Raw genomic sequence first — 144,179 nt, 5'->3', positions numbered from 1 at the left:
GGCCCAAAGTGATCACATTACAAGATGGCTGGCCTTATATACCTGGGCTGCGCACACGTGCGCACAGCCCAATGACCTACAACAGTGGCGCCACGTGGTGGCTAGTAAATCCAAGCATACATACATGACAATATCCCCGTTTTAGATATTAGTAAAGGTCTTTTTACCAATTGAGACAGTCCGGGGCTTTCCTCTCCCGAGTTGAACGTCTCAGTTCAACTCCCGCCTTGGGCGATCTGATGGGAGTGGCAACGTCAGGAATTGAAAGTCCAGATTCATTGATAACAGCGGAGTCCTCTGATGACTGAGGGTAGGTTGGTTGGTCACTGATTCCTCAAACTGTTCGGTTCATCCGTGTGCCGCAACTTTATCTGATCAACATGTTTCCTGCATGTTTGCCCATTCTGGAGCTTGACGATAAACACTCTGTTACCCTCCTTGGCTGTAACAGTACCGGCGATCCATTTGGGACTTTGACCATAATTCAGTACATACACAGGATCATTGACAGAAATGTTGCGTGACATCATGATACCCTTGCTGACTTTGACGTTTGTATTCGACACGATTATTCAAGTCAAGGTGGACAAGAGAGAGCCTGGTCTTAAGACCTCTCTTCATCAATAGTTCAGCAGGGGAGACCCCGGTAAACATATGGGGTCTTGTCCTGTAGCTAAGCAATATGCGTGACAAGCGAGTTTGCAGTGAACCTTGAGTTACACGTTTCATACTCTGCTTAATGGTTTGGACCGCACGCTCTGCTTGTCCATTGGATGCAGGTTTGAATAGTGCTGACCTCACATGTTTGATATCATTGAGTTTCATGAACTCTTGAGACTCCATACTGTTGAAGCAAGAACCATTGTCGCTTACAATGATGTCAGGCAGACCATGCATAGCAAACATGACACGAAGGCTCTCAATGGTAGCTGTGGATGTGCTGGATGATATGATTGTACACACTATCTGTTATGTATTTAACCAATAGCAACCTGTTTCACACCACCACCAGAGGGCCTACCTGTTGGAGTCCCAAGGGATCCCAGCATCCCTTGGGAGCACTGTATATAAGCAGGCCCCCCACGTGGTACCTGCACTCTGGAGTCTAATTAAAGGAGCTAAAGTCACACTTACTCATTGCTTACAGTACTCAGTTTCATCCTTTATTATGAGCGTAATAATTGGCGATGAAGTAACGAACAACCGCGCAAAAATGCAAAGAACATTTGGTATCCTGGAGAAGTTCTCAGAAGGGGACGATTGGGAAGCATTCGTGGAGAGACTCGACCAATACTTTGTGGCCAACGAGCTGGAAGGGGACGAGAACGCTGCCAAATGAAGGCAATCCTCCTAACTGTCTGTGGGGCAACAACCTATGGCCTCATGAAGAATCTACTAGGGGCTCCGGTAAAACCAACAACCAAGTCCTATGAAGAATTGTGTAGGATTTAGGTCCAGGAGCACATAAATCCCAAGGAAAGCGTTTTGATGGTGAGGTATCGGTTCTACACGTGTCAACGGTCGGAGGGCCAGGAAGTGGCGAGCTACGTCGCCGAACTAAGGCGCCTTACAGGACATTGTGAATTCGATAGATTCCTTGAGCAAATGCTGAGAGACTTTTTTGTGCTTGGCTTTGCCATGAGGCAATCCTTCGCAAGCTATTGACTGTTCAAATACCGAATCTGAGCAAAGCCATAACGATAGCCCAGGCATTTATGTCCACTAGCGATAACACCAAACAAATTTCGCAGTGTTGAAGGCGTTTCCATAGAGCAAAGGCACCTGTGTATAATGTTAGAATTAAATATATATGTGTGTAAAATGGTGACAGGAGACATATAAAGATGGCTGCCAGTGATTCAGCAAAGCACTAAGGGAGTGTAGCTAGCAGAATTGACCACATTCCTAGTTACTGATAACTGTCGTTCCTCACACAGGAATACACAGAAAAGACAAACTCAGCAGATGTCTTTAATCAACAGACCTCCAGGTTCCAGGCAAGATGTCCCAGTAGAATGATAGAACAATAGTACTCCTGTAACAGGATTAAGATAAGGAAACTACACAGAGACAGCACCCAAGGACAGTAAGATAAGGGAGGGCCTGGACAATGTCACAAGACCATAAGTAACCCTTAGTAACACATGAGGTGATCACGCGGCCACCTGATGTTTAGAGATCAATTCTATTGGCCTAATTGAATCTATATGTAATCTATAATCAATGTGATTTGATATGTCCAGCCGAAATGGGCTGAAGTAGCTGTAGTAAACTGTTGTAAAACATAAAAATATCCATGAAATCTTCTGTTCAGTGGAGAGAAGTGCCTGGATGAACCAGTGGCTTCATCTCCCCGCTGGAGTAATAAACCGTTTTGATGGAACCGACCGAGAATGTCAAGTAATTCTTCTTTGGAAACATTCGCGCTAACAGTGGCGTCACGAACAGGATATTGCAGAGGCCGCTGGGGACACCCCTGGAGAGTCCTGGTGAGTATAAGTCTGAGTAAAATAGCGGAGTGCTGGAGGTGAACGCACATGTTGATCGACACGGATGGATGGTGTTGTATCTCACACACCGAGCCTGAGCCTGAATTAAGAGGACTTAGTCCCACGTGATGGCCAGAATCAAGTAGGCGTAGAGAACCCCTTGAGACCATAGGATCGTGAGACTGAGTGACACCTCCTGGACCCAGTAAGGGAATTGGCAGTCGATCCCTGGGGGAAGGGACCAGGTGGTGTCCGGAGGCCGACGCAATATCCAACCTGTGAGAAGGGTCGGACCAATAGGCAAAACGGTGGTAGGTAGTCGTTAAGGAGGAATAGGGCACTGCGGGAATTGCTTAAAGGTGCTTTAAGAATTGTATAAGTTTGTGTAATAACAGACTTGTGACCTGACAGTAGCTCGAGACGGTCTACTACAAGTTGCGCTGGGTAAAAGCGGACCTCTGAGAGTAAGATTCCTAACGAGCTAATCATACCCAATATGGCCAATGTAACAAAAAAACTCGAGTGGGGGTCCGAAGGGTCCCTTACCCGCCACCTGATGGAGAAACATACAAAGATGATAGCCCGAATGATTACATCAGGCTGGAGACCCCACGACTCACCGGAAGAACAGCGAGAGTGGTGGAAACAGGAAAAGAAAGATAACGACGAAAAAGCCTTGGTCCTGATCCTCCGGGCCCATGTAATACTGACAGGAAAAGTAAACCAATATATAAAAAATAAAAGGGAGCAGGTAAATGTCTTGTCCGAACGGACTGTCTTGCCAACCCTAACAAAGGGCACGGCGCACCACCAAGTGAGGAAGACATTGACTGGGGACTCCCAGACGAAGGGACGGATGGGTATGATTGGGACGAAGGAGATGCCCTGCCCCTCCATATGCCCCGACGTACCCAGCCAAAGCAGCCCCGATAAAACTAGAATACATACCAGGGACCCCAGCGCGGCGCCCCGGATAAGGAAGACCGGGATGAGCCGCTCGACCCCCACAAGTAAAAATGACATACATATCCCTATCTCTCGGGGATACAATGCAGCTGCTAGACAAATTACCCGTCCTGGTACCCCGGAGTAGCAATGCAGTTTTCTGGCAAAAAATCAAAGAAATGCACATTTGCCACCAACTCCACGGCCGGGACATAGCGGGATTAGTTAGGACCAAGATGCCCGAAAACTATTGAGCACAGTTACCCGCGGCTTATAGGAACGGAGTCTGGTGGGAGGACCTGTCCACTGACCAGCAACAGCAGGAAATAGACAAAGCAGCATTTAAAGTAGAAGTTACAACAGCTTTAGGACAGGTCCCCGTGAATTGGAATTCAATAGTCGGAGTAACACAAAAGGAAGGCAAGGGAGCACAGGAATATGGAACTAGGAAATTTGAAACCTACTTAGCACGTAGTGGAGTGCCAAACGTAGACAGGCAGAACCCAGCCTTCGTACAGCTGTATAAAGATGGGTTAAGCCCCGCACATCAAATTATACTGAAAACAGGGCGAGTGGCATTTAACAATTATGACGATCTGGAAAACTGGGCCACCGCGGTAGATAATCAGCAAAAATCTAAAGTGGCAGCCAACACCAGAGAAACCTGTGTAGCAGCTGCCACAAAGGCACCGGAAGTGTGTTTTAATTGCCAAAAACCGGGACACCGCCGTGCGGAGTGCCGTGTAGAGTACAAAGCTCCACAGCGAGAAATTCGCAAAAAGTGCCGAAACTGTAGTAAACTGGGACATGAGATGAAGGATTGTTGGGCAGACGGAGGTGGACAGGAGGGACAGGGACCCTATCCGGTACGGAGAAAAGAACAGGGATCTGACGAGAAAACGGTGGACGCTAGTAAACTTGGACATTATACAGCAGCTAACCCGGCAACAGACGCGGCCCCAATGAATCGCATCTGCCCCCAACCAGGGATACAACCCTCGTATGTGGGTCAACGCATCGTTAGGGGGCCAGCGATGCGACATGTTAATAGATACGGGTGCATCGGTGTCCCTAACCAACCTTGACCTACCCACAACCCGACGATCAATTACTGTACAGGGAGTGGGAGGAAGCCAATCCGTTGCATATCAGAGTGAATATCAATTACTAAAAGTAGGCTGGATTATGTTACTGGTACAGTTCTGGGTATGCCCAAACCCGGAGGGGACCATATTAGGAATAGATTTGTTGAATGAGTTAGGCACGATAGTAGACACCCGAAATAGGCAAGTAATTTGGACGGTGAGAAAGGGACATAAAGACAAAATCACCGGAAAATGGGTCCCGGTGAGGAATGTAGCCACCGTAGGTAGTGCGGCTAAAATAACTAGGGACTGGACTAAAGATGGGATGTTAGGATCAATATGTCAAGCTCTGCTGGATATCTGGGCGACAGACAAACAGGACTGCGGACTTATTAATATATTACCAGAGAAGATTATAGGGCCTGTCATGTATCTTACATTATTATATATAACTGTATCCCAACATGCTATACATGACTGTAATAAGATATGACTTGTAACCACCAGCATACCTTACCACCAGGGGTACACTTGCAAGAAACAGGTATATAAGCACAGGTCTCAGGCAAGTGCAGCATTCGAGAGCTGTGAAATAAAGGTGCAGGTCCAGAGAGACCTTGACTTCACTATATGCCTCGTGTGAATCTGTACTGAGGGGACAGGACTTTACAGTGGCGACGGGTTACGGGATTACAGAATCCACAGAATGGCGAACAATGGATCAGATGAAAAGTACAATGCGGGAGACAATTGGGAGGACTTGATAGAAAGGCTCCAGCAAAGCTTTGCAACCAAAGACTGGTTAGGCGACGATAAGGCAGACAAGAGAAGAGCCCATCTCTTGACCAGCTGCGGCTCGAAAACATACGCTTTAATGAAGGATCTGTTGGCACCAGCAAGCAAGTCGTTTGAAGAATTGAGCACACTGGTAAGAGACCACCTGAAGCCAGCGAGCAGCCTACACATGGCCAGACACAGGTTCTACAACTACAGACGCTGTGTGGGCCAGAGCATACCTGCCTTCGTGGCGGAACTTCGGAGGTTGGCTAGTTTATGTGAGTTCTCCGATGAACTGAGGAGAGAAATGCTGAGAGACTTTTTCGTTGAAGGAATAGGCCATGCAGGTATATTCCGAAAGATCATAGAGACCAAGAACCTAACCTTAGAGGCAGCAGCACTGGTTGCACAGATATTCTTGGTAGGGGAAGAAGAAACGAGGTTGATTTACAATGCAGGTACGACAACTAACGAAATATTGGAACAAGAAGTTCACAGCACTAAACAAGCTGCTACCCCCACACACAAACAAAACCAGCAGAACAAGCAGAATAGGCTCTCGACAGCAAGCAGTGGCAACAGAATCCATCAAGGGCCACAGGAACGGCCGTTCACACCTCATCAACCCACAATGCGAGCAATCAACTACAAACTAAGAGAAGCTCAAGAGAGATCAACCAGAAGCAGCTCATTCTTTGCAAGCAGTCTGTGCTGGAGGTGTGGGGGTGGGCACTCGTCAAGGGAATGTCAATTTCAGCAGGCTGTTTGCAGGAACTGTGAATATACAGGGCATTTGGCCTGCATGTGCAAAAAAACGGCAGCTCGGCTGGTATAAGAATCAGATGGGTTGGAAAGCGGACCAGAAGACGGTGGGGATAGTACCCGGGACACCGATGTACAGCGGGTCAACACGATTAATGGCCGCTGCTCCTACGACAGGACGCCTCCTATAATGATGAGGGTCCTACTCAATGGGATATCTGTCAACATGGAGCTGGATACGGGAGCGAGTCAATCTCTCATGGGCGCTCAACAATTTGAACAACTGTGGCCGCATAAAAGAGACAGACCAAAACTCACAAGGGTCGACACCAAACTAAGGACCTATACCAAAGAAATCGTACCAGTCCTCGGCAGCGCCATGCTCTCTGTCACACACAAAGGGACAGTGAACCGACTTCCCCTGTGGATTGTCCCCGGAGACCCCGCAGCACTGCTGGGGAGAAGATGGCTGCAAAACTAACCTGGAAATGGGATGATATCCATGCCATGTCATTAGAGGAACGGACCTCCTGTTCAACAGTTATAAAGTGATTTGAACATCTCTTTCAGCCAGGTTGGGCACTTTCAAAGGGGCCAAAGTCAAAATCTACATCAAACAGGATGCTAGACAAGTCCATCACAAGACCAGAGCTGTACCCGATGTGATGAGGGAAAAGATTGAACACGAACTAGACAGGCTTCTGCGGGAAGGCATTATATCACCTGTGGAATTTAGCGACTGGGCAAGTCCCATCGTCCCAGTCATGAAGCCTGATGGATCCGTACGAATCTGTGGGGACGACAAATCTACCATAAACAGAGTCTCCCTACAGGACCAGCACCCGCTGCCCAGAGCGGAGGACTTATTTGCCACATTGGCTGGAGGTAAACTTTTCTCAAAATTAGACCTCACATCTGCGTATATGACACAAGAATTGACCGAGGAATCCAAGCTACTCACCACCATCAACACACATCGAGGCCTTTTCATGTACAATCGATGCCCATTCGGCATCAGGTCGGCAGCTGCCATATTCCAGCGCAACATGGAGAGTCTGCTCAAGTCCATCCCGGGGACGGTTGTATTTCAAGATGACATACTTATCATGGGCAGGGACACCGACTCCCATCTCCGTAATTTGGAGGAAGTACTAAAGCGGTTGGATCGGGTAGGCCTATGAGTCAAGAAATCCAAGTGCCTGTTTCTCGCACCCGAGGTTGAATTTTTGGGCAGAAGGATTGCCGCTGATGGAATCCACCCAACAGTGTCCAAATCAGAAGCAATTCGCCTGGCACCCAGGCCCCGTAATGTCTCAGAACTGCACGCCTTTCTCGGGCTGCTCAGTTACTTTGGGAACTTTATGCAGAACTTAAGCACGCTGCTGGAGCCTCTCCACGTGCTACTCAGAAAGGGGTGCGATTGGTTTTGGGGGGACGCCCAGGAACGCGCGCCTTCAATAAGGCACATGACCTTCTGTGTTCCAACAGTGTTTTGACTTTCTTTGACCCAGGTAAAAAGCTAGTTCTCACATGCGATGCGTCAACGTATGGGGTCGGGTGCGTTTTGCAACATGTCAATAGTGCGGGCAAATTACAACCCATAGCTTATGCCTCCAGGGCACTTTGGCGGGCGGAGTGCGGGTACGGAATGGTAGAGAAGGAGGCGCTCGCGTGCGTGTACGGTGTCAAAAAGATGCACCAATACCTTTTCGGGGCCAAGTTCACGTTAGAAACCGACCACAAGCCCCTCACGCCCCTCCTATCCGAGAGCAAGGCAATAAACGCCAACGCCTCGGCGCGAATTCAACAGTGGGCACTCATGCTGGCGTCCTACGGCTATACCATAAGGCACAGACCAGGCACAGACAACTGTGTCGACGCGCTCAGCAGGCTACCCCTGGCGACCACGGAAGGGTCTGACGAACAGGACTGTGAGATAGTCATGGCAATCAATGCCTTTGAGTCCACAGGTTTGCACATGACGGCTCGCCAAATCAGAGCCTGGATGGCCAGCGATCCCACGTTCTCCTTAGTAAAAAGATGTGTCCTAACCGGTGACTGGGCAGAGGCTCGCAATGCCTGCCCCAAGGAATTAAAAGCTTTTCACAGACGCATGCATGAGCTATCACTTCAAGCAGACTGCCTGATGTGGGGCAGCCGGGTAGTCATGCCTCTGCGAGGCAGAGAGGCATTTGTCCGGGAGCTCCACCGCAAGCACCCGGGGATCGTTCTCATGAAGGCCATAGTCAGATCCCACGTCTGCTGGCCTGGTATTGACGCGGACTTGGAGCTCTGCGTCCGAAGGTGCACCATTTGTGCCCAACTCAGCAGTGCCCCCATGGAGGCTCCACTGAACCCATGGCCCTGGCCTACCAAACCGTGGTCGTTAGTGCATGTAGACTATGCGGGCCCATTCATGGGCAAAATGTTCCTCGTAGTTGTAGATGCATTTTCAAAGTGTATCGAATGCACCATTTTAAACTCGAGCACACCTCCACCACTGTGGAGAGCCTCGCAACCATGTTTGCAACGCACGGAATTCCTGACATATTAGTCAGTGACAATGGCCTGTGCTTCACCAGCGCAGAATTGCAAGACTTTATAATTGACCATGGCATAAATCATGTCAAGACGGCACTGTTCAAGCCGGCCTCCAACGGCCAGGCAGAGAGAGCAGTGCAAATCATTAAACAAGGCATGCTTAAAATCCAAGGTCCCACGCTGCAGGGTCGCCTGTCGTGACTGCTGTTGGCATACAGATCTCGTCCGCACTCACTGACTGGGATCCCCCCGCGCAATTGTTGATGAAAAGGACTTTAAAAACAAGGCTCTCATTAATTCTCCCAGACAAGCATGAAATCGTTGAGGCAAAGCGCCGTAAGCTGACTGAGTACCATGACAGAAATTCGAGGGGGAGATGGAATGAGATAGGGGACAAAGTGTTTGTACTAAACTAGGCAGGGGTCCCAAATGGCTTGCAGGGACAGTAATGGGCAAGGAAGGAAACAGGCTATTGGTAGTACAAATGGACAATGGCAAAACCTGCCGGAGGCATGTCAACCAAGTCAAAAGCAGATTTACCAACAACACTGCGGAACCAAAGGCAGACTACAATGTGGAACTCGCACCACACCTGGTGGACAGACAGAGGGAATAACCTGAGGAAAGGGCAACCCCGACAGACAGCCCAGGCGAGTCAACAACAATCACACCAATCGAAACAGACAGCCCAGGCGAGATACCAGCAACCACACCCAAAGAAAAACAGACACCAAGGCAAACAACTGAACCACAACTCAGACGCTCCACGCGAGAGCGTAGACCACCTGAGAGACTGAACTTATAAAGACAATAAGATCTTGGGGGAGGGTGATGTCATGTATCTTACATTATTATATATAACTGTATCCCAACATGCTCTACATGACTGTAATAAGATATGACCTGTAACCACCAGCATACCTTACCACCGGGGGTGCACTTGCTAGAGACAGGTACAGAAGGACAGATCTCAGGCAAGTGCAGCATTCGAGAACTGTGAAATAAAGGTGCAGGTCCAGAGAGACCTTGACTTCACTACATGCCTCGTGTGAATCTGTACTGAGGGGACAGGACTTTACAGGGCCAACTCACCTTCCCCACAAGCAGTACCCGATTAAACCTGAAGCCATACGGGCCACTGAGATCATCATAAAAGATCTGGTAGAACAAGATATATTAAGACAAACAGTATCGGTCACGAACTCCCCAATGTGGCCGGTGAAAAAGCCCGACGATAGCTACCGATTAACCGTAGACTATGTAGCCCTGAATAAAGTGACCCCGAAAGAACACCCAATCAAAGCCAGTACGGCCACGATCTTTAACGGCCTGAGTCCGGAACACAAGGTCTTTACTGTTCTAGACATTGCTAATGGATTCTTGTCGATTCCATTGGATTCCGAGTCCCAGGAAAAGTTTGCGTTCACTTCCCAGGGCAAGCAGTACTCGTCTCGACTCTCTCAAGGATTCCACAATAGTCCAAACATTTTCCATCGAGTCATGAGTAGGGCCCTGGAAGAATGCGATTTAACACTGTACAACGGTACGAACCTATAATACGTGGATGACATTCTCATAGCCTCGACAAATGACCAAGAGCATCTGGGCGCCCTAACAGCACTATTGAGAACATTAGGGAAGGCAGGATTTAAGATAAATTCGAGGAAAGCACAAATGGGACAGACTAAAGTACGATACTTGGGGCACTTCATTCGTCAAGGAACTAAGATTTTCCCGGCAGATCGAAAAATGGCGATTGCCGACATGCCTCGACCTACCACAGTGCGGGGCGTACGGCGGGTGATTGGGCTGTTTAACTATTGTAGGAGTTTAATTCCCCAGTTTGCAACAATTGCAGAACCCATTCAGTGTTTTTCAAGGGCGGAAAACCCAGAACAGATCAGGTAGAATGGGGTGTGGAACAGAAGAAGCCTATGAACAATTAAAGGCTGGGCTGCTGTTAGCCCCTGCTCTAAAGTTACCAGACATGTCCAAACTATTCCACGTGTATTACAACCATGAAGGGGGCTTTTACAGCGCAGTAGTGACCCAAGAAAAGGGGGGTGCAATGAGACCTGTAGCATATTACTCCACACAGGAGTCCCCGGTAGTAAAGGAACTCCATCGATGCGTAGCGGCCCTCGATTGTGCAGCCTGGGCTGCGAGAGTATGTGAGCCCGTGACCATTTCCGGACAGTTGGTTATACACACTAAGCACACTATAGTGGAATTGCTGAACACCAGAAGGTTAAAAACGGTGTCAGATGCCCGACGGGCTACGTGGGAAGCGGTATTGATACCCAAAGATCAATCGGTATGGATAATAAGGGACGTAGGATTTAACCCAGCCAAAGGAATAGTGACTGAAGGCGAGCCCCACCAGTGTCAGATAGAGATAGATCAGGGAGAGGAGGAAGAAATAGCCGATGATCCCCTGACCGACCTCAACCTGACCCTTTACGTCGACGGATCCCGTCGGTACATCGATGGACAGTTTCAAACTGGGTGGGCATGGTAGGCCAAGACAGGACCACACTCTTGTGAGGAGGCTTGGAAAGGACAGTATCAGCTCAGGTAGCCGAACTTGTGGCGTTAACAGAAGCCCTGAAACTAGCGAAGGGAAAGTGCGTGAATGTCTTCACGGACAGTCGATACGCGTTTGGGGTAGTTCACGACTATATGACAGCCTGGAATAGACGGGGATATATAACGTCGGGAGGGGAACATATTAGACACGAGAATGTAGTCCGAGAACTAATAAAAGCCATCAAACAGCCTCTCACTGCGGCTGTAATAAAAATCAAGACTCACCAGATCGAAAGCTAGCAGACCAAGCAGCCCGAAGCGCTGCGGAAGAGGCTGAGCCTCAAACTATCTCAGTCGCCACGATAGGGCCAGAGGAACTGAATATTCAGAAAGTACAGGAGGGAAGTAGCCTGGTAGAACAGTCCAAGTGGGAACAACAAGGGGCAGTAAAGGGGGAAGACGGGGTTTGGAGAAAGGGAAGACAGGTAGTGGCCCCACCATCTATTCAGACCGAGCTACTCAAACTATACCATGAACCAGATCATACCGGGCGGGATGAGACATTAAGTCGTTTAACAAAGGACTGGTGGTGGGCCGGAATAGAACAAGGCGTAGCGAAGCATTGCCAGCGCTGCTTGATATGCGCGCAGCATAATCCCGGAAAACCTATAAAGGTTAAATTGGGACATCAGCCGCGTCCTAAAGGCCTGTGGGAGAACTTACAGATTGATTTCACCGGACCGTTACCCAACAGCAGTGGGAAGAAATATTGTTTGGTAATCATCGAACAGTTCACCAGATCGGTGGAGGCATTCCCCACTCGGGATTGTGGGGCCATCGGCGTGGCCCGTATGCTTGCCTTCGACATAATCCCATGCTGGAGGGTACCCCTCCAAATTGATTCTGACCAAGGCACACACTTTACAGGACAGGTCATGAAACGGGTGTGCGGACTTTTAGGGATTCGGCAATGGTTCCATATCCCCTATCACCCCCAAAGTTTGGGAATGGTGGAACGCATGAATCGTACCTTAAAACGGCAATTGCTGAGGCAATAGCTGAGACAGGAAAGGGATGGGTGGACATTCTACCCTGTATATTAATGAGGCTTAGGGCCACCCCAAATTGAACAACGGGTCTGACCCCTTTCGAGCTAATGACCGGTAGAGCAATGAAATTCCCTGAGAATGTAATAGTGGGAGGGGAAGATATGGGACCCTTACGAGATCGCATTAAACAATATGTTAAACAATTTGATTCACAGTTAAAAGAATTGCGACAGGAGGTGAGGGACCAGCAGACCATATGAGATCTAGAGACCCAAGACCAGGGCATGACTGAACCTCACCTGCCACAGGTAGGGGACAAAGTCTTGGTACAAGTCACCCTGAACACTCCTGAACACCCCAAGGTGGACTGGGCCCTATGACATAATCTTAACTAGTGACACCTGTGCATGTATTGATATGAAAGGAAAGGGCCGGTGGAAGCACTGGTCCCAATTGAAGAGATATAACTAAAACCATGTCGGACCCTGAGATAGTACCCCTCAGGGAGACCGCCTGGTATGCTGCTAAATATCAGGAGTGGCAAAACACATTAAAGGATGGAATGTTTGCAGGTAGGAGTATGGATGGTATTTAGGTGGGTTACTGAGCAAGCTCAAGCTCGACCTGCCTTACTATAGGACCGACGACCACACAGACCAGGACAGGTAGCGATAGAGATGGTACAGCTATAAAAAGTATGGATAACCTAGATGGAGCAGTGCACAAGCTACCACTCTGGTTGGTACCGGGCAATGGTCTCACGCTGCTCGGCAGGAGCTGGCTGGGAAAGATACGCTGGACAACGTCCGAGCGCGATCGCCCGCTGAGGACACTTCATGTGCCCAGGTCTTAAACAAATTATTTCACTGTTCGAACCAGGCATCGGGAAATTCCAAGTAGCAAAAGGCAGATCCATCTAATTCCGGGGGCGTGACCCATCCATCACAAGGCGAGAACAGTTCCATACATGATGAGAGAAAGGGTAGAGATCGAGCTAGACCGGCTGCAAAGAGAGGGCATAATTTCACCGATCGAGTTCAACGAGAGGGCCAGCCCGATCGTTCCTGTCCTCAAGAGAGATGGCACCATCAGAATCTGTGGCAATTACAAAGTAACTATCAATTGTTTCTCCCTGCAGGACCAATACCCACTACCAAAGACCGACCACCTCTTTGCAATGCTGGCGGGAGGAAAGATGTTCACGAAGCTAGATCTGACTTCAGCCTACATGACGCAGGAACTGGAGGAATCATCGAAGGGCCTCACCTGCATCAACACGCACAAAGGTCATTTTATTTATAACAGATGTCCATTTGGAGTTCGATCAGTGGCGGCGATATTCCAGAGAAACATGGAAAGCTTACATAATTCGGTCCCACACACCGTGGTCTTCCAGGACGACATCTAGGTCACAGGTCGGAACATAGTCGAGCATCTGCAGAACTTAGCCGACTCAACCGCATAGTGCTCAGGTTAAAACACTCGAAGTGCGTTTTCCTGGCGCCTGAAGTGGAGTTCTTGGGAAAGAGGATTGCGGCAGACAACATCAGGCCCACCATCACAAAGACGGAGGAAATCGAGAACGCACCGAGGCCACTGAACATGACGGAGCTGCGGTCGTTTCTGGGACTCCTGAACTACTTTGGGAACTTCTTACTGGGTCTCAGCACACTGCTAGAACCATTACATGTCTTACTACAAAAAGGGGATGAATGGGTTGAGGGCAAAAGCCAAGAAAATGCCTTTGTAAAAGCGAGAAAATTGTTATGCTCAAACAAATTGCTTGTGTTGTATGATCCATGTAAGTGTTTGGTGCTAGCATGTGATGTGACGTCATATGACCTCGGGTATGTATTGCAACAAGCTCATGATTTTGGAAATCTGCAACTAGTTGCTTATGCATCCAGGAGTCTGTCTAAGGCTGAGAGACCCTACAGCATGATTGAGAAAGAAGCGTTAGCATGTGTCTGTGGGGTAAAGAAAATGTATCAATACCCATATGGGTGAAAATTCGAATTGGAAACTGACCATAAGCCACTCATATCCCTGTTTTTTGAGAGTAAAGGGATAAATACCAATGCATCGGCCAGCATCCAGAGATGGGCGCTCACGTTGTCCACATACAACTACGCCATCCGCCACAGGCCAGGCACAGAAAACTGCGCCGATGCTCTCTGTAGGCTGCCATTGCCCACCACGGGAGTGGAAATGGCGCAGCCCGCATGATTTAGCCATGGTAATGGAATCATTTGAAAGTGACCAATCACCCATCACTGCCCGGCAGATCAAAACCTGGACGAGCCAGGACCCCATATTATACCTAGTCAAACGCTTTGTACTTCACGGGAGCTGGTCCAGTGTCCCAGTGGAAATGCAGGAAGAGATAAAGCCATTCCAACGGTGCAAAAATGAAATGTCTATACAGGCAGACTGCCTTCTGTGGGGCAGAGACACCTTCATCAATGACCTCCACAGTACCCACCCAGACATTGTAATGATGAAAGCGATAGCCAATTCCCACGCGTTGGCCCGGTATCGATACGGACTTAGAGTCCTGCGTTCACAGATGTAATACATGCTCGCAGTTAAGCAATGTTCCCAGGGAGGCGCCGCTAAGTTTATGGTCTTGGCTCTCCAAACCGTGGTCTAGGGTACACATCGACTATGCAGGCCCGTTCTTGGGTAAAATGTTCCTTGTGGTTGTAGATGCGTACTCCAAGTGGATTGAATGTGAGATAATGTCGGCTAGCACGTCCGCTGCCACTACTGAAAGCCTGCGGGCCATGTTTGCCACACATGGACTACCCGATGTCCTGGTAAGCGACAACGGGCCATGTTTTACCAGTGCTGAGTTCAAAGAAATCATGACCTGTAACGGGATCAAACATGTCACATCTGCCCCGTTTAAACCAGCGTCCAATGGTCAGGCAGAGAGAGCAATGCAAACCATCAAGCAAGGCTTGAAGAGGGTAACTGAAGGCTTACTGCAGACTCGCCTATCCCGAGTCCTGCTTAGCTACTGCACGAGACCCCACTCGCTCACTGGGAGGAGTGCTTGATACCTCAGTATCCCTCTCTCCCACCAACTCCCCCACCCCCTTCTCTCTCTGTCTCTCCTCTCTCTTTCTCTCCTCTCTCTGTCTCTCCTCTCTCTCTCTGAGAGCCTCTTTTAAAATATATTTTATAAAACAAACAACTACACCCCAATTGTCAAAAGTTGGGGAGAGGTGTGCCTCGTTAAGAACTCCTCTGCTCATCAACAAGGCCAAGCAAGACCTTTAAAGCCTGGGACTTTGGGGTGAGTGTAGCCATTAAAAGGGCCCCGATATGGTGAGTCCATCTTCGCCGGTAACGGGGCCAACACAAACTTATGCGCGCGTGGCAGCAAAGTCCATGGCGGCTCCTGCTGCCCCGCCACCTTTCAGACTCATTACTAAAAAGAACGGGGCCAAGAGCTACACTCACCCCAACACGACCATCAAGGAGTGCGCGAGGGCAATGGCTGGGGTAATCGGGCCCTTCGGCTATTGTCGCCACCTCCAAAATATCCGGGAAGGCTGTATTCTTCCTGGGGTCGGAGCGGACGGTGTCCCTGGCCCTCAGCAAGGGGCTCACGGTCGGTGGGACCTTCCTGCCAGTGGATCCATTCGAGGCCACCATGCAGAAGGTCGTCATCTCCAACATCCCACCCTTTGTTCCCGGTGAACTCCTCCTCCCCCCCCCCGCACCTACGTCACCTCGGGGAGGTGAGGTCGGGGATAACGCTGATACCGCTCGGCTTCAGGGAGGCCAGCCTCCATCATGTGTTCTCCTTCCAGCGCCAGCTTTTCATTCAGCTGACCCGGGAGGAGGTAACAGAGGGTACATTCAGTGTGGTCCACGAGGGGACTGCCTACCACATCTTCTGGACGTCGGACGCTGTGCGGTGCCATGCCTGTAAGGAGGTGGGGCACATCTGCAAGAATTGTCCCGCCTCCAAGGCCGCTAAAACAGCTAAAGCGGCCAAGTCTATTGCCGCCGCTACTCCTCCCCCTACTACCGTCCGCATGCCGGGAGCGGTAGGTGTGCGGGCATCGTCGGAGGCCTTTGTCTTCGTGGCCTGCAGCGGTGGGGAGGGAGAGCATCCTCACGGAAGGAAGGCGTGGAAGAAAACAAATAAACACCCTCTGGACAGTCCCCTCAATGGACCACACAGACCAATCAACGCGCTCGCCCCTCCACTATCGCCGGTGAGCGCGGTGCATTCCGAGCCCAGGCCCGAACCCCTGACCGCACCCGCCTCTGCGGGGAGTTTGCCAACCCGTGGTCGGGCTCGGGCAAGATAATCGGAAGGAGGAAGCGGAGGCGGGAGCCCCAGCAGGTATGGAGAGCTCCCTGCCTCCGCGTCCCTTCAGTAATAAAAAAGGAGGCACCACTCCAAGGAAGCGGAGGATGACCAAGGTCCCTCCGTGGAGGAATTGGTGCCCCAGCCTGAGACTCCCGGGGATGGGGAACAAGAACTGCCACTTGCAGGGGGCGCGGGGCCGCAAAAAGAAAATGTCGCCGCCGGGTCGAGCGTCCCGGGGACTGAGGCGTGCAGGGTCGATGAGGCCGAGTCCAAGCCCGCCCAGCCAATTAATGACATCCCCTGGGATCTGCTCGACCTGGTGGAAAAAGAACAAGGTTTTAATGCGCTTCATGAACATCCACCCGCTGGAACCCCAATCTTCGTCCCTTTTCGATGGAGCCGGGGGATTTGGAAGAACTGGAGCTGTTTTTCTGCCCGCTCTTTCCATATTCCCTGGTGCCTGGGGCGGAGGGGGACCCCAATCCGCTGCCGCTTCCCGACCCGGCATCCCAGAGGGAGCCCAGGGAGGACTCCTCTGCCGATGATCCTGGGGATGGGATCGTGACAAAGGTAGGGCCGGATGGTGTGGCCGGGCAGTTTGCCATACCTCATGCGGTCGATGGACTGGCCGTTGGTGGCGACCTCCCGGAGGGGGATGGGGACTCGGTGGAGGGCACGGGAGAAGATCTGGAGTCCATCACCAGTGAGGTGGTGGATCTCCTCGTGCCCGCTGCTGATCCCCCCTCATTCCTGCCAAGGAACTCCGGGACTTTTTGGCGCAATGCCAGGGTTGCCGCAATCGAGCCCATCTGGCCCTGGACAAATGGTCCGAGCCGGCGCTGCTCATCAGGTCCGTCTGCGCCGCCGTCAAAACAATGGGCGTGGACAGGACCCTATCTAAACCAGAAATCCTTGAGCTACACAGGATCAGAACGTTCCTCGCTGGGCTGCTGAGGGAGTGGAGGTCATCAAACGACTCCGCACCCCTCCCCCACCCACACAGTAGTTTAAGTTAGAGGTTGCACGATGCTTTTGCCATGAAGATAACCATAGCCAGCCTCAACATCAATGGCAGCAGAGAGGCACGCCCTAGATTTAACAATTTTTCGCTCCTACGGGAGGGGAAATATGTGGTGTGCTTCCAGCAAGAAACCCACACCGTTCCGGGAGACGAGGCCAAGTGGCTCCTGGAATGGCAAGGAGAGGTCCGCATGAGCCACCTCACTGCCACTTCTTGTGGGGTGGCTATCTTGCTGGCCCCACATTTTCAGCCGGAGATCTTGGGGGTCGAGGAGCCTGTGCCAGGCCGCTTGCTCCATGTCATGGTTCACCTGCGGGATGTGCCGCTCCAGCTCATGAACGTGTACGCCCCTCAGCCCGGCCCGCAGAAAGTGCGCTTCTTCGAAGAAGTGTCCACTCTTCTAGGCTCCGTTGACGTCGGCAACTGCATTGTGCTCGGGGGGAATTTTAACTGCACCCTCGAGGTGAGGGACTATTCCAGTGCCCCGCAGAGCATGACGGCAATGGGGAAGCTGAGGGACCTGGTCGGTTCCTTTGACTTGATGGACGTCTGGCGAAATCTCCATCCCGACTCCAGCGCCTTTACTTGGTTGAGGCCTGGAAGAGGATGGTCCACAATCGACCGCCTTCACGTGTTTCCTGCATTCTGGCAGCTTCCATGCGGCCGGTGCTATGCTCGGACCACCACCTGGTGTGGGCGGAACTCGCTTTGTTCCGCGTGCGGCCGGGGTTGGCGTACTGGCACTTTAACAACCTGCTGCTGGAGGACGAGCGGTTTCAGGATTCGTTCCGTCGCATCTGGGCCAACTGGAGAAGGAAGCAGGGGGGCTTCCCCTCCTTGAGGTTATGGTGAGACGTTGGCAAGGCTCACGTCCGTCTCTTCTGTCAAGAGTATGCGGGGGTTTGACTAAGAGGCGGGCGGCCAGGGTGGGGCGCCTGGAAAAGGAGGCGCTCGACCTGGAATCCCGTCTCGGTCAAGTCGTCGAGGATCCGGCTCTGCGGATGGTGTACGAAGTGAAGAAGGCCACGCTGAAGGACCTGCAGCTCGACGGGTCCCGAGGCGCATTTGTGAGGTCGCGGATCGGTTCCTGCGGGACCTGGACCATGCTCCCGCTTCTTTTACTCGCTGGAAAGAAGACATGGGGTCCGTAAGCAGCTCTTGACGCTGCTGGCCGATGACGGATCTCTGGTCTCGGATCCGGAGGGCATCAAAAACAGGACCCAGGACTATTACAGGGCTCTGTTCTCTTCGGTTCCATCCAGTGAGGAAGCGCGTAGAGTTTTGTGGGAGGACCTGCCGAAGATCGGCCCAGAGGACGGCGAAAATCTGGATGCATCGCTAAGCCTGGTGGAGATGACCAATGCCCTCGACCAGCTCTTGAGGGGAGAGGCCCTGGGGCTGGACGGGCTGACCATGGAGTTCCACAGGGCGCTCTAGGACAACTTTGTGGGGGGAGGGCGACTACACGCGGGTCCTGGGGGAAAGTCTGGCAACCGGGGAGATGCTCCTCTCTTGGCATTGGGCAGTCCTGCTGCCTAAGAAGGGCGATCTCCACTTACTAAAGAACTGGCGGTCGGTCTCCCTCCTCAGCATGGATTACAAAATCTTTGCCAGGGTGAAGTCTGCTCGCCTTGGCGCCGTACTGGACCACATGATCCACCCCGACCAGTTCTACACGGTCCCAGGCTGGACAATCCATGACAACATCCATCTGGTCCGGGACTTGGTCCACCATTTCCAGGAGGCTAGTCTGTTGGTCGCCTTCCTGTCCCGAGTGTGGATCACGCATATCTGTTCGGAACTCTGCGCGCTTTCGGGTTCAGGACGCATTTCGTCGCCCGGATCCGACTGTTGTACGCCGCCGCGGAGTGTCTGATTAAGGTTAATGGGTCTTTGACAGCGCCTCTTCGCTTTGGGAGGGGGTTGCGCCAGGGATGCCCCATGTCCGGCCAATTATATGCCATCTGCTTGGAGCCTTTCCTGTACCTCTTGTGGAAGAGGTTGATGGGACTGGCTCTGCATTGGCCGGGCGTAGAGGTTGTCCTCTCGGCTTACGCCAATGACATGCTCCTCATGGTCAAGGGTCCCGTTGATCTGCGGAGGATGCGCGAGTGCCAGGAGATTTACTCGGCTGCATCCTCCGCCAGAATCAACTGGGAGAAATGTTCTGGACTTCTAGTGGGTCAGTGGTGGGTGGACTCCCTGCCGGAGGAGCTCAGGCCTTTTGCCTGGAGCACGACCCATCTCCTCTATCTGGGTGTCTACCTTCGGCCAGACGAGGAAGCCTGGCCGGCGAACTGGCAGGAGCTGGAGGCCAAAGTTGCCGCTCGCCTAGGGCGCTGGACATGATTGCTCCGTGTGCTGTCCTACAGGGGTCGAGCGCTAGTCATAAACCAGCTGGCGGCCGCTATGCTGTGGTATCGGCTGGTTACTTTGACCCCTCCCCCTGCATTTGTTGCCAAGATACAGAAGAAGCTGGTCGATTTCTTCTGCAACAACAGGAAGCACAGGGTCTCTGCTGCAGTTTTGAGTCTCCCGCTTAGGGAGGGTGGGCAGGCGTTGGTGTGCGTCAGCACCCAGCTCGCGACTTTCCATCTTCAGACCCGGCAGAGATACCTCTACGTCGAGCCCCCTCCTCAATGGTGTGCGCTGGTGACGTATTTCTTCCGCCAGCAGTACAGCCTCAATTACGATATGCAGCTCCTGTTTGTGAGCCTTGGGGGCGTCATGACCGCCATGCGGGGGCTGCCTGTCTTTTACCAGGAAATCATCAGGGTCTGGAACGGAGTGGCGACTAATCGCAGCTCAAACCCGTCTGGAATGGCGGCTGTCTTGCAGGAGCCGCTGCTCAGGAATCCGTACCTCCACGACCGAGGTTTTAGGTGGCAGGCGGACGAGAGCGCTGTGGCTGGCAAGGTGACCAGGGTCAGGGACCTGCTCGATAGCGGAGGAGCGGGCTGCATGGTGCCAGACGTGTTGGCACGGTGCCTAAACTGGGCCGACGTCCGGTGCGCGGCCAATGCCATCGAGTTGCTAAAAACAGCGCTGGGCCCTGAGTCCATTAAGTGAGTCGAGGAAGCTCAAGCACGTGGGGAGATCCCGTCCGAACTGACCCCGGTCCGGACCGAATTCCTCATTGGCACCAAGCCCCGAAACCTCCCTTGGGAGCCGGCACCTCACAACTTGCGCCTCCTCGGGGAAAGCCCCTCCGTGCCTTTCAGTTCTGCGTGGAGGGGTTTCCTGTACGGGCTGCTCTTGCACACTCTCCACCTTGCCATCCTCGTCTGCTGTCTGGATACGCCATGGTGCACCACCTTGCCGTCCGGAGGGTGTGGGGGTCCCCAATGGAGTGCACTCTACACGGGAGTCCTCCCACTATTTATTGTGGACTTGGCCTGGAGGGTGGTGCACGGAGCAGTCCCATGCAATAAATTTTTAAGTCAGTTCATGGGGCTTCCAGGCCGCCTACAATTTCTGCGATCTGGAAAAGTCTGTGTTCCATGTTTTTATGGAATGTGCGAGGTTGCAGCTCCATTCCATTATTTGAAGGGGCTGCTCCTCAAATTCTGGTTGCACTTCAGACCCACACTCCTGATCTTTGGGCACGCTGTGCGGTGGGGAGCGTGCAGGTCAGAAGGCCTCCTCGTAGGACTGCTCCTGGGCAAGGCCATGGGTGCCATCAGCCGGTCTCAGCCGCGGGCGGTCGAGGGGGTCGTTCAGCCTGACTGCCTGCCTCTCTTCCGCGGTTACATCCGAGCCAGGGTGTTTCTGGAGATAGAGCACGTGGTGTCCACCAGTACGCTCGCAGCCTTCCGCGAGAGGTGGCCGTCGGAGGGACTAGAGTGCATCATCACCCCTGGCAACCAAATTTAAATTTGATTACTATAGTTTATAGTTTAATTTGTTTAATTTGCCGGTATTAGTGCCCCCCCCCCACTCCTCTTTTACCCAGTGGGCACTTGGATAATTTGTGTTTCAGTGCCCTCAAAAAACCGCTCCAAAACCCCCCCAAAAAACAAGGGGGCACTGGTTTGGAAATGTTTGGTGTGTCCTTTAATCAGGGAGAACTTGATTATTAGTTTAAGCTAAAAGAGTTGTTGCTTGTAAGTTCGTGGTCTTTGGTTCCGTGGCCAGTTGGTTATTCTTCTGGCCGTTCTCTGCAGTGCTGTTCCATTCGTGTACGTTTCGTACTACATGTCCTTTTGTCAGTTCGTCTGCTCATTCTTTCGAACTGTGTGCATCTGTATACGTGTCCTTAAACTTCTTCCATCCGTTCCTGTCCTTCTGCTGAGCTACTTCGAGCTCTCATATTTCTATCCATGTTTTGACTGATCTCCCGCCACTGCAGTTTCTGATAAAGTGTATATGTCGATACGTTGCTTTGTGATGATCCTGGTTGATTAACTGCAATAATGGACCCTTCTGTTCCCAGTTTGCACATGGAGTCTGTGAGACTCAAAATGAATCCTCATCTTAACACCTCATTCCCCAAAAATGTACACCTGTGGTGATTCCTTTGATGTCTGGTCTTTTTGCAGACTTGGAGTCTCCAGTGAGCTTGTTTTTCCCCACCCTTGGCCAATTAAATCCAGGGCCTCATGTAACAACTCCATTGTTGTTATGCATCAAGTCAGTTTTGGTTCCTGACCACAGAGTGTCCTTAATTGGGGTGAGTCACCACCTGCCCTAAGGCTGGCGCCATTTTGCTCCCATTGTCCAGATTAATTCCAAAAGCTTGTATTAATCAATTTTTAGTTTAAGATCTCGTTCTGTGCATTTCTGAAGATTAGTAACCTTACACTTCCTCCTTTCATGTCTGGTAAATATAAAACCAGAGACATTACTTGTGGGTTTCTTCTTTTTCCATGAGCTCTTTTTGGGTGTATTGTACTCTCAGTCAAAAATTCCAGATTACATTATTTTTTTTACAATGAAAACAGTACTTTTTCCTGATAAACCAACATTTTTTTACAACAAAAATGTTCGGCCTTGATCTGGCTTCAGTTTTAAAGACAAACACTTTGGCCTTGGTTCATCTTAACAACCCTTCAAGATTCCCTTCCTTCGTTTTCTGTTTTAACTTACAAGATAAGATAAATAGGTACAACACTATCACCAACTGTACAATGACTAGTGCGTGTGACACGATTCGAACCCAGGGAGGAATCTCAAGATTGAATCCCAAATCCCATTGTAGAGGGGCCATCATTTCCTTGATTTCCTCCATTACTTTCTCATTTGTTTGGTTTAATGTGTAATAATGTTTGTGGAATAGTTCGATGTCCTTTAATAACTTGGTCAAATGTTCGGGTAATGGCAGGCTATCATATCCAAAACACGATGTGCATTCCTGGAGGTTCAGTAAAGTACCATTGACTGTGATACTCATGTGTCTGTGGTCTGAGATAGGAATTATCCTTTCTTGTGCTATGAGTGTCTCTATCTGGGGTGTGAAACAAAAGCTGGAATCTGTCACTGGACAGCAAGTGTCCTGGTGTACTCTGTACCGATTTTCGCTGGTTGTGACACAATATGTCCCGTTTCCCTTGTACGCAACCTGTGGCGGGACATGGTCATGAACTGTCATTTCCATGATACAGCTGACGTCGAAAGGTGAAATCACAGCCAAGGGGGTAAGTGATTGGCTGGTGATTGGTGAGTAGTTTTTCTTTTTCTTTTCCTTTATCAGTAGGTAACCTTTATCATTGTTGTTGCCAAATTAAGTTATTCTAGGGGTTAAGTCATGGCAGGAGAGCTCAGACACATGTCATGCTCCTCCTGTGCTATGTGGGAACTCTGGGACGCTTCCAGTGTCCCTGATGACTATATGTGCGGGAAGTGTATCCTGTTGCAGCTCCTAACAGACCGCATTGTGGCACTGGAGCTGCGGGTGGATTCGCTCTGGAGCATCCGCGAGGCTGAGGATGCCGTGAATAGCACGTTTAGTGAGTTGGTCTTACCACAGGTAAAGGTTACACAGATAGATAGGGAATGGGAGACCAACAGGAAGAGCAGTGGAAGGAAGGTAGTGCAGAGGTCCCCTGCAATCATCCCCCTCCAAAATAGATACACCATTTTGGGTACTGCTGGGGGGGATGACTCATCAGGGGAGGGCAGCAGCAGCCAAGTCCTTGGCACCGTGGGTGGCTCTGCTGCACAGGAGGGCAGGGAAAAGAGTAGGAGAGCTATAGTGGTAGGGATTCTACTGTAAGGGGAATAGATAGATGTTTCAGTGGCCGCAATCCAGGATGGTATGTTGCCTCCCTGATGCAAGGGTCAAGGATGTCTTGGAGCAGTTGCAGGACATTTTGGAGGGGGAGGGTGAACAGCCATTTGTTGTGGTGCATTAAAGTACCAATGATATAGGTAAAAACGAGATGAGATCCTACAAGGTGAATTTAGGGAGCTAGAAGTTAAATTAAAAAGTAGGACCTCAAAGGTAGTAATTTCAGGATTGCTACCAGTGCCACGTGCTAGTCAGAGTAGGAATCACAGGATAGCTCAGATGAATACGTGGTTTGAGGAGTGGGGCAGAAGGGAGGGGTTCAAATTCCTGGGACATTGGAACCGGTTCTGGGGAGGTGGGACCAGTACAAAATGGACGGTCTGACCTGGGCAGGACTGGAACCAATGTCCTAGGGGGAGTGTTTGCTAGTGCTGTTGGGGAGGGGTTAAACTAATATGGCAAGAGGATGGGAACCTACACAGGGAGACAGAGGGAAGTAGAATGGGGGCATAAGCCAAAGATAGAAAGAAGAAAAGTAAAAGTGGAGGCAGAGAAACCCAAAGCAAAAATCAAAAGGGGCCACATTACAGCAAAATTCTAAAGGGGTAAAGTGTGTTAAAAAGACAAACCTGAAGACTCTGTGCCTCAATGCGAGGAGTATTCATAATAAGGTGGACGAATTAACTGCGCAGGCAGCTATTAACGAATATGATATAATTAGCATCACGGAGACATGGCTCCAGGGTGAACAAGACTGGCAACTCAACATCCAGGGTTATTCAACATTCAGGAAGGATAGACAGAAAGAAAAAGGAGGTGGGATAGCATTGCTGGTTAAAGAGGAAATTAATGCAACAGTAAGGAAGGACATTACCTTGGATGATGTGGAATCTGTATGGGTGGAGCTGCGGAATATCAAAGGACAGAAAACGCTAGTGGGAGTTGTGTACAGACCATGGAACAGGAGTAGTGAGGATGGGGACAGCATCAAACAAGAAATTAGGGATGCGTGCAATAAAGGTACAGCAGTTATCATGGGCGACTTTAATTAACATATTGATTGGGCTAACCAAACTGGTAGCAATGTGGGGGAGGAGGATTTCCTAGAGTGTATTAGGGATGGTTTGCTAGACCATTATGTCAAGGAACCAACTAGAGGGCTGGCCATCCTAGACTGGGTGATGTGTAATGAGAAAGGACCAATTAGCAATCTTGTTGTGCGAGGCCCCTTGGGGAAGAGTGACCATAATATGGTAGAATTCTTTATTAAGATGGAGAGTGACACAGTTAATTCAGAGACTAGGGTCCTGAACTTAAGGAAAGGTAACTTCGATGGTACGAGACGTGAATTAGCTAGTATAGACTGGAGAATGAAACTTAAAGCATTGACGGCGGATAGACAATGGCAAACATTTAAAGATCACATGGATGAACTTCAACAATTCTACATGCCTGTCTGGAGTAAAAATAAAACGGGGAAGGTGGCTCAACCGTGGCTAACAAGGGAAATTAAGGCTAGGCTTAAATCCAAGGAAGAGGCATATAAATTGGCCAGAAAAAGCAGCAAACCTGAGGACTGGGAGAATTTTATAATTCAGCAGAGGAGGACAAAGGGTTTAATTAGGAGGGAGAAAATAGAGTATGAGAGGGAGCTTACTGGGAACATAAAAACTGACTTCAAAAGCTTCTATAGATATGTGGAGAGAAAAAGATTAGTGAAGACAAACGTAGGTCCCTTGCAGTCAGATTCTGGTGAATTTATAATGGGGAACAAAGAAATGGCGGACCAGTTAAACAAATACTTTGGTTCTGTCTTCATGAAGGAAGACACAAATAACCTTCCGGAAATACTAGGGGACCGAGGGGCTAGTGAGAAGGAGGAACTGAAGGAAATCCTTATTAAGTGGGAAATTGTGTTAGGGAAATTGATGGGATTGAAGGACGATAAATCCCCGGGGCTTGATAGTCTGCATCCCAGAGTACTTAAGGAAGTGGCCCTAGAAATAGTGGATGCATTGGTGGTCATTTTCCAACAGTCTATCGACTCTGGATCAGTTCCTATGGACTGAAGGGTAGCTAATGTAACACCACTTTTTAAAAAGGAGGGAGAGAGAAAACGGGTAATTATAGACTGGTTAGCCTGACATCAGTAGTGGGGAAAATGTTGGAATCAATTATTAAAGATGAAATAGCAGCGCATTTGGAAAGCAGTGACGGGATCAGTCCAAGTCAGCATGAATTTATAAAAGGGAAATCATGCTTGATAAATCTTCGAGAATTTTTTGAGGTTGTAACTAGTACAGTGGACAAGGGAGAATGCGTGTGTCATGTATCTCACACTACTGTATATAACTGTATCTTACCATGCTATAATTGACTGTAACTAGATATGACCTGTAACCACAAGCATACTTTACCACCAGGGGTGCACTTGCATACCTGTTCCACACAGGTATATAAAGGCAGGTCTCAGGTAAGTGTGGCACTCGAGAGCTGTGAAATAAAGGTGCAGGTCCAGAGTGAGCTTGACTTCAGCATGTACCTCGTGTAAGTCTGTACTGCAGGGTCAGGACTTTACAGTGGCGACGAGTTACGGAATCGTAGAATCCACAGAATGGCTACCAACGGCTCAGATGAGAAATACAATGCTGGAGATAATTGGGAGGACTTTATAGAAAGACTCCAGTAAAGCTTTGTAACCAAAGACTGGTTGGGCGATGATAAGGCAGACAAGAGAAGAGCCCATCTCTTGACCAGCTGTGGCTCAAAAACATACAACATATGCCTTAATGAAGGACCTGCTGGCACCCGCGAAACCAGCAAGCAAGTTGTTTGAGGAGTTGAGCACACTGGTGAGAGACCACCTGAAGCCAGCGAGCAGCCTACACATGGCCAGACACAGGTTCTACAATTACAGACGCTGTGTGGGCCAGAGCATACCTGACTTTGTGGCGGAACTTCGGAAGCTGGCAAGTTTATGAGTTCTCCGATGAACTAAGGAGAGAAGTACTGAGAGACTTTTTTATTGAAGGAATAGGCCACGCAGGCATATTCCGAAAGCTTATAGAGACCAAGAACTTGACCCTAGAGGCAGCAGCACTGGTCGCACAGACATTCTTGGCAGCAGAAGAAGAAACAAGGTTGATCTACACTGCAGGTACGACAACTAACGAAACATCGGAACAAGGGGTTCACGGCTACCCCCACACACAGACAAAGGCAGGAGAGCAGGCCTTCAACAGCAGGCAGTGGCGCCAGAAGCCATCAAGGGCCACATGAACGGCCGTTCACACCTCATCAACCCACAATGCGAGCAATCAACTACAGACTGAGAGAAGCTCAAGAGAGATCAGCCAGACGCAGCTCATCCTTCGGAAACAATGGAGGCGGCCTGTGCTGGAGATGTGGGGGAAGGCACTCAACAAGGGGGTGTCGATTTCAGCATGCTGTTTGCAGAAACTGCAACTATACAGGGCATCTGGCTCGCATGTGCAGTAAAACAGCAGCTCGGCTGGTATACGAATCGGCAGGGTCGGAAAGCGGACCAGAAGACGGTGGGGACAGTGGCCCGGGATACCGAGGTACAGCGGATCAACACGATCAATGGCCACTGTTCTTACAACAAGACACCTCCAATAATGATGAAGGTCCTACTCAACGGGATACCCATCAACATGGAACTGGAAACGGGAGCTAGTCAATCTCTCATGAGCGTCCAACAATTTGAACAGCTGTGGCCGCACAAAAGCAACAGACCAAAACTTACAAGGATTGACACCAAACTAAGGACCTATACCAAAGAAATCGTCCCAGTCCTTGGCAGCGCCATGCTCTCAGTTACACACAAAGAGACGGTGAACCGACTTACCCTGTGGATTGTCCCCGGAGATCTCCCAGCACTGTTGGGGAGAAGCTGGCTGGCAAAACTAAATGGGAAATGGGATGATGTTCATGCCATGTCGTCAGAGGAACGGACCTCCTGCTCAACAGTTCTAAGTCGTTTTGAACATCTCTTTCAGCCAGGTGTGGGCACCTTCAAAGGAGCTAAAGTTAAAATCTACATCACACAGGATGCCAGACCGGTCCATTACAAGGCTAGAGCTGTGCCTGATGTGATGAGGGAAAAGATTGAACATGAACTGGACAGGCTTCTGCGGGAAGGCATTATCTCACCCGTGGAATTTTGCGATTGGGCAAGTCCCATCGTCCCCGTCATGAAGCCTGATGGATCCGTACGAATCTGTGGGGATTACAAATCTACCATAAACAGAGTCTCCCTACAGGACCAAAACCCGCTGCCCAGAGCAGAGGACCTATTTGCCACATTGGCTGGAGGAAAACTTTTCTCGAAACTAGATCTCACATCTGCGTATATGACGCAAGAACTGACCAAAGAGTCTAAGCTACTCACCACCATCAACACACATCGAGGCCTTTTTATGTACAATCGATATCCATTCGGCATCAGGTCGGCAGCTGCTATATTCCAGCGCAACATGGAGAGTCTGCTCAAGTCCATCCCGGGGACGGTTGTGTTTCAAGATGACATACTCATCACGGGCAGGGACACCGACTCCCATCTCCGCAATTTGGAGGAAGTACTAAAGCGATTGGATCGGGTTGGCATAAGAGTTAAGAAATCCAAGTGTCTGTTTCTCATGCCCGAGGTTGAATTTTTGGGCAGAAGGATTGCCGCTGATGGAATCCGCCCAACAGAATCCAAAACCGAAGCAATTCGTCTGGCACCCAGGCCACAAAATGTCTCAGAACAGCGCGCCTTTCTCGGGCTACTCAATTACTTTGGGAACTTTATGCAGAACTTGAGCATGCTGCTGGAGCCTCTCCACTTGCTACTCAGAAGGGATACGATTGGTTTTGGGGGGACGCCCAGGAACGCGCCTTCAATAAGGCTCGCAACCTTCTATGTTCCAACAGTGTTTTAGCCTTTTTTGACCCAGGTAAAAGGCTAGTTCTTACATGTGATGCGTCAGCGTACGGGGTTGGGTGTGTTTTACAGCATGTCAATGACGCGGGTAAATTACAAACCATTGCTTATGCCTCCAGGTCACTTTCGCGGGCAGAGCGCAGGTACGGTATGGTTGAGAAGGAGGCGCTCGCATGCATGAACGGTGTCAAAAAGATGCACCAATACCTTTTCGGGGTCAAGTTCGCATTAGAAACCAACCACAAACCCCTCACGTCCCTCCTATCCGAGAGTAAGGCAAAAAACACCAACGCCACTGCGCGCATTCAGCGGTGGGCACTCATGCTGGCGGCACAGACCAGGCACAGACAACTGTGCTGACGCGCTTTGCAGGCTACCCCTGGCAACCACGGAAGGGTCCAACGAAAAGGACTGTGAGATGGTCATGGCAATCAATGCCTTTGAATCTAAAGGTTCGCCCATGACAGCTTGCCAAATCAGAGCCTGGACGACCAGCGACCCCACGTTATCCTAAGTCAAAAAATGTGTTTTAACTGGTGACTGGGCAGAGGCTCGCGATGCCTGCCCCGAGGAGATCAAACCTTACCATAGGCGCGTGCATGAACTATCGCTACAGGCAGACTGCCTGATGTGGGGCAGCCGAGTAGTTATGCCCTTGCGAGGCAGAGAGGCGTTTGTCCGGGAGCTCCGCTGCGAGCACCCAGGGATCGTGCTTATGAAGGCCATAGCCAGATCCCAAGTCTGGTGGCCTGGCATTGATGCGGACTTGGAGCTCTGCGTCCGTCGGTGCACCATTTGTGCCCAACTCAGTAATGCCCCCAGGGAGGCCCCCGCTAAGCCCCTGGCCCACCAAACCGCGGGTGCATATAGACTATGCGGGCCCATTCATGGGCAAAGTGTTGCTCGTAACCGTCGATGCATTTTCAAAGTGGATTGAGTGCACCATTTTAAACTCGAGCACCACCTCCACCACTGTGGAGAGCCTTAGAACCATGTTTGCAACGCACGGAATTCCTGACATATTGGTCAGTGATAATAGTCTGTGCTTCACCAGCGCAGAATTTCAAGATTTTATAGTTGACCACGGCATAAATCACGTTAAGACGGCACTGTTCAAGCCGGCCTCCAATGGCCAGGCGGAGCGAGCAGTGCAAATCGTTAAACAAGGCATGCTAAAAATCCAAGGTCCCACGCTGCAGAGCCGCCTGTCGCGACTGCTGCTGGCATACAGATCTCGTCCGCATTCGTTGACTGGGGTTCCCCCCGCGCAACTATTGATGAAACGGATCTTAAAGAATAGGTTATCGTTAATCGTCCCAGACATGCATGAAATTGTTGAGGCAAAGCGCCAGAAGCTAACTGAGTACCATGACCGAAATTCGAGAGGGAGGTCGAATGAGATAGGGGACAAGGTATTTGTGCTAAATACCTTGTATTTGCAGGGGTCCCAAATGGCTTGCAGGGACAGTCACAGGCAAGGAAGGAAACAGGCTACTGGTTGTACAAATGGACAATGGCCAAACCTGCTGGAGGCATGTAGACCAAGTCAAAAGTAGATTCACCAACAACACCGCAGAAGCAGAAGCAGACTACACTGTGGAACTCACACCACACCTGGAGGAAGACAGAGGGAACAACCTAAGGAAAGGGCAGTCTCAACAGACAACCCAGGCAAGATACCAGCAACCATACTGAACGAAACAGACAGCCCAGGCAGATACCAGCAATCACACCGAAAGAAAAACAGGCACCAAGGCAAACAACTGAACCACAACTAAGACGCTCCACGCGAGAACGTAGACAACCTGAGAGATGGAATCTATAAAGACAATAAGACCTTGGGGGAGGGTGATGTCATGTATCTCACACTACTCTATATAATTGTATCTTACCATGCTATACATGACTGTAACTAGATATGACCTGTAACCACAAGCATACTTTACCACCAGGGGTGCACTTGCAGGAGACACTGCATACCTGTTCCATACAGGTATATAAAGGCAGGTCTCAGGCAAGTGTGGCACTCGAGAGCTGTGAAATAAAGGTGCAGGTCCAGAGTGACCTTGACTTCAGCATGTGCCTCGTGTAAGTCTGTACTGCAGTGTCAGGACTATACAGAGTGGATGTGGTGTATTTGTACTTTCAAAATGCTTTTGACAAGGTCCGACACAAGAGATTGGTGTGCAAAGTTAAAACACATGGTATTGGAGGTAATGTATTGACGTGGATAGAGAACTAGTTGGCAGACAGGAAGCAGAGAGTCGGGATAAATGGGTCCTTTTCAGAATGGCAGGCAGTGACTAGTGGAGTGCTGCAGGGCTCAGTGCTGGGACTCCAGCTCTTTACAATATACATTAATGATTTAGATGAAGGAATTGAGTGTAATATCTCCAAGTTTGCAGATGACACTAAGCTGGGTGGTAGTGTGAGCTGTGAGGAGGATGCTAAGAGGCTGCAGGGTGGACTTGGACAGGTTAGGTGAGTGGGCAAATGCATGGCAGATGCAGTATAATGTGGATAAATGTGAGGTTATCCACTTTGGGGGCAAAAACACGAAGGAAGAATATTATCTGAATGGCGGCAGATTAGGAAAAGTGGAGTTGCAATGAGACCTGGGTGCCATGGTACATCAATCATTGAAAGTTGGCATGCAGGTTCAACAGGTGGTGTTGAAGTCAAATGGTATGTTGGCCTTCATAGCTAGGGAATTTGAGTATAAGAGCAGGGAGGTCTGACTGCAGTTGTACAGGGCCTTGGTGAGGCCTCACCTGGAATATTGTGTTCAGTTTTGGTCTCTTAATCTGAGGAAGGACATTCTTGCTATTGAGGGAGTGCAGCGAAGGTTCACCAGACTGATTCCCGGGATGGCTGGACTGACATATGAGGAGAGAGTGGATCGACTGGGCCTGTATTCACTGGAGTTTAGAAGAATGAGAGGGAATCTCATAGAAACATATATAATTCTGACGGGACTGGACAGGTTAAATGTAGGAAGAATGTTCCCAATGTTGGAGAAGTCCAGAACCAGGGGACACAGTCTTAGGATAAGGGGTAAGCCATTTAGGACTGAGATGAGGAGAAACTTCTTCACTCAGAGAGTTGTTAATCTGTGGAATTCCCTACCGCAGAGAGTTGTTGATGCCAGTTCGCTGGATATGTTCAAGAGGGAGTTCGACATGGCCCTTACGGCTAAAGGGATCAAGGGGTATGGAGAGAAAGCAGGAAAGGGGTACTGAGGTGAATGATCAGCCAAGATCTTATTGAATGGTGGTGCAGGCTCGAAGGGCCGAATGGCCTACTCCTGCACCTATTTTCGATGTTTCTATGTACTTGAACGCACATACCGGCTGGTCGAGAGGATTCAGATTATAGGGGCACAATATCACATGTGTACCTCCTCTCTGGCATCCCTCAATATTAGCACCGGTTATTGAGTCTCCCAATTTTACCACATACTGCGGTGTTTTATGATGCCTCACATGTACCCCGTTCGCAATTACCCCAATGTTTTCCACCTGGTATACCGGTACGGGTCATTGTGACTGATCCATCACTGGCATTCGAAGCACTATCCACATTATGGATTGTTCACTTTGACCACAGTTGACTGGGACTGGGTACACTTCTGAGGATGACCGTAGCTGGCATGCATTCATGAGGCTGTTGTAAACACTCAAAGCTTTTAGATGCTGATTACTGACCCACGACAGTACGTGGCCTTGTTTTAAATCCTCTAAATTACTGCGTCCTTCATTTAACATCCAAGCTCCGTACATGACACACATGTCATTCTGAGCAGCTTGATCTGATGTGTTTCTACCCTCCTTGATTAAAGCATTGATGGTCTGAGCGTGTTTTTCCACCTCAGCTACCATCTGAATGAATTGTCATTGCCTGAACCTCCTGTAGTTCGTTACCCTCTACGTCACCACCCTCCTCCAGTATCTTCTTTAACTGGTCCCTTGAGGTGTTCACTTGGACTTGCAACTTCATGTTGTCCAAACTATTTACCAGTGATGTCCCTGCATTAAATGCTGTCGCTACATCACACAAACGCTCCCTTTTCCATATCGGTCTGTAGGCTTCCCCTTGAATCTCGTCCCCATAATTCTTTTGATAGAATTGTTTGAATATTTCCTTTAACAATTTTTCATATACCTGTTCCATTTCTGGCGGGTACCACTGGGGTAATTGTAACTCTGTTAAATTTAGAATATTCGATGCTACTTCATAATATACAGAATGATACAACGTTTTCCATGCTGGGATTAACGCAAACCCATTTTTAGGTCTGGGTATTAGGCCAGGACATGGAATTTGTTGGTTTGGAACCTCCAGCATTTTAGGGAGAGGTTGTAATTTTGGTTGCATTGACTGTTTTTGGAGGGTTCAAACTCACACAGGAATCAAAACCCTGCGTCCAATTAATTCCTGACCCAGAATCCTGCCATTGCCGTTTAAATTGATATAGGCGCGAGCCAGTCCATCGTGGGCAAAAAGACTTTTCAAAAGGTTGTGGTGCAACAAGGCCTCAAGGCCAGTCTCAAATCCAGTTTGCACGAAACTAGGAACTTACACGAAAGAACTGATTCCTGTATTCAGCAGTGCTACCAGAAAGTTCTCCTATGATGGAGCGGTGCACAAGCTACCACTCTGGGTGGTACCAGGCGATGGACCCACGCAGCTCGAAAGGAGCTGGCTGGGAAAGATACGCTGGAACTGGGACAATGTCTGAGCGCTATCGCCCGCTGATGACACTTCGTGTGCCCAGGTCTTAAACAAATGTCCTTCGCTGTTTGAACCAGGCATCAGGGGACTCCAAGGAGCAAAAGTGCAGATCCACCTAATTCCGGGGGCGCGACCCATCCATCAAAAGGCGAGAGCAGTACCGTACATGATGAGAGAAAGAGTAGAGATCGAGCTAGACCGGCTGCAAAGAGAGGGCCTCATTTCCCCGATCGATTTCAACGAGTGGGCCAGTCCTATCATCCCAATCCTCAAGGGAGATGACACCTTCAGAATCTGTGGTGATTACAAAGTAACTATCAATTGTTTCTCCCTGCAGGACCAATACCCACTACCAAAGACCAACGACCTCTTTGCAACACTGGCGGGAGGAAAGACGTTCACGAAGCTGGATCTGACTTCAGCCTACATGACGCAGGAACTGGAGGAATCATCGAAGGCCCTCAACTGTATCAACACGCACAAAGGTCTTTTGTTTATAACAGATGCCCCTTTGGAATCCAAATGGCGCGGCGATATTCCAGAGAAACATGGAAAGCTTACTGAAGTCGGTCCTGCGCACCGTGGTCTTCCAGGACGACATCTTGGTCACAGGTCAGAACACAGTCGAGCATCTACAGAACCAGGAGGAGGTTTTTAGTCGACTCAACCACGTGGGGCTCAGGTTAAAATGCTTGAAGTGCGTTTTCCTAGCGCCTGTATTGGAGTTCCTGGGAAGAAAGATTGCAGCAGACGTCATCAGGCCCACCAATGCGAAGACGGAGGCAATCAAGAACGCACCGAGGCCACAGAACATGACGGAGCTGTGCTCATTTCTGGGACTCCTGAACTACTTTGGTAACTTCTTCCCGGGTTTCAGCACCCTGTTAGAACCACTGCATGTCTTACTATGAAAAGGGGATGAATGGGTTTGGGGCAAAAGCCAAGAAAATTCCTTTGTAAAAGCGAGAAAATTGTTATGCTCAAACAAATTGCTTGCGTTGTATGATCCATGTAAGCGTTTGGTACGAGCATGTGATGCATCGTCATATGGCGTCGGGTGTGTATTGCAACAAGCTAATGACTTCAGGAAACTGCAACCAGTTGCTTATGCATCCAGAAGTCTGTCTAAGGCTGAGAGAGCATACAGCATGATTGAGAAAGAAGCGTTAGCGTGTGTCTATGGGTAAAAGAAAATGCATCAATACCTGTTTGGGCTGAAATTCGAATTGGAAACTGACCATAAGCCACTTATATCTCTGTTCTCCGAGAGTAAAGGGATCAAGACCAACGCATCGGCCCGCATCCAGAGATGGGCGTCACGTTGTCTGCATACAACTACACCATCCACCACAGGCCAGGCACAGAAAACTGCGCCGATGCTCTCAGTAGGCTGCCATTGCAAACCACGGGGGTGGAAATGGCGCAGAGCTAGCCATGGTTATGGAAGCATTTGAGAGTGAGCAATCACCCGTCACTGCCCGGCAGATTAAAACCTGGACAAGCCAGGACCCCTTATTATCTCTAGTCAAAAGCTGTGTGCTTCACTGTCCCAGTGGAAATGCAGGAAGAGATTACAGCGGCGCAAAGATGAAATGTCTATACAGGCAGACTGCCTTCTGTGGGGCAATCGAGTAGTGGTCCCCAAGAAGGGCAGAGACACCTTCATCAATGACCTCCACAGTACCCACCCAGGCATCGTAATGATGAAAGCGATGGCCAGATCCCACGTGTGGTGGCCCGGTATCGATGCGGACTTAGAGTCCTGCGTTCACAGATGTAATACATACTCGCAGTTAAGCAATGTACCCAGGGAGGCACCGCTAGTTTTATTGTCTTGGCCCTCCAAACCGTGGTCTAGGTTACACGTCGACTATACAGGCCCGTTCTTGGGTAAAATGTTCCTTGTGGTTGTAGATGCATACTCCAAGTGGATTGAATGTGAGATAATGCCGGCTAACACGTCTGCTGCCACTACTCAAAGCCTGCGGGCCATGTTTGCCACACACGGCCTACCCGATGTCCTGGTGAGCAACAACGGGCCATGTTTTACCAGTGCTGTGTTCAAAGAATTCATGACCCGTAACGGGATCAAACATGTCACATCTGCCCCATTTACACCAGCGTCCAATGGTCAGGCAGAGAGAGCAGTGCAAACCATCAAGCAAGGCTTGAAGAGGGTAATTGAAGGCACCTATCCCGAGTCCTGCTTAGCTACCACACTCACTCACTGGGATCCCACCTGCTGAACTGCTCGTGAAAAGAGCACTTAAGACAAGGCTCTCATTAGTTCACCCTGATCTACATGAACAGGTAGAGAGCAGGTGGCTTCAACAAAGTGCTTACCATGATAGTGCAAATGTGTCACGCGAGATTGAAATCAATGATCCTGTATTTGTATTGAATTATGGACAAGGTCCCAAGTGGCTTCCCAGCACTGTCGTCGCCAAAGAGGGGAGCAGGGTGTTTCGGGTCAAACTTTCAAATGGACTCATTCACCGGAAACATTTGGACCAAATCAAACTCAGATTCACGGACTATCCTGAGCAACCCACCTTGGACCCTACCTTTTTTGATCCCCCAACATACACACCAGTGGCAACCGGCACCACGGTTGACCACGAAGCAGAACCCATCATCCACAGCAGCCCAGCAGGGCACAACACACCAGGCAGCCCAGCAAGGCCAGCTGCACAGCAACCCAGCGAGGGCCTAACAAATGATTCAACAATACCAGCTTTCACACTGAGATGATCAACCAGAGCAAGAAGGGCCCCAGATCGACTCACATTGTAAATATTTAAACTATTAACCTTGGGTGCGAGTGTTGTTATATATGTAAACCTGTATTTACTCTGTACAGCCACCAGAAGGCTCATCCTCTGGAGTCCCAAGGGATCCCATAATCCCTTGGGAGGACAGGTATTTAAGGAGGCTTCACAGGTTAGAGAGACACTCTGGAGACCTGCAACAAAAGACTAAGGTCACACTTTACTTTGAGCTCACAGTGTTCAGTCTGACTCTTTCTCCATATACTACACCATCACCAACGGTTTTCCGGCTGAGGACTTAAACCCTCGCCTAGCCCATATGGCTAAGTACTCTGTACAGGAGTTACAAGTGAACATGAAGTCTGAACATATCGTACAGGGAGTTGAGAATTTATTTGGGTGTGTGACTACGTACGCTACTACTGCTAGCTCAGCCTGCTGAGTAATTAAAGTGTTGGGGAGTTTTATGGCTTTCTCTATCCTTGCTTCAGAATCGTAAATCCCGCAGCCTGTTTTTCTCTCTCCTTTTATTACTGAACTAGACCCATCTATATAGATGTCCCTTCCTGTCAAGTATTCCTCGGAATCCCACATCTACATTTCACACTCCTTCCACTGAACACAAATGAGCTGCCCCCGGATAAACCAGGTTCAGGGCTTGCTTTGGTTCTTTTAACCTCTCGACCTTCATGTCTAACTGAGTAAGCAACAATGTCCAGCGAGCAATCCTGTTACTGCTCACTGTCCCATCTTTCATTCTACCGTCAAGTAACATTTGTATCGGGGTGTGACAAGTCAGTAAAGTTACTGTAGCTAACCCTGTGAGTGACCGAAAATGCTTTACTGCCCAAAAGGTTGCTAACAGATATTGTTCGCAGTTTAAAAAACTCTTTTCTACCTCGGTGAGAACCCGGGAGGCGTAGGCCACCAGTCTCATCTTGCCGTGTCGCTCCTGGAGTAACACTGCACTCAAATTGATCCCAGTCGCTGCTACCTCCAGACTAAAGTACTAGTCCCCATTTACTACTACCAAAGCTGGTGTGGTGCTGTCTGTAACACCTCTTTTAACCAAACAAAAATTTCTTGACAACTCTCACTCCATTCCCACTCTACTCCTTTCCTAAGAAGCCTCAACAAAGAAGCTGCCATTTGGGCGGTCTTTGGCCAGGGACTTCCAGGTGTCAGTGGGGATGTCACACTTTATCAGGGAGGCTTTGAGGGTGTCCTTGTAACGTTTCCGCTGCCCACCTTTGGCTCGTTTGCCGTGAAGGAGCTCCGCGTAAAGCATTTGCTTTGGGAGTCTCGTGTCTGGCATGCGAACGATGTGGCCTTCCCAGCGGAGCTGATTGAGTGTGGTCAATGCTTAAATGCTGAGGATGTTAGCCTGGATGAGGACACTGATGTTGGTGCGCCTTTCCTCCCAGGGGATTTGTAGGATCTTGCAGAGAGAGTGTTGGTGATATATCTCCAGCGACATGAGGTGTCTACTGTACATGGTCCATGCCTCTGAGCCATACCTGAGGGCGGGTATTACTACAGCCCTGTAGACCATGAGCTTGGTGATAAATTTGAGGGCCTGGTCTACGCACACTCTTTTCCTCAGGTGGCCAAAGGCTGCACTGGTGGCGGTGTTGAATCTCCTCTTCAATGTTGTTAATCCCAGGAAAGACCTTACTCCAGGCACATCCTTAGGAACAGGTAGTTCCTGGACTGTCATTCTTTTAGTTCCATCTATGGCTCTCTCTCCTGCCCTAATGGTCAAACCTAGAAACTGCATCTCCTCTTTGCTTATTTGAGCTTTCTTGCGATTTACTTTAAAACCTGCTTCTTTCAACAAATGCAGTAACTCACTCAATAATGGCCCGTGGTCCTCCACACTTTCGGAGAATAACAACAGGTCATCCACATATTGGACCAACCGATTTGGCTGACTAAAACCTTTTAATGCATCTGCCATACTTCGGTGGAAGATCGAGGGACTATTGTGAAACTCTTGTGGAAGACACGTTCACATATACTGCTGACCTTTAAAGATAAAGGCAAATTTATATTGGTTTTCCCGTCTCAGGGGAATGAACCAAAATCCGTTCGAAATGTTATTGATGAATATTTCTAATTCATAACTCCCTTTCGGCTTGTAAGGGTACACACCTATGTTTCTTGGCACAAGGCACAGGAAGAGGCCACGAACAAACTGTTTTAAAGTAAAAACTTTTGGACTACCTGGGAGGGAAAAGGCGCCAGCCTGAGGCAAGTGGTGACTCATCACCAATTAAAATCAATATCTGTGGTCAAGGATGTAACTTGGTTGTGCATACAGACAAAGATATTGCTACTATCTATCAGAAGAACCTCGGAGTTGATTGGCCGCAGGGGGTAAAACAGTCCAGCCCAGAGACTACAAGTCTGCAAGAAACCAAGACTAAAAAGGACCCTACAAAATGTACATTTTTGGATAACAAGGCATTAAGGATAAGGAGTTATCTTTTGCACTGTCGACTCTGTGTGCAAATTAGTAGCCATTCAAACTCATCACCACAGCCAGTTAAACAAATCAGCACATCGATCCAGACGCATTAATCTGACCCTGGCCCAGCAGGAAACTTATTCATACTATGGATATATAAATATATGAACACAGAAACACAGAGATTCAGAAGCAGGAGGAAGAGCAACGAAGAAGAACAAACAGAGAGACAGAAGGACACGAAAGGTGCAGCACTGCAGAGAACGGCCAGAAGAAGAACCAACCAGTCAAGGAACCAATGACCATGAACCTACAATAAGTACAGCAAGGAAATGTGATTGTATGTTTTCAGTCGATTTCTCTCATAAGTCTAGTTCTGTAGTTTTAGTCGTTTTTTGTTGCATAATAAAACTGACACTGGGTTAAGCCTAAATTTTGTGCCACGTGTTGTCCTTTCCCACTATAACTTCCGAGGTCTAAGAATCAGAGTAGAGTAAAAAACAAACAGCCTACAGAAATTGGCGACCGGCGGCAGGACCTCGGCGTTGGGAATAGGATCACAGACACAAAACCAGGGCAAGGACCCCGAGGGAGGCTTGGTTAATCTAAGGTCAGCTAAGGTAATCAAAAAAGATCTTCTCAAGGGTAGCTAGGGCGACCAGGAGAGAAACAGTCTCTGACAGGCAGAAGTAGTCTCAGGTTACTAGGGTAGCCACCGAGAAAAGAAGTCGCAGATAGTCTGCGCAGGGCTCTCAGGGAGACCATAGTACTTTCAAAGGCAGCTAGGGCAGCCAGCTAGGGCAGCCAGCAGAGGTAGGCTGGAGTAATCCTGGTTTGACTTGGGTAGCCACCGAGAAAGCCGCAGATAGTCTGCGAAGGAGTCTTAGGGAGATCCAAGTACTCCCAAGGGTGACTAGGGTAGCCGAAGAGCTCTAGCTAACTAGGGCAGCCACCAGGAGAAGTAGTCACGGGTAGTCTACGAAAAAAAAGGGGTCTCAGGGAGGCCAAGGGTGATCTCAAGAGCGACTAGGGGACGAGAAGAGAAACAGTCTCTGACAGGCCAGAGTAGTCTCGGGTCGACTAGGGTAGCCAAAAATAGAAGCCTGAGTAACGGGAACTTCAAGTCACTGTGAGGTGGTCTCAGGGGAGAGCAAGGTAGTCAGGGAGAATTTCTCAGCCAGAGGCACTGGAAATGGACTCACCGAGGCAAAACGCGGTAGAGCAGCCGTAGAAAGTCCATGGAGGCTAAGGTAGCTGCATATATATGCAACAAACTGGGCATTTCAGAGCCATGGGCACGGGAAATGCTACACTCTGGGGATCCACAGGAAAAAGCGGCAGAGTGGACAGTCAGTGGTAACCACAAAGGGTCAAAAGAGAATAAAAGGTTAAAAGACGAGGTAGACAGTTTCGAGAAAGAAAGGCAGGACCAGGGTAGGAAGGAAGAAACGGCGCGGAATCACTTCGAGTATTTACAGTGCCAGGTGACCAAGTGCAAAAAGCAGCAGCAGACCTACACTGAACAAAGTGAAAGGCACTTAGAAAAAGCCAAAGAGGTAGAGGAAGAGCTCAGGAGAATCAAGATAACATACCAGGTAGCACAGAAACAGGGTTACAAGAGGGCAGATCACGGACCTTGTAAAGAAGAGATCCACAAGTTAATGGCAGAGTTAGATGGGCCCAAAGGGATGGTTTGTCTCATGGCACCCGAACAGGCGAGGAAGGTTGGAATCCAGAAGAGAAAAGAGTCAGACAATGGGTCCGAGTATAGCGAGAATCCACCGGCTCCCGAGGCACCGGGACCCCCGAAACCGATGTGTCCCTTGAGACAGTAGAAATTCGGCCCACCCCCACCAAACAGTGGTCCGGCTCAATTACAGAGCGATTATGTGATCCCATACACGCCGCTTCAGCTGCAGGAGATGCTGATGGGTGTAGTAATGTTAAAACAAGGAGGAGATGCCTCCATTCATTTTGCTAATATAGAGCAAATAGGAGGTATAAATAACTGCAGCGAGGAGGAGATAGTGAAGGTAACACTGCTCTCGTTGGACGGGAAGCTTTATCAGAGCTTGTCGACAGCCACCAAGTTAGGTGGAGGAACCCCACAGGGCTTAAAGGAGGAAATCATGGTTGCGCTAGGGTACAGTCTGCTCTGGCAGGTAGAACAGACTAAGCAGCAAGAAAGCGAATCACCCGATACATTTGCAGATAGACTGTGGCCGACTTATTTAAGGGCCACTAGAGGGAATATGGTGCGGGAAGACTTAATAGGGGAACCCAGGAACCATTGGCTGAGAACCATAATGGCTAACAGTTTGCCACGGCTCAGAGCAAAGATCAAAGCATGGTTTGACCCAGACGACCTCCAGAATACAAAGGCAGGAGTGTTGCGAAGATTAACGCTAGCATTTAAATCCAGACAAGGGGAGGAGGAGAAAATAAAAGGGAATGTGTACGAAGTTAAAGGAAAGGTTAAGCAAAAGAAAGAATGGAGTCAAGAGGGAGGTAATGCGGGTCGATCCCAAGAGTGTTATAACTGTGGGAAGTTTGGACACTGTAGCAGGAACTGTAGGCTCCCGAAAGGAGGGAAGCCAGTTTACGAAGGTGCTGAGACAAAACAGAGCCACAGGAAGGCAGCCAACGACCCAGGACAGATTTTAGTGGCTGCATTACAGCAGGTTATGGGCACGTGTGGAGGAAAGCTGGACGCAGCAGAAGGAGAAAAGAAACCCAATGCATCGGCACCCCCACTGTGATGGTGCACCCAGCCAGAATACCTGTGTCCGCTCATATATGATGAGTGGGGCAGGCCATGTGTGGATGTGAAGGTGGAAACAGTTAGGGGAAGGTATCTGGTAGATACAGGAGCCTCTAGCACGGTTGTCCACTCACCGAATCCGACCACTTCCCCATGTCAAGTGGAGTTCCATTTACACTGGCGAGTTTTAAGGATAATGAGCAGGCTGGGCAGTGTCAAAACCCTTAACCATAGAGTTAGGATCTAACATAACGAAGTGGGAATGCATTTTAATGAAGTGGGAACAGCCCAGTTCTGGAGTTCTCGGAGCCGACTACATGTTGGCACACAACGCCATAGAGTATATGAAAAACAATTGTCTATGGGGGGTAGTTGATACAGATAGGATGGGTGAGATTGTAGTGATTCCCAGGGACAGTACAGACAAAGGCAGCACCTGCACGATGAAGCCGAAAGGGAGTTATGACTTAGAAATATTAGTCGATAACATTCCGGTCAGGTATCAAGGGCATGTACGGGAGAATATGGATGCATTTGCAATGCACAGTCATGATTGCGGGAGAGTAACTGGGGCAGAGGTGAAGATAGATGGGGACCCGATGACACGTCCCCAGAAACAGTATAATTTTCCCCGGGAAGCAGAAAGGGATTTGGAAAGTGCTATAAATTCCCTGGTGGATCAAGGTATGTTGAGGACCATAGTCACACACGTAAACTCACCCCTATGGCCAGTAAAGAAGCCCGATAACTCATGGAGGGCCACGGTTGATTACTGAGTCCTGAACAAAAATATTCCAGCCTGTTCACCCACGGTAGCAGTGGTAGCGGATTTGATCGGGAGTATCCCCGCAGCCGCTACAACTTTCACCGTGCTAGACATTTCAAACGTGTTTTGGTCCATTCCCCTGAGACGGGAGGACCAGTATAAATTTGCCTTTACCTTTAAGGGTCACCAGTACATGTAGACATCTCTTCCACAAGGATTTCACAATAGTCCCTCGATTTTTCACCAAAGTATGGCCGAGGCATTAAACGGGTTTAGTCAGCCAGATCGGTTGGTCCAATATGTAGACGATCTGTTGTTATTCTCCGAAAGTGTGAAGGATCACGAGCCATTGTTGAGTGAGTTACTGTATTTGCTGAAAGAAGCAGGTTTTAAAGTAAATCCCAAGAAAGATCAAATAGGTAAAGAGGAGGTGCAGTTTCTAGATTTGACCATTAGGGCAGGAGCGAGGGCCATAGATGGAGCTAAGAGAAAGACAGTCCAGGAACTACCCGTTCCTAAGGATGTGACTGGAGTAAAGTCTTTCCTGGGAATAACTGGTTACTGCAGGGAATTCATAGAGGGATATGCAGCAATGGCAGCTCCTTTGTTGAGGCTTCTTAGGAAAGGAGTAGAATGGGAATGGAGTGAGAGTTGTCAAGAAACATTTATCCAGTTAAAAGAGGTGTTCCAGACAGCACCAGTGTTGGTAGTAGTAAATGGGGACCAGGACTTCAGTCTGGAGGTAGCAGCAACTGGGGACAGTTTGAGTCCAGTGTTACTCCAGGAGTGACACAGCAAGCTGAGACCGGTGGCCTATGCCTCCCGGGTCCTCACTGAAGTAGAAAAGAGCTTTTCAAACTGCGAACGACATCTGTGAGCAACTTTTTGAGCATGAAAGCATTTTCGGTCACTCACAGGGACAGCTGCAGTAACTTTACTAACCTGACACACCCTGACACAAATGTTACTGGACAGTAGAATGAAAGATGGGACAGTGAGCTGTAACAGGATTGCTCGCTGGACATTGTTGCTTACTCAGTTGGACCTGAAGGTCAAGAGGCTAGGAGAACCAAAGCTAGCTCCGAACCTGATTTATCCGGGGGCAGCTCATGTGAGTTCAGTGGATGGAGTGTGGGATGTTGATGTGGGATTCCGAGCAGGGGAACATCCTATAGGCAGAGACATCTATGTAGGTGGGTCCAGTTCAGTGACTAACGGAGAGAGAAAGACATGCTGTGGGATTTACCACCCAGAGGCAGAGATCGAAAAGGCCATAAGGCTTCCCAACACTTTAAGTGCACAACAAGTCAAGCTAGCAGCAGCAGCGTACGTAATCACACACCCGATCGAATTCCTAACTCCCTATACGATATGTTCAGACTCCATCTATTATGTTCAGAATAACTCCACAAGACTGTATATTGTAAGCTCAAACTGTTGTGACATTGGTCTCTTTAATATAACTCCAGAGTGAGGAAGCAGCATGGTAGACTGCCTTTTATACCTGCTTGCCTTGGGTCTCCCACAGGAGCACCCCCTGGTGACACGTCTTACACATTGGTAATGTTTACATACATAACATCATTCCCCCCAAAGTCTTAGATACAAGCTATTTACAAGTTGAGGTGATCCGGGGCTCTGCGTTCCCGGATTGATCACCTGAGTTGAAGTCCTGGCATGGGTGAGTCGGTCGGATCATTGCTGCACTGCGGTGTGGCTGGTCTGATCGGACTGTCAGGCATGGTGGGTTCATCCTCGTGGTTGACCGCGAGGTTAGAAACATAGAAACATAGAAAATAGCTGCAGACGTAGGCCATTCAGCCCTTCGAGCCTGTACCGCCATTCAATAAGATCATGGCTGATCATTCACCTCAGTACCCCTTTCCTGCTTTCTCTCCATACCCCTTGATCCCTTTAGCCGTAAGGGCCATATCTAACTCCCTCTTGAATATATCCAATGAACTGGCATCAACAGCACTCTGCGGAAGGTAATTCCACAGGTTAACAACTCTCTGAGTGAAGAAGTTTCTCCTCATCTCAGTCCTAAATGGCTTACCCCTTATCCTTAGACTATGTTCCCTGGTTCGAGACTTCCCCAACATCAGGAACATTCTTCCTGCATCTAACCTGTCCAGTCCCGTCAGAATTTTAGATGTTTCTATGAGGTCCCCTCTCATCTTTCTCAATTCCAATGAATACAGGCCCAGTCGATCCAGTCTCTCCTCATATGTCAGTCCTGCCATCCCTGGAATCAGTCTGATGAACCTTCATTGCACTCCCTCAATAGCAAGAACGTCCTTCCTCAGATTAGGAGACCAAAACTCAACACACACTTGGAGCATTTCAACCTGAGTCCCACTCTGTCCAGTCGCTTTAGAACCTCTTCCAGGTTGTGCAAGTGTTCGGTGGTGTTGCAGCCAGTGATCAAGATGTCATCTTGAAACACCACGGTGCACGGAACCGCTTTCAGCAGACTCTCCAAGTTCCTCTAGAAAATGGCCGCAGCCGAGCGAATCCCAAAGGGGCATCTGTGGTATATGAACAGTCCTTTGTGCGTGTTGATGCATGTCAATTTTTTCGAAGGTTCAGCCAGCTCCTGTGTCATGTAAGCAGAGGTTAGATCCAGCTTGGTGAACGACTTCCCCCCTGCTAGTGTTGCGAACAGGTCATCCGCTTTGGGTAGTGGGTACTGGTGCTGTATTGAGATTCGGGTGATCGTTACCTTGTAGTCACCGCAGATTCTGACCATCCCATCGCTTTTCAACACCGGAACAATTGGACTGGCCTACTCGTTGAACTCGACTGACGATATGATCCTCTTTCATTGAACTCTGTCCAGCTCAATCTCAACTTTCTCTCGCATCATGTATGGAACCGCTCGGGCCTTGTGATGAACGGGACATGCATCAGGGACGAGATGGATCTGCACTTTGGCGCTTGTGAAGTTGCCAATGCGTGGCTCGAATAACGACGGGAATTTGTTTAGCACTTGGGTGCACGAGGCATCATCCACTGAAGACAGTGCTTTGATGTTGTCCCAATTTCATCGGATTTTTTCTAGCCAGCTTCTGTCGAACAGCGTTAGGTCATCGCCTGGTATAATCCATAGTGTCATGTATGCACACCATAGTCACATAAGGTGTGCATCCAGAGGGCACTGCGGTGGGAGACCTGAGGGAGACCATAGGTGTGCAGGGCCCAGTATCAAAGGCTGCCCACCATGTTTGTGCCTCACTCTGGAGTTACAATAAATGGGATTAAGGTCACAACAGCTTAAGTAAAATACTAGACCTCATGGAGTCATTCATAAGAGTATTAAAGACATAACTGTTATGTATGAATAAAGAATCTGACTGGATACTCTGAGCTCAAAGTAAAGTGTGACCGTAGTCTTTTATTGCAGGTCTCCATTGTGCTTCTCCAACCTGTGAGGAATCCCTTGGGACTCTAGGGGATGAGCTCTCTGGTGGCTATACCGGGTATATACAAGTTTACATATAACAAAACTCCTCCGCCAAGTCAACAGTGTAACTATTTACAAGGTGAGTTGATCTGGGCCTTTCTTTCCCTGGTTGATCGTCTCGGTGCAAATCTGGTTTTGGTGAATCGTTTGTTGGGCCCTCGCTGGGCTGCTATGCAGCTAGTCTTGCTGGGCTGCCTTGTGTGGTAAGTCCTGCTGGGCTGCTGCGGGTGATGGGTTCTGCTTCGTGGCCAACCGCGGTGTCGGTTGCCACTGGTGTGTATGTTGGGGGGTCAAAGAAGGTAGGGTCCAAAGTAGGTTGCTCAGGATCGTCCGTGAATCTGAGTTTGATTTGGTCCAAGTGCAGATGACACAAAGATTAGTGGGAAAGCGGGTTGTGTAGAGGACACAGAGAGGCTGCAAAGAGATTTAGATAGGTTAAGCGAATGGGCTAAGGTTTGGCAGATGGAATACAATGTCGGAAAATGTGAGGTCATCCACCTTGGAAAAAAAAACAGTAAAAGGGAAAATTATTTGAATGGGGAGAAATTACAACATGCTGCGGTGCAGAGGGACCTGGGGGTCCTTGTGCATGAATCCCAAAAAGTTAGTTTGCAGGTGCAGCAGGTAATCAGGAAGGCGAATGGAATGTTGGCCTTCATTGCAAGAGGGATGGAGTACAAAAGCAGGGAGGTCCTGCTGCAACTGTACAGGGTATTGGTGAGGCCGCACCTGGAGTACTGTGTGCAGTTTTGGTCACCTTACTTAAGGAAGGATATACTAGCTTTGGAGGGGGTACAGAGACAATTCACTAGGCTGATTCCGGAGATGAGGGGGTTACCTTATGATGATAGATTGAGTAGACTGGGTCTTTACTCATTGGAGTTCAGAAGGATGAGGGGTGATCTTATAGAAACATTTAAAATAATGAAAGGGATAGACAAGATAGAGGCAGAGAGGTTGTTTACACTGGTCGGGGAGGCAAGAACTAGGGGGCACAGCCTCAAAATACGGGGGAGCCAATTTAAAACCGAGTTGAGAAGGAATTTCTTCTCCCAGAGGGTTGTGAATCTGTGGAATTCTCTGCCCAGGGAAGCAGTTGAGGCTAGCTCATTGAATGTATTCAAATCACAGATAGATAGATTTTTAACCAATAAGGGAATTAAGGGTTATGGGAAGCGGGCGGGTAAGTGGAGCTGAGTCCACGGCCAGATCAGCCATGATCTTGTTGAGTGGCGGAGCAGGCTCGAGGGGCTAGATGGCCTACTCCTGTTCCTATTTCTTATGTTCTTATGTTCTTATGTTCCGGTGAATGAGTCCATTTGAAAGTTTGACCCAAAACACCCTGCTCCCCTCTTTGGCCACAATAGTGCCGGGAAGCCACTTGGGACCTTGTCCATAATTCAATACAAATACAGGATCATTGATTTCAATTTCGCGTGACACACTATCATGATTATGTACTTTGTTGAAGCCGCCTGCTCTCTACCTGTTCATGTAGATCAGGGTGAACTAACGAGAGCCTTGTCTTTTCATGAGCAGTTCAGCAGGTGGAATCCCAGTGAGTGAGTGGGTTCTCGTGCGGTAGCGAAGCAGAACTCAGGATAGGCGAGTCTGCAGTGAGCCTTCAGTTACCCTCTTCAACAGTTATCCTCTTCAAGCCCTGCTTGATAGTTTGTACTGCTCTCTCTGTCTGACCATTGGATGCTGGTTTGAACGGGGCAGATGTAACATGTTTGATCCCGTTACGGCTCATGAACTTTTTGAACTCGGCACTGGTAAAACATGGCCCGTTGTCACTCACAAGGACATCAGGTAGTCCGTGTGTGGCAAACATGGCCTGTAGGCTTTCAGTGGTGGCAGCGGACCTGCTTGCCGACATTATCTCACATTCAATCCATTTGGAGTACGCATCTACAACCATAAGGAACATTTTTCCCAAAAACGGGCCTGCATAGTCGACATGGACCCTGGACCATGGTTTGGAGGCCACGACCATAAACATAGTGGCGCCTCCCTGGGTGCATTGCTTAACTGCGAGCATGTGTTACATCTTTGAATGCAGGACTCTAAGTTCATATCGATACCAGGCCACCACACGTGGGATCTGGCTATCGCTTTCATCATTACGATGCCTGGATGGGTACTGTGGAGGTCATTAATGAAGGTGTCTCTGCTTTTCTTTGGGACCACTACACAATTGTCCCAGAGAAGGCAGTCTGCCTGTATAGACATTTTATCTTTGCGCTGCTGGTAGGACTTTTTTTCTTCTTGCATTTCCACTGGGACACTGGACCAGCTCCCATGAAGCACACAATTTTTTACTAGGGATAATAAGGGGTCTTGGCTCGTCCAGGTTCTAACCTGTTGGGCTGTGACGGGTGATTGCTCACTCTCGAATGCTTCCATAACCATGACTAAATCTGCGGGCTGCGACATTTCCACCCCCGTGGTGGGCAATGGCAGCCGACTGAGAGCATCGGCACAGTTTTCTGTGCCTAGCCTGTGGTGGATGGCGTAGTTGTATGCGGACAACGTGAGCGCCCATCTCTGGATGCGGGTCGATCTATTAGTATTTATCCCCTTACTCTGGGAAAAGAGGGATATAAGTGGCTTATGATCCGTTTCCAATTCAAATATTAGCCCAAACAGGTATTGATGCATTTTCTTTACCCCATAGACACAAGCCAACGCTTCTTTTTCAATCCTGCTGTAGGCTCTCTCAGCCTTAGACAGACTCCTGGATGCATAAGAAACTGGTTGCAATTTCCCAGATTCATTAGTTTGTTGCAATACACACCCGAAGCCATACGACGACGCATCACATGCTCGTACCAAACGCTTACATGGATCATATAACACAAGCAATTTGTTTGAGCATAACAATTTTCTAGCTTTTACAAAGGCATTTTCTTGGCTTTTGCCCCATACCCCATACCCATTCGTCTCCTTTACGCAGTAAGGCGTGCAGTGGTTCTAACAGTGTTCTGAGACCCAGTAATGAGTTACCATAGCAGTTCAGGAGTCCGAGAAATGATAGCAGCTCCGTCACATTCTGTGGCCTCGGTGTGTTCTCAATTGCCTCCATCTTCGAATCGGTGGACCTGATGCCGTCCGCCGCGATGCTTCTCCCCTGGAAATCCACTTCAGGTGCCAGGAAAATGCACTTCGAGCGTTTCAACCTGAGCCCCATACAGTTGAGTCGACTATGTCCTGACCTGTAATCAAGATGTCGTCGTGGAAGACCACCGTGAGTGGGGATGACTTCAGTAAGCTTTCCATGTTTTTCTGGAATATCGCCGCGGCTGATCGAATTCCAAACGGGCATCTGTTATAAATGAAGAGACCTTTGTGCATATTGATGCAGGTGAAGCCCTTCGATGATTCCTCCAGCTCCTGCGTCATGTAGGCCGAGGTCAAGTCTAGCTTCATAAACGTTTTTCCTCTTGCCAGCGTAGCAAAAAGTTCGTCATCTTTTGGTAGTGGGTATTGATCCTGCAGGGAGAAACAATTGATAGTTACTTTGTAATCACCACAGATTCTGATGGGGCCGTCTCCCTTGAGGACGGGAATAATTGGACTGGCCCACTCACTGAATTCGATCGGCGAAATGATGCCCTCTCGTGGCACCCCGTCCAGCTCGATCTCGAGCCTTTCTCTCACATTTTGATGGATGGGTCGCACCTCGGGAATTAGGTGGATCTGCACTTTTGCTCCTTGGAATTTCCCGATGCCTGGTTTGAACAGTGAAGGGAACTTGTTTATGACCTGGGCACACGAAGTATCGTCAGTGGGCGCAACCGCTTGAACGTTGTCCCAGTTCCAGCGTATCTTTCCCAGCCAGCTCCTGCCGAGTAGCGTGGGACCATCGCCTGGTACCACCCAGAGAGGTAGCTTGTGCACCGCTCCATCGTAGGAGACCTTTACAGTAGCACTGCCGATTACGGGAATCAGTTCCTTTGTGTAAGTTCTCAGTTTTGTGCGAATGGGAGTCAAGACTGGCCTTGAGACCTTGCTGCACCAAATTTTTCAGAAGTCTTTTTGCTCATAATGGACTGACTCGCGCCCATGTCCAACTCCAGTGACACCGGGAGTCCATTTAATTCAACCTTCAGCATTATCGGGGGACACTTTTGGTAAATGTGTGCATATACCTCTGCCTCCTTGGTTTGAGGCTTTGGTTCGTCGTGATCCGCCGTGGATCTGTTCTCCTCTGCAACATGGTGGTTTGCAGGATTTACAGGGTTTGCAGCTCTCCTGCACATATGTTGGAGGTGTCCCATTGTTCCACAGCCCTTGCAAATGTGCCCTTTGAAGCGGCATGAATGGAAACGATGATCACCCCCGCAGCACCAACAAGGTGTTAATGGCCTTGCATTCATCACTCTTGATGGTGGACTCTGAGACATCTGCAGACGTGCAGCTGCAGGCAAGTGGGGCCTGCCCTGTACGTTGCGATTTGAAAATAACATCATCACAGTACTTGTAGCAGCGCTCGTGTGCTGAGAGATTTGCTTGTATTGTCACTGGTGGCAATGAACGCCTGGGCTATCGCTATGGCCTTATTCAAGATTGGGGTCTCTACAGTCAAAAATTTGCAAAGTATCACTTCATGGCCAATGCCAAGTACGAAAAAGTCTCTGAGCATGTGCTCCAAATGTCCTTCAAATTCACAATGCCCTGCAAGGCATCTTAGCTCGCCACTTCCTGGCCTTCAGACCTTTTGTAGGTGTAGAACCGGTACCTCGCTATCAGAACGCTTTCCTTCAGGTTCAGATGCTCCCGGACCAGTGTGCACAAATCATCTTACAATTTCTCTATGGGTTTCGCTGGAGCAAGCAGATTTTCATGAGGCCCTACGTTGGTGCCCCGCAGACGGTGAGGAGAATTGCCCTTCGTTTGGCAGCGTTCGCTTCTCCTTCCAGCTCGTTGGCCACGAAGTATTGGTCGAGTCACTCCACGAAGGTTTCCCAATCATCTCCCTCAGAGAATTTCTCCAGGATGCCCACTGTTCTCTGCATAGTTGGGTTCATCATCTGTATCTCGTCGCCAGTTGTTATATATGAATAAAGAATCTGACTGGATACTGTGAGCTCAAAGTAAAGTGTGACCTTAGTCTTTTATCGCAGGTCTCCAGAGTGCCTCTCCAACCTCCTTAAGTACCTGTGCTCCCAAGGGGTGATGGGATTCCTTGGGACTCCAGGGGATGAGCCCTCTGGTGGCTGTACCGGGTATATACAAGTTTACATACATAACAATAACAACTGGCAACGAGATTATGAACTTTCACACAAAAATGACTAACGTTGGTGCATTAGCAAAGTTCTCAGAGGGTGAAGGTTGGGAAGCCTTTATGGAGTGACTCGACCAATATTTCGTAGCAAACAACCTGGTAGGCGATGATCCGGCCACACTGGCAGATAAGTGCAGAGCTGTCCTGTTGACAAGTTGTGGGCCCGCGGTCTACGGCCTCGTCAGGGACTTGCTTGCACCAGAGAAAACAACGACCAAGTCATACGAGGGGCTGAAAGTGCTAATTCGGGACCCACTCAAACCAAAGGAGAGCATCCTCACAGCCAGGCATCGATTTTATACACACCGCCGCCCCAAGAGCCAGGAAATCGTTAAGTACGTTGCCGATCTCAGGAGGCTGGCAGGACCGTGTGAATTTGGCGCATCCCTCGCCGATGCATTGCGGGACATCTTCTTAATTGGCATCGGTCATGAGGCCCTTCGTCACCGGTTACTGTCTGCTGAAACCACCGTCACTCTGCAGAAGGCCATCAGCATCAGCCAGGCATTCATGACCTCAAGCTGCAACTCCAAGCAGATGATGACTCACTCTCAGGACTCAAACCCGGCAAGTACTGTAAATAGAATGGCGCCTTTCACAGGCAGAACTGTTGAACGTGAATCTGCCCAGGGCAGAGCATATAGGCCCCCAAGTCCTTTAACTCAGAGTCCGCCGAGGGGTGCAAACGCAAGTCGAGTAGTACCATTTGGCGTTGCGGAGGTAATCACAGGGCTCTTCAGTGTCAGTTCAGAGATTATGTGTGCAAAGGCTGCAGCACAAAGGGCCATTTCCTGTGAATGTGCAAAATAGCTGTGACTCACCATGTGGAATAGAGGTCAGCAGATGGCTGTAAATCCAGCGCAGATTATGAGGAGATGGCTAGAGAGGCAGCTCAGTCCCAGGACGAAGTTTATGGAGTATGTACCTGCACCATATATTGGGCCCAAGTTTTGGCCTCAGTTGCTTCTGATTTTTTGGAGCAACTGGTGTAGAACGGAGTATCTTAGAAATTCAAATTCTTGGCATTTAGTTTGCTCCAGTTCTAGTCAGTTAGAACAGTTTCACTTTGGAACAGAATTTTTTTTTCAAAAGGGGGCGTGTCCGGCCACTTAAGCCTGTTTTCAAAGTTTCGGCAGTGAAAACTTACTCCAAGCTAACTTAGAATGGAGTAAGTGAAGATTTTTGTACGCTCGAAAAAACCTTGTCTACACTTTAGAAAATCAGGCGTAGGTTACAAATCAGGCATAGGGAATGGTGGGGGGAGGTGTTTAAAGGGAAGTTTACAAACATTAAACACTTCAGTTTTACAAATAAAGAGCCATCATCAATAATAAATGATAAAAACATCAATAAATCAACTAATAAATCAATCAAAAAAAAATAATAAGAAATAATTTTTTTTTAAATCAATAAATAAAACATTTTCTACTTACCGGCTGCAGCGCCGGGAGCTCTCCAACAGCGTGCTGGGATGCCCCCCCCCCCCCCCCCCCCCCCAGTGTGCCTCTGTTAGTGTCTCTATCTCTCTGTCTGTCTGTGTGTGTCTCTCATTCTCTGTCTGTCAGTGTCTGTGTTTCTGACAGCGAGGGGAGGGGGAGGAGGGGGGTAGATGGAGAGAGGGGGGGTGCAGGGGGAGGGGAGGGAGAGAGGCAGAGGGGGCGGGAGTGATGGGGGAGAAGGGGGAGAAGGAGGAGTGGGGGGAGAGGAGGGGGGGAGAGAAGGGGGGGAGGAGAAGAGAAAGGGGGGAGGAGGAGAAGAGGAAGGGGAGGAGGAGAAGGGGAAGGAGGGGGAGGAGAAGGGGAGGGGGGAGGAGAAGGGGAAGGAGAAGGGGAAGGGGGAGAAGAGAAGGGGGAAGGGGGAGAGGAGAAGGGGAAAGGTGGGGGAGAGGAGAAAGAGGGGAGAGGAGAAGGGGGAGGGGAGGGAAGGAGAAGGGGGGAAGGAGAAGGGGAGGGGGGAAAGGAAAAGGCGGGGGGTGGCTGAACGGGCCGGGCCCGGCCGGGCCCAAGACGTCCCTAGCACCAGATTTACAGGTAGATAGCGTTGGGTCGGGTCTGGTCAGGTCCGGGGTCCGGGGTCGGGAGTGCGGGTCGGGTCGGGGGGGCGGAGGGAGGTCGGTTCGGTTCGTGTCAGCGGCGGGGGGAGCGAGGTCAGATTGGGTCTGGTCCGGTCCGGGTGGGGGGGGGGAGGTCGGGAGTCGGGAGCGCGGGTCGGGTCGGGGGGGTGGTGGGAGGGAGGTCGGTTTGATTCGGATTGGGTGTGGGGGGAGGGAGAGAGGGAGAGGGAGGTCAGGTCGAGTGGGGGGCGGGGGGAGTGGGAGTCGGGTCGGGGTCGGGTCGGGTCCGAGGGCGGGGGGAGGGTGGGGGGGAAGCAGGAGTCGAGTCGGGTCGGGAGGAAGCAGGAGCTGGGCATGGGAGGCAGCCTTATGCACGCCCATTCGGGCCCCTCCCACACAGTTTTGGGCGCTGGAGCTACTGCACATGCGCGCCCACTGTAGCGCGCATGTGCAGAGGTCCCGGCACTGTTTTCAGCGCAGGGACCTGACTCCGCCCCCTACAGCTTGTGCTGCATCGCGCCCGACTCAAGAAGACTAGCAGGGAGCCGGAGAATCTGTAAGTTTTTTTTAGGTGCACTTTGTGGCGCGAAAAATGGGCATCCAGGTCGGGGCTGCGCCGTTCTAGGCGCAGCCCGAAACTTGGGCCCATTGTCCTCCAGTGATAATGGAAGTCGAGATAAATGGTGTTCCAGTCTTCATGAAAGTGGCCACGGGGGCGAGCATGTCAGTAATGAGCCAAGAAGTCCTTGAGAGGTTATCGAACGACCAAGCTGAACAACCCAAGCTGGTCCCGGTTCAGGCAAAGCTGCGCACCTACACCAAGGAACTGATATTAGTTGTTGATAGTGTGGATGTAAGTATATCCCAAGATGGTGCGGTGCACAATTTACCATTGTGGATTGTTTCAGGTCATGGACCAACGCTACTTGGAAGAAGATGGATGGGGAAGATCCATTGGAACTGGGAAGACTTCATCCCTCCAGCGATCGACGTCCCCCGTACTCAGAGGCAGAGCAAGCCCCCACCTTTGGTTAAGCCAGGCACCGGAGAGTGGATCCGCGCAGCCCCCGAGGCACAGACAGCTCATCACGACTGCGTAGCGATGATCCGGCCGAGATGACCCGAACGCACCTTCCCGGTTTCAGTGGCAGGACTCCTGGGGAGGAAGATTTGATCCGAGGGCGCCTTCCCAGCTTCAGTGGCAGAATCCCTGGGAAAGAAGATTGTGGCAGCCGACATCATGGACAGGGAAAAGGTGGCGTCCAAACCACGAGGTGCAGCGCTAGTGGAGCAACGACACGTGGTTCCACGCAAGGAAGACGATTGGGGTAAAAGTAGTAAGGCCATTTTAAAAGAAGCCAGCAACCCGCCATTTTTGAATGAACTGCTTGAAATTGGTAACCAATGTAAAAGTCCAGCTGTAACGAGCAAAATATTGTTGAGCGATGTCAGGTGCAAATTGCAATCAGCCAATGTAGCGGGCGAACACCTAACGGTCATATACAGGTCTTGAATACGTGGCTTGAGGAGTGGTGCAAAAGAGAGGGATTCAAATTCCTGTGACATTGGAACTGGTTCTGGGGAAGTGGAACCAGTGCAAACGGGACGGTCTGCACCTGGGCAGGAGCGGAACCAATCTCCTAGTGGGGGGGTGCTCACCAGTGCTGTTGAGGACTAACATGGCAGGGGGATGGGAACCTATGCAGGAAGACAGAGGGACATAAAATGGAGGCAGAAGCAAAAGATAGAAAGGAGAATAATAAAAGTGGAGGGCAGAGAAACCCAAGGCAAAAAACAAAAAGGGCCAGATTACAGCAAAATTCAACAAGGGCAAAGTGTGTTGAAAAGACAAGCCTGAAGGCTCTGTGCCTCAACGTGAGGAGTATTCGGAATAAGGTGGATGAATTAACTGCGCAGACAGCAGTTAACGGATATGATGTAACTGGCATCACGGAGACATGGCTCCAGGGTGACCAAGGCTGGGAACTCAACATCCAGGGGTATTCAACATTTAGGAAGAATAGGCAGAGAGGAAAAGGAGGTGGGGTGGCGTTGCTGGTTAAAGAGGAAATTAATGCAATAGTAAGGAGGGACATTAGCCTGGATGATGTGGAATCGGTATGGATAGAGCTGTGGAATTCCAAAGGGCAGAAAACACTAGTGGGGGAGTTGTGTACAGACCACCAAACAGTAGTAGTGAGGTTGGGGACAGCATCAAACAAGAAATTAGGGATGTGTGCAATAAAGGTACAGCAGTTATCATACGCGACTTTAATCTACATATTGATTGGGCTAACCAAACTGGTAGCAATGCGGTGGAGGAGGATTTCCTGTAGTGTATTAGGATGGTTTTCTCGACCAATATGTCGAGAAACCAACTAGAGAGCTGGCCATCCTCGACTGGGTGATGTGTAATGAGAAAGGACTAATTAGCAAAATTGTTGTGCGAGGCCCCTTGGGGAAGAGTGACCATAATATGGTAGAATTCTTTATTAAGATGGAGAGTGACACAGTTAATTCAGAAACTAGGGTCCTGAACTTAAGGAAAGGTAACTTCGACGGTATGAGACGTGAATTGGCTAGAATAGACTGGCAAAGGATACTTAAAGGGTTGACGGTGGATAAGCAATGGCAAACATTTAAAGATCACATGGATGAACTTCAGCAATTGTACATCCCTGTCTGGAGTAAAAATAAAACGAGGAAGGTGGCTCAACCATGGCTAACAAGGGAAATTAAGGATAGTGTTAAAACCAAGGAAGAGGCATATAAATTGGCCAGAAAAAGCAACAAACATGAGGACTGGGAGAAATTCAGAATTCAACAGAGGAGGACTAAGGGTTTAATTAAGAGGGGGAAAATAGAGTATGAGAGGAGGCTTGCTGGGAACATAAAAACTGACTGCAAAAGCTTCTATGTGAAGAGAAAAAGGTTAGTGAAGACAAACGTAGGTCCCTTACAGTCGGATTCAGGTGAATTTATAATGGGGAACAAAGAAATGGCAGACCATTTGACCAAATACTTCAGTTCTGTCTTCACGAAGGAAGACACAAGTAACCTTCTGAATGTACTAGGGGACAGTGGGTCTAGTGAGAAGGAAGAACTGAAGGATATCCTTATTAGGCGGGAAATTGTGTTAGGGAAATTGATGGGATTGAAGGCCGAAAAATCCCCGGGGCCTGATAGTCTGCATCCCAGAGTACTTAAGGAAGTGGCCCTAGAAATAATGGATACATTGGTGATCATTTTCCAACAGTCTATCGACTCTGGATCAGTTCCTATGGACTGGAGGGTAGCTAATGTAACACCATTTTTTAAAAAAGGAGGGAGAGAGAAAACGGGTAATTATAGGCCGGTTACCCTAACATCAGTGGTGGGGAAAATGTTGGAATCAATCATTAAGGATGAAATAGCAGCCCATTTGGAAAGCAGTGACAGTATCGGTCCAAGTCAACATGGATTTATGAAAGGGAAATCATGCTTGGCGAATCTTCTGCAATTTTTTGAGGATGTAACTTGCAGGGTGGACAAGGGAGAACCAGTGGATGTGGTGTATTTGGACTTTAAAAAGGCTTTTGACAAGGTCCCGCACAAGAGATTGGTGTGCAAAATCAAGGCGCATGGTATTGGGGGTAATGTACTGACGTGGATAGAGAATTGGTTGGCAGACAGGAAGCAGAGAGTCGGGATAAACGGGTCCTTTTCAGAATGGCAGGCAGTGACTAGTGGAGTGCCGCAGGGCTCAGTGCTGGGACCCCAGCTCTTTACAATATACATTAACGATTTAGATGAAGGAATTGAGTGTAATATCTCCAAGTTTGAAGATGACACTAAACTGGGTGGCGGTGTGAGCTGTGAGGAGGACGCTAAGAGGCTGCAGGATGACTTGGACAGGTTTGGTCAGTGGGCAAATGCATGGCAGATGCAGTATAATGTGGATAAATGTGAGGTTATCCATTTTGGGGGCAAAAACACAAAGGGAGAATATTATCTGAATGGCGGCAGATTAGGAAAAGGGGAGGTGCAACGAGACCTGGCTGTCATGGTTCATCAGTCATTGAAAGTTGGCATGCAGGTACAGCAGACAGTAAAGAAGGCAAATGGCATGTTGGCCTTCATAGCTAGGGGATTTGAGTATAGGAGCAGGGAGGTATTACTGCAGTTGTACAGGGCCTTAGTGAGGCTTCACCTGGAATATTGTGTTCAGTTTTGGTCTCCTAACCTGAGGAAGGATGTTCTTGCTATTGAGGGAGTGCAGCGAAGGTTCACCAGACTGATTCCAGGGATGGCTGGACTGTCATATAAGGAGAGACTGGATCAATTGGGCCTTTATTCACTGGAGTTTTGAAGGATGAGAGGGGATCTCATAGAAACGTATAAGATTCTGACGGGACTGGACAGATTAGATGCGGGAAGAATGTTCCCGATGTTGGGGAAGTCCAGAACCAGGGGACATAGTCTTAGGATAAGTGGTAGGCCATTTAGGACTGAGATGAGGAGAAACTTCTTCACTCAGAGAGTTGTTAACCTGTGGAATTCCCTGCCGCAGAGAGTTGTTGATGCCAGTTCATTGGATATATTCAAGAGGGAGTTAGATATGGCCCTTACGGCTAAGGGGATCAAGGGGTATGGAGAGAAAGCAGGAAAGGGGTACTGAGGGAATGATCTGCCATAATCTTATTGAATGGCGGTGCAAGCTCGAAGGGCCGAATGGCCTACTCCTGCAACTATTTTCTATGTTTCTATGTTTCTATGTCCAGCGGGCTACCCAATGCTGAAGCCTGCGTCCCCGGGACCAGAATGATGTATCATAAAGTGCCCCCACAGCTGACTGAAGTAGTCAAGCCACAGAGTAAACGATCTCCAGAAAGCAGAGTCACCGGTAGCGATATCCTGCCTCAGATCGATTTAACTTTGCAGGCACCCGATGGCATGAACTGCCATGAGCCAAAAACAGTAAACTGTGCCTATGCCCACAGTCGGCTACTGTCGCCCACCACCCGGGTGGAAAAGGCGCAGCCCACAAACCCACTCGCCACCATGGCAATGACCAAGAGCGAAGGGTCACCCGCAACGGTGCCTCCGAACGGGACCTGGACCAGCCAGGATCCCAAACTAGAGATGCTCACAATGATGCCCTCAAGGAAAGCGAGTCAGCAGTCCCCTGCGAACTGCTAAACAAGACGAGGCAGCCCCACCATCGCTTAGACGAAACGCTCATTCGCTCAGACCACTTCCCAGGGAGCAGCAGCGACACTGTGCAAACGAAAAGGACTGGGAGGTCACAGACACATCAGCTGCCTTTGGGCCTGCCCGACACTAAGAGTAACCGCAAGAGCCCTGAGCTCCGGCAACTCGAGCAAAATGAGCTCACCTCGCCCACAGACCCACTAGCATGGGGCGCTGCGCCGCCACCAGACGACCCGGGTCTCATCCGGCCGTGCTGGAGCTAGACTGTCCTTGTGTACCTGTACATATACCTGTACTGATCATGTAAATGTACCACACAAAAAGAAACGCGACTGTAATCCATCCAACAAATGTACCAAGATGTAAATGTAAAACCCATGTGATGAACTTGAATGCAACTTGTATGTAACGGGCCATTAACATGATCTCTGTGTGGGGGGAGAAAGGAGTAGTCATGGACTTACAACCAGAAACCACTGGGACCTCCACTGGCAACAAATCTCACTACCAACCCACCCAAGTTAGAAGCGACCCTCCAATGGTCAACCAGGAAGAGCAAAGCCCAGGTCACCATCAATGTACGAGTCAATTTGCATTAAAGACTTGGGGCGAAGTGATGTCGTATATGTAGACCATGTATACTAACTGTATAGTCACATAAGGTGTGTCACCAGAATGCACAGTGGTGGGAGACCTGAGGGTTACCTGCATAAGTGTGCAGGGCCCAGTATAATAGGCTGCCCACCATGCTTGTGCCTCATTCTGGAGTTACAATAAATGGGACCAAGGTCACAACAGCTCAAGTGCAATACTAGACCTCGTGGAGTCATTCATAAGAGTATTAAAGACATAACAATAGTGGTAAATCATGCACAGCTCCATCGTACGATACCTTCACTGCTGCACTGCCAATAACTGGTATGAGCTCTTTGGTATAAGTGCGCAGCTTGGTGTGGATCGGGCTTAGTTTTGGCCTTTGTGCCTCGTTGCCCCAGTTTCGCAAAAGCCTTCTGGTTCATAATTGACTGACTCGTCCCGTGTCCAATTTCATGGAAACTGGAATGCCGTTTAATTTGATTTTCAACATTATCGGAGGGCTTTTGGTGGTGAAGGTATGTACCCCAAACACTTCCTCTTCAGCCTCGGGTTGAGTTGCCTCTCTTACTCGTTAAGCGTGGTCAGCGCCGGATCAGTCATCTTCTGCCCACTCTGCCACTTGGTGAGTCGCAGCATGTCCGCACATTCACTGGAGGTGCCCCATTGTTCCACAACCCTTGCACACATAGTGCTTGAATCGACATTGATGGGCACGATGATTACCCCTGCAGCGCCAACATGGTGTTAAGGATTCGCATTTACGCCCCACGGCGGACTCTGAGTCATCCTAGGTCTGGCCTTTGCGGGCAGGTAGGTCCTGCCATGTACAGTTCTGCCTGCTGAAGGCGTTATTTTATGCACAGTACTTGCTGGTGAACTTCGATGCTGCAATGATATCAGTTTAGTGTTATCGTTCGAGGACATGAAAGTCTGGGCTATTGTGATGGCCTTATTCAGATCTAAGAATTTGGCAGACAGCAGTTTGCGAAGAATGACCTCGTGGCCGATTCCAAAGCATGAAAAAGTCTCGCAACACTTCCCCCAAAAATCCAGCAAACACGCACAGTCCCGCAAGGCGCCTTAGGTTGGCGACATTGTTCGCTACGTCCTGGCCCTCGGAGCGATAGTGTGTATAAAAGCGATAACTGCCCATCAAGATGCTCTCCTTCGGCTTGAGGTGTTCCCGAACCAGCGTGCACAACTCTTCATATGTCTTCTCTGTTTGTTTCGTCGGTGCTAGCAGATTTTTGATGAGGCCATATATCGTGGACCCGCAAACGGTGAGGAGAATCGCCCTGAGCTTGACCGCAGTTTCTTCCTTATCTAGCTCATTGGCCATGAAGTACTGGTCAAGATGCTCAACAAAGGCTTCCCAATCATCACCCTCAACAAATCTCTCAAGAATACAAACGGCAGCCATAACCGCATGAAAGTTCGTGATCTGTTACTCGTTGCCAATTGTTTTGTTCAGAATAACTCCACAAGACTGTATATTGTAAGCTCAAACCGTTGGTCTCTTTAATGTAACTCCAGAGTGAGGAAGCAGCCTTTTATACCTGCTTGCTCAGGGTGTGCAGGTGACCCTTGGGTCTCCCACACGTGCGCCTCCTGGTGACAAGTCTTACACATTGGTAATGTTTACATACATAACACCATGTTCACTTGTAACTTCTGTACAGAGAATTTAGCCATATGGGCTAGGTGAGGGTTTAAGTCCTGAGACGGAAAATCATTTTAGACAGCTCCGTTGTTAAAAGTCATTTTGGACGTCAGAGGTAGGGACCAGAAGGATTATGTAAGGGGGAGGGGGGTTTGTGGGGTGTGTTGTGGTCTCTATGAGGGGGTCAGGTTCCCTTCTGACCAACTTGAGCGGTTTTGAATCGCTCCCCCTCCCTTGAGTTCTGTACTCTGGATTTATTTGGGGAGTGTGACAAAAGTGCAGAGGATGCTGGTTTGATGCAAAGAACTTTGGTTTTATTACAGTCAAAGTAATACAAGCTTATTACTCTAGTAAAAAAATAGACGGCCAAACTTATAATCACTCTAATAAAGAACAAGGCAAGGAAAGGTACAAGGTCAAACTTATAATCACTCTAATAAAGTACCATACACTACACATTCAAAGAGGGTTGCAGTAAAATTATACCTCCCATCTCCCAATACCTAATTCTAGCTAGGTTAGACTCTAGGGCGGCAGGGATTTATGCTTAGCAATCATTTTGATAGTTAATGGTTGATGGTGATGTTCTTCCTTCCTTCAGGACTTCAAGACTTCGAGGCTGCAGAAGTTAGTTTTACAAATGTCACGTTGGTTTCTCTCCTTGTCTCTCTCACCTTGTCTCTTGTCTCTCTCCGCTCTCTCTAACCTCTGTTGAAAACAGTGGCCAGTTATACGATTTCAGTGTTCTAATCTTGCCACCAAATCTCTTCACAATCCTTTGTATAATTTTGGCGGGCTTGGTTCTTCTTTGTAATATTTTGTCGGGCTCGTTAAAATTAATATGTCTTGGGTGGGTTGATCTTCGAAAAATTGTTTCCTGATGGAAAAATTAGTTTGGTAATTGCAATGTCCTTTTGTGCTTAGTCTTTCGCATACAGGCTGGATTGGGCCTCTTTGTGATGTATATGCTGAAAATGGTTTGTCCAGACCCATGTTGTTGGGGAGCCACCTCTGGGTGATTTGTGATGGTATTATCTCTTGTAGAGGAAGATTTCCAAATACTCATTCTTCCAGACAAGTTACCTCATTCCTCACGACCAGACAGTTCCAATAATCAAGTGAGCTTCCTTTGTTCCCTTAGTCCACCCACAAGCTTGAATTTGTCTTGTAAAAGTTCATAATTCTATTAAAGTTCGTAGTTTCTTCCATAAGCACTTTAGACTTCCAAACCTTTTGGGAAATAGTCCCAAATTAAATTTCCTTTCGAATGAGCCTAAACACAGGGCGGGGGTTCTGGTGAATTTTGCTCTCTGCAATTACTACATCCAAAAGGTCAAAACACACTCTAAGACAGAGCCCAAGTGGAAAGGGAATGAAAAAGCAGACACACTGGCCAAAACAGGGGCAGGAGAAGGGACACCTTGGGATCCATATCACGGTGGACCGATCATGGCTGTAACAGGAAGAGAGGGGCCCAAAGAAGTACCATTGCCGCCTAATTTAAAACAGGCTCAGCTACGGGGTGCAGATCTTCGAGCAGCGATTAGGGACAAGATAGACGGAAGTCTGTAGCGGGACCTTTGGGAGCTGCAGACATAGCAGTAAGGCAGGGAATGTTGTTTAAGGGAGATAGTTGGATCGTGCCAGGGCAGTGCAGGGAAGAATTCTTGCAGCTAGCACATGGGGGTCCAGGAGCTGGACATCCAGGGCCAGAAACAACTTGGAATAAAGTAGAATGGTGGGATGGTGGCCCGGGCTTAGAAGTGATATAAGAGATTATTGCCAGAATTGTCTGGTATGTGCCGCAAACAATCCAGACACCCACCGGAGAAAGACTCCATTGGGACACATGAGGAGGGTAGAGGGGCCATGGCAGTCTATACAGATAGATTTCATTGGGCCACTGCCCACCTCAGGCGGAGGCAATAAATATTGCTTGGTGTTAATAGATCTCTTTACAAAATGGGTAGAAGCTTTTCCTTGTAGGGCGGCCACCGCAGTAGTCACTGCAAAGATTCTGGTGCGAGAAATATTTTCTCGATGGAGACTGCCCCTGAGAGTGGAATCAGATCAAGGGAGTAATTTCACTGGAGCAGTAATGCAGGCCACCCTAAATCTGTTAGGGATACAGGGAAAATGGTATATGGCGTATAACCCCCAATCATCAGGTCCAGTAGAAAGGACAAACCAGATCTTAAAAGGAGATAGGAAATACCCTGAACATAAAAACATAAGAAATAGGAGCATGAGTAGGCCATATGGCCCCTCGAGCCTGCTACGCCATTCAATTAGATCATGGCTGATCTAATCATGGACTCAGCTCCACTTCCTCACCCACACCCCATAACCCCTTATCCCCTTATCGTTTAAGAATCTGTCTATTTCTGTCTTAAATTTATTCAATGTCCCAGTTTCCACAGCTCTCTGAGACAGCGACTTCCACAGATTTTCAATCCTCTGAGAGAAGAAATTTCTCGTCTACTCTGTTTTAAATGGGCGGCCCCTTATTCTAAGACCATGCTCTCTAGTTCTAGTCTCCCCCATCAGTGGAAACATCCTCTCTGCATCCACCTTGTCAAGCCCCCTCATAATCTTATATGTTTCGATAAGATCACCTCTCATTCTTCTGAATTCCAATGAGTAGAGGCCAAACCTACTCAACCTTTCCTCATAAGTCAACCCCTTCATCCCCGGAATCAACCTAGTGAACCTTCTCTGAACTGCCTCCAAGGCAAGTATATCCTTTCGTAAATATGGAAACCAAAACTGCACGCAGTATTCCAGGTATAGCCTCACCAATACCTTATATAGCTGTAGCAAGACTTCCCTGCTTTTATACTCCATCCCCTTTGCAATAAAGGCTAAGATTCCATTGACCTTCCTGATCACTTGCTGTACCTGCATACTATCCTTTTGTGTTTCATGCACAAGTACCCCCAGGTCCCGCTGTACTGCAGCACTTTGCAATCTTTCTCCATTTAAATAATAACTTGCTCTTTGATTTTTTTCTGCATGACCTCACACTTTCCAACATTATGCTCCATCTGCCAAATTTTTGCCCACTCACTTAGCCTGTCCATGTCGTTTTGCAGATTTTTTGTGTCCTCCTCACACATTGCTTTTCCTCCCATCTTTGTATCATCAGCAAACTTGACTATGTTACACTCAGACACTTCTTCGAAGTCATTAATATAGATTGTAAATAGTTGAGGTCCAAGAAGAAATGGGATGAGATCTTACCCCTAATACTGATGAGCCAACGAGCCAACCGCGGAGAGAAAAGTAAAAAGCGGGCCAAGGCCCATGGAACTATAATGAGTTTGATCAATGTAAGCCTTCCACCAATGCTGTGGGATGATGAGGATGGAGAATTAACGGACGGAGCAGTAAGGCGGAGTGGTCGGGTGCTGCAACCTAGGGTGCCCTGGACGCCTCCTCCACCTCCACCCTCGAGTCTCCGAAAGCCTAAGCATCGGGATAAAAGGAGAGGGAAGCAGTGATCGTAAAAAGGTATTATGTACATATGTGAATAACTGAAGAAGGACCTGTGAGGGGGAGCCCCCACAGAGCAATTGAATTTTCTTTCAATTTTTGTCTCAATAGGAGCGAATCGAGCCAGGGATATGAGATGGGGGGGATCCTTGTGGATAGGCCTGTGGATGGCCATTATTATTAAAGGATTGGGAGATTGGGGAGACATCGAGACATTCCTTACATACCGGTATATGGGAGGAACCGGCCCCACTGTAACTCAAGGGGGAGCCATACGGAGCAACAAGAGCACAAATGCCTATGCACACACTGTTAGTTGGCCAGGGTGGTTAGGGTCACATTCGACCAAGTACTCCAGACAAACTGGAAACAAACTTGTGGAGGTGTCAGTGTCCTGCGCCAGGCTCAACATCATGACCAGGAAGGTACGGGTGAGAGAAGGTAGACGAGTTTGTCTGGAATGTAAAGGGATTACTCCCATGGGAGGATGGTGGTGGTTACAGAAAAGACAGGGAAAAGTTAATGCATCCACAGAATAGAAGAAACTGGGTAATAGTTCTAACAGACAAACCACAGGAACTAAAGAAGGGGCGAAATTGTGTTGGGAAAAGTGGTGGAAAGAGGAACAAGGAATTTATGTCTGTGTAGTTGGATCTAGTCACAAGTGCAGGGGAGGTGTGGGGATTGTATTTGAAAGGCAATGGAAGGATTCTGGGTCAGGAATGAATTGGACGCAAGGTTTTGATTCCTGTGTAACTTTGAACCCTCCAAAAACAGTCAATGCAACCAAACTGATCGCAAGCAAATCAAAACCTCTCCCTAAAATGCTGGAGATTCCAAACCAAGAAATTCCATGTCCTGTCCTAAAACCCAGGCCTAAGAACAGGCTGGAGTCAATCCCAACAGGGAAAATGTTGTATCATTCTGTATATTATGAAGTAGCGTCGGTTATTCTAAATTAACAGAGTTACAATTACCCCGGTGGTGCCCGCCAGAAACGGAAAAGTTGTATGAAAAATTGTTGAAGGAAATGTTCAAACAATTCTATCAAAAGAATTACGGGGATGAGAGTTAGGGGTAACGTACAGACCGAGATGCAAAAGGTGGCTAATGAGTGATGTAGCTACAGCATTTAATACTGGGACATCACTGGTAAATAGTGTGGACAACGCGCAGTTGCAAGTCCAAGTGAATACCTTAAGGGACCAGTTAAAGAAAATACTGGAGGAGAGTCGTGACATAGAGGGTAACGAACTATAGCAAGACCAGGCAATGACAATCCATTTGAAAGAGATGGTAGCTGAGGTGAAAAAACACGATCACACCATCAATGCTTTAATCAAGAAGGATCAAGCTGCTCAGAATGATGTGTGTATCATGTACGGAGCTTGGTTGTTAAATGAAGGACGCATTAATTTAGAGGATTTAAAGCAAGGCCACGTACTGTCGTTGGTTAGTAACAAGCATCTAAAGGCATTGAGTGTCTAAAACAACTTCCTGAATTCATGCCAGCTACGGTCAGCCTCCGAAGCATATAAAGTCTCGGTCAACTGTTGTCAGAATAAACAATCCATAATGTGGATAGTGCTTTGAATACCGGTGTTGGATCAGTCACAATGACCCGAACTGGTATACCAGGTGCAAAACATTGGGGTAATTCGGAACGAGGTACATGTAAAGCATCATAAAACCCCGCAGTATGTGGGAAAATTGGGAGACTCAATAACCGGTGCTAGTCTGGAGGGATGCCAGAGAAGAGGTACACATGTGATATTGTGCCCCGATCATCTGAACCCTTTCGACCGGCCGGTAAGTGGGTTCAAATATGAGGACGGGCAGCCTATAAGCTACTCACAACCATGTTTCGCCACAGGTTGCGTACAAGGGAAACGAGACTTACCGTGTCACCACCAGCGAAAGTCGGTATAGAGTACACCAGGACACTTGGTGTCCAGTGAGGGATTCTACCTTTTGTTTCATGTAGCACAAGAAAGGATAATTCCTATTTCACACCACAAACACATAAGTATCACAGTCAACGGTACTTTACCAAACCTCCAGGAATATATATCGCGTTTTGGATACGATATCTCACTGTTACCCGAACATTTGACTGAACTATTAAAGAACATCGAGCTGTCCCACAAACATTATTACACGTTACACCAGGAGAATGATAAAGTAAGGGGAGAAATCGAGGAAATGATGGCCCCTCCACGATGGGATCTGGGACTCAATATTGAAATCCCCCCTGGGTTCAAATCGTATCATACTCATTATTAAATGTACAGTTGATAATAGTGTTGTATCTACTTGTCCTGTCCTGTAAATTAAAGAAAAAGATGAGGGAAGGAAATCTGGAAGGGTTATTAAAGTAAAGTGTTTGTAAAAAGGTATAAAGCGAAGTCAGATTAAGGCCAAACATGGTTTTGTTGTAAGAAACACTGTTGTGTTGTAAATACATTGCATTTTTGTGTGTACAAAGGAAAGTAATGGGGAGATTTGACTGAAGGCTGTAATCACTCAAAACACTCATGGAAAAGAAGACGCCACCCAGAGTAATGTCTCTGAGTTTATTGTAAGACATTAAAAGGAGGGAGTGTAAGGGTACACACCTACTTTTCTTGGAACAAGGCACAGCAAGAGGCCATGAACAAACTGTTTTAAAGTAAAAACTTTTGGTCTACCTGTGAGGGAAAAAGGCACCAGCCTGAGGCAAGTGTTGACTCATCACCCATTAAAATCAATATCTGTGGTCAAGGACAAAACTTGGTTATGCATACAGACAAAGACATTGATACTATCTATCAGAAGAGCCCCGGAGTTGATTGGCCACAAGGGATAAAACAGAGACTACAAGTCTGCAAGAAACCAGGACTACAAAGGACCCAACGAAATGTACATTTTTGGATAACAGGGCATTAAGGATAAGGAGTAATCTTTTGCACTGTCGACTCCGTGTGCAAATTAGTAGCCATTCAAACTCATCACCACAGCCAGTTAAACAAATACATCGATCCAGATGTATTAATCAGACCCCAGCCCAGCGGGAAACTTATTCATACTATGGATATAAATGTACGAACACAGAAACACAGAGACTCAGAAGCAGGAGGAAGAACAACGAAGAAGGAAAACTCATTTTAACTTGCAGGACACGTGGCAGATGAAATTTAATGTAGAAAAGTGTGAAATGTTATATTTTGGTAGGAAGAATGAGAAGCAATATAAACTAATTCTAAAGGGAATGCAGGAACAGAGAAAGCTGGGGGTATATGTGCACAAATCATTGAAGATACCAGGGCAGTTTGAGAAAGTGGTTAAGAAAGCATATGGGCTCCTGGGCTTCAGAAATAGAGGTATAGGGTACAACAGCAAGGAGGTTATGATGAACCTTTATAACACACTGGTTCAGCCTCAACTGAAGTATTGTGTCCAATTCTGGGCACCGCACTTTAGGCAAGATGTGAAGGGCACAGAAAAGATTTACAAGAATGATTCCAGGGATGAGGGACTTCAGTTACATGGACAGACTGAAGAAGCTGGATTGTTCTCCTTAGTGCTGGGAAGATTGAGAGGAGATTTGATCGAGATGTTCAAAATCATGAGAGGTGGGGAGGGTAGATAGAGAGAAACTGTTCTCATTGGTGAAAGGGTCGAGGTCACAGATTTAAGGTGATTGGCAGAAGAACCAAAGGCGACCTGAGGCAAAACTTTTTTATGCAGCGAGTGGTTAGGAACTGGAATTTACAGTCTGAAAGGGTGGTGGAGGCAGATTCAATTGTGGCTTTCAAGAAGGTATTTGGATAAGTCCTAAAAGAAAAAAAATTGCAGGGCTACAGGGAAAGAGTGGGTGGAGTGGGACTAGCTGTAGTGCTCTTGCAGAGAGCCGGCATGGGCTCCATGGGCTAAATGGCCTCTTTCTATGCTGTAACCATTCTATGATTCTAAACAGAGAGACAGAAGAACACGAAAGAAACAGCACTGCAGAGAACAGCTAGAAGAAGAACCAACGAGTCACAGAACCAATGACCATGAAGCTACAATAACTACAGCCAGGAAATATGATTGTATGTTTTCAGTCGATTTCCCTCAGAAGTCTAGTCCTGTAGTTTTAGTCGGTTTTTGTTGCGTAATAAACCTGACACTGGGTTAAGCCTAAATTTTGTGCCACGTGTTGTCCTTTCCCACTATAAGTTCCGAGGTCTAAGAATCAGAGTAGAGTAAAAAACAAACCCCCTACAGGCTTCATCGTGCAGGTGCTGCTTTTGTCTGTACTGTCCCTGGGAATCACTATGATCTCTCCCATCCTATCTGCATCAGCTGCCCCCCCTAGACAAGTGTTTTTCATATCCACTAAGGCGCTGTGGCGTGGTGTGCCAACATTGGTCCCAAGAACTCCCGAACCGGGCTGTTCCCACTACGTTAAAATGCACTCCCATTTCGTTATGTAAGGTCCTAACTCTATGGTTAAGGGTTTTGACACTGCCCCAGCCTGCTCATTACCCATAAAACCCGCCAGTGTAAATGGGACTCCGCTCAACCACAGGGAACTGGTCGGATTCGGTGAGTGGACAACCGTGCTAGAGGCTCCTGTATCTACTAAATACCTTCCCCTAACTGTCTCCACCTTCACATCCACATATGGCCTGCCCCACTCAATTTAACTTGCAGGTGATTCACCTTCGTTGTCTGATGAATGGAAATGGTGCAAAATTCTCGGGAGTATTGTTCGGCCATATCCATCGACATAGCTGTCTGAAAAGCTAAATCAAAAGTCAAGTCAGGGATTGTCAACAGCATTCTTCTGATTGCTTCATTTTTCAACCCACAAATAAAGAAGTCACGCAATGCTCGGTCCTAGAAGTTTCCAAAAATGACAGTGAATGGATAGCTTTTTTACAGCTACAATGTACTCACTGATACACTCATCATGTAATTGATTTTGTATTCCAAAACAATAACTTTCAGCAATTTCCAGGGGCGCATGACAGTATTGCTGCTCTAACTTGGTTACACTCTCCATCAGTGGCCTTTGGCTTGACGTGAACAAGCACATTTTTCAGGGTTTCATACACCTCGGGGCCTACTTCTGTCAAGAAAATAGCCCGTTTTCTTTCTAAAACCAACAGGTTATGGTTTTCATCATCTGGGAGTTGGACAATACTATTTAAGATGAAAAACATTTCTAGCTGTTCCACAAACACTTTGAAAGCCTCTCGGTCATGATGGAACTCACCCAAGCACCCTATTCTTCCCATAGGCATGGCCATCTGGTCTCGCAATGTCGACAGTTCAGCCAAGTGTGCTTGTAATTTACCTTCTTTTTTTTTTAGCTGTTCTGCAAAACAAAGAACCTCTCAAAGTCTCTCTTTTGGTTGGCAGCAACATCCACCAATAAAAATTTCATCTAAGGAATCCAGAAATTCTATCCTTATCACCAATGTGATATATCCTTACGACATCACTAACAACACACTCTACAAGATAGCTCTAATACAGAAACGTGTCATCATGTTACTTTGCCACATAACCCTTTTATTGTTATACATCAGTAGTTACATTACATCAATCATCCACTAGGTTGAGTAGTATTCCACTAGGTGCAGCTCTATTACATACCTGAATCCCAACATTCACTATTCTCTCACCTTTTAAAAAATATTCTGTTTTTCTATTCTTCATATCAAAGTGGACAATCTCACACTTCCTCACATTAGATTCTATCTGCCATCTTCTTGCCCATTCACTTAACCCATTTATATTCCTTTGCACAATATTAAGTCCTCCCCACAGCTTACTTTTCCACCTAGCTTTGTATCATCAGCAAATTTGGATATATTACACGTGGTCTCGACATCTAATTTATTGATATAAATTGTAAATAGCTGAAGCCAAGCACTGATCCTTGTGGTACTCCTGTCATCTTGAAAATGAGCCATTTATTCCTACTCTCTGTTTTCTCTCCGTTAACCAATCCTCAATCCATGCTAATATATTACCTCCAATCCCATGAGCTCTAATCTTGGGTAACATCCTTAAAGGAACTTTTAAAGGAGGAAAGAGAGGTAGAGAGGCAGAGAGGTTTAGGGAGGGAATTCCAAAACTTAGGGCCTTGGCAGATGAAGGCACAGCCGTCAATGGTGGAACAATTAAAATCTGGGATGCACAAGAGGCCAAAGCTGGAGAAGCGCAAAGATCTCAAAGGTGTGTGGGACTGGTAGAGATTACAAAACTATGGAGGGGCAAGGCCATGGAGGGAGTGAAAACAAGGATGAGAATTTTAAAATCAATAGTGGAGTGAAGGAGTCAAGCTAAGTGCAGAATATCAAACCTGGTCATAGTTCCTAGACTTCGTTTTTGGTATCTTTTTTTTTTCTCACACTTCGAACTAACATATCCTATATTCTTCAAGTTTGGGTGCATACTTAAAATGCGCCGGATTATCTTAATCGTAAAGTAATACACAGGCGACTGCACTTCTCCAGATAGGCAGTGATCGACTTCACCTGCTCAAAGCAGATCTGCAGCCACCCTGCAGGGCAAGCACAACACTGGCTGTTGCAATAAAGTCACTTTTTTGCCTTCATCTCACTCCAGGCTGCCACAGGCTTTCTTTGTAATATCAGCCAATCTGTAGTCCATACAGGCATCAAACAGATTGCTGATATCTCGTTTGCAAAAGCAAATACCATGATCACTTACCCCATGGACATCGGGAAACAGCAGGATAGGACTCTGAGATTAAGAGTCTAGGGAACTGTTGATTGCACATATATAGCCTTGCTTGTTCCTGCCCACAATGCTGTGGCCTTAATGAACTGCATGACATTATAATATGTGAACACGCAGCTGGACAATTGAGTGTAATATCTCCAAGTTTGCAGATGATACTAAACTGGGTGGCGGTGTGAGCTGTGAGGTGGACGCTAAGAGGCTGCAGGGTGACTTGGACAGGTTAGGTGAGTGGGCAAATGCATGGCAGATGCAGTATAATGTGGATAAATGTGAGGTTATCAATTTTGGGGGCAAAAACACAAAGGCAGAATATTATCTGAATGGCGGCAGATTAGGAAAAGCGGAGGTGCAACGAGACCTGGGTGTCATGGTTCATCAGTCATTGAAAGTTGGCATGCAGGTACAGCAGGTGGTGAAGAAGGCAAATGGCATGTTGGCCTTCATAGCTAGGGGATTTGAGTATAGGAGCAGAGAGGTCTTACTGCAGTTGTACAGGGCCTTAGTGAAGCCTCACCTGGAATATTGTGTTCAGTTTTGGTCTCCTAATCTGAGGAAGGACGTTCTTGCTATTGAGGGAGTACAGCGAAGGTTCACCAGACTGATTCCAGGGATGGCTGGACTGACATATGAGAAGAGATTGGATCAACTGGGCCTTTATTCACTGGAGTTTTGAAGGATGAGAGGGGATCTCATAGAAACGTATAAGATTCTGACGGGACTGGACAGGTTAGATGTGGGAAGAATGTTCCCGATGTTGGGGAAGTCCAGAACCAGAGGACATAGTCTTAGGATAAGCGGTAGGCCTTTAGGACTGAGATGAGGAGAAACTTCTTCACTCAGAGAGTTGTTAACCTGTGGAATTCCCTACCGTAGAGAGTTGTTGATGCCAGTTCATTGGATATATTCAAGAGGGAGTTAGATATGGCCCTTATGGCTAAGGGGATCAAGGGATATGGAGAGAAAGCAGGAAAGGGGTACTGAGGGAATGATCAGCCATGATCTTATTGAATGGCGGTACAGGCTCGAAGGGCCGAATGGCCTACTCCTGCACCTATTTTCTATGTTTCTATGTTTCTATGGTCTGTGACCATCTTCAACAAATCCTGCTGGCTACAGCTCACTTTGCGCTACAGCTGCCATGACACCTTTATCTTCTGCCAGTCGCACATTCCCTCATTGTTTGACCCTGCACAACAACTACAAACTTGGCTCCTAACTATAGCTGTGCCACCTGTTGTATTTCACACACCCAGTTTTAAAGGGCTCAAGTTTCGGCCTGAGTTGCTCCTATTTTTTTGGAGCAACTAGTTTAGAATGGACATCTTAGAAATTGCAATTCTCGACATTTCATTTGCTCCAGTTCTATTGAGTTACAATAGTTTAATTTGAGAACAGATTTTTTTTTTTAAAGGGGGCTGATGCCGGGCCGCCGCCACCGCCGAGGTAAGTGGTGCCAGGCCACTCGGCCGGGGATAGGGGCAACGTCCCTTCAGCCTGGGATACATAGAAACATAGAAAATAGGTGCAGGAGTAGGCCATTTTGCCCTTCGAGCCTGCACTGCCATTCAATGAGTTCATGGCTGAACACGCAACTTCAGTACCCCATTCCTGCTTTCTCGCCATACCCCTTGATCCCCCTAGTAGTAAGGACTATATCTAACTCCTTTTTGAATATATTTAGTGAATTGGCCTCAACTACTTTCTGTGGTAGAGAATTCCACAGGTTCACCACTCTCTGGGTGAAGAAGTTTCTCCTCATCTCGGTCTTAAATGGCTTACCCCTTATCCTTAGACTGTGACCCCTGGTTCTGGACTTCCCCAACATTGGGAACATTCTTCTTGCATCTAACCTCTCTAAACCCGTCAGAATTTTAAACGTTTCTATGAGATCCCCTCTCATTCTTCTGAACTCCAGTGAATACAAGCCCAGTTGATCCAGTCTTTCTTGATATGTCAGTCCCGCCATCCCGGGAATCAGTCTGGTGAACCTTTGCTGCACTCCCTCAATAGCAAGAATGTCCTTCCTCAAGTTAGGAGACCAAAACTGTACACAATACTCCAGGTGTGGCCTCACCAAGGCCCTGTACAACTGTAGTAACACTTCCCTGCCCCTGTACTCAAATACCCTCGCTATGAAGGCCAACATGCCATTTGCTTTCTTAACCGCCTGCTGTACCTGCATGCCAACCTTCAATGACTGATGTACCATGACACCCAGGTCCCGTTGCACCTCCCCTTTTCCTAATCTGTCACCATTCAGATAATAGTCTGTCTCTCTGTTTTTAACACCAAAGTAAATAACCTTACATTTATCCACATTATACTTCATCTGCCATGCATTTGCCCACTCACCTAACCTATCCAAGTCACTCTGCAGCCTCATAGTATCCTCCTCGCAGCTCACACTGCCACCCAACTTAGTGTCATCCGCAAATTTGGTGATACTACATTTAATCTCCTCGTCTAAATCATTAATGTACATTGTAAACAGCTGGGGCCCCAGCACAGAACCTTGCGGTACCCCACTAGTCACTGCCTGCCATTCTGAAAATTACCCATTTACTCCTACTCTTTGCTTCCTGTCTGCCAACCAGTTCTCAATCCACATCAGCACACTACCCCCAATCCCATGTGCTTTAACTTTGCACATTAATCTCTTGTGTGGGACCTTGTCGAAAGCCTTCTGAAAGTCCAAATATACCACATCAGCTGGTTCTCCCTTGTCCACTCTACTGGAAACATCCTCAAAAAATTCCAGAAGATTTGTCAAGCATGATTTCCCTTTCACAAATCCATGCTGACTTGGACCTATCATGTCACCTCTTTCCAAATGCGCTGCTATGACATCCTTAATAATTGATTCCATCATTTTACCCACTACCGATGTCAGGCTGACTGGTCTATAATTCCGTTTTCTCGCTCCCTCCTTTTTTAAAAAGTGGGGTTACATTGACTACCCTCCACTCGATAGGAACTGATCCAGAGTCAATGGAATGTTGGAAAATGACTGTCAATGCATCCGCTATTTCCAAGGCCAACTCCTTAAGTACTCTGGGATGCAGACCATCAGGCCCTGGGGATTTATCGGCCTTCAATCCCATCAATTTCCCCGGGTCGTCGCCCGGAGACAGGATGCACTGGGAGAGCCAGAAGCTACTGCGCACGCGCACATCCTCCACTGTGCATGCGCGCAGCTGCCGGCACTGTTTTTGGCGCAGGGCTGTAGCTCCGCCCCCACCAGTTCCTGCTGTGCCGTGCCACGCTAGAAATGGGCTTACAGCTATCTGAGAATCTCGAGGTAAGTATTCGGCGCAAATTTTGTTCTACAAATTAGGCAGGCCTCTCCGATCTAGCGGGGGTCCGAAATATGAGCCCAAAATCTCTTGGATTTTTTAATCCACTGTTAATTGGATGAGCATTGAAATGTGTTAAGAAGTATTTAGACGGGCATAACATGCAAGAGAGAGGTTCAAGTAATTCCTGTTTCTCTTCCTCTCCTTCATTGTGAAACTCCTTATTTTAGTCTCAGTATTGATATACATGTAAATTATTCCCTTGAACTGGGGAAATTATGTGCCTGACTTGCATTTTAGCCATTTTCTATTTTAGCTGAAAACTTTGGAGATATGGATAAGTAAATAACCTTTGGCTAAACTTGTAATTAGGCTTTCGTGTGGACTGAAACGTGAATGTTGTTTTTCTTTCTTTCTCACAATTTTTGGGCATGGTTTAAAGGCTGAGTGAATGACCTCATTTCCAGATCTCCATCATCCAACAGAGCACAGCCATATTATTCTACTCAGTTATGTGTGATTGAGAGGACCTTTGGCTCCTTGCTAATGCATTTCAGATGCGTTGACTATTTAGGGGAGAATAGAATCATCAGAAAGTCTGTCTTATATCTGCAATAAATGTTATTCCACATTGATTACATTACTACCCCTGAGACAGAGTTATAAGAGGACAGCATTAATCTATTTGCAGATGAAGGTTGGGAACACTTGGAGAAACTATGATATGGTCTATCAAGGGCTGAAAGTTCTTTGGTTGGACATGGCGAAGTAGAGTTAATTAGTTTTTTTTAAAGAACACACTATGACAAATGGCAGACATATAATAGCTCATTCAGAAATCCTGACTGAAATGGCACCAGGACCATTGCAAATCCCTTGCTACTAGCATGGAGAGTTGACCTCGCTACTTCGGAAAAGCCAGCTTATAAATATCATTCGAATATGTTCATCTTTTTTCACATGTACAAGGAGCAGAAGGATGTCAACACTATAATAAGGAAATGATTTCCTACATTACAACAGTGACTACACTTCAAAAACTATTTCATTGGCTGTAAAATGCTTTGTGACTTCCAGTGGTCGTGAAAGGCGCTAAAGAAATGTAAGGGCTAAAAAATTTGTGGCCACCACGAGAGTAGCTGATGTCACCGCAGCCTCAGGTTAATGGATGCTGAAAATGGTCCAAGTGGTGCAAAAGAAAAACTCGCACTGGCTTTTTAGCTCAGCGCTACCTTATCGTGTACCGCCCTGTTGGTGGCGAAAGTTGAATTCTCTTCCACATAAAATGGGGAAAGTGCTTCAGCACTAACACAAATGGCTCAGCAAGCCAGGGAAGGGACACCCAGGGTCTCACACACAGCACTCCAGCTTTGTGCAGACGATCAACACTGCAAGAGAGGTCCTCTACCCACAGGGGCAAGGAGGCCCTCCAGAAAGAACGATGTGGGACCAGATCACTGAGGCTGCCAGCAGTGTCTCCCTCACCACCTGGCTCCAGTGCCCAAAGAAGTTTCATGATCTCAATCCACAGGTCAAGGTTGATGACTGCATCTTCAAAAGCCATCTCCTGCGAACTGCATCACTAGCACCACACATTGCTCACTGCATGACTCTCCCACCCCCAATCGCTCGCCTACCAGCAATCTGTACCAATCACGAGGTACACCTCCCATTCCTAGTCTCACCTAGTTCCTTTGAAGGAGACGGTGCAGGCCATCTAAATTCTTGGCAAAGACATGGCTGAGTCCTTGGCCAGCAGCGGGGCAGAAAGGATAAAAGATGCTCGTATCCTCACATGTTCTTCTCCTTTTGGCATGCACCTCTTGCTTTCCTGGCCTCCCCTCACCATAATTCCACCCTTTGCCTTCCTCACTTCGCACACCCAAAAAATGCAGCCTGCCCAGCCAGTGGAGGAGGAGGAGGAGGAAGAAGAAGAAGAAGAAGAAGAAGAAGAAGAAGAAAAAAAAAATCCAAAAGCTTAATTGCAAACTTACCTGAACGATGTGTGTCCCTTTAAGAGATGCTGATAGTGCCTCTGTCAGTTTGCTGTGCGCTAGGTTTACATGGCGAACTTAGGACCCAGAACTGAACTCAGCGCAAAGGTTCACATTCGCCGAGGTGACATTAAGTCGGCATTGCACATCAAATGATGTCACCTCTCCTTCATTTTAATTGGCAGGGCGATCGAAGTTACTGGCAGCACTGCCGGGCCTGGGAAAATGGTGTACACCATGCGACCCGCCACCAGCTGGCGAAGAGCCGCATCCGCCCTCTTTACGCTACTTTTTGCCAGTAATGGGTGGCATGAATTCCCTGAATTTTAACACCATCTTTCTCTCTTTCTTTGTCTACCTTTAGAAGATCTTTGGAGAGAATCTGTTCTCTCTATCCTTGGATGCCTTCTCAGTTCAGGGAATGACCCAATCCTTTATTCAAAGACTTGTTGAAAAAACTCATCCTTTAAGTGAAGCTCAATATGTGGGTCAGTGTCTTTTTTCTTATCTTTAATAGTCCATCATTGTTTTATAAGACCTCAGTGGTAATTTGGATATTATAGACTGCATTTCATTTTGAGAGAATATCTGATCATCTGGTCTGAGTTGTCCTTGTCAAATGAAGTAGTTTCCTTAAGCCACTCAGCATATTTCTGCTGTTCTGATATGAGAATAATATATATATGTGTATATATATATATATATATATATATATACACATATATATACGCCCATTATTTGTGACAGAAGAAAGGGATTGGCTGATTGGATCATTTTTTAACCATTTTTAAAAGTTCAATAGAAAATGTTGCACCATAGTTATGCCATTGGCATCGTATCGTTGGATCTGAAAAAAAAAGAAAGACTTGCATTTAAAAAGTGCCTTTCACAACCACCGGGCATCCCAAAGCGCTTTACAGCCAATGAGGAGCATTTTGAAGTGTCGGCAATGTTGTAATGCAGGAAAGCTGCATTGAATTCCGAATGACTTTGTGAATTGGTGTGGAGTACAAAACATTATTTTAAAATAATTTGATTATAGAACTGTCAAAAGTCGTGCGACAGAATCATGCAGCACAGAAGGAGGCCATTCAGCCCATCGTGCCTGTGCCGGCTCTTTGAAATAACTAACCACTCCCCTGCTCTTTCCTGTGCAAATTTTTCCTTTTCAAGTATATATCCAATTCGCCTTTAAACGTTACTACTGAATCTGCTTCCACCATCCTTTCAGGCAGTGCTTTCCAGAACATAAAAACTCACTGCGTAAAAAATTCTCCTTCTCTCTCCTCTGGTTCTTTTGCCAATTACCTTTAATCTATGTCCTCTGATTACTGACCCTCCTGCAAGTTGAAACAATTTCTTCTTATTTACTCTATCAAAACCCCTCAAATTTTTAAACAACTCTAACAAATCTCCCCTTAACCTTCTCTGCTCTAAAGCGAACAATCCCAGCTTCTCTAACCTCTCCACATAACTGAATCCCTCTCCCTGGTATCATTCTCGTAAATCTCCTCTGCACCCTCCCGAAGGCCTTGACATTATTCTTAAAGTGCGATGCCCAGAATTAGATGCAATACTCCATTTGAGGCCTAAGCGGTGATTTATTAAGGGTTAGCATAACTTCCTTGCTTTTGTACTCTATGCATCTATTTATAAAGCTAACAATCCCATATGCTTTTTTAACAGCTTTATCAACTTGTCCTCCCACATTCAAAGCTCTGTGTATGTAAACCCCCAAGTCCCTTTATTCCTGCACCCCCTTTAAAATTGTACCATTTAGTTATATTGCCTCTCTCCATTGTTCCTTCCAAATGCATCACTTCACACTTCTCTGCATTAAATTTCATCTGGCATGCGTCTGTTCATTTTGCTAGTTTCTACGTCCTCCTGAAATCTGCTGCTGTTCTCTTCATTGTTTACTATACTTCTGAGCTTCGTGTCATCTGCAAACTTTGAAATTATTCTCTTTATACTCAAGTCCATGTCAGTAATCAAAAAGAGCAGTGGTCCTAATACCAACCTTTGGGGGACACCACTGTATACTTCTCTCCTGTCTGAAAAATGACCATTCACCACTACTTTCAACATTCTGTCCCTTAGCCAGTTTTGTAGCCATACTTCCACTGTTTCTTTAATCCCATAGCCTTCAATTTTGCTAACAAGTCTATTGTGTGGTACTGTATCAAACATCTTTTGAAAGTTCAGTTATTAAACTATCAAACATTTGAAAATTGAATTTTATATCTGAGTAGCATTTTATTTTTTTCCAATCACAAAAGAAACAAATGATAAGGCAAGAACTGAAATCCAGTGTTGAACACTTGGGGCTGGACTTTCAGTTGAATTGCGCCTCTGTTGGTGCCCTGGAGGGGCGGTAAGGGATGTCTAAATGCTTACCGCCCGGGCGGTAAGGGATGTCTAAATGCTTACCGCCCGGGCGGTAAGGGATGTCTAAATGCTTACCGCCCGGGCGGTAAGGGATGTCTAAATGCTTACCGCCCGGGCGGTAAGGGATGTCTAAATGCTTACCGCCCGGGCAGTAAGGGATGTCTAAATGCTTACCACCCGGGCAGTAAGGGATGTCTAAATGCTTACCGCCCGGGCGGTAATGGGTGTCTAAATGCTTACCGCCCGGGCGGTAAGGAGTGTCTAAATGCTTACCGCCCAGGCTGCCAGCTTCCCGCGCCCCGCCAGGAAATTTGGTGCTAGTTTTGCAGTGGCACAAAACTTTACCACCTTGCTCTGTAGTTTCATTCAGATCATGACGTCAGTTGTCGTGCAATGCCCCACTAATGCCCCAGTTGCTAAATTAGGTGCTAACCTTGCATTTTACATTTGCCTCAAGTCATGCCAGGCGGTCCCATGATCGGCTAGGCGCTATTTGCAGCATATTTAAAGTGAGGGAGGAGGATCCTAAATCGGAGGTCACATTGAGTGCAACGTTTCCGCACAGCATGCTGCGTGAACCTCTGTCATAAAAGTGGCAGATTTATCTGCTATTACAGTGTCCTTACAATTTCACTGAAATAATTTAATGGGGCATTACTAGTTCGCCAGCGTCTCCTACTCCATGCTCTTGTTAGGCAGCGTCAAGAGAGAAGGGCTCTTTGCCATGCTGGGCTACGGATGAAGAGAGGCCATAGACGTCTGGACTAGGAGGCCTTATCATTCATGGGTTTACAGGCAGCAACGCTCGTACCTCTAGCTCTCTGAGGAGCATTGTGTGAAATGGCTGTGCTTTCGAAAGGAAGTGCTGACAGAGATATGCCATCTGCTACAGGCAGATCTGCAGCCTCACATCAGCACCAGGACTGTGCTGCCCGTCGCAGTGAAGGTCACTGTGGCGCTGGCCTTCTATGCCTCCGTTTCTTCCAGGCTGAAGCAGGGGACATATGTAGTGTCTCTCAATACGCTACACATTGCTGTATTCGTCACATCACCAAGCTCTCCACGCCGGCAGAATGGACTTCATAACATTCCCAAGGAACAGGGAGAGCCAGAATGAGCGCACATGGGGATTTGGCAGAATTGCGGACTTCCCAAGGTTTCAAGGAGCCATTGACTGCACACACATGGCCTTGCGAGCATCATTCCACAATGCAGATGTATTCAGAAACCAAAAGGGATAGCTCCCTAAACGTGCAGGTGGTGTGCAACCAAATGCAGCGCATCCTCGCAGTGAATGCCCACTATCTAGGGAGCGCACATGATGCTTTCATCCTACATGAGAGCCCTATCTCACGATTGTTTTGGTCACCACAGGAAGGGTCCAGCTGCCTGCTCAGGGACAAAGGATGTGGCCTAGCTACCTGGCTAATGAGCCCCCTCCACCACCCCACCACAGAAGCAGAGTATCGCTACAATGAGAGCCATGCAGCCGCACACAACAACATTGAGTAGACAATAGTAATGCTCAAGCAGCGTTTCCAATGCCTGTCATCATCATCATCATAGTCAGTCCCTCGGAATCGAGGAAGTCTTGTTTCCACTCCCAAAGTGAGTTCTCTGGTGGCTGAACAGTCCACAGACTCTGTCACAGGTGGGACAGATTTTCGTTGAGGGAAGGGGTGGGTGGGGTTGGTTTTGCTGCGCGCTCCTTCCGCTGTCTGCGCCTGACCTCTTCACGCTCTTTGCGTTGAGACACGAAGAACTCAACGCCCTCCCGGATGCACTTTCTCCACCTCAGCGGTCTTCGGCCAGGGTCTCCCAGGTGTCAGTGGTGATGTCGTACTTTACCAAGCAGGCTTTGAGGGTATCCTTGTAACGCTTCCGCTTTACGCCACCTTTGGCTTGCTTACCATGAAGGAGCTCTGCATAAAGCATTTGCTTAGGAAGTCTTGTGTCTGCCATGTGAACTATGTGGTCTGCCCAGCGAAGCTGATCGAGTGTGGTCAGTTCTTCAATACTGGGGATGTTAGCCTGGATGCTCTGCCTGTACTCTCTGGAGGCAGCCTTCAATACTCCCCTCAATAAGTGTCAGAATTCATTGTGGTGTGCTGCATGCTGCACAACTTGGCCATCATGAGGGGCCAGGCATTGCCAGTGGGGATTGCAGGCCCACCTCAGGAGGAGGAGAAGGAGGAGAAACAGGAGGCTGGTGAGGTCCCGAATGGCCATCCACACGAGGAGGAGTACCATCCACGGAGGAGGCAGCGTTGTGATGCTGCCAGACCAAGAGCCGCACATCATCTGCTCATAATAATGGATTGGTTCTCTTGAATGGAGGAAGCTGAGGGATGCAACTAATACTGACCATGCTATGTACCACAATAATGGCACACCTCTGTTAAACTCTACATTGATACACAAGACGCCAATGCAAAATGGTCAAAAGTAACATTTTACTAACGACAACATCATCGCCTCAACCAACAGAACCAAACACCATCGCCGCCCCCCCCCCAGCAAGTAACAAAACAAAACCCAAATTCCTGTTCAAACACAATCAAGCACAATGAAGTGCAACAATTTAATGACATAGTTATAGCCATTATTTACATTGGACTTACATCTGTCCATGGTGCACAAAGTCATCACTCAAACTTTGCCTGACATTTCCCACCCCTCACCTTTATCCCCCTCCCACACCTAGTGCTCCTCCTCAATGTGGCCTCAGTGCCTACAGCAAGGCTGCTTGACAGCTGCTGTGTGTGTGTGGGGGGCAGACAGTACAGAAGGCCTACCAGGACGCCCTGGACAAGCTCTGGGCCTGGAAGGCCCGGCTGCGGACACCACCGCCTCAGCATAGGCAGCAGCAGTCTGTGATGACTCGGGTGTAAAACTAGTAGTGGTGGGAGCCGAAATGCTGGCACCTTGAGGAAGAGCAGCGCCTACCATTTCCAGGGGCCCACGGCCACTCACACAGTGTGGAGCATCAGCATCCAGAGCACGATGTGTGAGCACAACTTGCTGGCCTGCTTCGGCACCGTCAATTCCCTGTCATACTGTGGGGAACACAGAGAGGATGGCAGCAGTCAGTGATTGCATGGCATTGCACTCAGACTGACTCAGAACACATTGAGCCTGAAAAGCAGCAGTCCGTATGTTCAAGCCAGCAATCACTGACAGCATCACATCACGAAGTCTGTGCGTGACTTCGGCCTGTGATGTGATTGCTGCTGCCACATCAACTGTGACATGCGCCATCCCCTCTGGGATTCCACTATTGCTCGCTGAGCCCATTTTCCTCTGTAAGCGGGCAAGGATGGGCTCGTTGGACTCCTGAGAGGCACGGGCAACGATTGAGGTGACCTCCTCCACACTCACAGCAAATGCATCTGTGGGACCCTCTTCAATGCACCTATGAGGTCGCAGTGCATTTGCATGGTCTCCCTGGACAGGGCCACCAAATACAGGTCCACATCTGCCTATGTCTCAGCGGGACTGCTGGGCCAACTCGCCCTCCGAGAAGCTGGCCTCCGAGCTTTCCCTCCCACTGGGCATTGCTGTAGGTCACTGAGGCCTACAGCCACGCCTGGTGTTATCATCATCTCCCCTCTCGCCCGATGTTGATGGTTCAGGGGCCAAGTGCTACGCTTCTGGCTGATCATCTGTAAGCACAAAGGAACGGACGTGTGGTTAGCAGCAGGGGACGGTGCAGGGAGATAAGAGGAAGGTGGCATTGGACATCTATATGTAAAGGGGATAGGTCATTTGATATCAGGGGTTAAGGAACTCACATAAATTATCAACACCATTCACATATCGTCACTACCTATAGGAGACTTTGTCTTGCCGCCCGCCACTGCCTGAACTATGGTGCCCATGAGAGCCGACACTCGCTGCTCCACCTCAGTGAGGTCTTGAAGATCAGACTCCCCATCTCCGGTGCGCTACTGTTCCCGGCGATTGTGCGCCAATTTCGGCTACAATAAGAACAAGAAGAAGGTGTGAGTGAGCTCTTTGTGTGGCACATGTGCCTTGCATAATAAAGTAACTGCTACTGTCTGGAAGTGTAAAGATAGAACATAAGAACATAAGAAATAGGAGCAGGTGTAGGCCATACGGCCCCTTGAGCCTGCTCCACCATTTTATACGATCATGGCTGATCCGATCATGGATTCAGCTCCACTTCCCTGAGTAGTGTTCAAATAGCTACAGATGAAGTGGAAAGAGATCTAGGAGTCTTAGCAGATTCTTTGCTAAACATGTCCAGCTAATGCAGAACAGCAATCAACAAAGATAATGGAATGTGTAATTATATAGCTAAAACAGTTAAATATACAGTTAAATATAGGAATTAAATTATGCAGTGCTATGGTCAGACCACACAAAGTACTGTAAGAACATAAGAACATAAGAAATAGAAACAGGAGTAGGTCACATGGCCCCTTGAGCCTGCTCCACCATTCAATAAGATCATGGCTGATCTGATCTTGGACTCAGCTCCACTTCCCCGCCCGCTCCCCATAACCCCTTAGTCCCTTATCGGTTAAGAAACTGTCTATCTCTGTCTTAAATTCCCAGCTTCCACAGCTCTCTGAGGCAGCGAATTCCACAGATTTACAACCCTCTGAGAAAATACATTTCTCCTCATCTCTGTTTTAAATGGGAGGCCCCTTATTCTAAGATTATGCCCCCTAGTTCTAGTCTCCCCTATCAGTGGAAACATCCTCTCTGCATCCACCTTGTCAAGTCCCCTCATAATCTTTTACGTTTTGATAAGATCACCTCTCATTCTTCTGAATTCCAATGAGTACTGGCACAACCTACTCAACCTTTCCTCATAGGTCAACCCCCTCATCTCCGGAATCAACCTAGTGAACCTTCTCTGAACTGCCTCCAAAGCAAATATATCCATTCGTAAATATGGAAACCAAAACTGCATGTAGTATTCCAGGTGTGTCCTCACCAATACCCTGTATAACTGTAACAAGATTTCCCTGCTTTTATACTCCAACCTTTCACAATAAAGGCCAAGATTCCATTGGCCTTCCTGATCACTTGCTGTACTTGCATCCTAACCTTTTGTGTTTCATGCACAAGTACCCCCAGATCCCGCTGTACTTCAGCACTTTGCAATCTTTCTCCATTTAAATAATAACTTGCTCTTTGATTTTTTTCTGCCAAAGTTTTGCCCACTCACTTAGCCTGTCTATGTCCTTTTACAAATTTTTTTGTCTCCTCCTATGTTTGTAACGTCAGCAAACTTGGCTACGTTACACTCGGTCCCTTCTTCCAAGTCGTTAATATAGATTGTAAATAGTTGGGGTCTCAGCACTGATTCCTGCGGCACTCTACTAGTGAATGATTGCCAACCCGAGAATGAACCATTTACCCGACTCTCTGTTTTCTGTTAGTTAGCCAATCCTCTATCCATACTAATATATTACCGCCAACCCCATGAACTTTTATCTTGTGCGGTAACCTTTTATGTGGCACCTTGTCAAATGCATTCTGGAAGTCCAAATACACCATATCCACTGGTTCCCCTTTATCCATCCTGCCGTTACACCCTCAAAGAATTCCAGCAATTTTGTCAAACATGACTTCCCCTTCATAAATCCATGCTGACTTTGCCTGACCGAATTATGTTTTTCCAAATGTCCTGCTACTACTTCTTTAATAATGGACTCCAACATTTTCCCAACCACAGATGTTAGGCTAAACTGGTCTATAGTTTCCTGCTTTTTGTATGTCACCTTTTTTTAAATAGGGGTGTTACATTTTGTGTCTTCCAATCTGCTAGGACCTCCCCAGAATCTAGCGAATTTGGGTAAATTACAACCAGTGTATCCACTATCCCTGCCGCTACTTCTCTTGATCCTAGGATGCAAGCCATCAGGTGCAGGGGAGTTATCTGCCTTTAGTCCCATTATAAGAACATAAGAACATAACATAAGAGCATATGAACATAAGAAATATGAACAGGAGTAGGCCATATGGCCCCTCGAGCCTGCTCCACCATTCAATAAGATCATGGCTGATCTGATCATGGACTCAGCTCCACTTCCCCGCCCACTCCCCATAACCCCTTATCCCCTTATCATTTAAGAAACTATCTATTTCTGTCTTAAATGTATTCAATGTCCCAGCTTCCACAGCTCTCTGAGGCAGCGAATTCCACAGATTTACAACCCTCTGAGAGAAGAAATTTCTCCTCATCTCATATTTAAATGGGCAGCCCCTTATTCTAAGATCTTGCATGCTAGTTCTAGCCTCCCCCATCAGTGGAAACATCCTCTCTGCATCCACCTTGTCAAGCCCCCTCATAATCTTATATATTTCGATAAGATCACCTCTCATTCTTCTGAATTCCAATGAGTAGAGGCCCAACCTACTCAACCTTTCCTCATACATCAACCCCCTCATCCCCGGAATTAACCTAGTGAACCTTCTCTGAACTGCCTCCAAAGCAAATATATCCTTTTGTAAATATGGAAACCAAAACTGCACGCAGTATTCCATGTGTGGCCTCAGCAATACCGTGTATAGCTATAGCAAGATTTCCCTGCGTAATACTCCATCCCCTTTGCAATAAAGGCCAAGATACCATTGGCCTTCCTGATCACTTGCTGTACCGGCATACTATCCTTTTGTGTTTCATGCACAAGTACCCCCAGATCCCGCTGTACTGCAGCACTTTGCAATCTTTCTCCATTTAAATAATAACGTGCTCTTTGATTTTTTTCTGCCAAAGTGCATGACCTCACATTTTCCAACATTATACTTCATCTGCCAAATTTTTGCCCACTCACTTAGCCTGTCCATGTCCTTTTGCAGATTTTTGTGTCCTCCTCATACATTGCTTTTCCTCCCGTCTTTGTATCGTCAGCAAACTTGGCTATGTTACACGTTATCTTACTGAGTACCACCTCCTTTGTGATTATGATTGTGTTAAGTTCCTCCCTCCCTATAGCCCCTTGACTATCCACTGTCGGGATATTGTTAGTGTCCTCTACTGTAAAGACTGATACAAAATATTTGTTCAGAGTTTCTGCCATCTCCATGTTCCCCATTATAAATTCCCCGGTCTCGTCCTCTAAGGGACCAACATTTATTTTAGCCACTCTTTTCCTTTTTGTATTCCATAGAAACTCTTGCTATCTGTTTGTATATTTTGTGCTAGTTTACTTTCATAGTCTATCTTCCCTTTCTTAATCATTTTTTTTAGTCATTCTTTGCTGGCTTTTAAAAGCTTCCCAATCTTCTGTCCTCCCACTAGTTTTGGCCACTTTGTATGCTCTTGTTTTTAATTGGATACCATTCTTTATTTCTTTTGTTAGCCACAGATGGCTATCTTTTCTCCTACATCCTTCCCTCCTCACTGGAATATATTTTTCTTGAGAGTTGTGAAATATCTCCTTAAATGTACACCACTATTCATCAACTGTCCTACACTTTAATCTATTTCCCCAGTCCACTTTAGCCAACTCTGCCCTCATACCTTCATAGTCTCCTTTATTTAAGCTTAGCACACTGGTTAGAGACACAACTTTCTCACCCTCCAGCTGACTTTGAAATTCAACCATGCTATGATCACTCATCTAAGGGGATCCTTTACTAGGAGATTGTTTATTAATCCTGTTCCATTACACAGGACCAGATCTAAGATAGCCTGCCCCCTGGTTGGTTCCGTTACATACTGCTCAAGGAACCCGTCCCTTACGCACTCTATGAACTCTTCCTCAAGGCTACGCTGACCAATTTGATTTGTCCAATCAATATGGAGTTTAAAATCACCCATGATTATTGCTGTTCCCCTTTTACAAGCCCCCAATATTTCCTGGTTTATGTTCCGACCAACAGAGTTGCTACTGTTAGGGGGCCTATCGACTATGCACACCAGTGACTTTTTCCCCTTATTATTCCTTATCTCCACCCAAACTGTTTCAACATCCTGATCATTTGAGCCAATAGCGTTTCACACTATTGCAGTGATTCCATCCTTTATCAATTGAGCTACCCCACCTCCTTTTCCTTTCTGTCCGTCCTTCCGGATTGTCAAATACCCCTGAATATTTAATTCCCAGTCCTGGTCACCTTGCAACTATGTCTCTGTAATGTGCATTATAATCTGTGTGGCTGCGCATAGAGCATGTGGGAAGGCTGGGAGGAGGTGAGCGCCATCTAGGATTGCGGCTCAGGTTGACATTTTCCAAATACATATCAAGAATCAAATGGTAGTGCGAGGAGGGGTGAGAATGAATAGGGGACAAGAAAGCCCACACCACCTGATTGAGCAGGGCATGGCTGGTGAAGTGAGCCTCCAGCTTTCAGGTGGCTTCACCAACTCACACCATAGCCTGCAACACATAGAGAAGGGGCAGCTGCCTCAAAGACGTTATGTTGTGTGAGTCAGTGATCCTGCAACTATGGCAGTGGTGCATTAATGTAAAGAATACTCATCCTGACGACCCTCGTGAGGTCGTTAAACTTCTTGCGACATTAGGTCGCAGTTCGATGCACCGTGTCTGTCGCAGATACTCCCTGTGCAATCTCCCGCCAAATCCTCCGAAACACGCTTGGCATGGGCCTCCTTCCTCAGCAAGATGCAAGACTGGCCATCTCTTCTCTATGGCCTTAGCAGCTGTGGCTGAGAAGCGGCGTGCTCTTGGGCATCCTTCCTGCTCCTCCATTTTCCCATTCTCCTCAAAGTGTGCAGGTGGAACTGCACACATGCAAACTTATAGTGCCGCGCCCTAAACATTCAGCTGGGCTTGGGAAATTAGTAAAGTTGCATTTTTAGCACAGTGGTTTTCGGTTGGGGCGGCCGAGCACAGGTGTGTAATGCCTAAATTAGCGCCCCCGATCATTGCAGCTGAGTTTTGGGGGAATTTCCCGGAAGGTGGCGCAAGCTCTTATAGGGCACAAAATTTACCGCCCTGCCGCCATTAGCGTGCTAAGAAGCCTCCAACTGAAAATCCAGCCCTTGGCCCCTTTATTACCTAATGCCCAATATTGGTGCACTGACATGGCGGGCATGATGGCATTATCTCCTTAAATTGGCTTGGCAGATTAGCCACAAACCATTTCAAATAATTTCCCTGTTTCATCTATTGTTGATTTTGCAGCAGAATCTTCCTAATTCCTAATTCTCAACTACATCTGCTTTGGCACTCCCAGACTAACTGCAGCGAGACTGCAATGTGCTGAAACAGATGATATCATTACATACTGCAACAAACTATGTGGCTTGGGTCTTCTGGGGTAAGTATTAAAAGCTGTTCTGGTTTTAAAAAAGTGATTAGTTATTTCCTTTAGCTACAGAACATTCTAGCCTTTAGTTCTGACAAGCCAGTTAAGAAGTTTCTAATGGATTTATGGCATCTAATTTTCGGTGACAGACAGTGTATACTCTGTATATATAGTCATCTGATGTTTATGGTGTGAATGCAGTTGAATACTTAAAAAAACCTTACCCAGGTTTTAGAAAATGTAACATCCTAGCGTTCAACAGACCACAAGAGTGATGTGAAGAATTACAGGAAGTCTCGAGCTTGAAATCACTGGGGATCTAAACCAGCAGCTAATAATATATTAAGGTTGTGCCTTTTTCCAAGACTTACAGTTCAAACCCGGCTTTCTTCCATTGTAACTATGAGTCTATGTAAAAACAAAACTACGAACAAAAAGATGGGGAAAGATCACCAGGCCCATCGATCACTCCCCACCCAAAAATGGTGCAATCTCACACAGAATTGACCTGCCTCTAACCAAATCATCTTCTGAGGCAGGTGATTCAGGAAAAACTGGGAAATTCTTTCCCAATACCGAAGGCAATCAAGCAAAGTTCCAGGAGACTGCAATCCTGATAACTCTTCACAATCGTATTAGCAACTTCCCTTCTATAACTGGAAATGTTCTCTCCATGCAGGAAGCTGCCCGGTTCTCTTTTAAAGGAATGTAGTGAATCTATATCAACAACCTCCCCTCTAAGCCTTCATTTCTCTAATCAGCTCTGATCTTTAAAGTGTATCCTCATCACTAACAACTTTTAGGCTATGTTATGTTCTGGCCATCTCCTCTTCACTTTCTCCAAAGCGCTGATATCCCTCACAATTTGTGGGAGCAAAATTATGCACAGTGCTCTGCATGCACACAGCAAATCTTATATAGCCTTAGTATAGTGATGTTTGTTTCACATCTATTGCTGTTAAGAATACAGCATAAAACATTATTTGATTTCCCTATAGTGATCTGACGCCTGTAAAAAACAATCAACCACTATACCCTGATCTGTTAGCCGCAACAGGTAACTGCATGGCATAAATGTAATTGGAATTTTCCAACTCCAAATGGACACTAAATTAGTCCAAATTAAAATTATCTACCGCACATAGCCCCAAAATTGAGTCTGTTTTACATTTTTAACTTGTATTTTGTATTGCTAGAAATAAGACGTCAGGGATTAACCCATCATCACAGGCAGTCCTTCAGAGTCGAGAATGACTTGCTTCCACACTAAAAATTAGTTCTCAGGTGACTGAAGAGTCTAATGCGGAACCTACAGTCTTTGTCACAGGTAGGGAAGATGGTGGTTAGAGGAATAGATGGGTGGGGGGCCTGGGTTGCCACGTGCTCCTTTCTCTGTCGACGTTTGGCTTCAGCTTGCTCTCGGTCGAAGAGACTCGAGGTGTTCGGCGCCTTGCCGATGCTTTTCCTCCACATTGGGCGTTCTTGGGCCAGGCATTCCTAGGTGTCGGTGGGGATGTTGCACTTTTTCACGGAGGCTTAGAGGATGTCCTTGAAGCATTTCCTCTGCCCACCTGGGGCTCACTTGCTGTGTTGGAGCTCCGAGTAGAGCACTTGTTTTGGGAGTCTTGTGTCAGGCATGCGGACGATGTGGCCCATCCAGCGGAGCTGATTGGGCATGGTCAATGTTGTGGGATGTTGGCCTGAGTGAGAACACTGATGTTGGTGCGCCTATCCTGCCAATGGATTTGCAGGATCTGCGGAGGCAACGTTCGTGGTACTTCTCCAGTGTTTTCCCTGCTGTACATAGTCCATGTCTCTGATGTAGGGTGTTCGTTTTCCACTCTACTTTGATTCATAGACCTCGGGAATTACAGGAAGGACTCCACATTAATGCAAAGTTTAGGCTTAAACCCAACTGTTAGTTTATTACACAAAAAACACCTAAAAAATACAGAACAAGACTTCTTAGAGAATTGACCGAAGACATACAATCACCCATCCAGCCAATTGCTGCTGTTGTCGATTGTAGGGTCGTGGTCATTGTTCCTTTGACCTGCTATTCCTCTCTGATGTTCCCTCCTGCTCATTCTGCTTGTCGATCTGATGTTCTCCTTCTCGACCTGAGCTGTTGTTCTCAGCTCTTACATATATATCCATTTGATGACACATCTCCTGCTGGGCTGCTTTTCAGTTAATGCGTCTGGATGAGTCTTGATGGCTGTGGTGATGGGTCTGGATCTGTTTGGATGGCCACAATTTGCACACAGAATCAACAGGGCAAAAGATAATTCCTTATCTTTTGTGCCCCGTTATCGAAAAATGCACGCTTTGTGGGATCCTTTGTTGTCCTGGGTTTTCGCAGACTTGTAGTCTCCATAGGGAACTGGTTTTCCCACTCTGGCCAATTAGTGCAGGGGCTCCTCTGCTTGATTGTATCAAAACCTTTGTCTCGATGCTTAATCAGGTCTAGCATCTGACCGCAGAAATTGCATTAGTGAAGAGTCACCACCTGCCCCAGGCTGGCGCCTTTTTTCCAGTCCAACAGTCTCAAAGGTTTCTTTTGAACCATTTTAGTCCGTGGCCTCTTGCAGTGCCGCGATCATGAAACTGTGTAACCTTACACTTCTCCCTTTAATGTCTCTTGTTATAAACTCAGAGACATTATTCTAGGTGGCTTCTTCTTCTTTTCCCTGAGCCTTCTTGGGTGTATTGCAGTCTTCAGTCAAATCTCCAGAGTACATACTTTTTACAACAAAACAATGTTTGGCCATAATCTATCTGACTTCAATTTATACATAGACAAACACTTTGGCCTTGGTTCATTTTAATAACCAAGAGTCCCTTCCCTCATCTTTTGCTTTAATTTACAGGACAGGACAAATAGATACAACACTATTACCAACTGTACAGTTACTAACATGTGTGATACGATTCGAACCCGGAAGGGGGGCGGGGGGGGAATCCCGCGATTGAGTCCCATATCCCATCGTGGAGGGGCAATCATTTCCTCGATTTCCTCCCTTACTTTTTCGTTTTTTTCATAATAATGTATTATTTACAGCTCGATGTTCTTTAATAGTTCAGACAAATGTTCGGGGAACGGCGGGATATCGTATACAAAACGCGATATGTATCCCTGGAGGTTTGGTAAAGTATCGTTGACTGTAATACTGATATGTTTGTGGTCTGAGACAGGAATTATCCTTTCTCGTGCTACTTGTGCCTCTACCTGGTGTTTGAAACAAAAGGTAGAATCTTTCACTGGGCACAAATTGTCATGGTGTACTCTAGACTGACTTTCGCTGGTGGTGACACAGTATGTCCCGTTCCCCTTGTACGCAAGCTGGGGCAGGACATGGTTGTGAGATGTCACTTCCATGATACAGCTTAAGGGCTGCCCGTCCCCGTACTTAAATGCACATACCGGCCGATCAAAAAGATTCAGATGATAGGGACACAATACCACATGTGTTCCTCCTCTCTGACATCCCTCCAGAATAGAACTGGTTATTGAATCTCCCAATTTCACCACATACTGAGGGGTTTTATGATAAGAACATAACAACATAAGAAATAGGAGCAGGAGTAGGCCATTCGGCACCTCGATCCTGCTCTGCCATTCAATATCATGGCTGATCTGATCATGGATTCAGTTCCACTTCCCTGCCCGCTCCCCATAACATCTTATCCCCTTATTGTTTAAAACATTTTCTATTTCTGCCTTTAATTTATTCGATGTCCCAACCTCCACAGCTCTCTGAGGCAGCGAATTCCACAGATTCACAACCCTCTGAGAGAAGAAATTTCTCCTCATCTCTGTTTTAAATGAGCGGCCCCTTATTCTAAGATCATGTCTGCGAGTTCTAGTCTCCCCCATCAGTGGAAACATCCTCTCTGCATCCACTTTGTCAAACCACCTCATAATCTTATACATTTCGATAAGATCACCTCTCATTCTTCTGAATTCCAATGAGTAGAGGCCCAACCTACTCAAACTTTCCTCATAAGTCAACCCCCTTATCCCCGGAATCAACCTAGTGAACCTTCTCTGAGCTGCCTCCAAAGCAGGTATATCCTTTCGTAAAAATGGAAACCAAAACTGCACGCAGTATTCCAGGTGTGGCCTCACCAATACTGTGTATAGCTGTAGCAAGACTTTCCTGCTTTTATACTCCATCCCCTTTGCAATAAAGGCCAAGAAACCATTGGCCTTCCTAATCACTTGCTATACCTGCATACTGTTCTTTAGTGTTTCATGCACAAATACCTCCAGGTCCCGCTGTACTGCAGCACTTTGCAATCTTTCTCCATTTAAATAATAAATTGCTCTTTGATTTTTTTTCTGCCAAAGTGCATGACCTCACACTTTTCAACATTATACTCCATCTGCCAAATTTTTGCCCACTCACTTGTCTATATCCTTTTGCAGATTTTTGTGTCCTCCTCACACATTGCTTTTCCCCCCATCTATGTATTATCAACAAACTTAGCTACATTACACTCAGTCCCTTCTTCCAAGTCATTAATATAGATTGTTAATAGTTAGTCCCAGTGGCACCCCACTAGTTACTGATTGCCAATCACAGAATGAACCATTTATCCCTACTCTCTGTCTTCTGTTAGTTAGCCAATCCTTTTTCTATACTAATATATTATCTCCAACCCTGTGAAATGTTATCTTGTGCAGTAACCTCTTATGTGGCATCTTGTCAAATGCCTTCTGGAAGTATAAATACACCACATCCACTGGTTCCCCTTTATCCACCCTGTTTGTTTCATCCTCAAAGAATTCCAGCAAATTTTTCAAACATGACTTCCCCTTCATAAATCCATGCTGACTCTGCCTGACCAAATTTTGCTTTTCCAAATATCCTGCTACTGCTTCTTTAATAATGGACTCCAACATTTTCCCAACCACAGATGTTAGGCTAACTGCTCTATAGTTCCCTGCTTTTTGTCTGCCTCTTTTTTTAAATAAGGGCGTTACATTTGCAGTTGTCCAATCTGCTGGGACCTCCCCAGAATCCAGGGAATACAACCAATGCATCCATAATCCCTGCCGCTACTTCTCTTAAGATCCTAGGATGCAAGCCATCAGGTCCAGGGTATTTATCTGCCTTTAGTCCCATTATCTTACTGAGTACCACCTCCTTAGTGATTGTGATTGTGTTAAGTTCCTCCCCCCCATAGCCCCTTGATTATCCACTGTTGGAATATTGTTCGTGTCCTCTACCGTAAAGACTGATACAAAATATTTGTTCAGAGTTTCTGCCATCTCCATGTTCCCCATTACTAATTCCCCGGTCTCATCCTCTAAGGGACCAACATTTATTTTAGCCACCCTTTTCCTTTTTATATACCTATAGAAACTCTTGCTATCTGTTTTTATATTTTGTGCTATTTTACTTTTATAGTCTATCTTCTCTTTCTTAATCATTTTTTTAGTCATTCTTTGCTGGCTTTTAAAAGCTTCCCAATCTTCTGTCCTCCCACTAGTTTTAGTCACCTTGTACGTCCTTGTTTTTAATTGGATACCATCCTTTATTTCTTTAGTAAGCCATGAATGGCTTTCTCTTTTCTTACGCCCTTTCCTCCTCACTGGAATATATTTTTCTTGAGAGTTGTGAAATATCTCCTTAAATGTACACCACTGTTCATCAACCATCCTACACTTTAATTTATTTTCCCAGTCCACTTTAGCCAACTCTGCCCTTGTACCTTCATAGGGCTAGAACTTCCATTATTGAGCTTAGCGCCCAAAAATGGACGTTATTTCCGGTGTGGGCATTAAAAAAGGGTTTTCAGATCACCGTCATGTTGCCCATTCTCAAGACACCTAGTTTACATTTTTGAAAATGGGCGTTACCGCGAGCGATGTCAAATGGGCGGTAGCGTTAAATTTTTCTGATCTTCTGCCGAAAAGTGTGGTTGTCCTTAGCAACTGCACGGCAACGTTCCATTCCCGCGATTCTGGAGGTCAAGGGCCACCATGACATGCTCAGAAGAGGAGACAGAGAGAGAGGGAGCTCAGAGGGATTGAAAGCGTGTGTGGTTGTGGTGTGTGCTTGCTTGGCTGTTGTTGGAGGAACGACAGAGATTCATCAGCAGCAAAAAGCCCACTAAGCATCAAGAACATAATTGGCACCAAGTTTTTGTCCAACAAATAACATATAAAAAGGAAGGGATGGAGGAGGCTCTGGAGCTGGTGGCCAGGAACACTGGTGGAAGAGGCCTCCCAATGGTCCCAGAGCGCGGCACTGCACCCTAAGGTGACACACCCCCATTGCCAATCACACATGAGAGCCAGCAGCAACATCTTGCTTATGGCTCAAGGCATGCTCCCAACTCGGGACAGTCCTCTCCCGTATCCCTCCAAGCAACGCTTCGGCCGTCACCCCCACCCCGCACCCCCCCAATGAATCATCACCGAGGACTTCCCGGTCAGACGGCTTGGAGTCAGGAGGGGAAGGGGAAGGGGTAGAGGTGGGGCGGAGAAGCGGCGGGTGTGGGTGCGGGGGGGGGGGGGGGGGCGGAAGGCTTGGTTTGTACAGAAATACTGATGATTTCAGACCAATGTTCGGTTTAAATGTTTTTTATTTAACAAAACCTTGCAGCACATTGGCTCAGATAACTGCACCATTACGCATTGGTAATTCCTTAACATCAAAGGGTATAATCACACTTAACTTCAATCAACTTAAAGTTTAACTGTCACCATGGTGATGCCCACCATTGATGTATGACCTGCACACCCAGCAGTGTGTCAGCCTTGGAAATAACACCAATGTTCTTTCAGGCAAAGCGATCATTGATGAGCTCCTGATGTAAGGCTCTTGCAGCAATGCTGCCACCATGGGCCCTTTCATGCAGTCTACAGGGGAGTGGGGGCATGGCTTCCGCCTCAGCCTGATTGCCTGGGCCGATGTCAGCATCCGCCTCTTTGTCCTCCTCTTCCTCTCTCTGGTGAGGTGGACTGTCAGGCTCATCAGGCAATTCTTGTCCCCTCCTGATAGCTAAATTGTGTAGCATGGAACAGACCACCATGAATTGAGCTACCTGCTCAGGGTGGTATTGGAGCTCGCTTCCTGAATGGTCCAAGCACCTGAAGCGCTGCTTCAGCACTCCAATGATTTTCTCAACGATATTGAGAGTTGCTCTGTGGCTCTCGTTGTATTGCCTCTCGGCCTCAGTGTGGGTGGGCGCAGGGGTGTCATCAGCCAGGTGGCAAGGCCATATCCTTTATCACCAAGCATCCAGCATTGACCTTGTGGCTCATAGTTAAGCAAGTCAGATTCAGTGCTCTCATGCAAGATGTGTGCATCATGGATGCTGCCCGGAAATTGAACATTCACAGCCAGTATAATGTCAACAACCAGCTAGACATTCAGTGAGTGGAATCCCTTGTGGTTCCTGAAAAGGTGCCCGCATCACGATGTGCGTACAGTCTATTGCTCCCTGCACCTTGGGGAAGTTTGCTATTCTGGAGAAAGCTAGAGTCCTCTCACTCTGTGCCGCCCTGGTCAGAGGGAAGCTGATCAAGTCCCTCCTGCGTGCGTACAGGGCTTCAGTGACCTGTCTAATGCAGCGATGTGTGGCATGCTGAGAAAGTCCGCAAATGTTGCCAGCTGTGGCCTGAAAAAAACCCGAGGCATAGAACGACAGTGCCGCGGTGACTTTGACCTCGACGGACAGTGCAGTACTGGTGGTGCTGGCAGGCTGCAGATCTGCTCTTATCAGCTGGCATACCTCAGTGATAACCTCTTTGTGGAAGCGCAGTCTCCGAAGGCAGGTGGTGTCAGGCAAGTCGATGTAAGAATGTACTTGCGGGGAGTGTAACGTCTGGTTCTCCTGTCTGTCATTGCATTCATTGGGCACATAATGCAGTGGAGTGTTCCTTCGGCAATGTCAAATCTACTACATGTATTTGCTCACCTAGAGAGGATGAGAAAGGACAGGGCCCATTGCAGCAGTTCTCTGTTTTCCACCGATTGCACACAAACAAGGGATATACCGACGAACACACCTCTTCAATTCCAATCAGTCACAGTGTGGTCAAGATGTTTTACAGATGTTCACATCAACTCCAATGACCTGCAGAGTACATCCGAACTCCGCCAAGGTTGAAGCACAGCAGCCTTTTAAAGGACGTGACATGTGATCTACAACATGGCGTCCATAACGCTGTTTTTCGTCCCGGTTAGTTCCACTTTTTGTGGTGTTTTTTTGAGCGAGCGATATTGTGGGCGAAATGTGTGCGAGGTGGTGAAATTGATGATGGGCGATCTCCATGGCCAGAAGTTTGGGTAAATATGCTCTTTGCGACAAAAAACAGTCACCAGGCGTTAATGTTGAATCTCGGCGTTAATTCCATGCGGAAAGTAACGCTGGGCGATATTATGGGCGGGCGGTAATTTTTTTTGGCGTTAAGCACATGTGGAAAGTAACGCTCGCCGATAAGTTTCCGCATTATACGTCATTTCAGCAGTAAAATGGGCGTTAAGTGGGCGTTAAGCATGCAAGAAATGTGGAAATTCTAGCACATAGTCTCCTTTATTTAAGCTTAGTATGCAGGTTAGAGATCCAACTTTCTCACCCTCCATCTGAATTTGAAATTCAATTATGCTGTGATCACTCATTCCAAGGGGATCCTTTACTTGGAAATTGTTTATTAATCCTGTCTAATTACACAGGACCAGATCTAAGATAGTCGGGAGGAGGCCAGCATTGCGAGAGCAGAGCAGGCACGGGAGTATAAAGGGCGGCGGCAGCTTGGAACAGCGGCAGTCGGGAAGCCAGCATCGCGAGAGCGGAGCAGGCGCAGGACTACAATGGGCAGCAGCTGCTTGGAGCAGCGGCAGTCGGGAGGCCAGCTGCAGCAGGGGCAGAAAGTAAACAATGAAGCAAAAAGAAATTGAAGTGTGACATTACCGCCAAGCAGGTAAGTGACTGGCTGGTGGATTGGTGAGTATTTTATCTTTTTCTTTTTCTTTTCTTATCAGTAGGTAACCTTTGGCATTGTTGCCAAATTAAGTTAATTTAAGGATTAAGTCACGGTAGAAGAGCCCAGACCTGTATCTTGCTCCTCCTGTGCTATGTGAGAAATCAAGGATGCTTCCAGGGTCCCTGACTACTACATGTGCAGGAAGTGTGTCCAGCTGCAGCTCCTGACAGACCACATTGCGGCACTGGAGCTGCGCATGGATTCACTCTGAAGCATCTGTGATGCTGAGGATGTCGTGAATAGCACGTTTAGTGAGTTGGTCACACCCCAGGTAGAGGTTACGCAGGCAGATAGGGAATGGGTGAACAGCAAGAAGAGCAAGGGAAGGAAGGTAGTGCAAGGGTCCCCTGCAGTCATCTCTCTCCAAAACAGATATACCGTTTTGGGTACTGTTGGGGGAGATGGCTCATCAGGGGATGGCAGCAGCAGCCAAGTTCATGGCATCGTGGGTGGCTCTGCTGCACAGGAGGGTAGGAAAAAGAGTGGGAGAGCTATAGTGATAGGGGATTCTATTGTAAGGGGAATAGATAGATGTTTCTGCGGCCGCAATCCAGGATGGTATGTTGACTCCCTGGTGCAAGGGTCAAGGATGTCTCGGATCTGCTGCAGGGAATTCTGGAGTGGGCGGGTGAACAGCCAGATGTCGTGGTGCATATAGGTACCAACAATATAGGTAAAAAATGGGATGAGGTCCTACAAGCTGAATTTAGGGAACTAGGAATTAAATTAAAAAGAGGACCTCAAAGGTAGTAATCTCAGTATTGCTACCAGTGTCACGTGCTAGTCCGAGTAGGGATAGCAGGATAGAAAGATAGAAACATAGAAAATAGGTGCAGGAGTAGGCCATTCGGCCCTTCGAGCCTGAACCTTCGCTGCACTCACTCAATAGCAAGAATGTCCTTCCTCAGATTAGGAGACCAAAACTGTACACAATACAAGGTTGACACCAAAGGGCAGAAAATGTTAGTGGGAGTTGTGTACAGACCACCAAACAGTAGTATGGAGGTTGGAAATGCCATCAAACAGGAAATTAGGGATGTGTGCAATAAGGGTACAGCAGTTATCATGGATGACTTTAATCTACATATAGATTGGGCTAACCAAACTGTGAGCAGTACTGTGGAGGAGGATTTCCTGGAGTGTATAAGGGATGGTTTTGTAGACCAATATGTCGAGGAACCAACTAGAGAGCAGGCCATCCTAGATTGGGTCTTGTGTAATGAGAGAGGATTAATTAGCAATCTGGTCATGCGAGGCCCCTTGGGGAAAGGCGACCATAATACGGTAGAATTCTTCATTAAGATGGAGAGTGACACAGTTAATTCAGAGACTAGGGTCCTGAAATTAAAGAACGGTAACTTCGATGGTATGAGACGTGAATTGGCTAGGATAGACTGGCGAATTATACTTAAAGGGCTGCCGGTGGATAGGCAATGGCAGACATTTAAAGATCACATGGATGAACAACAACAATTGTACATTTCTGTCTGGCGTAAAAATAAAACGGGGAAGGTGGCTGAACCGTGGCTAACAAGGGAAATTAAATCCAAAGAAGAGGCATATAAATTGGCCAGAAAAAGCAGCAAACCTGAGGACTGGGAGAAATTTAGAATCCAGCAGAGGAGGACTAAGGGTTTAATTGGAAGGGGAAAATAGATTATGAGATTAAGCTTGCAGGGAACATAACCCTGCTCTGTGAGGGGTCTCCCCCTCACAGGTCCTCCTTCAGTTATACACATATGTACATTTAGATGATTTAGATCACTGCTTTCCTCTTCTTTTATCCCGATGCTTGGGCTTTCGGAGACTCGGGGGTGGAGATGGAGGAGGCGTCCAGGACACCCTAGGTCACGGCACCTGAGCACTCCGCCTTACTGCTCTGTCCCTTACGTCTCCATCATCATCCCACAGCTTGGGTGGAAAGCTTACATTAATCAAACTCATCACAGTTCTTTGGGCCTTGGCCCACTTTTTACTTTTCTCTCCGGGGTTGTACAGCTTACATTGGTTTATGCGAAACAACTTTATTTGTTTTGGCAGCTGGATCACATAGACCATAGGGCTTGCCTTGTCTACTATGTTATATGGTTCTTTGTACAAAGGTTCAAATGCCCCTACTCTGGCATAATTTCTGACCATCACCTGATCTCCTACCCGTCATTCCTGTGTAACCCGGGGTTCCAGCAGCAGTTTATTCTGCTGGTGCTGTCTGCCCATATTGTTAGCTTCCCAATGCAACCCCTTCAGAGTATCATACAGATCTCTGACAAACCTGTTCCATGTGACCTCTTTAACCTGCGTTTCGGTCAGGACTGGTGCTAATATATGAGTCGGAGTCCTCATTCGTCTCCCTGTCATTAGCGCATGCAGGGAGTGTTCCGTACTTTTAGGGAGACTGGCTCGGTGATTCATCAGTATTAGGGATAGGATCTCATCCCATTTCTTCAGGTTATTTCCCATCTCCTTCCTAAGCCTCTCTTTTAAGGTCCAGTCTGACCTTTCTACTGGACCTGACGATTGGGGGTTATAAGCCACTTGCCATTTCCCCTGTATTCCTAACAGCTTTAGGGTGGCCTGCATTACCACTCTGGTGAAATGACTCCCTTTATCTGATTCCACTATCAGGGGCAGTCCCCATCGAGAAAATACTTCTCGCACCAGATCATCATCATCATCATCATAGGCAGTCCCTTGGAATTAAGGAAGACTTGCTTCCACTCTTAAAATGAGTCCTTAGGTGGCTGAACAGTCCAATACAAGAACCACAGTCCCTGTCACAGGTGGGACAGATAGTCGTTGAGGATAAGGGAGGGTGGGACAGGTTTGCCGCACGCTCTTTCCACTGCCTGCGTTTGATTTCTGCATGCTCCCGGCGATGTGACTCGAGGTGCTCAGCGCCCTTCAGGATGCACTTCCTCCACTTAGGGCGGTCTTTGGCCAGGGACTCCCAGGTGTCAGTGGGATGTTGCACTTTATCAGGGAGGCTTTGCGAGTGTCCTTGTAACATTTCCTCTGCCCACCGTTGGCTCATTTATCGCGAAGGAGTTCCGAGTAGAGCGCTTGCTTTTGGGAGTCCCGTGGCTGGCATGTGAACTATGTGGCCTGCCCATAGTTCACATGCCGGAGCTGATCAAGTATGGTCAGTGCTTCAATGCTGGGGATGTTGGCCTGGTTGTGGACGCTAACGTTGGTGCGTCTGTCCTCCCAGGGGATTTGTAGGACCTTGTGGAGACATCATTGGTGGTATTTCTCCAGCACCAATGTACATGGTCCATATCTCTGAGCCATACAGGAGGGCGGGTATTACTACAGCCCTGTAGACCATGAGCTTGGTGGAAGTTTTGAGGGCCTGCTCTTCAAACACTCTTTTCTTCAGGTGGCTGAAGGCTGCACTGGCGCACTGGAGGCGGTGTTGAATCTCATCGTCAATGTCTGCTCTTGTCGATAGGAGGCTCCCGAGGTATGGGAAATGGTCCACATTGTCCAGGACCCCGCCGTGGATCTTGATGACCAGTGGGAACCTGTTCAACCTTCGTCGTCTCCAAGCAAGATCCAAGACCACCCCAACCTCTGACAGTACAGGACGATGCCTGCGTCACCACACATACAGAGGCTGAACTCCAGGACATAGTCGATGTATTTACTGAGGCGTACAAAAGCATGGGCCTTACGCTAAATATCCGTAAGACAAATGTCCTCCACCAGCCTGGCCTCGCCGCACAGCACTGCCCCCCAGTCATCGCACTAGAATCTTTGCTGTGCCTATTGCGGTGGCTGCCCTGCAAGGAAAAGCTTCTACCCATTTTGTGAAAAGATCTACTAACACCAGGCAATATTTATTGCCTCTGCCTGAGGTGGGCTGTGGCCCAATGAAATCTATCTGTATAGACTGCCATGGCCCCTCTACCCTCCTCGTGTGTCCCAACAGAGTCTTCCTCCGGTGGGGATCTGGATTGTATGCGGCACATACCAGACAATTCTGACAATAATCCTTTACATCGTTTCTAAGCCCGGGCCACCATCCCACGGCTCCACTTTATTCCACGTCATTTCTGGCCCTGGATGTCCAGCCCCTGGACCCCCAGAGCTAGCTGGAAGAATTCTTCCCTGCTCTGCCCTGGCACGATCCAACTGTCTCCTTTAAATAGAATTGCCTGTCACTCATATCGTATAGGGAGTTGGGAATTCACTAGGGTGTGTGACCACATAAGCTACGGCTGCCAGTTCGGCCAGCTGTGCACTTAAACAGTTGGGGAACGTTATGGCCTTTTCTATCCCTGCCTCTAGATCGTAAATCCCACAGCCTGTTTTTCTCTCTCCGTTCGTCACTGAACTAGACCCATCTACATAGATGCCCCTGCCTGTCGGTCGTTCCCCTGCTCGGAATCCCACATCTACATCCCACACTCCTACCACTGAACACACGTGAGCCGCTCCCAGATAAACCAGGTTCCGGGTTAGCTTTGGTTCTCCTAGCCTTTCTACCTTCAGGTCTGACTGAGTAAGTAACAATGTCCGGCGGGCAATCCTGTTTCTGCTCACTGTCCCATCTTTCATCCTACCATCCAGTAACATTTGTGTCGGGGTGTGACAGTTCAGTAGAGTCACCTTAACTAACCTTGTGAGCGACCGAAAATGCTTTACTGCCCAAAAAGTTGCTAACAGATGTCACTTGCAATTCGAAAAGCTCTTTTCTACTTCTGTGAGAACCTGAAAGGCTAGGCCACTGGTCTCAGCTTGCCACGGATTGCAAAAGTTTCTATAGATATGTAAAGAGAATAAGGTTAGTAAAGACAAATGTAGGTCCCCTGCAGTCAGAATCAGGGGAAGTCATAACGGGGAACAAAGAAATGGCGGACCAATTGAACAAGTACTTTGGTTCGGTATTCACGAAGGAGGACACGAACAACCTTCCAGTTATAAAAGGGGTCGGGGGGTCTAGTAAGGAGGAGGAACTGAGGGAAATCCTTATTAGCCGGGAAATTGTGTTGGGGAAATTGATGGGATTGAAGGCCGATAAATCCCCAGGGCCTGATGGACTGCATCCCAGAGTACTTAAGGAGGTGGCCTTGGAAATAGTGGATGCGTTGACAGTCATTTTCCAACATTCCATTGACTCTGGATCAGTTCCTATGGAGTGGAGGGTAGCCAATGTAACCCCACTTTTTAAAAAAGGAGGGAGAGAGAAAACAGGGAATTATAGACCAGTCAGCCTGACATCGGTAGTGGGTAAAATGATGGAATCAATTATTAAGGATGTCATAGCAGTGCATTTGGAAAGAGGTGACATGATAGGTCCAAGTCAGCATGGATTTGTGAAAGGGAAATCATGCTTGACAAATCTTCTGGAATTTTTTGAGGATGTTTCCAGTAGAGTGGATAAGGGAGAACCAGTTGATGTGGTATATTTGGACTTTCAGAAGGCGTTCGACAAGGTCCCACACAAGAGATTGATGTGCAAAGTTAGAGCACATGGGATTGGGGGTAGTGTACTGACATGGATTGAGAACTGGTTGTCAGACAGGAAGCAAAGAGTAGGAGTAAATGGGTACTTTTCAGAATGGCAGGCAGTGACTAGTGGGGTACCGCAAGGTTCTGTGCTGGGGCCCCAGCTGTTTACACTGTACATTAATGATTTAGATGAGGAGATTAAATGTAGTATCTCCAAATTTGCGGATGACACTAAGTTGGGTGGCAGTGTGAGCTGCGAGGAGGATGCTGTGAGGCTGCAGAGCGACTTGGATAGGTTAGGTGAGTGGGCAAATGCATGGCAGATGAAGTATAATGTGGATAAATGTGAGGTTATCCACTTTGGTGGTAAAAACAGAGAGACAGACTATTATCTGAATGGTAACAGATTAGGAAAAGCGGAGGTGCAAAGAGACCTGGGTGTCATGGTACATCAGTCATTGAAGGTTGGCATGCAGGTGCAGCAGGCGGTTAAGAAAACAAATGGCATGTTGGCCTTCATAGCAAGGGGATTTGAGTACAGGGGCATGGAGGTGTTGCTACAGTTGTACAGGGCATTGGTGAGGCCACACCTGGAGTATTGTGTACAGTTTTGGTCTCCTAACCTGAGGAAGGACATTCTTGCTATTGAGGGAGTGCAGCGAAGGTTCACCAGACTGATTCCCGGGATGGCGGGACTGACCTATCAAGAAAGACTGGATCAACTGGGCTTGTATTCACTGGAGTTCAGAAGAATGAGAGGGGACCTCATAGAAATATTTAAAATTCTGACGGGGTTAGACAGGTTAGATGCAGGAAGAATGTTCCCAATGTTGGGGAAGTCCAGAACCAGAGGTCACAGTCTAAGGATAAGGGGTAAGCCATTTAGGACCGAAATGCGGAGGAACTTCTTCACCCAGAGAGTGGTGAACCTGTGGAATTCTCTACCACAGAAAGTTGTTGAGGCCAATTCACTAAATATATTCAAAAAGGAGTTAGATGAGGTCCTTACTACTAGGGGGATCAAGGGGTATGGCGAGAAAGCAGGAATGGGGTACTGAAGTTGAATGTTCAGCCATGAACTCATTGAATGGCGGTGCAGGCTAGAAGGGCCGAATGGCCTACTCCTGCACCTATTTTCTATGTTTCTATGTTTTCTATGTTACTTCGAGAGTAACACTGCACTCAAGCTGTCCCCAGTAGCTGCTACCTCCAGACTAATGCTCTGGTCCCCATTTATTGCTCCCAATGCTGGTGCCATCTATAACACCTCCTTTAAAATAATGAAAGTTTCCTGACAACTCTCACTCCATTCCCATTCTATTCCTTTCCTCAGAAGCATCTACAAAGGAGCTGCAATGGCTGCATATCCTTCAATAAATTCCCTGGGGTAGTAACCCATTATTCCCAGGAAAGACCTTCGCCCAGATATGTCCTAAGGAACGGGTAGTCTTTCTCTTCGCTCCATCTATGGCTCTCTCTCCTGCTCTAATGGTCAATCCTAGACACTGCACCTCCTCTTGGCCAACTTGAGCTTTCTTTGGATTCACCTTAAAACCTGTTTCTTTTAACAAATGCAGTAATTCACTCAATAATGGCCCGTGGTCCTCCGCACTTTCGGAGAATAACAACAGGTTGTCCACATATTGGGCCAACCGATCTGGCTGACTAAAATCTTTTAGTGCCTCAGTCATACTCTGGTGAAAGAACGAGGGACTGTTGTGAAACCCTTGTGGAAGACATGTCCACGTGTACTGCTGACCTTTAAAGATAATGGCAAATTTATACTGGTTCTCCCGTCTCAGGGGAATGGACCAAAACACGTTTGAAATGTCCAGCACGGTAAAAGTTGTTGCGGCCGCAGGGATACTCCCGATCAAGTCTGCTACCACTGCTACCATGGGTGCACAGGTTGGAATATTTTTATTCAGGACTCAGTAATCTACCGTGGCTCTCCATGAGTTATCGGGCTTCTTTACTGGCCATAGGGGTGAGTTTACGTGTGTGGCTATGGTCCTCAACACACCTTGCTCCACCAGGGAATTTATAGCAGTTTCCAAATCTCTTTCTGCTTCCCGGGGAAAATTATACTGTTTCTGGGGCCGTGTCATCGGGTCCCCATCTATCTTCACCTCTACCCCAGTTACTCTCCTGTAATCATGACTGTGAGTTGCAAATGCATCTATATTCTCCCGTACATGCCCTTGATACCTGGCCGGAATGTTATTGTCTAATCTTTCTAAGTCATAACTCCTTTTCAGCTTCATCGTGCAGGTGCTGCCTTTGTCGGTACTGTCCCTGGTAATCACTGCGATCTCTCCCGTCCTATCTGAATCAACTGCCCCCCATGGACAATTGTTCTTCCTATACACTATGGCGCGGTGTGCCAACATGTAGTCGGCTTCGAGAACTCCCGAACCGGGCTGTTCCCACTTTATTAAAATGCATTCCCACTTCGTTATGTTAGGTCCTAACTCTATGGTTAAGGGTTTTGACACTGCCCAGCCTGCTCATTACCCTTAAAACCCACCAGTGTAAATGTGACTCTGCTCAACCACGGGGAAGTGGTCAAATTCGGTGAGTGGACAACTGTGCTAGAGGCTTCTGTATCTACTAAATACCTTTCCCTAACTGTTTCCACCTTCACATCCACACATGGCCTGTCCCACTCATCATAGAGGTGCAACGAGACCTGGGTGTCATGGTTCATCAGTCACTGAAAGTGGGCACGCAGGTACAGCAGGCGGTAAAGAAGGCAAATGGTATGTTCGCCTTCATAGATAGGGGATTTGAGTATAGGAACAGGGAGGTCTTACTGCAGTTGTACAGGGCCTTAGTGAGGCCTCACCTGGAATATTGTGTTCAGTTTTGGTCCCCTAGTCTGAGGAAGGACGTTCTTGCTATTGAGGGAGTGCAGCGAAGGTTCATCAGACTGATTCCAGGGATGGCTGGGCTGTTATATGAGGAGAGACTGGATCAACTGGGCCTTTATTCACTGGAGTTTAGAAGGATGAGAGGGGATCTCATAGAAACATATAAGATTCTGACGGGATTGGACAGGTTAGATGCAGGAAGAATGTTCCCGATGTTGGGGAAGTCCAGAACCAGGGGACATAGTCTTAGGATAAGGGGTAGGCCATTTAGGACTGAGATGAGGAGAAACTTCTTCACTCAGAGAGTTGTCAACCTGTGGCATTCCCTGCCGCAGAGAATTGTTGATGCCAGTTCACTGGATATATTCAAGAGGGAGTTAGATATGGCCCTTATGGTTAAGGGGATCAAGGGGTATAGAGAGAAAGCAGGAAAGAGGTACTGAAGGAATGATCAGCCATGATCTTATTGAATGGCGGTGCAGGCTCGAAGGGCTGAATGGCCTACTCCTGCACCTATTTTTCTATGTTTCTATGAGCGGACACAGGTACTCTGACTGGGCACAACATCAAAGTGGAGGTGCCGATGCATTGGGTCACTTTTCACTCACTGCAGGGTTCAGCTTACCTCCACCCATGCCCATAACCTGCTGTAATGCAGCCACTAAAACCTGAACTGGGTCATCGGCTACCTTCCTTTGGCCCTTTTCTGCCTCAGCACCCTCGTATCCTGGCTTCCCTCCTCTCGTGAGTCTACAATCCTTGCTCCAGTGCCCCAACTTCCCACAGTTAAAACACCCTCTGGATCGACCCGCATTACCTCCTTCTTGTCTCCATTCTCTCTTTGCCCTAACATCTCCTTTTACTTCGTGCACTTTCCCTTTTTGTTTCTCCTCTTTCCCTTGTCTGGACTTAAATGCTAGGATCAATCTTCTCAATACCCCTGCCTCAGTATTTTGGAGATTGTCTGGGTCAAACATGCTTCGACCTTTGCTCTGAGCCGTGGCAAACTGTTAGCCATTATGGTTCTCAGCCAATGGTTTCTGGGTTCCCCTATTAAATCTGCCCATACCAGATTTCCTCCAGTGGGTCTTAAATAAATAGGCCACAGTCTATCTGCAAACATACCGGCTGATTCGTTTACTTGTTGCCTAGTCTGTTCTATCTGACAGAACGGACTACCTTGACTGTACCCTAATGCTGCCATGATTTCCTCCTTTAAACCCTGTGGGTTCCTCCCCCTAACTTGGTGGCTATTGACAAACTCTGATAAACCTTCCCTTCCAGGGACAGCAGTGTTAACTTCACTATCTCTTCCTCGCTGCAGCCATTGATACCCCCTATCTGCTCTATGTTGGCAAAATGAACAGAGGCATCCCCTACATGCTTTAATTTTGCCATACCTGTCAGCATCTCCTGCAGCTGAAGCGCCGTGTATGGGATCATGTTGTCACTCTGTAATGGTGCCGGACCACCATTTGGTGGGGGTGGGACGAATTTCTGCTGTCTCAAGGGACACATCGATTTCGGGGGTCCCGGTGCTCTGGGAGCCGACCGATGCTCACTGCACTGGGGCCCATCGTCTGACTCTTTCCCCTCTGGGTCCCAAACTTCCTCACCTCCTCCTGGTGCCATGAGACAAACTATCCCTTTGGCCCTGTCTCACTCTGACGTTAACTGGCGGATCTTTTCTTTACAAGGTCTGTGATCTGCCCTCTCGTAACCCTGTTTCTGTGCTACCTGATATGCTATTGTTATCTTTCTTAGCTGTTCTTGTGCTTCTTTGTCTCTCTCTATGTGCCTTTCACTCTGCTCGAAGTATGCCTACTGCTGCCTTTTGCACTCGGTCACCTGACACTGCAAATATTCTAGGTGATTACGCGCCATTTCTTCTTTAATACTTTGGTCCTGCTTTTCTCTATTCAAATTGCTTATCTCACCTTTTAATTCCCTACTTTCATCCTCCAGCTGTTCTGCCTTTTCCCTGCTGTACATAGTCCATGTCTCTGATGTAGGGTGTTCGTTTTCCACTCTACTTTGATTCATAGACCTCGGGAATTACAGGAAGGACTCCACATTAATGCAAAGTTTAGGCTTAAACCCAACTATTAGTTTATTACACAAAAAACAACTAAAAATTACAGAACAAGACTTCTTAGAGAATTGACCGAAGACATACATTCACCCATCCAGTTAATTGCTGCTGTTGTCAATTGTAGGCTCGTGGTCATTGTTCCTTTGACCTGCTGTTCCTCACTGATGTTCCCTCTTTCTTGTTCTGCTTGTTGATCTGATGTTCTCCTTCTCGACCTGAGCTGTTGTTCTCAGCTCTTACATATATATCCATTTGATGAATACATCTCCTGCTGGGCTGCTTTTCAGTTAATGCGTCTGGATGAGTCTTGATGGCTGTGGTGATAGGTCTGGATCTGTTTGGATGGCCACAATTTGCACACGGAATCAACAGGGCAAAAGATAACTCCTTGGGTCAGACTTTCCATTAAGGCCCTCAACTCCCGATTGCCTGCTGAGAAGGATCGCTAATGCTCGACGAAAACAACAGGCGAGAATTTCCATTTTGAGGTAAAGGTGTGTAGAACTGATCGCCCGGCGAACAAAGTTGGTGTTGCAGTCATTCTCTGCGGCCTCTCAGCGGGTAAGTGGAAAATTAGTCAAATTTGCGGTTGTTACCGGAATGGATGATAAGTACAAAAATTTAGGCCGAGCTGCGGTTGGGCCGACGGAGGGGGGAAAACCTAAAGAAAAAAATTATCATTATAAAGAAAAAGAGATACAAAACAGTCCCAAGACAGTTTTAACCCTAATCGCCGATGTAAAATTTTAAATATATAATTAAATAACCTTTCACTTACCTTTTTTTGCAGGTTCCCCCCCCCCCTTACCATCCTGTAAAAGCAGCTTTTACAGGGCGGGTCTCTCGGTGATCTGGACGCCGGCGGATGAGCCCAAACTTATGCCCTGGCGGTTATTCTCGGCTTTGCACGTGGACGGTCTGGTCGTCGGTGGGCGACTTCTGATGTGGGTGTTACCAAGGAAAAAACTTGCGTGCAAACTCTCGCCAGGCAAAAAAACAGCTGTAATGCCGAGAAAATCGGCGACAATGAAGCCGAAAGTCCGGCCCCTTATCTTTTGTGCCCCGTTATCCAAAAATGCATGCCTTGTGGGATCCTTTGTTGTCCTGGGTTTTCGCAGACTTATAGTCTCCACAGGGAACTGGTTTCCCCCTCCAGCCAATTAATCCAGCGGCTCCTCTACTTGATTGTATCAAACCTTTTGTCTCGACGTTTAATCAGGGCTAGCTCCTGACCGCAGAAATTGCATTACTCAGTGATGAGTCATCACCTGCCCCAGGCTGGCACCCTTTTCCCAGTCCAACTGTCCCAAAGGTTTCTTTTAAACCATTTTAGTCCGTGGCCTCTTGCTGTGTCTCGATCATGAAACTGTGTAACCTTACACTGAGCCATATAGGAGGGCGGGTATCACCACTGCTATGTAGACCATGAGCTTGGTGCCGGGTTTGAGGTCCTGGTCTTCAAACGCTATTTTCCGGTGTCAGCAGACCTGACCTGGGTGGAACCAGTAACGGAGCAGGAGCTAGCCATGGCAGGGAGCAGCCTGAAAATGCGACAAAGGCAAAGCGAATAACAAATCGGACGTCACGGCATCCAAGGTAGCGGATTGATTGGTGTCTCTTGGTGCGAGGTCGAGCCCAGCAGCGGGGTTGGGACCCAGAAGAGGTCGGAGGACAATGGGAGGTCAGAGAGCAGCCGGAGCCCAGAGGTCAGAGAGCAGCCAGAGCCCAGAAATCGGAGAGCAGCTGGAGCCCAGAGGTCGGAGAGCAGTGGGAGCCCAGAGGTCAGAGAGCAGCCAGAGCCCAGAGGTCAGAGAGCAGCCAGAGCCTAGAGGTCAAAGAGCAGCCGGAGCCCAGAGATCAGAGAGCAGCCAGAGCCCAGAGGTTGGAGGACAGCAGGAGGTCGGAGGACAACGGGAGCCCAGAGGTTGGAGGACAGCGAGAGGTCGGAGGACAGCGGGAGGTCAGAGGACAGCAGGAGCTCAGAGGTCGGAGGACAGCGGGAGGTTGGAGGACAGCAGGAGCTCAGAAGTCAGCGAGCAATGGGAGCTCCAGAAGGGATTAACACCCAAGATCACACAAGTTATAAGTTTCGAACTCCAGCACAATTAAATCACTGGAGAATCTGAGGTGTTTATTGTTTAATCACCAACACTGTTATCCATTTAATATTGATGAATGACATCAAATACTGATGGTAGAGCCATAGATATTTATAACACAACCCATTATGTTCTTGTTAGCGCAATGGTAAAGCAATTGAGAACTAATTCAGTTCTGAGGAAGGGTTTTATACCCAATTGAAACATCAATCATCTTATTTTCTCAACAGATGCTGCCTGACCTGCTGAGCATCTCCAACAGTTTCTATTTTTGTTTCAGAACTAATCATACTGTACAACACTCTCCCCAAAGCCCTGTTTCTTCCTCTACTAAAATATTTATCCAATTTTTCATTAAAAGTTGCAATAGTTTCTGTCTCGACCATGCCCTATGACAAAGCATTCCATGCTCCAACTATCCCATTGTTATGTATGCAACACCTTGTAACCAGCATTCTACCGCCACCAGAGGGCGCATCTGTTGGAGTCCAAAGGGTTCCCAGCATCCCTTGGGAGCACTGTATACAAGCAGGCCTCCCATGCTGTGCCAGCATTCTGGAGTCAGAATAAAGATATTAAAGTCACACTTAGTTAAGTCTACAGTACTCAGTCACATTGCTTTATTTGAGACATAACAACTGGCGACGAGGATGGGATACCAAATCATTACTCAAAAGTGCAGAGAACTGTTGGTATCCTGGAGAAATTCTCAGAAGGTGACGATTGGGAAGCCTTCTTGAAGCGACTCGACCAATACTTCATGGCCAACGAGCTGGAAGGGAATGAGAATGCTGCCAAACAAAGGGCGATCCTCCTCACCGTGTGCGGGGCAACAACCTATGGCCTCATGAAGAATCTTCTTGCTCCAGTGAAACCAACAACCAAGACGTATGAAGAACTGTGTACGCTGGTCCGGGAGCACCTAAATCCAAAGGAGAGCGTTCTGATGGCAAGGTATCAATTTTATACATGTCAACGGTCTGAAGGCCAGGAAGTGGCGAGCTACGTCACCGAACTAAGGTGCCTTGCACGACATTGTGAATTCGGTGGATTCTTGAAGCAAATGGTAAGAGACCTTTTTGTGCTTGGCATTGACCATGAGGTTATCCTTCGCAAACTACTGACTGTTGAAACACCAAACCTGAGCAAAGCCATAACGATAACCCAGGCATTTATGTCCACCAGCGATAACACCAAACAAATTTTGCAGCATAAAGATGCATCAGCAAGTACTGTACACAAAATAACGTCGTTTTTAGGCAGGAATGCATATGGCAGAACGTACACGCCTGCAGCTGCATGACCTCAAATGATTCAGAGTCCAACATCAAATGTGAATGCGAGGCAATTAACACCTTGTTGGTGCTGTGGAGATGATCATCGAGCCCATCAAACACTATGGGCCCAAGTTTCCACACGATAAAAAACGGGCGCCCCTCCGAGCTGGGCACCCGTTTTTCGCGGCTAAAACGGCGCCTAAAAAAAAAATCGCGATTCTGGAGCGTTCTGCAGCTCCTTGTCTGCCTGGTGCGGTGCCCAGGGGGGCGGAGCCTACACTCGCGCCGATTTTGTAAGTGGGAGGGGGCGGGTACTATTTAAATCAGTTTTTTTCCTGCCGGCAACGCTGCGCGTGCGCGTTGGAGCGTTCGCGCACGTGCAGTGTGAAAAAAGCATTGGCACTCGGCCATTTTTATAGTTCTTTGTAGCTGTTTAATTTTTGAAAATTTTTTAAATAAAAGCACATTGCCATCAGCACATCAGCACTTGCAGCCTTCTCACTGTCTCCTTCCCCCCCCCCGCGGGAAGAACGAGCGCCTACTCCCCCCCCCCCGGCGGGAAAGCGAGAAAGAACGGGCGCCCCCTCCCCCCCCCCCCGCGGGAAGAACGGGCGCCTCAGGCTGACTGCAGCATTCTCCGTGCCTGAAGCACTTTCACACAGGTAGGAAGATGGTTTATTTAATCTTTTCTTTGCTTATAAATGTTTATTCAGGTTGGATTTATTTGTATAATATTTGTCGAAGTATAAATAAGGATTTATTGTAGAATTTAATGACTTCCCTCCCCCCCTCCCCCCCCCATCTCGTTCTGGACGCCTAATTTGTAACCTGCGCCTGATTTTTTAATGTGTAGAACAGGTTTTTTCAGTTCTACAAAAATCTTCACTTGCTCCATTCTAACTTAGTTTGGAGTACGTTTTCACTGTGGAAACTTTGAAATCAGGCGTCAGTGGCCAGACACGCCCCCTTTTGAAGAAAAAATTCTGTTCCAAAGTAGAACTGTTCTACCTGACTAGAACTGCAGAAAAAAAAATGTGGAGAATTGCGATTTCTAAGATAGTCCGTTCTCCACCAGTTGCTCCTAAAAATCAGGCGCAAATCATGTGGAAACTTGGGCCCTATGAGTGCAAAGGCTGTGGAACAGTGGGACATCTCCAGCGAATGTGCAGATGAGCTGCAAACCCTGCAGACCACCACGTTGCAGAGGAAGACCGATCCATGGCGGATCAAACTGAATTAGAGACTCGAACCGAGGAGGCAGAAGTGTACGCGGTACGCACATTCACCACAAAATGTCCACCGATCATGTTAAAAGTTGAACTGAATGGAAATCCATGGAATTGGACACGGATATGAGTCAGTCTATCATGAGCAAAAAAGCTTTCAACAAGCTATGGTGCAACAAGGCACACAGGCCCAAGCTGAGCCCTATTCATACCAAGCTGAGAACTTACACGAAAGAGCTGATCCCTGTAATTGGCAGTGCAGCAGTAAAAGTCTCCTATGATGGAGCAGTGCACAAACTATCACTATGGATTGTACCAGGAGATGGCCCCACACTGTTCAGCAGAAGCTTGCTGGGAAAAATCCGCTGGAACTGGGATGATATCCGAGCACTTTCGTCCGTCAACAACGCCTCATGTGCCCAGGTTTTGAGCAAGTTCTCGTCATTGTTTGAGCCAGGCATCGGAAATTTCTCTGGGGCAAAGGTGCAGATCCACTTGGTTCCCGGTACACGACCCAGCCAACACAAGGCACGTGCGATGCCATACTTGATGCGAGAGAAACTGGAGGTCGAGCTGGACAGGCTGCAACGATAGGGCATCATCGCACCGGTTGAGTTCAACGAGTAGGCCAGTCCGATTTTCCCGGTTCTCAAGGGCGATGACACGGTTAGAATTTGTGGGGACTATAAAGTAACGATTACCCGGTTTTCGCTGCAGGACCAGTACCCGCTACCCAAGACAAACGACCTATTTGCGACGCTGGCAGGAGGGAAGACATTCACCAAGTTGGACCTGACCTCGGCCTACATGACGCAGGAGCTGGCGGAATCTTCAAAAGGCCGCACCTGCATCAACACGCACAAAGGTCTGTTCATCTACAATAGATGCCCATTTGGGATTCAATCGGCCGAGGCTATTTTTCAAAGGTACATGAAGAGTCTGCTAAAGTCAGTTCCATGCACTATGGTTTTCCAGGATGACATATTGATTACAGGTCGGGACACCATCGAACACTTGCAGAACCTGGAAGAGGTTCTAACATTCCATGGACTCTGGTACAATTCCTATGGATTGGAGGGTAGCTAATGTAACACCACTTTTTAAAAAAGGATGGAGAGAGAAAACAGGGAATTATAGACCGGTTAGCCTGACATCGGTGGTGGGGAAAATGCTGGAATCAGTTATTAAAGATATAATAGCAGCGCATTTGGAAAGCAGTGAAATGATCAGTCCAAGTCAGCATGGATTTTTGAAAGGGAAATCATGCTTGACAAATCTTCTGGAGTTTTTTGAGGATGTAACTAGTAGAGTGGATAAGGGAGAACCAGTGGATGTGGTGTATTTGGATTTTCAATAGGCTTTTGACAAGGTCCCACACAAGAGATCAGTGCGCAAAATTAAAGCACATGGTATTGGGGGTAATGTATTGACGTGGATAGAGAACTGGTTGGCAGACAGGAAACAAAGAGTGGGAATAAATGGGTCCTTTTCAGAATGGCAGGCAGTGACTAGTGGGGAGCCACAGGGTTTAGTGCTGGGACCCCAGCTATTTACAATATACATTAATGATTTAGACGAAGGAATTGAATGTAATATCTCCAAGTTTGCAGATAACACTAAGCTGGGCAGCATTGCGAGCTGTGAGGAGAATGCTAGGAGGCTGCAGGAGGACTTGGACAGGTTAGGTGAATGGGCAAATGCATGACAGATGCAGTATAATGTGGATAAGTGTGAGGTTATCCACTTTGGTGGCAAAAACAGGAAGGCAGATTATTATCTGAATGGTGACAGATTAGGAAAAGGGAAGGTGCAACGAGACCTGGGTGTCATGGTACATCTGTCATTGAAGGTAAGCATGCAGGTACAGCAGGCAGTAAAGAAAGCAAATTGGCATGCTGGCCTTCATTGTGAGGGGATTTGAGTATAGGAGTAGGGAGGTCTTACTGCAGTTGTACAGGGCCTTGGTGAGACCACACCTTGAGTATTGTATGCAGTTTTGGTCTCCTAACTTGAGGAAGGACATTCTTGCTATTGAGGGAGTGCAGCGAAGATTCACCAGACTGATTCCCGGGATGGTGGGACTGACATATGAAGAAAGACTGGATCAACTGGGCTTGTATTCATTGGAGTTCAGAAGAATGAGAGGGGACCTCATAGAAACGTTTAAAATTCTGACGGGTTTAGACAGGTTAGATGCAGGAAGAATGTTCCCAATGTTGGGGAAGTCCAGAACCAGGGGTCACAGTCTAAGGATAAGGGGTAAGCCATTTAGGACCGAGATGAGGAGAGACTTCTTCACCCAGAGAGTGGTGAACCTGTGGAATTCTCTGCCACAGAAAGTGGTTGGGGCCAATTCACTAAATATACTCAAAAGGGAGTTAGATGAAGTCCTTACTACTCGGGGGATCAAGGGGTATGGCGAGAAAGCAGGATGGGGGTACTGAAGTTTCATGTTCAGCCATGAACTCATTGAATGGCGGTGCAGGCTAGAAGGGCTGAATGGCCTGCTCCTGCACCTATTTTCTATGTTTCTATGTTTTTATACGGGCGGACTGTGTTTTGTGGGGTAATCGCGTGGTTTTGCCTAAGAAAGGCAGGGAAATGTTTATACGTGACCTACACTGCACCCACCCAGGCATAGTAATGATGAAAACTATAGCCAGATCCCATGTGTGATGGCCCGGCATTGACTCAGATTTGGAGTCTTGCGTGCACCAATGAAACACTTGCTCTCAGGGAGGCACCGCTAAGTTTGTGGTCATGGCCCTCCAAATCGTGGTCTTGGATCCACATTGACTTTGCTGGCCTGTTTCCAGGCAAAATGTTTTTGGTTGTTCTGGATGCTTATTAAAAATGGATTGAGTATGTAATAATGTCTGTAAGCACGTCCACTGCCACCATTGAAAGCCTACGAGCCATGTTTGCCACGCACGACCTGCCTGATGTCCTTGTCAGCGACAAAGGGCTGTGCTTCACCAGCGCTGAATTCAAGGAATTCATGATCCGCAATGGGATCAAGCACGTCACATCCGCCCCGTTCAAGCCCGCATCTAACGGACAGGCAGAACGGGCAGTCCAAAACATCAAGCAAAGCTTGAAACGTGTGTCGGAAGGCTCCCTGCAGACCCGCCTGTCCCAAGTCCTGCTCAGCTACCGCACAAGACCCCACTTGCTCACCGCCCCCTGCCGAACTGCTCACGAAAGGGGCGCTCAAAACAAGGCTCTCTCTAGTCCACCCTGATCTCCACGATCATGTCGAGGGCAGGTGGCATCAACAAAGCATGTACCATGATCGCGCAAATTTGTCACGTGATATTGAAGTCAATGACCCTGTATTTGTACTCAACTATGGACATGGTCCCAAATGGCTTACTGGCACTGTCATAGCCAAAGAAGAGAGTTGGGTTTTTGAGGTCAAACTTGCAAATGGACTAACTTACAGAAAGCATTTGGACCAAACCAAACTGCGATTCACAGACAGCCATGAACAACCTGAAGAGGACACCACCAACTTCGACCCGCCGATACACACACAAATGGCAACCGACATCACGGTTGACTACGAAGCTGAACTCATCATCCCCAGCAGCCCAGCAAGGCCAGCTGTGCAGCAGCCCAGCGAAGGCTCAACCAACTCACCTGCAACTGTGTTTGTACCAAGACGATCGACTAGGGAGCGGAAAGCCCTAGATCGTCTTACCATGTAAATAATTGTACTATTGACTTTGGAGGGGGAGTGATGTTATGTATGCAACATCTTGTAACCAGCATTCTACTGCCACCAGAGGGTGCACCTGTTGGAGCACTGTATATAAGCAGGCCTTCCATGCTGTGCCAGCACTCTGGAGTCAGAATAAAGAGACTAAGGTCACACTTACTGAAGTCTATAGTACTCTGTCACATTGCTTTATTTGAGACATAACACCCATGGAAAGAAATTTCTTCTGACATTTCTTCGCACTCTCTTCGCGATGATTTTAAATTGATGATCCCTCATCACTGACTCCCTAATTAGAGAAAATTGTCTTTCTCTATTCACTATCAAAACTCTTCATCATTTAAGAAAAACTTCTATTAAGTTTTCTCTTAGCCGTCTCTGCTCCTGTGGAAACACTCCTGGTGTCTCAGACTCTCCTCAAAGCCTCCATTTCCCATCATGGAATCATCCTGGTGAATCCGCACAAGGCTTGTAATTAGGGTTTTCGCCACACTTCCTGTGAAGTTATGGCAGCAGAGCCGCAGCAGCTCCAAGGAAATTTGTGGCATTTCCTGCATTCAAATCTAAATCGCATATACATACTGAAAACAAAAGTGGAACTGACTCCCTTGGGAGCCCAGCAATCTTTGCGCCAACAGATTTATAGGAATACTGAGGCTCAGCCCCAGGGGAGTGGCAGTGAGTGCTGTGAGTGATGGGCAATGTTGCAGCTTCCGTTGGAGCATGGCGGAAGCGACCCGACATCTCAGTGCTGCAGTGGAAGTGAAGACGGCTCTCCTGCAGGCTAAGCTTGCTGCCACCCAAGCTCAGACAGCTGCCATTGTGGTTGGGTTTACCAGTGTCGAAAGAGGCTTGCAGGTTGTCACAAGAGGCCAGCAATCTGTCCTTCAACAGATTTCTAGGAATGCTGATGTGCTGCCCTGGGGGTGTGGCTGTGGGTCAGTGGAACAGGAACCTGATATCCTCCCTCAGGATGATGGCATTCCTGTTCCTACCAGTGCCATTCCGCGATTGCCCTTGCCGCTGCCTCTCAGCCAGCCAGCCCAGACTGCTGCCGCCTATGCCGAGATGGTTCAATCTACAGCCAGGCCTTCTAGGGCCAGATTTGCTTGAGGTCGTCCTGCATGTCCATCTGAAGTCTTCCCCCATGGAAGCTCAGCAGCCTTCCACCAGCCATGCTGCAGCCACTGGGGGAGCTCTACGTAGGAGCACTAGAGTAGGAAAGGGAACCCGAGCGACAGGCACTAAGGGATTGCATAAGGGTGATTAGGTTATACCTATGTGTAAATTGATTTTTGATAAATTTATTAAATTTGTTTGGAATATTTTGTGGTGAAGTGTGCAAAATTCGTGAGAGAACCCCCTCCCCAGTGTTTGGACTTATTGGAAAAGAAATTTAATTTGGAACTATCTACCGGAAAGTTTGAAATCCTAAAGTGCACATGGAAGAAACTACAAACCTTAATCAAATTTGGGATTTTTAAAAGATGAATGTTGGGTCTGCAAGAAAAGGGGTGGTGTCAATCTCTAATGGGCCAGTTTAGACATTGGAGCTAATCAAATTATCTGGGAACTGTTTACCCTCGAAACCTGTCCCTAGAAGACATTTATATTTTAACAATCAACCACGGAAGAAACATTATCCACCCCACCCAGAGGACCCAAATGTCACATACATATTCCAACACCTTTTCAACAGGCATAGAAATATCTGGCTCAGGTCAGACTTCCAAAAGCAAAAAAAAAACAGTGCTATCACAATGGACAAGAGCTCATCAACTCAGAAAAGCCTATCAATGCCAAATTAAAACCACTTAATCAAGTTTCAGGTAGCTGGGCTGCAAAACCTAAACAAAGAACCAAGGTTGATTTGGAGCACAGATAAGGAAGTCTCTCAAAGTATAATAGGGCCTATCGTACCAAGAGAGCTATCTCTATTCTGACCATCACAGAAAGAACTTTTCTGACCAAGCACTTCAGAACAACAAGATCGAGAGCACACAGCAAGAAAAAGCAGGAAGAATCATTGCGACATCGGCAAAAAGAACTCACCCCAACTGGCTTCAATACGCAGCAGAGGTCTTCTGCCCTGTCTGGGGTACGGCAAGGCAAACCGGCTATAACCAAACAACCCCAAGACCACAAAACAGCCCTAACTGTCAAAGGAAGGATTGGTGAGCATTATCTTTGTTGCCCCAGAGTCTAACTTAGCTAGAGAGTAAGTGGGAGGTGGGAGGTATTTCTGTTGTGTTTATTACCTGTAATAAAGTATTCCCCATTGTTTATAACTGTTTGTAAGACTGGAGTGTATTTGTGTTATTTGCTTTCTTGAATAAAATCCATACCTTCTTTGTACAAAACAGTTGTCTTCTGTACTTTATCTCACCTTGATTAATAAATCCAGGCTCGAGAACCAGGAAGTGGGAGCGACTCGCAACCGCTCTGGGTCAGGGAAGGCAAACTGACCCCACACACCACTCCCTACAGAATGGCGAGCCAGCCAGGAGCTTGGTCAAAAGGGTGTGATGCAGTAGGCACTGTTTTTGAGGAAAGAAGCAAAATGGAAGACAGGATTTCCTCTTTCATATTCAAGAAAGTCAATATAACAAAGAAATGGGTACTGAACCTATTGCGCGCTGAGCGTCCTGTGAACACGACAGCCAAATGGACTGAGAGTAAGGACCATAAGCACGCTGTGGAGAAAGCAATATGGTTAGTCTGCCTGCAACGACAGGTCCAGCAATTGGACAAGAAAGTCGAGTCGCTGGAGGCAGACCTCAGGGAGTCCGAGGAACACTTGAGTGCCAGAGCTATCATGGGGGAGAGATTATTTGAGGAGTTAGGCAAGCAAAAGCAAGGGAAACTATGGTTAGTGGAAACACATAAAAACCATCAGGATTACCTTCAGTGCCAGGTCTTGATAAAGATATAGAGTACATCGTGAGTCAGTGTACGACATGTCAATCGGTAAGCAAGCAACCACTACCATTACCATTACAGCCATGGAAATGGCCTCCCAGGGTGTGGCAAAGGCTACATATTGATTTTGCTGAGTTAGAAGGACAACAATTGTTCATTGTGATTGATAGCCATTCGAAGTGGGTTGAGGTGTTTCCAATGTGGAAAATAACAACAAGTAAAACATTGGACATTTTACGAAAATTATTTTCTTCATTTGTCCTCCATGAAGAGATTGTTTCGGATAATGGACCACAATTTCGTTCAGAAGAATTTGCACAATTCACGAGCAAAAGTGGTGTGACACATACCAAGGTTCAACCATACCATCCTGCTTTGAATGTTGTAGCAGAGCGCACTGTACAAAGGGTAAAATGTGCCCTCATAAAACAAATGTTAGCTCCAAATCCAAGGAAATGACAGTTGTCATTGGATCACAAGTTGGCTAATTTTTTGATTACATATCAAAATACTCCTCATACAGCTACTGGTAGAACACCAGCAGAGTTGTTTCTCAAATGACAGCCACGAACCAGATTCTCGTTGTTAAAACCAAATTAGGCACAGTCCGTAGAAGAGACACAATTAAGACAGAAAGAAAATCATGACAGAGGTCGAGTAAAAGAGAGAAGTGTGAAACTAAACCAGAAGGTGATAGTGAAGAACCATCACCATAAATGGTTACAGTGGTTACCAGGAAGAGTGGTGAAGATATGTGTTCCTTGCACATATTTGGTAAAGATGTTTGATAATGGACAGGTTAGGTTTGTTCATATTGATCATATTTTACCTACAGACATGGAAGGAGTTGAAGGTGGGAATGATTCAATTATTTCTGACTCATCAGATAGTTTTGATACACAATAGCAAACCCTAAATCCAATGTACTGGAAACAAATCCAGGAGAGAATCAGAATGAAAGTCTGAGTCCGAGTCAGGAAAACAAAGAGCCTGAAGTTAGAGTGAGTTCAAATGAAAATCAAGGAAATTCCGTGGAGGAAAACGTTCCTCAGGATGAGCCTCGAATGAGTTTAGATTTGACATCATGTTTGGAAGGTTCTGTTCGAAAGTGAAGGTATCCTCTTCGAAACAGAAAACAAGTGGTAAAGTTAAATTTGTAAATATGGAAAAAAAATAAGTTTATATCCTGTGTTATGTATAAACATGAAAGCTATGTATGATGTTTGTTATAATAACTTCTTCATTAAGGAGGGAGAAGTGTAATGTCTGTAAGCTTGTAATGTTTGTAGCTCCGCACTGTGGATGTGGACGTATTGTGTACTGCAACTGCAGAGTTAATAATTAAACAGAACCAGGCAGATTCTGGAGGCTTCCGAGAGAGCTGCCTGCCATGTAAGAAGCTGTGTGTGCTGTGTTCTGTGAATATATCACATTGGGTAACCCCGCAATCCGTACAAATCCGGTCTGCCGCTCCACCTGCTTCTCCCTGCTCATCGGGAAAGAAGCAGATGTATTCCAGCCTTCTCTTGTTGAGAGCATCTGTAACTTGACGGATTGAGCGATGGGCGGAGAACTGAGATATGTTAGAGATGTCTGCAGTTACAGATTGGAAAGAGACAATTGCGAAAAAGTTTAGTGCAATAGTCACCTTGGTTTCAGAGCTGTCCTCAGCCTTGTCTGAGGCTGAAGATCTGGCCGCAGAAGATTGCATTGCTCCCTGAGGATGTCCTTCCTGAATCGGAGCCTGTGGGGACATTGGTCATCTGTCAGCTCCATGAAGGAAAACTGATGCCTGTAGACCCTTGGATGATATGGCCTGCTTCCCCCAACTCTATGCTGGGCCCCTCCTATGGCAGCTGGCTGATTGCCTTCTCCTTCATCCTCTTCATGATCCTCAGCATCTGCAGGCTGCTGCTGGCAAGCATCTGCCTCATCTGCATTCTGCCTTCTTTGAATTTCGCCCACTATCTGATGCGGGGGTTCAGCCTACCTGACCCTCACCTCACGCCAGCTCCTTCCTGACCAACCTCTCTGCCTTGAGGTCTGTCGCCATTTCCAGATCCGTCTCTATGTTGGGCAGCCATTACTGCTGCCTCCCTTGCCCACCACCTCTGGAGCCATTGCTGATGGTGCCGCCTTCTCCTGCGTGCCTCCCTGCTGCGCACAATTTCCCCTGCTAGCGTTTGAGGCCCCCAGGCTACTAGTATTTATTGCCAATCTGAAAAGGGTGACTAAGAAAGTTTTCAGAAGTCAAAAAAAATGTTGACAGAACAAATGGCGATCCACGCAACACTCCTTTCATCTCCGCTGCCGGTCTTGACACAGTGCACCGACACAAAAAGCTGTCGGGGGCACCATCAGGCAGCAGGTCGAATTTTTATAATGAATTTAGCTTCCGGGGCAGAGAGGCAGCAGTGTGCACTCTGATGACATCTTTAACGCCGCAGCTACAAGACCACGGCAGTAGTGGGGGTAACGGGACGGAAGTCAACACCGCTGCAGAAACCCCTGAGAACAATTTCGTTGGCGGCGGCCACTGAACTGCAAATTGGTGGCCACTCGACTCCGCCACTTGGCCGCCGCTTTCCGGAGGTAAGAAGCCTTTTTGGGAGGCTGAATTTCACCCCCAAGGTGTTCTCCACTTGCAACAACACTCTATTGCCTTAGAAACTTGAAAGAAGTTTATAAAGCTATTCTAATTGCAGTAAGTTGCACAGAACGTGACCAACTGTAGAAGCATGTCAGGTGAAAGTTGTTGCTGATGATCCATTTAAATAATGCTGTTGGAGCCCCCTTCCTGCTTCTCAATGCTTGCTCAGCTGGTCACATTTAATGCATGTTGGTAAATGGAACAGCGAAGTCGAAACTCGCAAATCGGATGTCAAGTGAGTGTTGATGTAACGCTGTGCATCATCTATGTGATTTACCTAGTGTCGACATCGGCAGCACTACTGGCCATCCGAAAATGGCCACCACCGCGGGACCCGCCGACAGCGGGCAGAAGAGCAGCGGCCGCTATTTTTCTCCCCGAATCTGGTGGTAATTGGTGGTGCTAAACTCCCGAAAATTCTAGGCCAGGAATATTGAGTTGCCAGCCTTGGCCAAACTTAAGCCACATCTGCATTATCACTACTATATTTTAACCCAAGTTATTAATGCTTCTAATTCTTTAATGATGTTTTGAATGTTTTGTTCATTCACCTACATACCACTCAACCTTAACTCCATTTTTTTTAAGAAAGAACATAAAAAAATATTTTCTCCCTGGTTTCTTCATATAAATATTTAGGGGCAGAAATTTGGTTGGATAGCACCCCTTGCAAAGGGCGCGAACAGGATTTGCAGCCACGAGCGGCGACATTCGCACCGCTCAGCACATTCAGTGTGCTGGTACCGGCGGCACTGAGGACTATCGCCCGGGAGCATCATGCCGGTATGCAATGTCCCCGTATCGACACCAAAGGAAAATTTGGTTTGCGCTGCACCCCGTAGTGACCCCGCCAGAGAAAGCTGGCGTGCAGAGCTGTCCCGGGGTGCTCACGAAAGGAATGACTGCAAGAGGTAAGTGTGATTGATATTGTTTTTGTGATTTAACTTTATTTGGGGTAAGTAATATATGGGGAATGCTTTTTTTGCTTTTTGTTCCAATTTCTTTTTTTGCAGGGAGGCCTCTCTCAGGTCACTATGAAGCCAACTCTTTAGCACGGGATATTCAGTTGCGCACCTGGCCTAGCACCCTAAGAGAAGTGTCAAACGCCTCCCTTAGTGCTCCACTCTGCTCTCAGAGTGCAAAAAACTGAATTTTGCTGTTCTCGTCACTAAAAATTTTCTGACGCTAAATTTAGTGGCCGGCCGACATTAGTGCCTTAGGCACCCTCCAACCACATTTCTAGCCCTGTATATTCATAGCCCTTTGTACAACAGTTTCAGTTTTCTTTCATGATCTCAGCCTGTTGCTTTATCTTTTTTCTCTACATGTATTTTTTCATTATTTATTTCAGCTAAGCATTCCACTTCTATTCCAATAACTTTATTAATCCTGTTCTCCCTCCCTAGTTTCAAAAATTGATTTATCCCACCTGCTATTTACACTCTCTGCAAGGACACTGGTGCGGTTTCGATTCAAATGAAAGATGTCTCTTGTTCCAGAATATCTCATGAATGGGACCTTGCCCCTCCTGTACTGGACCTGGAGCTACCTGATCCTTCCTTTTCTTAACCTGTCGAGCACGTGTTACGGGAAGCAATCCACAGATTACCACCATTGACGTATTTTCTTTCAATCTGGTGCCTAGCCCTTTATACTCCATCTGCAAGGCCTCATAGATACTTCGACTTTTGGCTGCTCTTCCTCTCTTTCCAATTTTATTCTACCTGGTTTGGATATCCTTCACCTTGGCACCGCGGAAGCAACATATCATTTGTGTCTCTCAGTCATGACTACACAATGTCTATACCCTGTATATAGAACCTCCCCCTTTCACAACTCACTTATTCTTGTAGTCTATCTGCCTGTGACCCCCTTGGGTAGTCCATTACTTCATGGTGTCACAATGTTGTTTAGGAGCACCATCCTTTTTGTCACTGTCACTGTTCACCTCATACTTGTCAAAACCAGTGGACAGTTCCAGTAATCCCCTGCATCTGTGATTTATGGCTCTGTATGTTGTCCCTGTGCATGGTCCCCTACTTCTCTCTTTCCATATTATCCCCATGTCCTGAACCATCTAACATTGCCTCTTGGCTCTCTATATCCTGAAGAGTACAAACGATAAATGATTAGTCTCTCTGCTGCAGAGTTTTAACAACTGCTCCAAAATAATGAATTTTCTGACATTGAGTCCCCTGGATACACTGAAGATCCATGATATCCCACATATTGTACACCATGGCCATTATTAGGATTCCCTGCACTGCAATCTAACTGCATTTTGTCGAGCTTAAAAATAAAGTTAGACAGTGTTAGCCTGAACTCCCACTATCACTAAACTCTCACGGGAATAATGACTTTCATTCACTTCACAAAAGTATTAATTCTAGGAAAGAAAACATTTTGTCCAAGGTGTTGAGTCCTTAACTCTTAAACATAATCACACGAGGCACATACTGCAGACACAGTCACTCTGTGACCTTCAACTTTATTGCCTGGACCAAGGAGTGCTGGCCCTGCGAGGGACCTCCCCTTATATACCTGAATCTCCAGGTAAGGAGTGTCTCCCACAAGTACACCCGCTGTGGTCAAGGTGTGCATTTCTTGTAAGTATGTACAGTATGTAGTGGTTACAGGAGGGTTACAATTGTATAAGGGTTACAGTAGTATGCTGGTTACATACATGACATCACTTCCCCCCTCACGTCTTTTTGACTCAAAGGTTAAGTCCATCAGGTGGTCGACGCTCTCTCGTGGAGCGCCGCAGTTGAGGCTCTGGTGGCTGAGCCTTGGCATGCGTTTCTGTCACCTGAGGTGATTCCGGCCTGTCTGGGCTGGCCGCAGGGACTGTGCATGCTGGTGATTGTCCTTGTTGCTCGTCCACTGGCAGTGGTGTGGTTGACATCTCATGCTCTTTTTCATGTTCATCGGTGTCTATGCTGAACCTTTTCTTGACTTGGTCCAAGTGTTTGCGGCATATCTGTCCATTATTGAGTCATAGAAACATAGAAACATAGAAAATAGGTGCAGGAGTAGGCCATTCGGCCCTTCGAGTCTGCACCGCCATTCAATGAGTTCATGGCTGAACATGCAACTTTAGTACCCCATTCCTGCTTTCTCTCCATACCCCTTGATCCCCCTAGTAGGAAGAACTTCATCTAACTCCTTTTTGAATATATTTAGTGAATTGGCCTCAACAACTTTCTGTGGTAGAGAATTCCACAGGTTCACCACTCTCTGGATGAAGAAATTTCTCCTCATCTCGGTCCTAAATGGCTTACCCCTTATCCTTAGACTGTGCCCCTGGTTCTGGACTTCCCACTTCTGACCACTATGACCCTGTTTCCCTCTTTATCAATTACGGTGCCCCCTAGCCACTTGGGTCCCAATGCATGGTTAAGTACAAATACCGGATCATCCATTTATATACACCTCTCCCTTGAGTTATGATCGTGGCACTCAGTTTGGGACTGGCGCTTGCCCTCAACAATGTCTGCCAGGGTTGGGTGGATGAGGGACAGCCGCGTTTTGAGCGTACGTTTCATGAGGAGTTCCGCTGGCGGAACTTCGGTGAGCGAGTGCGGCCGGGACCTATAGGCCAGCAGGAGGCATGATAGGTAGTACTGCAGAGAGGGTCCTTGGATGCAAAGCATGCCTTGCTTTATGACTTGGACCGCACATTCCGCCTGGCCATTGGAAGCCGACTTGAACGGTGCCGTACGGACATGTTTGATGCCATTACCCGACATAAACTCCTGGAATTCATGGCTGGTGAAACACGGGCCATTGTCACTGACCAAAATGTCCGGTAAGCCGTGGGTCGCGAAAACCGTGCGCAGGCGCTCCATGGTGATGGATGTCGTGCACGAGTTTAATATGATGCACTCGATCCATTTCGAGTATGCATCAACAATTATCAAGAACATTTTTCCATGAACGGGCCCGCATAGTCCACGTGAATGCGTGACCAAAGCTTGGTGGGCCAGGGCCACGGGCTGAGCGGGGCCTCCCTGGGGGCGTTGCCCAGCTGGGCAAACGTAGTGCACCTGCGAACCCAGTGTTCCAGGTCTGAGTCAATCCCCGGCCACCATACATGTGACCGGGCAATGGCCTTCATTAACACGATGCCAGGGTGCTCACTGTGGAGTTCCATAATGAATGCCTTCTCTCCCCTTCTGGGGCATGACTACTTGGCTGCCCCATAGCAGGCAGTTGGCTTGGATGGAGAGCTCATCCATCCGTCTCTGAAACAATCTGACCTCCTCGGGGCACGCCCCGTGCGTGGGCGCCCAATCCCCCGTCAGGACACATTTCTTTATCATGGATAGGAAGGGGTCCCTGTTGGTCCCGAGTTTGATCTGGTGGGCTGTGATGGGGGAGCCTGCGGTGTCAAAAGCCTCAACGGCCATGACCATTTCAACGCTTTGCTCCGCCGCCCCCTCGGTAGTGGCCAGGCGAAGCCTGCTGAGCGCGTCAGTGCAATTTTCGGTGCCTGGCCGGTGCCATATGGTGTAGTCATACGCAGCCAGCGTGAGAGCCCATCACTGTATGCGAGCTGACGCATTTGCATTGACCGCCTTACTGTCAGACAACAGAGAAGTTAATGGCTTATGGTCCGTTTCTAACTTGAATGGTCTGCCGAAAAGGTATTGGTGCATTATTTTCACACCATAAACGCAAGCGTGTGCTTCCTTTTTGACCATGCCATACCCACGCTCTGCCTGGGAGAGCGACCTGGAGGCATAAGCTGGAGTTATCCGTCTCCATTACCCTGCTGCAACACACACCCAGCCCCATATGATGATGCATCGCATGTTAAAACTAGTTTTTTTACAGGGGTCATACAACGTTAACAGTTTGTTAGAACAAAGCAGGTTCCGTGCCCTGTTGAAAGCCCGTTCTTGACAGTCCCCCCAAAACCATTCACAAGCCTTACGCAGGAGCACGTGTAACAGCTCCAACAATGTGCTTAAGTTCAGCAGGAAGTTCCCGAAATAGTTCAAAAGTCCCAGGAACGATCGCAACTTCGATGTGTTGCCGGGCCGGGTCACACGACGGATCGCCTCCGATTCGCACGACGGATCCTGTCTGCAGCAACCCTCATGCCCAAAAACTCGACCTCTGGGGCCAAAAACACACACTTGGCCTTCTTCAGCTGCAGGCCTACCCGGTCCAGTCGGCGTAGCACCTCCTCCAGGTTGTGGAGGTGTTCCTCGGTGTCTCGACCCATTATTAGGATGTCGTCCTGGAATACGATTGTGCTGGGAATGGATTTCAGCAAGCTTTCCATGTTTCTCTGAAAGATGGCGGCCGCCAAATGGATGCCAAAAGGACACCTGTTGTAGATGAATAAACTCTTGTGCGTCATGATGGTGGTCAGAAGCTTGGATTCTTCAGCCAGTTCCTGAGTCATGTAGGCCGAAGTGAGGTCCAATTTAGTGAACAGCTTGCCACCTGCCAACGTGGCAAAAATGTCCTCCGCCCTCGAGAGCGGGTATTGGTCCTGCAGGAACACCTGGTTGATGGTGGCTTTGTAGTCACCGCAGATCCTAACCGAGCCGTCCGCTTTAAGGACAGGAACAATGGGACTTGTCCAGTCACTGAATTCAACGGGCGAAATTATGCCCTCTCTGAGCAGCCTGTCCGGCCAGTTCACTCTCAATTTTCTCACACATCACGTACAACACCGCTCTGGCTTTGTGGTGCACTGGTCTGGCGTCCGGGGTGATGCGCATAACTACTTTTGTGCCCTTGAACATTCCGACACAGGGTTGAAACAGTGACCCGAATTTTTGTAGTACCTGTGAGCATGAGCTTCGTTCCACAGATGAAATGGTGTACACATCCCCCCATTTCCAGTTCATCTCGGCTAGCCAGCTCCTTCCCAAAAGCGCGGGGCCATTTCCTGGAACAATCCAGATTGGTAGCCGGTTCTGTGACACCTTGTGTGTTACCACCATGTTTGCACTGCCGAGCACTGGAATGATCTCTTGGGTGTACGTCCGTAACTGCGTATTAATTCGTTCCAGTTTGGGCCTGCTAGCTCTGTGTGGCCATAGTTTCTCAAATTGTTGTGCACTCATGAGGGACTGGCTAGCTCCTGTGTCCAGCTCCATGCGCACCAGGATGCCATTCAATAAAACTTTCATCATCATGGGTGGTGTTTTGGTGTATGAGCTGTGGACGTCAGCCACATGAACCCGCTGAACTTCAGCATCCATGGCTTTACCCCAGGCATTGTCCTGCACTGCAAGCCCCTTGCCTGATTCCTCTGTCTCATAGATTAGCCTCGCTACCGGCTGTTTGCAAACCCGAGCCGAATGTACTCTGGCATTACAATTCCTGCAGACGAACTGCTGAAATTTGCAACTTTTCGCATAATGTCTGCCCCCGCATCTCCAGCATTGGCTGAGATCATTGTTCACAAAAGGACTGTTAGCAAGCATTCCTCTCTGATTGTTCCCTTGGTTGTTTCTAAACACTCTGATGGTGGGTGTTAATGGTCCCCTTGATGGTGTGAATTGTCGCTCCCCCCTCCAGTGTCCCTGTCAGGGGGCCCACCTTCGAGTCGGTTTCAGCTTGGGCAGTTACAAAATGCCTTTGTCTGACTGTTGCAGTTTCAAAATGCCTTTGTCTGACTGTTGCAGTTTCAAAATGCCTTTGCCTGACTGCTGCAGTTTCAAAATGCCTTTGCCTGATTGCGAGATCTTGAGCCGCGTTTATCACGCTAATTCCTTGGTCCTTCGCCACATGGACCCAGGACTACTCACGTAAATTAGCTTGGTCTCTTCTTCCCCTGCTATGAAAGTTTGAGCTATCAATGCTGCCCCTTCTAGAGTTAAGTCCTTGGTCTCTATGAGCTTCCTGAAGATCCTGGCATGACTAATGCCCTCAATGAAAAAATCCCTTAACATCTCCCCCCTGCAGGCGTCTGAGAACTTAGAGGCTGGCCAAGCGCCGCAAGTCTGCCACGAAGTCCAAGATGTTTTGCCCTTCCCGACGTCGGTGTGTGTAGAACTGGTGCCGGGCCATGTGTATGCTGCTTACTGGTTTTAAATGTTCACTGATCAGTTAGTTGAGCTCTTCAAAAGACTTGTCAGCCGGTTTGTGGGGTGCGAGCAGGTCCTTCATCAACGCATACGTTTTTGTCCCGCAGCTTGTTAGTAGATGCGCCCTCCGCTTGTCAGCCGCATCCTCTCCCAGCCAGTTCTTCGTGACAAAGGTCTGCTGGAGTCTCTCCACAAAATCATCCCAGTCTTCACCCACACAGTAACGTTCCTCTGAGCTACTGGTGGCCATCCTCTGGGTTCAGTGATTCCCGTTTCCCATCGCCAGGTGTTGAGTCCTTAACTCTTAAACATAATCACACGAGGCACATACTGCAGACACAGTCATTCTGTGACCTTCAACTTTATTGCCTAGACCAAGGAGTGCTGGCCTTGCGGGGGACCTCCCCTTATATACCTGAATCTCCAAATAAGGGGTGTCTCCCACAAGTACACCCCCTGCGATCAAGGTGTGCATTTCTAGTAAGTACGTACAGTATGTAGTGGTTACATGAGGGTCACAATTGTATAAGGGTTACAGTAGTATGCTGGTTACATACATGACACAAACGACGCCGTATGGCTGAACTCCTACTGAACTCCCACACTCTTCTGGCCTGCCACACTCTCCACTAGTCTCTTACAGCTCAGCACTGAGCTCATGCTACTCAGCTCAAATTATATTATCTTAATTTAATCAACAGCCCAACTGCCACAAGAAAAAACAATCAGAGAACAACCAATCGCAGCTAATTTGCAATCGTTTGGAAATATTAGGACTAATCTCCTTGGAAGAAAAAAGTTTAAGAGATGACCCAATAGAGTTTTCCAAGATGCAGAGTGGTTTTGATAGAGTAGATGGAGAAAATGATTTCCTCCGGTGGCTAGGTCAATAACCAGAGATCATAGGTTCAAAATCATTGGAAAACAATCTAGAGGGGGGATGAGAATTGTTTTCACACAGAGAGTTGTCGGGATCTGGAACGCTCTACCTGAAAAGGAGATGGAAACTAATTCCATAAATAATTTTAAAATGAAGTTGGACACATACTTGAGGATGAGGGATTTACAGGGTTGTAGATGACAAGTGGGGATGTGGTACTAAGCACGACTGCTCTTTCAAAGAGCCAGCACAGGCACGACAGGCCAAATGGCCTCCTTCTGTGCTGTAAATTTCCATAATTCTATGAATTAATTAACTATTACAGGCTGAGCATCCAAAATCCGGAGTTCCAAAATTCGGAAGGTTCCAGAATCCGGACACCGGGCCCATCCGTGGCGGGGTCATCCAGAAACTGGAAAATGTTCCGAAATCCGAACTCCCCTGCCTCGGCCCCCCACCTCGGCCCCCCATTTCAGCCGCCCGACCTCCCCCCCGCCTCAGCCGCCTGACCTCCTCCCTTAGCTCAGCCACCTGACCTTCGGCCACCCGACACTCCCTCCTCGACCGCCCAATCTCCCCCTTACCTCAGCCACCTAGACCCGCACCCCCGCCCTCTCAAAATCTTATACGTTTTGATAAGATCACCTCTCATTCTTCTGAATTCCAATGAGTAGAGGCCCAACCTACTCAACATTTCTTCATAAGTCAACTCCCTCATCTCCGGAATCAACCTAGTGAACTTTCTCTGAACTGCCTCCAAAGCAAGTATATCCTTTCGTAAATATGGAAACCAAAACTATACGCAGTATTCCAGGTGTGGCCTCAGCAATACCCTGTATAACTGTAGCAAGACTTCCCTGCTTTTATACTCCATCCCCTTTGCAATAAAGGCCAAGATTCCATTGGCCTTCCTGATCACTTGCTGTACCTGCATACTATCCTTTTGTGTTTCATACACTGGATCCCCAGGTCTCGTTGTACTGCAGCACTTTGCAATTTTTCTCAATTTAAATAATAGCTTGCTCTTAGATTTTTTCTGCCACCATGCATAACCTCACACTTTCCAACATTATACTCCATCTGCCAAATTTTTGCCTACTCACTTAGCCTGTCTATGTCCTTTTGCAGGTTTTTTGTGTCCTCCTCACACATTGCTTTTCCTCCCAGCTTTGTATTGTCAGCAAACTTGGTTACATTAAACCCAGTCCTTTCATTCAAGTTGTTAATATAGATTGTAAATAGTTGGGGTCCCAGCACTGATCCCTGCGGCACCCCACTAGTTACTGATTGCCAACCTGAAAATGAGCCATTTACCCCAACTCTCTGTTTTCTGTTAGTTAGCCAATCCTCTATCCATGCTAATATATTACCACCAACCCCATGAACTTTTATCTTGTGCAGTAACCTTTTATGTGGCACCTTGTCAAATGCCTTCTGGAAGTCCAAATATACCACATCCACTGGTTCCCCTTTATCCACCCTGTTTGTTACATCCTCAAAGAATTCCAGCAAATTTGTCAAACATGACTTCCCTTTCATAGATCCAAGCTGACTCTGCCTGACTGAATTATGCTTTTCCAAATGTCCTGCTGCTGCTCCTTTAATAATGGACTCCAACATTTTCCCAACTACAGATGTTAGGCTAACTGGTCTATCGTTTCCTGCTTTTTGTCTGCCTCCTTCTATGTCTTTATTATTTTATCTATCAAGCAAGGTACTGGACTGTATGTTTCACTGTTTTATATAGTTTACTGTTCATTCACTGTCTTATCATAGAATCATATAGCACAGAAGGAGGCCATTCAGCTTATCATACCTTCTTTGTCAGCTCTTTGAAAGAGCTATCTAATTAGCCCCACTCCCTGCTCTTTCCCTATAGCCTTGCAATTTTTTATTTTTCAAGTATATATCCAATTCCCTCTTGAAAGTTAGTACTGAATCTGCTTCCAACACTCTGTCAAGTAGTTCATAACAACTCGCTGCATAACAAAATTCTCCTCATCTCCTCTTTGGTTCTTTTGACAACTAGGTTAAATCTGTGTCCTTTGGTTACTGACACTCTTCCCCCCGAAAACAGTTTCTCCTTATTTACTCTATCATAATTTTCAACATCTCTATTAACCTTTGCTTTCTCTGCTCTAAGTAGAACAATCCCAGCTTCTCTCGTTTCTCCACGTAACTGAAGTCACTAATTCTTGGCACCATTCTAGCAAATCTCCTCTGTATCCTTTCCAAGACCATGACATCCTTTCTAACATGTGGTGCCCAGAATTGGACACAATACTCCAGCTCTAATTGGATGCAATATTTTAAACAGTAACCAGAAACAATAAATTAATTCACATCATTGCTAGAAGGAATGAGTCAACCATTTTGGATGAACACTGGAAAAGATAAAAATCTACTGCTCCAATTTCCTACCCCTAACTTACAGGCCATAAAAAACATTCTAATCAAATAAAATCACTAACATGAACACTTACATAAAGTAATCTTTAGCTGGAATGCTGTTAAGTGACTTTCCCAATCAAAAAATAAACATGACTACATTCTAAACTGTTCTTTGGCAGTCTATGTCATGTTTATCAAGATCTGTTTAGTAGCATCTGCCGACACAGCTATCAATTTTATTGATTCCACAAACCAGGAATTTGCAGTATTAAGATGAACTGAAATGGAAACAATTATAATGTTTTCTTGAGAAAAATGCATTACATCTAGGTCAAGCATCTGAGACTAATAAAGTCGCCTTTAGTTAAATACTTTAGTCTATGATTATGGTTAATTATGTATGCAACATGGATGTTTCCAAGTTAAATTTTCCAGATGCCAGTGTCTATACTTTACTGGCCTGTATGCACATTTTACATATTCTTTACTACTGAGTCTTATGGAGAAGCTGGGTGCGACATTGACTCAAAGCCTGCTCCTTTTATCACTGGAAACTGCGTTAGAAATTTGGTCAGATTGGTGGAGCTAAACTTTCCTTTCTCAGTTGCCCATAAGGGTCGACATAGATTAACTCTGGGGTAGTCTTGACCCAGTTGCAACCCAGATATGAGCCCACAGCACAAAACTCTCCATAACTGAGGAATGTTAAGTATATAATTACACTCTCACTCAGGGACCATGGGAAGATTGGTGTGGGAAATGGAAAAGTTCACATTGGTGCAGTAAGAGTGCTATCCTGAATTTTTGGTGGAAGAATGTTTAGGACAATACAAAAGAAGTTTTAGTTTGGAGCTAACTTGAACAAGACTTAACCTGCTGATGTTTAATGGGGCAGGGTAGGAAGAACATTATTCTGTATCCAACTCATACTGTACCTGACTCGGAAGTACTCAATGTTGACGTGGTGCAGTCTCTTTGAGAAAACTGTCCATTACTTTAGCCCAGAATGCTTCCCTCCCATTTTAAATGGTTCTATTCTTTACAGTCTTTATTCTGATATGTTTTCGCCCCCCCCCTTAAACAAGTACAATGGTTGGACAGAGAATAGTGTGAATAGCATGCAGAAATCAAGCGCAAACAGCGGAAGGAGCGTGCGACAAACCAGACTCTCCACCCACCCTTTCCTTCAACATCTGTCTGCCCCATCTGCGACAGAGACTGTAATTCCAGTATTGGACTGTATAGCAACCTGAGAACTCACTTTTAGAGTAGAAGCAAGTCTTCCTCGATTCCGAGGGACTGCCTATGATGATAAGTGTGAATAATTAGATTGAAAGAATGTGAAAATTTAGTAAAGTGCAGATAGAGTGAGGGAACAAGCGTATATCGCCAATTGTAATAAAAATGATATTGTTCTGAAATACATAAAACAACTTGAATATCCCACTGTAAATGTTTTTATTGTAATGGAGAAGGCAAACACACAGCTAACACCATGGGGGGGGAATTTAACTTGAAAAAACAGGTGGGTTTGGGGCGGGGGGGAAATTAATGTATTAAAAATCCAAATCCCGACCCCAGCTCATCTCCAACACATGCACTTTTACTCAGGCGGGATGGGGGAGCGGGCAGCCAGCCTCCTGCCAGGAGGCGGATTGGCATTTTAAATAACTGTGGCCGGCCGGAGATCCTGGGACTTGGGATTTCCGGTAGCTGCAATGAGACAAGGGCAGCCTTGGGGAGCAATCCTTGTAGGCCGGGAGGAGCAGGCCCCCCGAGCTCACTCATGATCAGCCTGCTCCATACAAGCACCCACCCCTCTCCCGGTGTCGGGAGCACCTCCCCCCCCGTCCCAACAACCCCCTCACCCCCAGCATTGGAACCCACCCACACGGGCTTGGAAACTCCTCTCCCATGCTTGGAAACCAACTACCCCACATTCTCCCGTAACCCTGCACCCATCTGGTTGTTGCGGCTTCCTGTCCAGCATTCCCCACATGACTAGAAGCCAGCCTGTCAGTCAGGCTGACTTCTAGGCAAGAAACCTGCCCATGACATCACACACATGCAGTGGAGTTAAAACTGGCGGCCAACCAGCCCCCCTGCTCCGGGCGGGTCAAAAACATCAAAATTCTGGCACATTTCTCCATATGATCTGTAATCGTTTAAATTGCCAAAATAATATATGGTAATGAGGCAGTAATGCGTCTCTATTACTGGAATAATATAGCAGGCAGGATGGGACACAGCTTCATGGGATTGGTGATCCTCTGAATCTAATGCGGAGGATAACTCATTCTTTCTCAACACTACTGAAAACTATGGAATTCCTTGACCCAAGAAATCCTAGGTTGGGGAAAATGAAAAAGATGATTCCAACCCATTGGATGAAGGGAGCAGAAATGTGGGCCGGTGCTCAATTCTCCCAGAATTCTTCCTTGACCAAAACGCCCCTTTAAATTCCAGTAGGGGCACTGTGAACAGATCGTCCATCCCACCCACACCCCCAATGTCAAAGGGGTCCCTGAGCTACCCTAGAAAATTATGTCCATTCAACCCTTATAAGGCCTCAGCAGAACTCACGTTGGCAGCCCAAACATTTACTAGGGAGAGATAATCGATCCTAGAGGAGATCAGTTACCTTCCAAGCAGTCCACTTGCTCCATTAGCAGCACAAGAAGTGGCCTACTTTTCACCATCTCAGTGGTGTGGCACCACTCCAACATTCCAATGGTTGATGGAGGCAGGCACCCATGAGGTGCCCTTGCAGGCACGATGTGCCCACCATAACCATGTATAGCACACTGCCTTCACAGTTTGGAACACGGTGTGCACCTTTGGGTGCGTGTAGATAGGGGTTCTGCTCTTCCTCACATGTGCTAGTACAGCAGCCCCCAGAAATTTTAGGGCTTTATCTCTTTCAATCTATCATTTCTCAAACAATTTACTACAGGCGTTGAAAATTTCAGCTTGACATAACCTAACGACTACTTCTTGACTTGCTTGGTCTTTTTTTTTTCCTCGGCATCTTTACCCTGTCACCTTGTCTTAATAAACCTCACCCTCCTCTTCAACCATGCTTTTTGCCCTCTTGGTCCTGTTCCCTCGCTGCCCACATGCTGAGTTCTGTCCTACAAAGCACTTCATGAGCCATCGCTTTGTAGCGAAGAGTATTATAGAAATGTACATAGTTGTTATCATGTCCGATGAGATTTGGCTCTTCACCTATGTTTATTGATATTTCCAAGTTATTTAGACTAAATATAAATAGCAGGTGAGATAGAGAATAGAACAGACCCACTGTAGTCCTCCACTAATTACTGTTTTCTGCACAACTCACCTCCCCAGGAACTTAGTTTCAGTCATTGATCAATACAACATGCTCTTTGCAATTAATTCCACTTTCTTATTCACAGCAAATTACAAAGTTGATGATGTACTAAGTAAAATAATGGGACTAAAGGCGAACAAGTCTCCTGGATCTGATGCCTTACATCCTAGGGTCTTAAGAGAAGTGGCTGCAGAGATAGTGGATGCATTGGTTGTAATCTACCAAAATTCCCTGGATTCTGGGATGGTCCCAGCAGATAGAAAAACCGCAAATGTAACCCCCCCCCTACTTAAAAAAGGAGGCAGACAAAATGCAAGAAACTACAGACCAGTTAGCCTAACATATGTCGTTGGGAAAATGCTGGAGTACGTAATTAAGGAAGCAGTAGTGGGACATTTGGAAAAGCATGATTCAATCAAGCAGAGTCAGCATGATTTTATGAAAGGGAAATCATGTTTGACAAATTTGCTGGAGTTCTTTGAGAATGTAATGAGCAGGGTAGATAAGGGGAAACCAGTGGATGTGGTGTATTTGAATTTCCAGAAGGCACTCGATAAGGTGCCACACAAAAGGTTACTGCACAAAATAAAAGCTCACGGGGTTGGGAGTAATATATTAGCATGGATAGAGGATTGGCTAACGAACAGAAAACAGAGAGTCGAGATAAATGGGTCATTTTCCGGTTGACAAACAGTGACTAGTGGTGCCGCAGGGATCGGTGCTGGGTCCTCAACTATTTACAATCTATAATGATGACTTGGATGAAGGGACCAAGTGTAATGTAGCCAAGTTTACTGATGATACACAGATGGGTGGGAAAGCAAATTGTGAGGAGGACATAAAAAATCTGCAAAGGGATATAGACAGGCTAAGTGAGTGGGCAAAAATTTGGCAGATGGCGTATAATGTGGGAAAATATGGGGTTATCCACTTTGGTAGAAATAATAAAAAGGCAAATTATAATTTAAATGGAGAAAAATTGCAAAGTGCTGCAGTACAGAGGGACCTGGGGGTCCTGGTTCATGAAACACTAGCAGACAAGGACAGATGACTATGGGCTAGATTTTCCATTATTTCTGCATGCATAAAGTCCACTTAACGTCCATTTTAACGCTGAAACATAGAAACATAGAAACATAGAAAATAGGTGCAGGAGCAGGCCATTCAGCCCTTCTAGCCTGCACCACCATTCAATGAGTTCATGGCTGAACATGCAACTTCAGTACCCCCTTCCTGCTTTCACGCCATACCCCTTGATCCCCCGAGTAGTAAGGACTTCATCTAACTCCCTTTTGAATATATTTAGTGAATTGGCCTCAACTACTTTCTGTGGTAGAGAATACCACAGGTTCACCACTCTCTGGGTGAAGAAGTTTCTCCTTATCTCGGTCCTAAATGGCTTACCCCTTATCCTTAGACTGTGACCTCTGGTTCTGGACTTCCCCAACATTGGGAACATTCTTCCTGCATCCAACCTGTCCAAACCCGTCAGAATTTTAAACGTTTCTATGAGGTCCCCTCTCACTCTTCTGAACTCCAGTGAATACAAGCCCAGTTGATCCAGTCTTTCTTGATAGGTCAGTCCCACCATCCCGGGAATCAGTCTGGTGAATCTTCGCTGCACTCCCTCAATAGCAAGAATGTCCTTCCTCAAGTTAGGAGACCAAAACTGTACACAATACTCCAGGTGTGGCCTCACCAAGGCCCTGTACAACTGTAGCAACACCTCCCTGCCCCTGTACTCAAATCCCCTCGCTATGAAGGCCAACATGCCATTTGCTTTCTTAACCGCCTGCTGTACCTGCATGCCAACCTTCAATGACTGATGTACCATGACACCCAGGTCTCGTTGCACCTTCCCTTTTCCTAATCTGTCACCATTCAGATAATAGTCTGTCTCTCTGTTTTTACCACCAAAGTGGATAACCTCACATTTATCCACATTATACTTCATCTGCCACGCATTTGCCCACTCACCTAACCTATCCAAGTCACTCTGCAGCCTCATAGCATCCTCCTCGCAGCTCACACTGCCACCAAACTTAGTGTCATCCGCAAATTTGGAGATACTACATTTAATCCCCTCGTCTAAATCATCAATGTACAATGTAAACAACTGGGGCCCCAGCACAGAACCCTGCGGTACCCCACTAGTCACTGCCTGCCATTCCGAAAAGTACCCATTTACTCCTACTCTTTGCTTCCTGTCTGACAACCAGTTCTCAATCCACGTCAGCACACTAACCCCAATCCCATGTGCTTTAACTTTGCACATTAATCTCCTGTGTGGGACCTTGTCGAAAGCCTTCTGAAAGTCCAAATATACCACATCAACTGGTACTCCTTTGTCCACTTTATTGGAAACATCCTCAAAAAATTCCAGAAGATTTGTCAAGTATGATCTCCCTTTCACAAATCCATGCTGACTTGGACCTATCATGTCACCATTTTCCAAATGCGCTGCTATGACATCCTTAATAATTGATTCCATCATTTTACCCACGACTGAGGTCAGGCTGACCGGTCTATAATTCCCTGCTTTCTCTCTCTCTCCTTTTTTAAAAAGTGGGGTTACATTGGCTACCCTCCACTCGATAGGAACTGATCCAGAGTCAATGGAATGTTGGAAAATGACTGTCAATGCATCTGCTATTTCCAAGGCCACCTCCTTAAGTACTCTGGGATGCAGTCCATCAGGCCCTGGGGATTTATCGGCCTTCAATCCCATCAATTTCCCCAATATAATTTCCCGACTAATAAAGATTTCCCTCAGTTCCTCCTCCTTACTAGACCCTCTGACCACTTTTATATCCGGAAGGTTGTTTGTGTCCTCCTTAGTGAATACTGAACCAAAGTACTTGTTCAATTGGTCTGCCATTTCTTTGTTCCCCGTTATGACTTCCCCTGATTCTGACTGCAGGGGACCTACGTTTGTCTTTACTAACCTTTTTCTCTTTACATACCGATAGAAACTTTTGCAATCCGCCTTAATGTTCCCTGCAAGCTTCTTCTCGTACTCCATTTTCCCTGCCCTAATCAAACCCTTTGTCCTCCTCTGCTGAGTTCTAAATTTCTCCCAGTCCCCAGGTTCGCTGCTATTTCTGGCCAATTTGTATGCCATTTCCTTGGCTTTAATACTATCCCTGATTTCCCTAGATAGCCACGGTTGAGCCACCTTCCCTTTTTTATTTTTACGCCAGACAGGAATGTACAATTGTTGTAATTCATCCATGCGGTCTCTAAATGTCTGCCATTGCCCATCCACAGTCAACCCCTTAAGTATCATTAGCCAATCTATCTTAGCCAATTCATGCCTCATACCTTCAAAGTTACCCTTCTTTAAGTTCTGGACCATGGTCTCTGAATTAACTGTTTCATTCTCCATCCTAATGCAGAATTCCACCATATTATGGTCACTCTTCCCCAAGGGGCCTCGCACAATGAGATTGCTAATTAATCCTCTCTCATTACACAACACCCAGTCTAAGATGGCCTCCCCCCTAGTTGGTTCCTCGACATATTGGTCTAGAAAACCATCCCTTATGCACTCCAGGAAATCCTCCTCCATCGTATTGCTTCCAGTTTGGCTAGCCCAATCTATGTGCATATTAAAGTCACCCATTATAACTGCTGCACCTTTATTGCATGCACTCCTAATTTCCTGTTTGATGCCCTCCCCAACATCACTACTACTGTTTGGAGGTCTGTACACAACTCCCACTAACGATTTTTGCCCTTTAGTGTTCTGCAGCTCTACCCATATAGATTCCACATCATCCAAGCTCATGTCTTTCCTAACTATTGCATTAATCTCCTCTTTAACCAGCAATGCTACCCCACCTCCTTTTCCTTTTATTCTATCCTTCCTGAATGTTGAATACCCCTGGATGTTGAGTTCCCAGCCCTGATCATCCTGGAGCCACGTCTCCGTAATCCCAATCACATCATATTTGTTAACATCTATTTGCACAGTTAATTCATCCACCTTATTGCGGATACTCCTTGCATTAAGACACAATGCCTTCAGGCTTGCTTTTTTAACACCCTTTGTCCTTTTAGAATTTTGCTGTACAGTGGCCCTTTTTGTTCTTTGCCTTGGGTTTCTCTGCCCTCCACTTTTCCTCATCTCCTTTCTGTCTTTTGCTTTTGCCTCATTTTTGTCTCCCTCTGTCTCCCTGCATAGGTTCCCATCCCCCTGCAATATTAGTTTAACTCCTCCCCAACAGCACTAGCAAACACTCCCCCTAGGACATTGGTTCCGGTCCTGCCCAGGTGCAGACCGTCCGGTTTGTACTGGTCCCACCTCCCCCAGAACCGGTTCCAATGCCCCAAGAATTTGAATCCCTCCCTGCTGCACCACTGCTCAAGCCATGTATTCATCTGCGCTATCCTGCGATTCCTACTCTGACTAGCACATGGCACTGGTAGCAATCCCGAGATTACTACTTTTGAGGTCCTACTTTTTAATTTAGCTCCTAGCTCCTTAAATTCTTTTCGTAGGACCTCATCCCTTTTTTTACCTATGTCGTTGGTACCAATGTGCACCACGACAACTGGCTGTTCTCCCTCCCATTTCAGAATGCACCCGCTCCAAGACATCCTTGACCCTTGCACCAGGGAGGCAACATACCATCCTGGAGTCTCGGTTGCGTCTGCAGAAACGCCTATCTATTCCCCTCACCATCGAATCCCCTATCACTATCGCTCTCCCACTCTTTTTCCTGCCCTCCTGTGCAGCAGAGCCACCTATGGTGCCATGAACTTGGCTGCTGCTGCCCTCCCCTGATGAGTCATCCTCCCCAACAGTACCCAAAGCGGTGTATCTGTTTTGCAGGGGGATGACCACAGGGGACCCCTGCACTATCTTTCTTGCACTGCTCTTCCTGCTGGTCTTCCATTCCCTATCTGGCTGTGGACCCTTCTCCTGCGGTAAGACCAACTCACGACACGTGATACTCACGTCATTCTCAGCATCGTGGATGCTCCAGAGTGAATCCACCCTCAGCTCCAATTCCGCAACGCGGACCGTCAAGAGCTCGAGGTGGATACACTTCCCACACACGTAGCGCCCAGGGACACCGGAAGAGTCCCCGAGTTCCCACATGGTACAGGAGGAGCATATCACATGGCCGAGCTCTCCTGCCATGTCTTAACCTTAGATACCCTTAAATTGGTAATAACAATGTTACAGTTCACTTACTGATATAAAAAATAAAAGAAAAGCTACTCACCAATCACCAGCCAATCACTTACCTCATTGGCTATGACGTCACTTTTTGATTACTTTCTACTTCTATTTTGCTTTCTCTCCCGCTGTAGCTGCCTTTTATATGCTGCTCCCGCGTCTCACCAACTGCCGCTGGCTCTCGATCTCCCGCTGGGCCTTTTATAGGCTGCTCCCGCGTCTCACCAACTGCCGCTGAAATGAGGTGTAACGCCCAGATATCGCCCAATTAGCCACAAAATGGAAACTTACGGGCATTTTTCGGACACTTATCTTCAAGCGTTACTTTCGCCATGTACGTAATGCCGGCCAAAAATAATACCGCCCGCCCACTTTTTTGGGGCAGAATCATCAGAATGGGCGAAACCAATGATCACTGACATATGCAAGTTCATCAGGGCAGGTCTGCAGCCTGCTGTCATCTTCAGGACATCACTGTCCGTCAAGGTCAAGGTCACTGCGACACTGTCATTCTACGTGTCCAGTTTCTTTCTGGCCTCCGCGCTCAACATTTCCCCTCTGTCTCACCATGCCACACATTGCTGCATTAGACAGGGCACGGAGGCCCTGTACGCATGTAGGATGGAGTTTATCAGTTTCTCCATGACCACAGAGATTCAGACTGACAGGGCTGGAGCATTCTACTGCATTGCTAAGTTCCCCAAGGAGCAGGGAGCAAACAGTGTACTCACAACACCATGCGGACATCTTCTCAGGACCCAGGGCTTTTTCTCAACAGAAAAGCATTTCACTCCCTGAAGGTCCAACTAGTTGTCGACCACAACCAGATCATAATGGCAGTGAATGCCAAATGTCCGGGCAGCTTCGATGAAGCTCACATCCTGTGTGAGAGTGCTGTCTCTGACATGTTTAACAGTCAGCCACAAGGACAATGCTGGATGCGTGGTGACAACCGATATGGCCTAGCCACCTGCGTGACACCCACACCGAGGCCGTAAAGCGATACAACGAGAGCCACAGAGCCACACGCATTGTGGTCCATAAAACAATTAGTGTGCTTAAGTAGCGCTTTAGATGCCTGGAGCACTCAGGAACATAAAAACATGGAAAATAGGTGCAGGAGCAGGCCATTCGGCCCTTCGAGCCTGCACTGCCATTCAATAAGATCATGGCTGATCATTCAACCTCAGTACCCCTTTCCTGCTTTCTCTCCGTACCCCTCGATCCCTTTGGCCGTAAGGGCCATATCTAACTCCCTTTTGAATATATCGAATGAACTGGCCTCAACAAATTTCTGCGGTAGAGAATTCCACAGGTTAACCACTATCTGAGTGAAGAAGTTTCTCCTCATCTCAGTCCTAAATGGCTTACCCCTTATTCTTAGACTGTGACCTCTGGTTCTGGAACTCCCCAGCAACGGGAACATTCTTCCTGCCTCTAACCTGTCCAAACCCGTCAGAATTTTAGATGTTTCCATGAAATCCCCTCTCATTCTTCTAAACTCCAATGGATACAAGCCCAGTTGATCCAGTCTCTCCCCTTTTGTCAGTCCTGCCATCCCGGGAATCAGTTTGGTAAACCTTCGCTGTACTCCCTCAATAGCAAGAATGTCCTTCCTCAGATTAGGAGACCAAAACTGAACACAATATTTTAGGTGTGGCCTCACCAAGGCCCTGTACAACTGCAGTAAGACCTCCCTGCTCCTATACTCAAATCCTCTCGCTACGAAGGCCAACATGCCATTTGCTTTCTTCACCGCCTACTGTACTTGCATGACAACTTTCAATGACTGATGAACCATGACACCCAGGTCTCGTTGCACCTCCCCTTTTCCTAATCTGCCACCATTCAGATAATATTCTGCCTTCGTGTTTTTACCCCCAAAATGGTTAACCTCACATTTATCCACGTTATACGGCATTTGCTATGCATTTGCCCACTCACCTAACTTGTCCATGTCATCCTGCAGCCTCCTAGCATCCTCCTTACAGCTCACACCACCACCCAGCTTAGTGCCATCTGAAAACTTGTAGATATTATATTCAAGTCCTTCATCTAAATCATTGATATATATTGTAAATAGCTGGAGTCCCAGCACTGAACCCTGCGGCACCCCATTGGTAACTGCCTGCCATTATGAAAAGGACTTGTTTATTCTGACTCTCTGCTTCCTGTCTGCCAACGAGTTTTCTATCCATGTCAATACATTACTCCCAATACCATGTGCTTTAATTTAGCACAATAATCTCTTGTGTGAAACCTTGTCAAAAGCCTTTTGAAAGTCGAAATACATCACATCCACTGGTTCTCCCTTGTCCACTCTACTAATTACATCCTCAAAACATTCTAGAAGATTGTCAAGCATGATTTCCCTTTCATAAATCCATGCTGAATTGGACCGATCCTGTCACTGCTTTCCAAATGCGCTGCTATTTCATCTTTATAATTGATTCCAAAATTTTCCCCACCACCGATGTCAGGCTAACTGGTCTATAATTCCCTGTTTTCTCTCTCCTTTTTTAAAAAGTGGTGTTACATTAGCTACCCTCCAGTCCATAGGAACTGATCCAGAGTCAATAGAATGTTGGAAAATGATGACCAATGCATCCACTATTTCTAGGGCCACTTCCTTAATTACTCTGGGAGCTACAATACAACCCTGAGCAAGTATCTCAATTCGTGGTTGTGTGCTCCATGCTGCACAACTTGGCTATCAGAAGGGGACAAGAATTGCCAGAAGGGACTGATGGTCCACCTCAGGAGAGAGAGGAAGAGGAGGACGAGGGGCTGGACGCTGACCTCAGGCCAGACAATCAGGCTGACTATGCAACCATGTCCATGCCCCACAGGAAAGGGCCCGTGGTGGCTACATGCCTGCAAGACTCTTAAGTCAGGAACTCATAAATGAGCAATTTTCCTGAAAGAACATTGCTGTCATTTACAAAGCTGACACACTGCTGTGTGTGTGCAGCTCAGACATCAAAGGTGGACATCACCTTGGTGCCAGTTAGAGTTTAAGTTGATTCAAGTTAAGTTTAATTTTACCCTTTCATGTTAAGGAATTACCAGTGTGTAATGGTCCAGCTATCTGAGACAATGTGCAAACAAGGTTATATAAAAAAAAAACATTTTAAGCGACCATTGGTCTGAAATCATAAGTATCACGGGCAAAAACACTCCACCGCCAGCCCACGTTTTTGACCATTGATATCAATTAACTGGCCAACATGTCCAGCAACACAGAAATGCAAAGTAGGAGGTGGCCCCTTCCCCCCATACATTACAACAAATTGCATACACCGAGATAGAGACATAGCACAGCCATCACCTGCGGACATGCACCTCAATTTCCTTACCCCCTCCTCTTCTTCTCCCTACCTCTACCCCTTCCCCTACTCTTTCCACGCAGCCTGGCCGAAGAGCTCCTCAGGCGGTACCTCATTGGGGGGGATGAAGGCAGAGGTGGTGGTTGCATGGGTACGGGAGCAGGGGGGTGCCGAGGTGGAAACATTCTCAGATCCAGAAGCAGGATCTCGGTCCTGCCTCCCATGTGTTGTTGGCACTGGTGGTACGGAACCTAGGGGTGGAGTGCCGTGCTCCGGGACTACTGGGAAGCCTCTGCCAGCAGTGTTCCTGGCTATCGCCTCCATGGCCTCCGCCAACCGCGGTACGTACTCAGTCATGGTGCTAGAGATGGTGGCCAGCTGTCGGGATATGCCCCCTAATGCATTGAGGAACTGGTCACCAGTGTCTACAGTTCTTCTGGACAACTTAACCATCTCTCCGCTCTCATCTAACCCTAACCCTAACCCTAACCCTAAATGCAGACCTGCCGCATCCACGAAACCTCCGCGGGGTCAGTGCCATCCTGGGGACAGATGGGGTGCCCTGTGGCATGGTGCTTGGCCCAGTACCTCCTAAGTGGAAGCAGGAATGGCCGGAGGAGCACGAGATAGCCTTGGGGTGGAATGCCTTCTGGAGCCTGGCGATGCAGATTCCTCGAAGTCGGCGCTCTGATCCGGAGAGAACAAACCCAGCGGATTGACGGGCAAGAATTGGAGCTCCTCAGCAGCAGATGTTGGATCGTCCGCTGAGTCCGGCCCCGTGCCCCCACCTTCTGGCCTCTATGGTCTTGCCTGGGGCCACGCTGCTGGCAAAACACAAATGAGGTTATTAGAGGAGAAGGGGGTGACAGGGTCACAAAGTGAGTCCAACGCTGCACACAACATATGCATGACAAAAGCACCACCGCTATCAAAATCATCACAGATATCACAATGAAAAACACATTGTGCATTGCAATGATTTTCATTAGGCCAGCATTATTTATAGGACAATTTTATAAACCATCTATCATATATTATTGTTCGAATATGAGTGAGTGTGGTATCAATTGACCTTATATCACGCAATGGTGTACACTTTACTCACGTAGAATCACTTCAGG

This window comes from Pristiophorus japonicus, chromosome 3 (assembly GCF_044704955.1).
Source record: "Pristiophorus japonicus isolate sPriJap1 chromosome 3, sPriJap1.hap1, whole genome shotgun sequence".
Lineage (NCBI taxonomy): Eukaryota > Metazoa > Chordata > Chondrichthyes > Pristiophoridae > Pristiophorus > Pristiophorus japonicus.
The sequence above is the reverse complement of the archived record's forward strand: the minus strand, read 5'-3'. Positions refer to the sequence as shown.